Consider the following 101027-nt stretch of genomic DNA (forward strand, 5'->3'; position numbering starts at 1 on the left):
GAGAGCAACTACTCTGTGCCACACCCCAATCCATGAAGGAATCAAAAGAGGAGAGACAACACTTGAGGGGTGGGGAGAGCCAGGTGTAAGTTAAAGCAGAGAAGAAACTGAGAATACAGGTGGTTTTGCTGATGATGGACCACGAATTCCGCACATTATAACCCATTCAGTAGCTCCAGTCAGGCATCCAGCGAGTGTTCATGCTTGCCATGGCCTCTGTGTTAGGCCCTGAAATAGCGCGGGGAACACAGAGGCCTGCACGTTTGTGATCTAGTGAGGTGGTGGCAGGGGGTCTTAAACAAATAAACTAATACTTACATGCATAATTACAGATTTTAGTAAGTACTAGGAAGAAAAAAAGAACAGGCTGCTAGAAGAGAGACAAGCAAAGGACCTACTTTAAGAGCAGAACCCTGAAGATTGAGAAGGAGCTGGATAGGTAAAGAATGTTCCAGACAGACAGAACAGCAAATACAAAGCCCTTGAGGTAAGAAAAAGATAAGGGTTTGAGGGGCTGAAGGAAGGGCCAGTCTACCATGACTGAATAATACTATCTCTTCATACCATTTAGTCTAAGTCTCAGGGAGTTCCACGAAGAGGTGACAAATTGAGCAAAGACACAAAGGTAGGAAAAATGTATAAGGGGTGATGGTGACATGTTTGGGGAGCTAGCCAAGAGCTCTGTGCTCTTAGGAATAGCAAGTGGCAAGTAGTTGGATTTAAAACCCAGGCTGAAGATTTTTATTCTTTTTGAAACAAGAAAGGGCTGAACATTTTTAAGCCATGGAGGTGAATTTAGGAAGATGAATTTCAGGGAACAAGTGGGGTGACCTAGAAACAGGGATAACTGTTGGGACACTCTTGCGATAGCTCAAGCAAGAGAAAAGTAGGGCTTGTCGAATGGTGGTGGGACAGAGAAGGAATCGGTCCTTCCATAAATCCAACAAATGTAAAATCCTCCAAAAGGAAGAGCAAAGAATAGTTCTCTGGGGGTGGGGGGCATCTCTGGCAGGAAGGAAGCCTGAAACAGCGTCTGTGAGGTTTTCGAGTTTGCATCTCCTCTGAGGGTTCTTTGCCTTTGGGACCCCCCAGCCCTTCATCAAAACACAGCAACAAAGCCTCCCAGAATAGAACACTAGGCTCCTGGGATCCCAGGGAGGTGATGAGTCCAAAGGAGAGAGACTGGGAGGGTGTGGTGACAGTCACGGGGGCTAAGCATTCAAAGGAGGTTCTGGAGTATAGACACTGCTCCCTCACCTTGCAGCTACTCTCTCCCCCTCCCTGCTCTTCTCAGACCTTTAGAGGACATTATGCTGTGTTTTGTATATGTACCCATTCCCAGGGCATGGATCGGTAGGAATGGGTCAAAGAAAAGACGGTTGGAAGAAAGTTTCCTGAGGACAAATGGATAGGATTTGGAATCTAACCTGATTAGATCTTGAGGAAAGGAAAGAGAGAGAATAGAAAATAATTATGCGGGTGCTGGGTGGCTCAGTCATTTAAACATCTGCCCTCATCGGGCTCCCTGCTCAGTGGAGAGTCTGTTTCTCCCTCTGTCCCTCCCCCTGCTCAAGCTTGATTGCTCTCTCTCTCTCTGAAATAAATAAAATCTTAAGAAATAAATAAAAGAAGTAAAAGAAAATAATTATGAAGAAGCCTGGGTGTGGAATGGGGTGATTTAAGATCTTTTAGCTCCCTTTACACCCATCCTACCCACCCTAAGCAAACTTCTGATGCTAATTTTGTTTCCCAAGTTGACTTTTCTATAGGGACGCCATTATATTTCTTAGGGTGAATTAGTAAATTGGGCTCTTGTGACTTAATCACCGCCTAGGTGAAATGATAGAGTCAAGTTCTTGAACTTGCAAATCGGAAATTCTAGCCTAATCAGCAACTTTAATGATCCACAATATAGGTCTGTCCTCTGATCATTTTGTGTCTCACACAACAGTCACGAAAATAGACTGTTTCCATAGTCACAATGTGTGGGAGTCTACAATAAGGGAAGCTAAAGTTATTCTCCGAGACTGAACCTCATAGAAACAATAGTAATCATATTTATTGAGCACTTATTATGTGTCCAGACCTCTTCTGGTCACTTCAACGATCTCTCTTTTTCTTTTCTTTTCTTTTATTATCATCATTTAAGAGGTGGGGAGGGGCAGAGGGGGAGGAAGACTCTTCAGAAAGTTCCACACTGAGTTTGGAGCTCAACACAGGGTTCAATCTCACAACCCTGAGATCATGACCTGAGCCGAAATCAAGAGTCAGATGCTTAACCGACTGAGCCACCCAGGTGCCCCTAACGAAAGCTCTTTAGATGCATGCTAATATTATGTCCATCCTAAGATGAAGAACCTGAGGCTCAAAGAAATTAAATGATCTAAAGGCCCACAAATAGTACACAGTGGAACTGGGATTCAAACCCAGCAAACTTAACTCCAGAATCCTCTGCTTTTCATGTATTTTGAAAAGAATTTACCACAACCGTGGTAGATATCCACAATGTTTTTTGAATCTGAAAAGATGAATCTGCAAAATGAAACTACCCTAAATCATCACTTGTAAATGTATTACTGATGGTGTATTGAGGGATACCCAGCTTCATCAAGGAGAACTGGGGGTATCTGTAGAACTAGAATATGACTCAAAGTTGCAAATAAGTTAACTGTATTGTAACTTCTGGGGGAAAAAAAAAACAATATGAAACCCAGGGACATCCTTTATTCATGACACTTTTTTTTTAAGTAGGCTCCACACTCAATGTGGGGCTTGAACTCATGACCCTGAGATCAGGAGTCACATGCTTTACTGGCTGAGTTCAATGTTCAATGACCGATTTCTGCCCCTAGGACAGTACCTGAAACATAGCAGACTGGCTATGAATATTTGTTAAACAAATGAAGAATACCACTCAACACTGCCCTTCAGTCTTCATGCACGCATTAGTAAGTATTCTTTCCCATCTCGCTCTGAAACAGCTCTAACTCTGAAGTTTCTTCTCTCCTCCAACGTTCAACATTGCCTCTCCCCACCTCCTTAGTGTCAGCTCAGCACTTTATCTTGTACTTCGTGGAGGAAGAAGCCCTCAGGCAGCGACTCCAGAGTCTTCCACTGCCACATGGACACACCTCCCCACATCCATACCCATATTTGCCAGCGTCCCTCCTGTTAAAATTAAAGCATGTCTCCCATTTCTACCCTAGACCAAACCTTTCCCTGTATTCTGGATGCCATCTCCTCTTGCCTTCTCAGGGACTTTTCTCTTTTCCTCTTTTTTTTTTTTTTTTAAGATTTTTATTAGTTTATTTGAAAGAGAGAGAGAGCACGAGGTGGGGAGGGTCAGAGGGCAAGGGAGAAGCAGGCTCCCCGTTGAGCAGGGAGCCTGATGTGGGGCTCGATCCCAGGACTCTGGGATCCTGACCCAAGCCAAAGGCAGATACTTAACCAACTGAGCCACCCAGGTGCCCCTGTCCTCTTTTCAACATCACATTTTTTCCTGTTTTCTTGTATCATTTCCATATGCACACAACCATACTATTTTGAAGTAAGATAAGAATTTCCTTATCTTTAAGAATTCCTTCCAAAATCTCACATCCCCTTATAGCACAGCCCCATTTTTATGTTCTTTTTTCACAGAAAAAACTTCTCAAAAGTTTAAAATTCCTTTCCTCCCCATCCTACCCTTTTCACTTCCTTACCTCCAGTTAATTGTTCAACTGTCACGAATCAGGCTTCCTTCCAGAGGTGCACAGAAACTTCTCTAGTCAAGGCTATTAACAATACCTATGATGTCATATCAAATGGCCACTTTTCTGTCCTCATCTTACCCAAATTCTTGTTAGCAGTCTATACACCTGACTATTCTCTTCCTGCCACTTTCTTCCTTTGTCTTCAGGAATATTCCACCCTCTGGTTTGCCCTCCACCTCTTTGGTGGCTCCTTCTCAACATTTTTGCTAGCTAGATTCTACTCTTGTGTGTCAATGTTGGGATGATCCTGGACCCTCCTCCTTTTTTATGTTTGAGGTCACAAATTATGGGTTCATCATCCAAACCGAATGCATAGGTGGACATTATATGGCCTGCAGCTTTAAAAATGGGGAATTATGTTTAAAAACCTGGATTTCCAATTTCTCTGGGAGAATTCGGAGATCTAACAAAATGGGATCTACATTCTCCCATAGCAATAATTTGCTGGAGCTGAGTACCTGTGGCCTGGGTCATTTCTTAATCAGTTTATTATTTCAAATACCTGATATCCAGCCTGCTTCATTCACTGAGGTTATTTGCCAAAGGTGTATAAGAATATGAGTTTGTTGGGGGACACCTGGGTGGCCCAGTCGGTTAAGTGTCTGCCTTCGGCTCAGGTCATGGATCCTGGGCTCCTGAGATCGAGTCTTGCATCGGGCTCCTTGCTCAGCGGGGAGCCTGCAGCTCCCCTTGCTTGTGCTCTGTCTCTCTCTGACAAATAAATAAATAAAATCTTAAAAAAAAAAAAAGAATGAGTTTGTGACCCTTAATTCACACTTTCCCTAGGAGAGCTCCTCCAATTCCATTTAAACACTCAAACTTTTAAAGTTTCTTCTTTCATTTAACATACAGTTGCCCACAATATGCCAGGGCCTATTGTACCAGAGGCTCTAGGGTTACAGCATTGATAAAGTGAGTCACCCTACTTTCAAAGACCTTACCTTCTGTTATACGTCAGTTATATCTCAATTAGAAAAAACAAACAAACAAATTTACCTCCTGGCAAGGGGAGACACACAAAATAATGATAATGTAAAGCCAATTAATCTGAAAAAATTAAGGAAGAGAAAGGGATAGAGAAAGCTATTTCAGATAGGGTCATGAAGAAATGCCGCTCTGAGGTGACACTTGAACCTGAATAAAATGAGAAAAGGGAAAGTACACTAGAGAAAGGAATAAGTAGGTGCGAAAGTCATGGACCTGGTTTGTCTTGTTCAAGCATGCTAAGGCCATTGTGCCTGGAGCCACAATGGAGTGAATAAGAAGTGGTGGGGAAGTGAATTTGGAGAGGTAGCAGGGGCCAATAAGGTAGGACTTTGTGGGCTCTGGTAAGGATGATGGGAAGCCACTGGAGTATTTTGAGCACAAGGATGCAATCTGTATTATGTCTTAAAAGTATCAATGTGGCTATTGTTTGGAGAATTGACTGCAGAAGGACAAGAATAGAAGTAGCTAGTTCACCAGGAGGATTATCACCTATGTTTAGACGCCGGGGCGGGCGGCGGCGGGGGGAGCGGATACTAGTGAAGAGGTCCGTGGGGTAGAGCTGAAGAGGTAAGAATGGATTCGATTTGAGAATATATTTTCAGTCTAGGGCATGGATTAGATAAGGAGTGTGTGAGAGAGAATGGAGATGAGCATGACTCCAAAGTCTTGCGGCGCCTGGGTGGCTCAGTCATTAAGCGTCTGCCTTCGGCTCAGGTCATGATCCCAGGTCCTGGGATCGAGCCCCGCATCGGGCTCCCTGCTCCGCGGGAAGCCTGCCTCTCCCTCTCCCACTCCCCCTGCTTGTGTTCCCTCTCTCCCTGTCTCTCTCTCTCTGTCAAATAAATAAATAAGAAATCTTTGGGAAAAAAAAGTCTTTGGCTTAGGCAGCTGAATGAGTACACGGTCATTTACTGGGAAAGGCAAAGTTTGGGGCATGTTTTGTATGAGATGCTTGTTAGATATGTAGAGGAGACAGGAGGCAGAGTCTGGATGTCAAGGACAGTGGTAATAGTAGGTTCACTCTTATTATTTGTAAGGTCAGGAATAAGAGCACAGAAGGCCATCCATATGCCATATGTTTAGCTATTTGGAAGTTATAACTAGAGGCTCCTGGATGGCTCAGTCGGTTAAGTGTCTGCCTTTGGGTTCTGGGATCGAAGCCCCCATTGGGCTCTCTGTTCAGCAGGGAACCTGCTTTCCCTCTCCCTCTGTTGCTCCCCCTGCTTGTGTGCTCTTTTTCTCTCTCTCTCTGTCAAATAAATAAATAAATAAAATCTTAAATTTATATTTATAAACTGCCAAAAATTGTTTTTTGTGTTTTAAATGTTATTTTTGTCTTAAAATATTCAAATTACCCATTAAAATGCAAAATAAAATACAAAAATATCAGAATTTTAAAGATTTACTTATGTAAGTCATCTCTACACCCAGTGTGGGCTTGAAATCACAACCCTGAGATCAACAGTTGCATGCTCTACTAACTGAGCCAGCCAGGTGCCCCCCCCAAATATCAGAATTTCAAATAAAAATTATATAAACAATGCTGGAAATAGAAAGTTATCCTTTAAAAACCAAATTGCCTTATTAAATATTTTTTTACTTTATTTTTTGCCTTATTAAATATTTTTATACAAATAAAGTTACTCCCAATATATTCCCAACTCAGTGTTTATCTACTGACAATATAAAGAATCAGTCTCTCCACCTATGTTACAAGTTACATATGAATATAAAATTTAAGGGTCAAAAGAATTGTTTAGTATTGCAAAATTTTCTTCAGCCACTATGGAAAATTGTGCTAATTCATCAATTGTTTCTGAACCATGAATTTGAACATGAAAAGAAGCAATTTTAAAAAAGGAACATTCACTATTACTGAGAAATAATACTTGGTTATGCAAGAATATGTTGCATTTGTGCTCTAAGAGGAAGAGTATGACAAATTAATTTGTGTTTTCTCTTACCTAAGTACTTTTGCTGTTCAAATTCTCTTGGCACTGCAAAGCGGTACCTGTTTCTCTTAAGTGGTTCCACCCAAAACCGTAAAGGCATTAGGATGCAGTTGCCTTTCGGTTTTGTTTTGTTTTTTAAAGATTGTATTTATTGGGCAACCTTGTCGGGACCCCTTTCACTCTTGAGAGCTTTTTCTGTACCTTCACTTTAAATAAACTTCTCGCTTTACTCACAGACACACACACAAAAGATTGTATTTATTTATTTGAGAGAGAGAGAATGGGAGAGAGCACGAGCAGGAGAGAAGGGGCAGAGGGAGAGGGAGAAGCAGGGTCCTTGCTGAGCAGGAAACCCAACCCCAGGACGCCGGGATCATGACCCAAGCCGAAGGAAGACACTTAACCGACTGAGCCACCCAGGCACCCCTCAGTTTTTTTTGTGTGTGTGATAAAACATGCATAATGTAAAATTTACCAGTTAACCATTTTTTTTAAAGACTTATTTATTTATCTGGGGGGGGAGGGGCAGAGAGAGAGAGAAACCCAAGCAGACTCCGCGCTGAGCCCTGAGCCAGACACAGGGCTTGATCTCACAACCCTGAGATCAGGACTTGAGTGGAAACCAAGGGTCAGACACTTAACCAACTGCACCACCCAGGCACCCGCCATTTAACCATTTTTAAGTATATGGTTCGGTGGCATTAAGCATATTCACATTATTTTTTTTAAAGATTTTATTTATTTGACAGAGAGAGACACAGCGAGAGAGGGAACACAAGCTGGGGGAGTGGGAGAGGGAGAAGCAGGCTTCCCGCTGAGCAGGGAGCCCGATGCGGGGCTCAATCCCAGGACCCCGGGATCATGACCTGAGCCGAAGGCAGGCGCTTAATGACTGAGCCACCCAGGTGTCCCGCATATTCACATTATTGTGCAACCATCACCACCATCCATTTCCAGAACTTTTTTATCTTCCTAAATTGAAACTCAGTGCCTATTAAATACTAACTCCCTATTCTCCCTTCTCCCAGTCCCTTGCAACGACTGTTCTACTTCTTGTCTCTGTTTTTAAAATCTTAGGGTACCTCACATAGGTAGTATCACGTATTTGTCTCTGTGATTTACATATTTCACTTAGTATAATGTCCTTGAGGTTCATCTATTGTGTAGCATGTGTCAAAATTTCCTTCCTTTTCAAGACCAAGTAATATTCCATTGTATGTATACACCACATTTTGTTTATCCATTCATCTTGGGTTGAAGATGAATGCTTGGGTTGTTTCCACCTTTTGGTGATCATGAATAATGTTGTTGTGAACATGAGTATACAAATAACTGCTCAAGTCCTTGCTTTCAATTATTTTGGTGCCTTTCAGTTGAGGACATAGAGCAAAAGATATGGAAAAGATGTTCCTGAGCTTGAATAGTGGTAGTTACAAAAGCAAATATTTAGAGTTGTACTTTGTGGTGAGTGCTAGATCTTGAAAGACAGAGAAACCTGTATTCTTTAATATAGTTATAGAGCGTATGTGTGTGTGTATGTGTATGTGTACAGAGAGAGAGAGAGAGATTTTTGCCAGGGCATGGTGCCTTTGGATAATATTAATGGACATAAGTATGTAAATGGTATTAGAACTGGGTGAGTATAGCAATGAGTGTAGAAAGAAAGGTTAGGACACCTGGGTGGCTCAGTCAGGTAAGTGTCCAACTCTTGATTTCAGCTCGGGTCATGATCTCAGGGTCGTGGGATTGAGCCCCGTGTTGGGCTCTGTGCTCAGCATGGAGTCTGCTTGTCCCTCTCCCTCTGCTCCTCCCCACTGGCCACACTCTCTCTATCAAATAAATAAATAAAATCTTAAAAAAAAAAAGTTTGAAGGGCTGTGCTTGTGACATTTAGAAATTAGAAAGAGAAGGGAGAGCAAGAAAAGAAACCAGGAAGAAACACCAGGAGAATATGGAGACATGGAAGCCAAGTGAAATCCAATGTTGGGGAACGATCAAGAAGCCCAAACACTGCCAAGAGACTAGATAAAGGACTGATAATCTGCCATTTGATTCAACAAAAATGGAAATTACTGGTAACATTAAAAAAAGCAGTTTCAGGGGCACCTGGGTGGCTCAGTCGTTAAGCGTCCGCCTTCGGCTCAGGTCATGATCCCGGGGTCCTGGGATCGAGCCCCGCATCGGGCTCCCAGCTCAGCGGGAAGCCTGCTTCTCCCTCTCCCACTCCCCCTGCTTGTGTTCCCTCTCTCGCTGTCTCTCTCTGTCAAATAAATAAATAAAATCTTAAAAAAATATATCTTTAAAAAAAAAAAGCAGTTTCAGGGACGCCTGTGGCTCAGTCAGTTAAGTGTCTGCCTCTGGCTCAGGTCATGATCCCAGGGTCCTGGGATCGAGCCCTGCGTCAGGGTCCCTGCTCAGTGGGAAGCCTGCTTCTCCCTCTGCCTGCTGCTCCCCCCTGCTTGTGCGCTCTCTCTCTGACAAATAAATAAATAAGTAAATAAAATAAATCTTTAAAAAAATAAAATAAAAATTAAAAAAGCAGTTTCAGTTAGGAGTGGGGATGAAAGCCTGGCTGAAAAGTGTTCAAGAGAGAATGAGAAGAAAAGTACAAATGGAGGGTTTGGCCAGCTCTCTGTAGGAGTTTTTCTATAAAAGAGAGCAGAGAAATGGGACGGAAACTAGAGGAGGATGTGGTGGAGTCAAAGAAGGTTTGTGGTTTTCTCTGTTGTTGTTGTCTTAATAGCAGGAACATAACATGGCTCTGCATCTCCAGCCCTGCCCTCCCTGAAGTTCCAAAGACATATATCCAAGTACATCCATTTGGATGTCTTACAGGAAAATTAAAATTAACCTGTACCTATCCCAAGCAGAACTCTTGGTTCTCTCTCCCCTTTTCCCCAACCTGTTCTTTCTCTAATTCTTCATTTTTCTCGGTAAGCATCATTGCCAACCATTCAACCCCAAAGCCATGCGGCCATTTCAGATTCCTCTTTCCCTCACTCCTCATAACCAGTGCATTGTCTGTTGGTTCTGCTTCCAAAATGTTTCCTTAATCTGTTTACCTTCACAATTGGGACTGCTACAATAGCTTCATTCTTGCCTCCCACCACCTATTCTGCATATGGTGGCAGCAAGGGTATAAATCAGATGATATCATACAACCACTTAACACTTTCCAGTGGTTACCTGTCACACTTTATAAGATTTATTTATTTGAGAGAGAGAGTAAGAGAGAGCACGAGTGGGAGGGGGGACAGAAGGAGAGGAAATCTCCAGCAGACTCGCTGCTGAGTGCGGAGCCCGTTAACGACATGGGGGCTATATCTCACAACCCTGAGATCACAACCTGAACCAAAATCAAGAGTCAGATGCTTAACGGACTGATCCACCTAGGTGCCCCTACATGTCACACTTTAAATCCCCACTGCTTGCCTTGAGCTATAAAATCCTATATTATCTGGTCCTTTTCTCCTCACCACCTTCCCTGTCTCGAACCACACTACAGATACACTGACCTTCTCTCCACTCCACCAATCCTGCCTTTTTAAAAACCTAATTATTTATATTCTAAAGATACCAAAAAAGTACAGAGAATATTATAGAAAACCATGTGTCCACTACCTAGATCTAACACATTAATATTTAGTCACATTTGTCCATTAGAATATGTTGTTCTCTGAATCTCTATTACCTGGGAAAGTGTTCAGCACACAGTAGGTGCTAATCATCAATGTGGATGTATGCAGTTTCCTATGCTAATATCTGAAGCTTTCATTCATTCATTTACTGGCTGTATATTTCCATGTGTGAGTATACCATAATTTGTTTATCCATCTCTCTACTGTTGAACATTTAGGCTCTTTTTGATATTTTATCATTATAATAGTGTTGCAATGAACATCAGCAACATAGTGGTTAAAAGGTCAGATTCTGGGAGTGCCTGGATGGCTCAGTCAGTTAAGCGATGGACTCTTGATTTTGGCTCAGGTCATCATCTCATGGTTGTGTGATCAAGCTCATTGGGCTCCGTGCCAGAGAGATTCTCTCTCTCTCTCCTGCCCCTATCTAAAATAAAAAGAGGTTAAATTTTGGAGCAGACTACTTGGGATTGAATTCCGGGCACCATAACTTACTAGTTCTGTCACTTTGGTCATGTTACTTAAATTCTCTGTGACTGTTGCCTGAATTATAAAATGAAAGTAATGATAGTAACTTTTCATGGTATTGTTAGTAGGATTAAATGTGTTGAAATATGTAAGGAACCTTAAAAAGTGCCTGACATATTAAATCTCAGTGAATATCAATTCTTATTATTATCATTAGGAATTGCTGAGTCACAGGACATGTATCTTCAATTTTATTAAATATTACACATTCTTCTAAGTGATGTACCAGTAAGTGCCTCCACCAGCAATATATAAATTCCATATTCCTAAATCCTAAAACACGGTACTAATTTTAAAATTTCTGCCAATCTAATGGATATGAAATTATATCTATATATATTTTAAGTTTATTTAATCTCTACACCCAACATGGGGCTGAACTCACATCCCTGAGATCATCGCATGCTGTTCTGACTGAGCCAGCCAGGTGCCCCATATATTGTTTTTAATTTGTACTTTGATAATTACAGTGAAGTTAAACATCTTTTCATGGGTTTATTGGCCATTCATATACTTTTTTGGTGAACTAGTTCTGTATATCCTTTATTCACTTTTCTACTGGATTGTATGCTTTTTTTCCTTTTGATTTTGGGAAATTTTTTGGGTATTAATCTTTTGATGGTTTTGTTTATATGAATACCATCTAGTTTTTGGCTTTTGTGTTGCATCTTTTTAAACTTACGTTGTTACAGAATTAACAAATTTTAATGCAGTCAAATCTAACAATATTTTCCCACATGGTTTGTGCTTTTTGGATCCTATTTAAGAAATTCCTCCTTATTTTGATATCACACAGATATATTTCCTGAAAAATATTTCGAGGCCTTTAATCCATCTGGGATTTATTTTTGGATATGGTTTGAAGTAGAAATCTAATTTTATTTTTTTCCTATTGGAAAAAATTTTTTCAGCACCATTTCTTGAAGAGTTCATCCTTCCCCTACTGATTTGTAATGCCCACTGTTATAAACCACCTTCTCACGGAACCAGTCTTCATTTCAGCTTCATAACCTTTGCTTATGTTCCTTCTACTGGGGATGCTTTTCTCTCGTTCTTTAGATAGCAGCTCAAGTGTCATCCCTCTCATATCTAGGTTATGTCTACATGTATGTCAGGCCCGGTGACTCCGTGACTCCAAAGAGTCTGGAAAGGCTGAGACAGGTAGGAGTGAGGCCAGTTGCTTCCAAGCTGTTGCCAAGGCGGCTGTTAGGAAGGCCGCCTAGAGGAGGAGCACCCTGAGTCCCAGTGACGGAATCCGGTCGGCGCCCGCGTCGCCAAGGAGTGCGTCACCACGTGCGGTCGGCCGGGGGCGGGGCCAGGTCTGAATCACGTGGCTTGGTTGCCTACGCGCTGCTGGGCCGTGGGAAGATGGCGGACGGAAAGGGAGACGCCGCCGTCGCCGCCGGGGCCGGGGCTGAGGCTCCGGCGGGAACGGGAGCCGGAGACGGAACCGAGACTGAGTCCATGGCTCGGGGTCATCGCCCTACATCTCCGGCGCCGGGAGCCCCGGGACTGCGACCGTGTCTGTGGCAGCTGGAAACAGAGCTGAGGGAGCAGGAGGTGTCGGAGGTCTCATCTTTGAACTACTGCCGGAGCTTCTGCCAGGTGAGGGGCTGACTGGCTGGCTGAGGGCGGCGGGATGGGGAGGCCAGGGGAAGAGGCCCCCGGATCCGTTGCCGCAGCCGGGGCCGGACTGAAAGGCGCCACCTTCGTGTCTCGCCGCGCCCCCGGGCCGGGAAGGCCCAGCTTGGGAAGCTCGACCGCTGGCCCCCCTTCACCACTGCCCGACTTTGGCCACCGCCAGGGCGGGTTGCGCTGGGCCAGACTGAGAGCCCGGAGGGCGCCGGCGGCTCCCTGGAAGGGCCGTGCCCTGTCGCGGTTGCCTGTCCCCCTGCCGGGTGGTTGGAGCGCCATTGCCTCCTGAGAGATTGATTGCTCGTTCCTGCTGGGAGATCCTTTTTTGAGTGCATTTCTCCAAACTGGAAAACCTGGATTTTCCTGAATAATCCGGAGATATGTGTTGGGGCCAGAGACTTATCTTTGGAGTCAACGTCATGTGGGCCCCTAAAAGGTCTGACAGTTGGCTTTGAAAGGCGTCTAGGGCTTTCTCATTAGGGATTGTGGAGCCCATTGGTGGTGGTTGTTTTTTTTTTCCTTATTTTATTTTATATTTATTTATTTATTTATTTTTTCTTTGAGGCGGGTAAGGGGGAGATTGTTAAGCTGTTCTTTCGCCTCTTCTGTATTCCTTTGAGGATTGTGCTACCAGGAATGAGGCTATGGAGCCTTGTAGTGGTTATTACGGTCTTTGGGTAGAAGAGGATTGAGAAAGATGTGGAGTGTGGTCTCTTTTGGCAGTGGTATGACCATTTCTGTGCTGTAGTGGGTCCTAACCCGTGGTTACATATTTATTGGTATGTTTAGTTTGGTCTCCATGGCCACTTCGAGATTTTTCTCTATAAATTTAAAGATAATGCCATTATTACTTCTACTGTTTGTTCTACCAAGTTTCAGGGCAACCCTCTGCTCCTCACCTGGTGTATCTTAGAAAATGCAAAATAATAGTAGTATGTTGGTACTTGGACTCTTGATGAGTAGTTGAGTGTGCTAAATAAATTGCAGTGTTCCAAAGGTGTAATTTTAGGGGACAGTTTGCTCTGTTGGTCCAATGGAAAATAAAAAGTAGACTTGCTTGATTGCTTTTCTTCATCCACTCTGCTGAGCTAGAGTTATCTCACCTCTTCAAATGGAATTTTGTCCTTGCTAATACATTGTATCATTATAGTTTTTATGTATACACTCTGCAGCATTTCCCTGCACTAGGAAGTGTGGAGGTGTAATTGTTCTTTGCTTCTTCCCTAGTAATGAACCTTCCTACTTTACTACACACATTTATTCTACAAACTTTTACTGACTGCATTGGATGGTGTCAGGCACTTTACCAAGTGCTGAGGAAATGAGTAAGACAGCACTTACCCTGATGAGCTTACAGTTGGGAGGAGGTGATAGAAATAACAGTATTTCCAAAAAACAGTTTTGGTAATGATGGAAAAGGAGGTGTTGTAGAGACAGTTGAGAGGGGAAAGCCATCCTGGGACATCCTGATGGGAACGACAGTTAACTAGTAAAAATAAAAAGTTTAACTATGGGTTGTAGTTACAAACTTAGAAGTAACTGGGAGAGGCCACTTTAGATAGGGTGGTCCAGGGAGCCCCTATGTCTGAAAGGATAAAAATGAGTCATGGGAATGTTGGGGGAGGGGAGGAGAGCGGAGCATTTCAGCGCCAAAAGGTAGAGATGAGAAGGAAAGTTGAAGCTTTGGGAGAATGGGGAGCCAATTGGACAAGGAGGAGGAGTGAGGAGGAGGACAGGAGAAGAAATGTGGGTTTGGGGGAAGCCTTCTTAGCTTGTGTTGTTATCTTAGAAAGATAACAAGAATGGATGTAACTAGTCAAATTGAAGCTTGTCAGAGGATACCATATATATATATATTTTTGTTTGTTTATGCCTGGTGCTTTCAGCTTTCATCTCATTTTAACAATGTTTTAATATCTTGAGTCTTGGGGACACCTGGAAATGTAAGGGCACAGAAGAATTTAAGAAGGAAAGTACTTTTATAATTTTTTTCTATGAGTTTTCCTTTTGGCCTAAAATTTTTCCCAAAATATTTTTTTGGACTAATAAATGAAATAAGAAAGAAGTTCCTATGATGACGATATGTTATAATAGGAAGCACATTGGATTGAGAGCTAGTTGGGTCCTAATTGTGACTCTACCACTTACTAGCTAATAACCTTGGGCAAACCGTGCCTGTGGAATTTATTTTGTTTTCTGGCCTTTATCTCCTTATAATGCTTTATACAAACAGTAGAATAGAAAGTTTATATACAACTCTTCACAATATTTGTCACAATATTTTTGTCACTTTTTTTTTCAATAGCCCAGATAAAGTCAATTCAGGGTGTCCTTGTTCATAATTTTATGATGAAGGAGGAACAATATCACCATTCAAATTTGGTTGAATAGCTCGTGGTTTCACATTTGAAAGGCAGAATAAGATTTATTCATCCACTCACTGTGGTGTGCCTGACATCGCACTAAGTGCTAGCCATAGGAACATGCCCTCTAGGAGCACTTAATATGTAAAGATAGGTAGCTTGGCTTGTGCTCTCTGGGATACTTAACTACCACAAAAGTATTTTCATCAGGTATTTAGTTTTTTGGGGTTTTTAAAAGATTTTATTTATTTATTTATTTAAGAGAGAGAGCACAAGCAGGTGGCAGGGCAGAGGCAGAGGGAGAAACAGACTCCCCTCTGAGCAGGGAGCCGATTAGGGGCTTGATCCCCGAACCCTAGGATCATGACTTGAGCCAAAGGCAGATGCTTAACTAACTGAGCCACCCAGGTGCCCCATCAGGTATTTAGTTTAGAAGTGTTCCAGAGACTTAGATTGTACCAAGTAGATCCCTCCTGCAACAGGCTGGGACCATATTCTCTCTAGCTCTTGCAGTATGGCTCTATCTTTGGAATTGCACCAACTCAAGAAATAAACCAACATATGAAAGGATAGAGAGCTTGTCTCATTCTGGGCATGTTTTCAATTTTCAGAAGTTTGTGAAGATGATAAAAATGAAACTTCAGAAGTAATAGTTACTAAGAAAATGATACTTAGATGAACTTGTATTCAGTGAACATTTGTATTCAATGACAGTGGGATATGGCTTTTCCCTCCTTTCCCTTAATTCCTTTTCTGAAAACATTGTCTTCCAAATGGTGTGGATAAGATTAACTCCAGAAAACAAGTCTTTGTTTTGTTGAAAAATTGCTAATATCCTCTCAAGTTTCTGCTGTATTTTGGGCATCATGATTCCTAAAGTTTTACAACTGGTAGTTTCTTTGTAATACATATTTTGAAGGTTTTTTAAGTAACATTAACAAACTTGAAATTATTGGATGAATGATTATACTTTGAGAATACCAGACAAAGTAGTTTTATGAGTAAACCTTATTTATATGAAACAGTTCTAGGTTCTAGTCTAATAGTGACTTTATAGATTTTTAAATGTTAAAATAAGTAATTACAGCATATATTTAAGTTTCTCCTAGGTCAGTGACTGAGTACAAAGGGTCTAAGTCAGATAGGCATACTGGCTTCACCATTTAAGCTAGAGATGTGACCTTGGTATGTTCCTTTCTTTAACTCTTAGTTTTCTCATTGGCAAGTAGAATAATAATAGTACTTGTTATCCATGTAAATGTATTGTTGTATGGACTAAATAAGATAATCTGTAAAAAAAACAATGTTTCCGGAATTGTCGAGTTGCCCAGATTTCTTAACTTGAGAATAAAAAGTCTTCACCACTTTACCCCCAGTTTACTTATCAGCTCTTAACCAAGCCAGTCCCATCACCATAATCCTACTCTTATTTAGGGGTACTGTACTTGGGGTTCTTGGACCAAAATGTGATCTCAGTTACTCCTGTGATTAAAATTTTGCCTGTGAATTTCCAAGTGCATTATTTTGGGAAAGGTGATCTTAATTTTCATTTGATTCTTCAAGATCCAAGGCCTGTCTTAGGCTTTCAGTAAATATTTACCAACTGCTTGATCTCCAAAAGGATAGAATTGCTACTTTTACAAGATCTCAGGTCATTAAGCATTCTGTCTTTCCCTTTCACTGTGCTGTTCTGTCCTTTTCTCTCATTTTCTGTAGGGCAAATTTTCCTTGTTTAGGGCCCAGTGCAAATACTACCTCCCCTGTGAAGCTTTCTCTGATTTCACTAGATAAATTTCCTCTTAGATGTTTGTGTTCTTTTGACACTTTGTACATACCTATGCTTTTAACTCTTGCTTTTCTTGCTGTCACTGTCTTAGTTTAGGCTTCATAATGTCAGTGGAGCAATGTTTTCACTAATTCTCTTGCTTTCTGACTGGCTTCATCTACAGTCCATTTTGGTATTCTTTCTAAATTGTAAATATAGTCTCATTAGGCACTATATTCCCTAAAATTCTTAAATAGTTTCTTTTTAAAAAAATTTTTATTTATTTATTTGACAGAGAGAGACACAGCGAGAGAGGGAACACAAGCAGGGGGAGTGGGAGAGGGAGAAGTGGGCTCCCGTGGAGCAGGGAGCCCGATGCGGGGCTCAATCCTAGGACCCTGGGATCATGACCCGAGCCGAAGGCAGACGCTCAACGACTGAGCCACCGAGGTGCCCCTTAAATAGTTTCTTACTCCAAAGACGAGATAAAATTCTGACTTACTAGCCTAGCCTGGCAGACAAAGCCTTTTAGAATCTGGACACTGCCTCCCCCCTTTACCAGCTCCCAGCTCCCACCTTTCCAGCTTCTTTTTTTGGCAGGGCGGGGGTGGGGGGGAGTCTACCTTCACTACAGTATCCATCTCTCAGTTGGCCTAATTAACCTCAAGGTCCTCCCTTCCCCATCTGCCTATTTATCTTTTAAGAACAGGTTCAGATATTAAGTCTTTCAGAAGTGTTTTCTTTTTTTCAGCAGACAGAATGAGGTGATTCTTTCACTTAATGTACATCTTTTATGTAGGTGTGGTACCTGAACAGTTGTTTCTGTTTTTTGTCTGTTATTGACTAGTAAACCAACCTGAGCAGGGGTCTTCTTTAGTCTTTTTTGTATACTTGGTACCTAGCAATTAATACAGTGCCTGGCATAAAACTAATTTGTTGAATGAATTATATGTAGAACTTCATGATATACCCAAGAGGTGAGTACTTCAAAAAGAACACTTGATGTAAAATCTGGTATGTTAAAAAGCAACTTTATCATAAGAAATTACTGTAAAGGAACAGGAGAGGACACTTGGCTCATTTCTTGGAAACATAACTTGTCAACTTAGCCTACATTCATATAATAATGTACACATTTACATCGGCGGAACGAGGAATAATGTTGTTGGAGGGAGAAAATTGGAGGCATTATAGTATTGAGGAAGAGTTAGCAACCTAGTAAGATAACAGTTTGAAGATGTTGAGCTGGAGAGGAATCAGTCTTCCTAACTCCTTGAGATTGGTGGTCATGAAAACTCTTGAGCTCTTGCTCTTTATTTTAAAGGATTTTTAATACTTTACCTTTTCTTTTTGTGCTGCCTTCTCTTGGGACATGTCTAGAGACTAGATGACAGGTAGTTATAATGGCAGAAGCTAGCATTGCACTGCATTATGACCAAAATGTAATTATAAATGTGACTTGTGAAGCAGTGAGAACTTTGGATGTTGTCATGTACTTGGTACCACCTAGTCTCTTTTATAGTAGTGATTCCTGTGTCTACCTGTGGATCATGCTCTTCTGAACAATGTTAGTAAAAAGTCTAATACAAAGCACCGTTTATTTCAAGCCTGCAAAGGCATTGGTAAACTGAAGTGTGCTTTGTTTTCACTTAGTTCTAGACACCTGTCACCTCTCCCAGAGGCCTTCCTTGACTATCTTATCTTAACGCTTCCCCATCTTCCAACTCCTTAACACTGCTTTCTGTTTCTTTAAATCACCAGCTACTATCTGATGTCTATGACAAATATGTCTGTCTGTCTGTCTCTGCATCTGGAATGTAAGCATCATGAGGGTGTTGATTGTCTTGTTTACCCAGTGCCTAGAATTGTCCCTGACACTTACTGGGTATTCAATCAAGATTTGTTGATCTTTTTTTTTTTTTTAAAGATTTTGTTTATTTATTCGACAGAGAGAGACATAGCGAGAGAGGGAACACAAGCAGGGGGAGAGGGAGAGGGAGAAGCAGGCTTCCCCGCCGTGCAGGGAACCCGATGTGGGGCTCGATCTGGGATCACGACCCAAGCTGAAGGCAGACGTTTAACGACTGAGCCACGCAGACGCCCCAAGATTTGTTGATCTTTTATCTCCTCCCTTCCTTAAATCCCTGACTAGACTTCTTGAGAGTACCAAGTCTTACCTGTCTTTATTAAGAAATAGGGACATGTTTTGGTTAGCCAGTTTATGTTGCTTCCCAGTAGGGATCCGGTCTTATTCTTTGTTATCTTGATTACTAAAGAGTAGAAATTAGGGCGCCTGGGTGGCTCAGATGGTTAAGCGTCTGCCTTCGGCTCAGGTCATGATCCGGGGGTCCTGGGATCAAGTTCGAGTCCTGCGTCAGGCTCCCTGCTCAGCGGGGAACCTGCTTCTCCCTCTGCCTCTCTCTCTGTCTCTCATGAATAAGTAAATAAAATCTTTGAAAGAGTAGAAATTAATTTTATTTATGCTTTTTAAGAATTTCCCATGGTTGGGCGCCTGGGTGGCTCAGTTGGTTAAGCGACTGCCTTCGGCTCAGGTCATGATCCCGGAGTCCTGGGATCGAGTCCCACATCTGGCTCCCGGCTCAGCGGGGAGCCTACTTCTCCCTCTGACCCTATCCCCTCTCATGCTGTTTCTCTCTCTCAAATAAATAAATAAATAAAATCTTTAAAAAAAAAAAAAAAGAATTTCCCATGGTTATCTATATTCCACAAATATTTAAAGTAAAGCCCCCCCCCCTTTTTTTTTTAACAGGGTTTGCTTAGCCAGATTGAAACATTTATTTTGGATATGATTGACATCAAACTGGAAAACTTGTACATAGATAAGGGATTGGGCAAGATGGTATAAAAAGATCCCTCAAGCTCTCATTGCTCACTAAAGCCAGTTATAAGCCATTATGTGAAAAATTAGAGGGACTATTTATTTACTTATCAATCTTTTATGTGCCAAGCACTCAGGTAGATGGTGTTATTTTCTTTCTTTCTTTTTTTTTTTAAAGATTTTATTTATTTATTTGACAGAGTTAGAGCAGGAACACAAGCGGGGGAGTGGGAGAGGGAGAAGCAGGCCTCCTGCCGAGCAGGGAGCCTGATGCGGGGCTCGATCCCAGGACCCTGGGATCATGACCTGAGCCGAAGGCAGACGCTTAACGACTGAGCCACCCAGGCGCCCCTAGATGGTGTTATTTTCATTTTACAGATAGAAAACTGAGACTCAGGGAAATAAAGTAACTTTCCCAGGGTCACACAGTTAGTAAGCTGTGGCAGTCTTCAGACTCCTAAGTCCATGCTCTTTTTCCTATATCAGCATTTCCTAAACTGTGTTTTGTTCCATGAGTTCTGTGTATTAGTAAGTACTTCTTGAAGTAAGGATTGTATGTTCATGTAAGTTGGGATAAATGTTTTCTAATGTGTCATCTTATATATGTTAGGATGCACTGTGAGTCTCCTAGAGAGCATTAAGTGTTGTGCAGCACTTGCCAAACTTAACCGGTCCAGAACATTTAACATTTTGCCGTGTTCTAAACCTGGTATCACCCCCTATCATATGTTTTTCTTTCATTATAGCAAAGTAAATCACTGGGGAAGAGTGGATTGCTTTATGTCTGCATACCACTGAATTTTGATTCCCCAGTTTCAGCCTAAAACATGACTATGAGCTTTTTATGAAAAAATTTCCCTTCAAAGTTTTTGCAGGTTTTGAATTATACTTACTGTCCCATATGAAAAATATTTCCATGTATTGTAATTTTTTGGAAATTGAGATTGAATTCTATTTCAGACCTTTTTTTTTTTCTTAAAGATTTTATTTATTTATTTTGACAGAGAGAGAGAGAGAGACAGCAAGAGAGGAAACACAAGTGGGGGGGTGGGAAAGGGAGAAGCAGGCTTCCTGCAGAGCAGGGAGCCCGATGCGGGGCTCAATCCCAGGACCCTGGGATCATGACCTGAGCTGAAGGCAGACGCTTAATGACTGAGCCACCCAGGCGCCCCTATTTCAGACATATCTTGAGTTCAGGGTTATTCATTTAGTTTTACCTGTATTTCTGCAACATAGCTAGCTGGAGAACTACAAATGTGTTTGTCTATTTCTTCTCATTTTTGTGCTATGTTTGAATTCTTTAATATGTTTTTTTTAATGCCTTGCTTGTCCTTTTTGGGGGGGATCTATTAGGTTATTGTGCTGACATTTGATTGCATAGTATTTTTACTCCCAAGGAAATAGCCTAAGCGTGTAACATTAGCCAGCACAATAATGCTTTATTAATACGGACACACGTAGGAATTATTACGTGTATGATAGATATGATAGAATGAATGGCCTAGTTTTGAAATTGCATTTTTATGATATATGGTTGTATAAAATAGGCATATTTTTAATTGTGCTTTCATTTTCTTTAGTTTGCTTTTTTTTTTTTTTTAAAGATTTTATTTATTTATTTGAGACAGAGAGAATGAGATACAGAGAGCATGAGAGGGAGGAGGGTCAGAGGGAGAAGCAGACTCCCTGCCGAGCAGGGAGCCCGATGCGGGACTCGATCCAGGGACTCCAGGATCATGACCTGAGCCGAAGGCAGTCGCCCAACCAACTGAGCCACCCAGGCGCCCAGTCTTTAGTTTGCTTTTTAAATATGTATGCTTAAAATACATAAGGTATCTTAAAGTAATAAAACTCAATATGGGGGCCACTAGGTGGCTCAGTTGGTTAAGCATCTGCCTTCGGCTCAGGTCATGATCTCAAGGTCCTGGGATCAAGCCCTGCAGCAGGCTTCTCCCTCTCCCTCTGCTCCTCCCCCCCCATCCCCCACCCCTGCTCGTGCCTGCACACTCTCTCTCTTCCTCTCTCAAGTAAATAAATTCTAAAATCTTTTAAAAAGCCTAAATATTTACATTAAAAATTTTTTGTGATTCTTATATGTGCTCATTCTAAAAGCTTAAGACAGGATGTATAAATGAAGAAAGTGAAACCACTATGTAATCTCACTGGTGTTTCAGTCTGATTTTTGGAAAAATATGTATACAGTATGTGTGTATATATAAGTATTAAAATTAAAAAAATTTTGAGTATAGTTGACAGCATTACTTTAGTTTCAGGTGTACAAAATAGTGATTCAAATTCTCTATATGTTATGCTATGCTCACAAGTGTAGCTACCATCTGTCACCATACATGTTATTACAGTGTCATTGAGTATATTCCCTATGCTGTCTTTTATTCCCATGACTTATCCATTCTATAACCAAAAGCCTGTATCTCCCACTCCCCTTCACCCTTTATTTCCATTGTCCTACTTCCTCTTCCCTCTGGCAACCATCTGTTTGTTCTCTGTATTTATAGGTCTGATTCTCCTTTTTGTTTATTCATTTGTTTTTTAGAATCCACATGAGAGTGAAATCCTGTGTTATTTGTCTTTCTCAGTCTGCCCTATTTCACTTAATACCATACCCTCTAGATCCAACCATGTTGTCACAAATGGCAAGATCTTACCCTTTTTTATGGCTGTGTAATACTCCATTATATGTATGTATATGCATTTGTCTGTTGATGGACACTTAAGTTGTTTCCATATCTTGGTTATTGTAAATAATGCTGTAGTAAGCATAGGGGCGTATTTATCTTTTTGAGTTAGTGCTTTTGTTTTCCCTGGGAAAATACCCGGAAGTGGAATTATTGGGTCATACCTACTTCTATTTTTATTCCCCCCTATCCCATTTTTACTTTTTGAGGAGCTTCCATACTGTTTTCCATAGTGTGGAAAAAAATTTGCTATACCAGTTTACATTACCACATGTACAAGGGTTCCTTTTTCCCCCACATCCTAACCAGCACTTGTCATTTCTTGTCTTTTTGATTCTAGCCATTCTGATAGACGTAAGGTGGGTATCCTTGCGGCTTTGATTTGCATTTCCCTGATAATTAGAGCTGTTGAGCAATTTTTCGTGTGTCTGTTGACCATTTGTGTGTTTTCTTTGGAGAAATGTCTGTTTAGGTCCCCTACCCATTTTTTAATTGGATTATTTGCTTTTTTGGTGTTCCGTTGTATAAGTTCTTTTTTTTTTTTTTTTTTTTTAGATTTTATTTATTTGACAGACACAGCGAGAGAGGGAACACAAGCAGGGGGAGTGGGAGAGAGAGAAGCAGGCTTCCCGCTGAGCAGGGAGCCCGATGCGGGGCTCAATCCCAGGACCCTGGGATCATGACCTGAGCCGAAGGCAGACGCTTAACGACTGAGCCACCCAGGCGCCCCTAATAAGTTCTTTATATATTTGGGATATTAACCCCTTAGCGGATATATCATTTGCAAATATCTTGTCCATTCAGTAGGTTGTCTTTTTGTTTTGTTGATTGTTTCCTTTGTGGTGCAAAAGGATGTAGTCCCAGGAGTTGATTTTTGCTTTTGTTTCCCTTGCGTTAGAGATATATCTAGAAAAATGTTAGTAGGGCTGATGTTAGAGAAATTAATACCTGTATTCTTTTCTAGGTTTTTATTATTTCAGGCCTCACATTCATTCATTCATTTATTTATTTTTATTTTTATTTATTTTTTTATTTTTTTTAAAGATTTTATTTATTTATATGACAGAGAGAGACAGCGAGAACAGGAACACAAGCAGGGGGAGTGGGAGAGGGAGAAGCAGGCTTCCCGCGGAGCAGGGAGCCCGATGTGGGACTCGATCCCAGGACCCTGGGATCATGACCTGAGCCGAAGGCAGATGCTTAACGACTGAGCCACCCAGGCGCCCTCATTTATTTATTTTTAAAGATTTTATTTATTTATTTGACAGAGAGAGAGACAAGTGAGAGAGGGAACACAAGCAGGGGGAGCGGGAGAGGGAGAAGCAGGCCTCCCGCGGAGCAGGGAGCCCGATGTGGGGCTCGATCCCAGGACCCTGGGATCATGACCTGAGCCGAAGGCAGCCGCTTCACCAACTGAGCCACCCAGGCACCCCTCAGGCCTCACATTTAGGTCCATTTTGAGTTTATTTTTGTGTATGGTGTTAGAGAGTGGTCCATTTTCATTCTTTTACATGTAGCTGTCCAGTTTTCCCAGCACCATTTATTGAAGAGACTGTCTTTTCCCTATTGTATATTCTTGCCCCCATCATCATAGGTTAATTGACCACATAAGCGTGGCTTTATTTCTGGGCTCTTTTTTCTGTTCCGTTGATCTATATGCCTGTATTTGTGCCAGTATCATACTGTTTTGATTACTACAGCTTTGTAGTATATCTTGAAATCTGGAATTAATGCTATCTCCAGCTTTGTTTTTCTTTCTCAAGATTGCTTAAAGATTGGAATTTTTTTTTTTAAGATTTTATTTATTTATTTGAGAGAGAGAGAATGAGAGAGAGCAAGTACATGAGAGGGGGGAGGGTCAGAGGGAGAAGCAGACTCCCTGCCGAGCAGGGAGCCCGATGCGGGACTCGATCCCGGGACTCCAGGATCATGACCTGAGCCGAAGGCAGTCGCTTAACCAACTGAGCCACCCAGGCGCCCAAAGATTGGAATCTTTAATTGTCCAAGCAATTCATAAATACATTCTAATTGTTAAAAAAAAATTAGAACAATGTAAAAGAAGAGAGTAAAGGTTGAAAACTGTCACACCCTTATACTTCAGTACTATGTTTTTCTAGGTTAATAGTTTTCTTAGGTTAACAGTTTGGGAATGTATACTTACAGAATTTTTCTATATATGTACATATTTTTAGAAAAATAGTGTTGAGCTTGTATATTAACACAATATATTACAGACATCTTTCTTGTGGAATACACACATTTACTATTTTAGAAAAAACTGCATAGTGTTCCATTGAAAACTACCTTGATTTTAAATTCTGCAGGTAGCAAAGCCTTCAACACTTTTTTAAGAATAAAATTAATTATTTTTTTAAGATTTTTATTTATTTGAGAGACAAAACACAAGTGGGGGGAGGGGCAGAGGGAGAAGCAAGCACCCTGCTGAGCAGAGGGAGCCTGATGTGGGGGCTCAATCCCAGGACCCTGGGATCATGACCTGACCCAAAGGCAGCCGCTTAACTGACTGAGCCACCCAAGCACCCCCTTTAACACTCTTTTTTTTTTTTGACAGAGAGGGAGGGAACACAAGCAGGGGGAGTGGGAGAGGGAGAAGCAGGCTTCCCGCTGAGCAGAGAGCCCCATGTGTGGCTAGATCCTAGGACCCCGGGATCACGACCCCAGCCTAAGCCAGATGCTTAAGGACTGAGCCACCCAGGTGCCCCTCAACACTCTTTTAACTGAAAAAAAAAAAAAATCAAGTATAAAAGCATGCTCAAAATATATAATGTTACAGGAAGGCTTAAGGAAAAAAGTAAAAGCCCTCTTCTGCCCCCTCAGTCCTTCCAGTCATTCCCCAGAAGAGTTAAATCTCTTGTGTATTCTTAAAAACTCAAATCTGCAGTTTAGGTTTTAATTTAATATATTGAGAACAATTTTCTGCATCAACACATGTTGAGCATGTATCATAATTAAGCCATTGTGTTCTTTATTGTTATCATAAATAAGGTTGCATTGAACATCCTTAAACATTAAGCAGTGGTTATTAATACCTATAGCATAAAGTCTTGGAAATGAAATTATTGTATTAAAGAGAATATTTATTTTAAATTTTGCTGGATACTGGCCTACAAGAAGTTGCATATGTACTCCTATCAGTAGTGTTTGGGAGTCCCTGTTTGACTATATCCTTGCTAACTCTGGTGTTACTAAACTTTTTAATATTGGCCAGTCTGATAGTGGCAAATAATTGCTCTTATACCATTTTACTAATTTTCATTTTAACAGCATTTGCATGCTTTTTCACATGTATTAGATATTTGAATTTTTTTCCTTTTGAGGTTTGTCTTTACTTTTTTTTTTTACATACCTGTATTTTAAAATGTTACTAGTTGAAAGTCATTAAAATGTGATTGTCTAATCATTGAGTGTGATCATGTAATCTTAAGATTCCATGCTGCTTTGAGGTTCTCAAGACACATAGTTGCAGCCTAACCTGAAGCCATTGGAATATATGATACAAATTAGTGATTGATTGTTGCTGTGAGAAATGTCCGTGTACTCATTTCCAGCAAACATATATTGATGTTTTATATACCAGTGTTACTAGACTCTAGGAAGACTAAGTCATAGCTGAATAACTGGAAAGACCCTAATGCTTTCCATTAGCTAACTTTTTCTTGTATTGTTAATTTGATAAGTTTTCAAATAATGTGCCATTGAGTGGATGTATGACCTTGGGCCAAATCAGTTTGTTTTGGGGGCTTCAAATTGCTGCTTAAATGAGATAATCTCACTACATCAAAAACTAATGATGTATTGTATGGTGACTAACATAACATAATAAAATAAAATTTTAAAAAAAAGGAGAAAAGAAAAAAATGAGATAATCTTTAAGGTTTGATTCTCCTTCAAAATTATATAATTCTGTTGAAAAACATTTGCTAAGGACTGTTTTCTAAGTCGTCTCCAAACATTTGTTTATCCTTATTGAAATAAATAAATAATAAATGTTTTATTTATGCAGTACCTATGTTATAAGCAGTCACAGAAAAATATAAAAGTGATGAAATTTTTGGGGCGCTTGGGTGGCTCATTCGGTTAAGCGTGTGCCTTCGGCTCAGGTCATGATACCAGGGTCCTGGGACTGAGCCCTGCATCAGACTTCATGCTCAGCGGGGAGTCTGCTTCTCACTCAGCCCCTCACCCCTCTCCTGCTCTCTCTCAAATCTTTAAAAAAAAAAAAAAAGTGATGAAGTTTTTGAAAATCATTTAAAGTGTTAATACTATATTTCTGCCCCCAGTGGGTTATTACTTATCCCTCTAGTATATATGCCCACACAGTGGAAACCACTCTACTAATTTGAACTGAAGTTATTTGTTTACATTAGTTATGTTCATTATCCTTATTTGGCTTTTTCCTTCAGAGTGAAATCTTTATTTCAGTGTTTAAGGGACTTGCTAAATGAAAATATTAAATCTAGAACAAAATTATCCCATAAAGATCTAACAGTAAGTGTGGATACATCAGATTTGGTCAGTCTTATGTTTTATTGTCTTATGAAATGGATAGCATATTCAGTAGAAAGTAGATTTGAAGTTAGGCGATTTCACTCTAAATCCTCATTCTAGGGGCGTCTGGGTGGCTCAGTCCGTTGAGCGTCTGCCTTTGGCTCAGGTCATGATCCCAGCGTCCTGGGATTGAGCTCCCTCCTCTGCGGGGGGACCTGCTTCTCCCTCTCCCTCTGCCTGCTGCTCTCCCTGTTTGTGCTCTCTCTCTGTCAAATAAATAAATAAAATACTAAAAAAATAAATCCTCATTCTAACATTCTTGTGACCTTAAACATTGCCTTGGATCTTTTTCTTGTTATAAAATTTAGGGGTAATGGAAAGTTCCCCGATAGGTGGTTGTGAATATCAAGTGGGACAGTATAACACTACCGTTAGCATAGGTTTTGGTAGCAGATAGGTACCCAGTGTGTTAATTTCTTTATTTCCTTTCCATCCTGAATAATGGTTTTTTTTTTTTTAAGATTTTATTTATTTATTTGAGAGAGAGAGTGAGAAAGAGAGTGAGCACGAGAGGGGGGAGCGGGAGAGGGAGAAGCAGACTCCCTGCTGAGCAGGGAGCCCGATGCGGGACTCGATCCCGGGACTCCCGGAACATGACCCGAGCTGAAGGCAGTCGCCCAACCAACTGAGCCACCCAGGCGCCCATCCTGAATAATGTTTTAAAGAAGTATTTCATGGGGCGCCTGGGTGGCTCAGTTGGTTAAGTGACTGCCTTCAGCTCAGGTCATGATCGTGGAGTCCCGGGATCGAGTCCCGCACCTGGCTCCCTGCTCAGCAGGGAGTCTGCTTCTCCCTCTGACCCTCCTCCCTCTCCTGCTCTCTGTCTCTCATTCTCTCTCTCGCAAATAAATAAAATCTTTAAAAAAAAATTAAAAAAAAAATTTTCATGGAGGGCAGCTTTCCACCATTTTCCTGTTGATGTACAGCTCATTGAAAAAAAAAAGTTTCCTAGATGTTTATAGAGCATTTGCAGTATGGGTTTAGATTCAGAGAGCCTGTGATGAGCTTTGTAGACTAGAAGTGTAATTTACAGTAAATTTTTTTTTATGTTGAAACAATATGGATCCATATATAGTGGATATAATGAGTTTGACCTGTTGTAACTAACAGATCATTCTATATACAATTTTTTTGATTCATTTGATTATTGGTTTTAACTTGGTTTATTGTTTGGCATTTAAATGATGTATTTCATTTTATTGAAATCCCTACATATCAAAAGTGATTTGAATTTGTAACACATTGGGTTTGAGTCCCTGGGTAAAAGGTGGTCATGTTTTCATAATCATATGTTTGAGGGAAGAACTTTAGAAGTTACCTTGTTCACTCTCTTTGCAGCTTAAAACTTTTAAGGGGGAAAAGATGTAGGCTGAAGATCAAAATATAATATCAGTAAAATTCTGAACATTGACATATTTATTTACCACCAAACAAAATTCATGGCTAGTGCATCATTAATCTGATGTGAACACCCACCTACAAAATAGGATCTAACCATTTCCTTTTAAAAATTCCCAGAAGTGCAGTTTGGTCAACATTATGCTGCTCTCCTTTATAGGATTTGAATGAAGCAGTGAGAATCTGGAACCAAATAAGTTGAATTTGTTTTATTTATTTATTTATTTTTATTTATTTAGAACTTTTTAAAAAGATTTTATTTATTTGAGAGAGAGAGAATGCATAAACGGGGGGAGGGGCAGAGGGAGAAGGAGAAGCAGACTCCCTGCGGAGCAGGGAACCTGACATGGGGCTCAATCCCAGAATCCCAGGATCATGACCTGAGCTGAAGGCAGACACTTCACCTACACTGAGCCACTCAGGCACCCCCGAATTTTAGTATACAGTTGTATTTTACTCTCATCAAAGATACGTATCTGAAAAACTGTCTTAATCAAACTTCAAAAATAAGTTAGCAAATCCTTTAATAATAGTACAAAGCATCAAAAGCAAGTAATTACAGAATACCTGCTATATACTACTCAGTATGCTGGGTTCTGGTCTACAATGATGAAAAAACAGATGTGTGTGGTTCTTGCCTTCCTACTTTATTGTCTAGTGGAGAAGATAAACATTAAACAATTTTTATGTTATCTTTGCTTATTGATACAATAGAGCCGTAGTCAGTGTTTGATTATTTATCCACCTTCAAATTAGTTTGTCCTTAGGTAAGAGGAGCGTAAGTGAAACAATTCCATGCTTAATGATTGCGTAATAATTTTGAGATCTAACATAAATGGTTTTGAATAAACATTATTGTTCTTTTCCAATTGGTATAGATTATAAAGAAATGATTTTCCATGCCACTTTTCTATAGTCAGCTTCATTGGTCTTGGTTGCCAAACTAAAAAATTGGAAGCAAGTATACAGTTAAGAAGGGAAGCCTTACTAATTTAAGGGAGAGTAGGAATGCTAGAAATCTTTCATATTTTAGGTTTGGAAATGCCAAAAAATAAGTACCCTTTGAACGTTCCCAAACCATAAGACATTTGAGTCCAGGAGATTATTACAAAGAATTGGAAAGCTTTTGTTTATGTACCTAAGGCATTTGTACCACATTATTTATAGGGGTTATTTGGAGGTGGGGAATTGGGAGTGGAACTAGGTGGAATACAAGTGTGGTTTTTCACCTCTTTATTGCATACGAAATTTTAAAGTGGTAGGATTGCAGGTGGATTTTACTCTTTTGTTGTATTTCAGTATTTTTTCAAATAAAATTTAAACAGATGATAAGGTAGTGCTATATATATTAGTATGAAAGGATATCCAAGATATAAAGCAGTGATGTATAGAAAAAGTTTTGAAAGAATTACTAAAGTGTTATGTGTTGCATGAATTAGTGGGAGATTCACTTTGTTTCTTGTATTTTTTTTTTAAATTTTTTTTATTTTTTATTCGAGAGAGAGAGAGAGAATGAGAGACAGCATGAGAGGGAGGAGGGTCAGAGAGAGAAGCAGACTCCCTGCCGAGCAGGGAGCCCGATGCGGGACTCGATCCCGGGACTCCAGGATCATGACCTGAGCCGAAGGCAGTCGCTTAACCAACTGAGCCACCCAGGCGTCCTGTTTCTTGTATTTTTATATGGTTTGTACTTATCCTGTTACCCTTTTATTTTTATTTTATTTAAAAAAATATTTTATTTATTTTTTTAAAGATTTTATTTTATTTGAGAGAGAGAGAATGAGAGACAGAGAGCATGAGAGGGAGGAGGGTCAGAGGGAGAAGCAGACTCCCCGCTGAGCAGGGAGCCCGATGCGGGACTCGATCCCGGGACTCCAGGATCATGACCTGAGCCGAAGGCAGTCGCTTAACCAACTGAGCCACCCAGGCGCCCCAAAATATTTTATTTTTAAGTAATCTCTACACCCAGCATGGGGCTCAAACTTACAACCCCAAGATCAGGAGTTGTATTCTCAACTGATTGAGCCAGCCAGGTGCCCCACCTGTTAACCCTTTTAATTTTCTTTTTTTTTTTAATTAAAAAAAAATTTTTTTTTTAAAGATTTTATTTATTTATTTGAGGCAGAGAGAATGAGAGAGAGAGCGAGCACATGAGAGGGGGGAAGGTCAGAGGGAGAAGCGGGCTCCCTGCCGAGCAGGGAGCCCGATGCGGGACTTGATCCAGGGACTCCAGGATCATGACCTGAGCCGAAGGCAGTCGCTCAACCAACTGAGCCACCCAGGCGCCCTTAATTTTCATTTTATCAGCTGTTGTTTCAGTACTTGTCTTTGCTTCTCTCCCTCCTCTCTGTTTCCCTAGCCCTTGAGTCTTTTTCTCCTTTTACTCCTTTACTTTGAGTCTGAAGGAATACCCTTTGATAGCTTTCTGAGATCTCTCCTGTCTCTTGTTTGTGTTAGGCTTGGTGTAAGAATCTAGGGTGAAAACCAGTTTTGCTCAGAACTTTGAAGCATGTGTTAAAAGTCAAATACCTCCAACATACAAAGCAGTAGAGAGTGTATAAAATGAACATGACCTAAGAAATTAAATGATGAAGCTACCTATGTACCCTTTCACAGATTCTTTTATCTCCCACCACCACCCTGATTTTGGTATTTAATCATTCTCCTGCATCTCTTTACTTAGCATTTGTGCATTTTAATACAGTCTGTAGTATTTTATGTATTTTTCAGCTTTACTTAAATGCTGTACTATATGTATTCTTCAGAAGCTTTTTAAGTTCAGCATAATGGAAAAATAAATTCAACATAATGTTTCTAAGATTTATCTGTATTGGTATGTGTAGCTTTGGCACATTCGTTGTTCAGTGGCGTGTAGTGTCTTACTATGTAAATATATTATAATTCATTTGTCCATTCTTTTATTAATGGATTTAGAGGCATTTATTTACATTAACTGTTGAGGTGGACATCTTTCCAATATATCTTGATACATGGGTATAAAAATCTCTTCAGGGTATATGCTTAAAGTGGAGTTTCTGGGTTCATATATAGGCCTGCCTTCAACTGTAATAAATACTGCCAAGTTATTCTCCGAAGTATCTGTAGCAGTTTATGCCAGTTACCAGTGTATGAAAGTTAACATTGCCCCACATTCTTGCCAATACTCAGTGTAGTTAAATTTTAGCCATTCGCGTGGGTGGACTGCGGTATCTCATTGTGGTTTTAATTTTTTTTCCTGTTTACTTGTAAGGAGTTACCCGTTTAGTTATATTTATTGCTATTCATATTTCCTCTTCTGTGAATTGCTTTTGATTATTTTTTAGTTGGGTTATTTGCCATTGTATTTAAGATTTTATTTTTAAGTAATCTCCACACCCAACATGGGGCTTGAACTCAGAACACCAAGATCAAGATTTGCATGCTCTACTGACTGAGCCAACCAGGCGCCCCTTATTTGTCTTTTTCTTTACCTTTTTTTTTTTTAAGATTTTATTTATTTTTTTGTGAGAGAGAGAGCGCACACAAGTGCAGGGAGGGGGAGGGACAAGCAGAGCGCGGAGACCAATGTAGGGCTTAGTTTCACGACTCTGAGAATCATGACCTAAGCCGAAATCAAGAGTTGGCCACTTAACCACCTGAGCCACCGAGGCTCCCTGACTTTTTCTTTCTTTTTTTTTTTTTTACCCCAACTTCTTCTTTACAGTTTTTATGAAATTATGTATGTTAGACATAAATCTTTGGCTGGTCATATACCTTAGGGTTATCTTCTCTCCAGTTTATTGTTTCATTTTTTATATTTATGCACCGAAGTTTTCTATTTTTTGCAGTAAAAATTATAAATCTGACAGTTGAAAAATAAAATTTATTTAAATTCCTTTTATGATTTTGTGTACTTTTGGCCCATATGTCTTCATTTTATTTTTGGTGCACCTAGTTGGTTTAGTCAATTAAATGTCCCACTCTTGATCTCAGCTTAGGTCTTGATCTCGGGGTCGTGAGTTCAAGCCCCACATTGGGTGTGGATCTCTACGCTCAATGTGGGGCTCGAACTTACAACCCTGAGATCAAGAGTCACACATTCCACCGACTGAGCCAGCCAGGCGCCCTGTGGCCCTTATGTTTTTTAAAAACAGTGTTGTTCGGGGTACCTGGGTGGCTCAGCCATTAAGCGTCTGCCTTCGGCTCAGGTCATGATCCCAGGGTCCTGGGATCGAGCCCCACATTGGGCTCCCTGCTCAGCGGGAAGCCTGCTTCTCCCTTCCCCCCTCACCCTGCTTGTGTTCCCTCTCTCGCTGTCTCTCTGTGAAATAAATAAAATCTTTAAAAAAAACCAGCGTTGTTGAATTATAATTGACATACAATAAACTGCTCGTAGTTAAAATGTTCAATTTGATAAGCTTTGGCATATCCAAACACCCATGAAATCATCACCATAATCAAGATAATGAGTATATCCATCACCCCTAGAAGTTCCTTCTCACTCCATTGCATTTCCTCTTTCCCTACCATCTTGCCACCATCACTCAACTATTGATCTGCTTTCTGTCTCTATAGGTTAGATTGCATCTTTAAGAATTTTATATAAATAAAACTCTGCAGTGTCTTTGGTTTCTTTCACTTAGTATAATTATTTTGAAATTCAAGTTTATATTACTAGTTAATATGTTTTCTTGCTGGGTATTGTATGGTTCTGTCATGATTTGCTCATTCACCTGTTGATAGACATTTGGCTTATTTCTAGTTTTTGGCTATTACAAATAAAGTAGCTGTGAACATTTATGTATGAGTCTTTGTGTGGACAAATGCTTTCTCTTGGGTAAATACCTAGGTGGAATGGCTGGATCACATGACAGGTTTTTCAGAGTAGTTATATCATTTTACCTTCCCACCAACAATGTGTGAGAGTTCTAGTTTTCCACCTCCTGATCAACACTTGGTGTGGCCACTCTTTTTCATTTTAGCCATTCTAGAATTAGTGGTAGCTCTTTGTGGTTCTAATTTACATTTCCCTAATGACATTTTTATTTTATTTAAAGATTTATTTATTCTTTGAGAGAGCATGGGGCAGGGGCCGGGCAGAGAGAGAGGGAGATGCTTAACTAACCATCCAGGCCCTCTTTTTTTTTTTTTTTAAGATTTATTTATTTATTTTTGAGAGAGAGAGAGAGAGAGATAACCCATGCGTGGATGTGTGAGTGGGGAGAGGAGCAGAGCGAGAGGGAATGAGAGAGAGAGAATCTTCAGCAGACTCCCCATTGAGTGTGGAGCCTAACATGGCTTGATCTCGTGACCTTGAGATCATGACCTGAGCTGAAGTCAAAGAGTTGGATGCTTAACTGATTGGGCCACCCAGGTGCCCCACTAATGACTTACTATGTTGAGTACTTTTTCATGTGCTTATTTGCCATCCTTATATCTTTTTTGGTGACATATCTTTGCCCATTAAAAAAATGGATTGTTTGTTTTCTTATTGTTGAGGTTTGAGAGAGGTGTGTGTGGGGTCTGTTTCTGGACATAAACCCTTCATCAGATGTGTGTATGTGTTTGTTGGGTTTTTTTTTGTTTGTTTGTTTTAGATGGCAAAGAGTGGGCAGAATGGGGATGGTGATTTGTATCACTTCTAAGTTATATACATTCTGACTCTGGTTCACTTGGGACTTTGGAGGGAACACCCTTGGCCATGACACAGATTTCATTGTGGTGATGTGGCCAACAGGGAAAGCCTGAGGTGCTGTGTACCTGCTTATAGGGAGCAAATCACAAGGATAAACTGAGGTGGGTGTCACACATTTTGGACAGAAGTGTTGGTGAACTCATGTTAGATACTGTCAGGAACTACTAGGAAATACTGGGTAAGACAGGAAAGAAAAGTCCTACATAACTAGGTGGGCACACGAGCAGCCAAGCCATGGTTAATTTCTATTAAGTTGATCCCTTCTATAACACAGAGTTGATGGGTCAAGGGAAAAAATGGAATCGAATATATTCTTTGCAAAAATACTCTCCTAGGCTGTGGCTTTTCTTTTTATTCTCTTAACAGTATCTCTTGGAGAACACAAGTTCTTAATTTTGATGAAGTTCTGTCTATCAACTTTCTCTTTTATGAATTATGTTTTTCATGTTATATATAAGAAATCTGCCTTTCTCAAGACTACAAAGATTTTCTTCTGTTCTTTTCCAGAACTTTGTTTGAGGTTTTACATTTAGATCTATGATCCATTTGGAGCTAATTTTTGTGTATTGTATGAGGCGTGGATTGAAGTTTTTTGTGTTTTTAAAATGAATAGCTCAATGTTCCATATCTTTTGTTGAAAAGACTGCTCTCTCATTGAATTAAGAAATTGTCTTTGCACCTTGTTGAAAATCAATTAGCCATATGTATGTAGGTGTATTTCTGGATTCTCTTCTGTTCACTGATCTATTTGTCTACCCTGATGCCATTATCCTACTCTTGTGTTGCTTTTTTGAACAGAAAATATAACATGAAAGCAGTATTGCACATAGAGATAGGAAGTAGGATGGTGGTTGCCAGGGGACTGAAGGGAGGGAGTAATAGGGAGTTATTGTTTAATAGGTTCAGTTTCAGTTTTGCAAGGTGAAAAGAATTCTATGGATGGATGTTGGTAATGGTAGCACAACAACATAAATACACATCATGCCACAGAGCTGTACTTTTAAAAATGGTTAAGATGATAAATTTTGTTAGGTCTTTTTCTTTTTTTACTGTAATCTTTTATTAAAAGCTGTATTGTACAATGTCTGGGGCAAAATGAATACTCAGTTTCAGTTGACTGATTTTAAAGTAATCAAGACCCAGAGAGGTTAGCTGGCAAATGATGAGGGTAAGAGGTTTGAATGCACAGCCACAGGGCATATTATTTCACTATTTTACACAGCTACGTCTGAATTGTAATACTTTTCACCAGTGTGATAAAGCTTGGATTTTAAAATCTCCAAACTTAAAAAGTATTCTAGATCAATCCTTTTATTAATAATAATGCACTAAAGCAGAAATGGGGGATGTTTGAATTTATCCTCTCCTTCTCACCATCTTCCTGTTGCATGCTCACCCACTTATGTTTCTTGAAAGTGGCTAATCGAAAATCTCAAGACATAAAGTTGACTCTTTTTTGGGGTGCTTTTTAAATTGTAGTGAAGTGTGCATAATATAAAATTTACCATTTTAAGCATTTTTAAGTATACATTCACTGGTGTTAAGTATATTCCATTGATGTGACACCATCACCACCATTCATATCCAGAACATTTTCATCTTCCCAAACCAAAACTCTGAACCGTTAGACACTAATTCCCCATTCCTCCCTCTATCCAGCCTCTAACAACCATACTTCTTTCTGTCTCTAAGAATTTGACTGTGGTACTGCATATGAGTGGAAACAGACATTATTTGTCTCTTTGTGATTTGCTAATTTTACTTAGCATAATGTCTTCAAGATTCATCCATGTTGTAGCATGTGTCAAATTTCCTTTTTTTTTCTTTTTAAGATTTTATTTATTTATTTATTTATTTGTCAGAGAGAGAGAGAGAGAGCACAAGCAGGGGGAGTGGCAGGCAGAGCAGGCAGAGGGAGAAGCAGGCTCCCTGCTAGGCAAAGAGCCCAATGTGGGACTCGATCCCAGGACCCTGGGATCATGGCTTGAGCCCAAGGCAGACGCTTAAGCAACTGAGCCACGCAGGCATCCCTCAAATTTCCTTTTTTAAAGAAGATTTATCTTAGAGAGAGAGAGTGGGGGTAGGAACAGAAGCAGAGGGAGAGAGAAACTCAAGCAGATTCTGCCCTGAGTGCAGACAGAGCCCAACGCGGGGCTCAGTCTCACAACCCTGAGATCATAACCTGAGCCGAAACCAAGAGTCAGAAACTTAACCGACTGAGCCACCCAGGTGTCCCAAGTTTCCTTTCATTTTTAAGGCTGAATAATATTCCATTGTATGTTCATACTACGATTTGTTGATGGATTCTTGGGTTGCTTCCACCTTTTGGCTATTGTAAATAGTGCTGTGATGAACATGGGTATGAATACCTCATCACGTGCCTGCTTTTGATTGTTTTGGATATATATCCAAAAGTGGATACTGGATCATATGGTAGTTGTTTTAATTTTTGGAGGAACAACCATGACGTTTTCCACAGTGGCTGCACCATTTGACATTCCCACCAGCAACACACAGGCGTTCCACGTTCTCCATTTCCTTGCCAGTGCTTGTTATTTTCTGTTTTTGGTTTGTTTTGTTGTTTGATAATAGGCATCCTAATGGGTATGAAGTGGTTATCTCATTGTGATTTTGATTTGCATTTTTTTTTAAGATTTTATTTATTTATTCAGAGAGAGAGCACAAGTGTGGGGGAAGGACAGAGGGAGAGGGAGAAAGAGCATCTCAAGGAGACTCAGCACTGAGAGCATGGAGCTGATTCAGGGCTCGATCTCATGACCCTGAGATCATGACCTGAGCCAAAACCGAGAGTTGGGACGCTTAACCGACTGAGCTGCCCAGGTGTCCCTGATTTGCATTTCTTCTTCTAATTTGTTTTTAAAGATTTTAAAATTTATTTTAGCAAGAGAGAGTGTGAGTGAGCATGAGCAGGAGGAGGGGCAGGGGGAGAGAGAGAGAGACAATCTGAAGCAGACTGCCCTGTTGAGTGTGAAGCCCAATGCAGGGCTTGATCTCATGACCCATGAGATCATGACCTGAGCTGAAATCATGAGTCAGGCACTCAGCTGACTGAGCCACCCAGGTGTGCCACCCCCAATTTGCATTTCTTAATTAGTGATGTTAAACATGTTTTTATGTGCTTTTTGGCCATTTGTGTATCTTCTTTGGAGAAATGCCTATTCAAATCCTTTGCCCATTTTTAGTTGGGTTGTTTGATTTTTTATTGTTGAATTTTAAGGCTTCTTTATATATCTTGGATATCAATCCCTTAACAAATATATGACGTGCAAATATTTTCTCCTGTTCTTTGGATTGCCTTTTTAGCATGTTGATAGTGTCCTTTGGTGTATAAAAGTTTTAAATTTTGATATAATCCAATTTGTGTTTTACTTTTGTCACCCATGCTTTGATATCTTACTCAAGAAATCATTGTCAAGGGACGCCTGGGTGGCTCAGTCGGTTAAGCGTCTGCCTTCGGCTCAGGTCATGATCCCAGGGTCCTGGGATCGAGTCCCGCATCGGGCTCCCTGTTCCGCGGGGAGCCTGCTTCTCCCTCTGCCTCTGTCTCTCTCTGTGTCTCTCATGAATAAATAAATAAAATCTTTAAAAAAAAAAAAAAGAAATCATTGTCAAATCCAAGGTCATGAAGCTTTTCCCCTGTTTTCTTCTAAGAGTTTTTAGCTCTTACATCTGTATTGAGTTAATTTTTGTATATGGTCTAGGGTAAGAGTCTAATTAATTCTTTTGTATATGGGTACCTAGTTTTCTCAACACTGTTTATTGAGAAGACTGTCCTTTCTCTCATTGAGTGGTATTGACACCCTTGTGGAAACTCACCGTACATGTAAGGATTTATTTCTGGGCTCTCTGTTCCATTGGTCTGTATGTTTGTCTTCATGCCAGTATACACTGCTTTGATTAATGTGGCTTTGTAGTAAATTTTGAAATCAGGAAATGTGAGATCTATAACTTTGTTCTTCTTTTCAAGATTGTTTTGGCAATTCAGGGTTCCTTGAGATTCCATAACAATTTTGGGATAGATTTTTCTATTTCTGCAAAAAAAAAAAAGTGATTGAGATTTTGATAGGGATTGCATTGAATCTGTAGATTGCTTTGGGTAGTATTGGCATCTTAACAATAGTAAGTCTTCCAGTCTGTGAACATTTCCATGTCATGTCTTTCCATTTATTTGTGTCTTCTTTCATTTCTTCCAGCAGTTTTGTAGTTTTCAGTGTGCGAGTCTCTTTGGTTAAGTTTATTCCTAACTGTATTTTTGATGTTACTATAAATGGAATAGTACTTCCTTTTCAGATTATTCATTGTTAGTGTATAAAAATCAGCTGATTTTTGTGTGTTGATTTTGTATCCTGCAAGTTTGCTGAATTTGTTTATTCTCATTGTTTATTTTTAATGTGGAATCTTTATCATTTTCTGCATATACAATCATGTTATTTGCAAGCAGTGGTACTTCTACTTTCTCTCAAATTTGGGTGCCTTTTATTTCTTTTTCTTGCCTAATTGCTCTCACTAGGACTTCCAGTACTGCGTTGAATAGAAGTGATGAAAGTGGGCATTTTTTTTTTAAAGATTTTATTTATTTGTCAGAGAGAGAGCACAAGCAGGGGGAGCGGCAGGCAGAGGGAGAAGTAGGCTCCCCACTGAGCAAGGAGCCCAATGTGGGACTCAATCCCAGGACCCTGGGATCATGACCTGAGCTGAACGCAGATGCTTAACCGACTGAGCCATCCAGGCCATCCCTTTTTTCCCCGATCTTAAAGGAAAAGCTTTCAGTCTCACCATTGAGTAAAATGATAGCTGTGGTTTTCATCTAAGGATCTATATTATGTTGAGATAGTTTTCTTGTCTTCCTTGTTTGTTGACTGTTTTTTATCTTGAAAAGTTGTTGAATTTTTCAAATGTCCTTTCTGCATTAATTGAAGTGATCTTGTGTGGGTTTTTCCCTTTATTCTGTTAATGTAGTTTACATTGATTGATTTTCATGCACTGAACCATCCCTGCATTCTAGGAATAAATCCCACTTTGTCATGGTATCTAATCTATTTTAATATGCCATTGATATTCGTTTACTAGTATTTTGTTGATTTTTTTAAAATCAGTGCTTCTAAGGGATATTGCTGTGTAGTTTTCTTGTAGTCTTTTTCTGGCTTTGGTATCAGAATAATGCTGGCTTCATAGAATGAATTAGAGAGTGTTTCTTCCTCTTTGATTTTTTTTGGAAGATTAAAGTTAACTTTTGGAGCTGTCCTCATCCAAGCTCTCTTCCTTACTGTTATTGATAACTCAGATGAAGATACCTTATAGATGCTATGGTAATTTTTAAGATGATCTCATAAAAGAAATATATGAAAATTTTACTCAACTTCACCAGTAAGGATTGTAAGTTGAATAAACACAATAATTGTATTTCCCCTATCCAGTTGATGCTCAAAAAATTGTATTTAGATTGTAATATACAATAATTTTGACAGCTTCCAATCTGTCACTGTCTTAATACTAATAATAGGAATGTAAATTGGAACATTTTCTGGAGCAGAATTTGGCACTATGTGAAGCCTTAAAAATAATGCATCCTTTGACCCAGCAATTCCATTCATAGGATATTATTCTGAGAAAATTGTCATGGATACATGGAAGAAGTTAGAGCAGTGCTTTCAACATTATAATAATGCAAAGTTAAAACCATAATGTCCAGAAACAGAGAATTCGGTAATAAATTGTGGTGCACATACAAGGCTGTGCAGCTATAACATACTGAGGTTGGAGAAAATTTTGCAAAATAATGTGTAGTATAATTCCACTAAAATGCTTCTATTTAGGCATTATAAAAACCTCTCAAACTTAATATTATCTGTTAACAGTGGTCTATTACCTGGATGCTAGTATGGATTCTTGATATTTTTATTTCTACTTCTCCATCTCTCTATTTTTTAAGCAGTAAGTGATACTAGTTTTATGACAGAACAATAAAATTCTGTTAGAATTCAAAATGAAATGATATAAGAAAGTATAGTTAAATCTTATGGCAGAATCAGTATCTAAAAATAATCTTGGTAGGCTGAGATGATGGACTGAATCCAGTGAAATTTAATCAGGATGGATGAATTAGGTAAGTACGATAGAGTAATAAGTCATATTTCTGGGTTTAAAAAACCAACTATAACCAGTATGGAAAGTGTGAGGTGGGGCCCAATAGCAACATATGTGAAAGACTTAAAGGTTTTAGTTGACTTTAGCCACCTTCTGTGTGTGAGCAGCCAGCCATTTTCCTCCCCTTCTTTTTCATCTCACACCAGGCTTAGTCTCTTTATGGGAAACCTCTTTATGGGAAACCTCACTGAATGATGTTAAGTCTTGTCACCATTAGACCCCATTTGTTTTAGTCATTTCTGACTTTGTTCAACATTGCTATTTGGAGTCCTGTTCCTCTTACTTTTGCTTATTCAAACTTGACCCATATTTTAGAAACCGAACTTAGTCTTGCTGGAAGCCTGTTTGTCATGGTGTGGTCACATTTTACTCAAATATATTTAATTCTGGGACTTTTGATGTGTTGAGAAATTAAAATCAGTAAGGTTTCTCGCTTTATGTGCAAAATTTGAAAAATGCAAATCCTCTTCTATTATTAAAAGTGACATAATTTCCTTTTGCCATAGGACATGTAGCTTTAACGATAAATACCAGATACCTTTTTTCATTTCTTTGTGAACCACCAGCATGTGGGGTGTCAATCAGTACCATTGCCGCAAAACCTTCCCAGAAGCAGTCACTTTAATGATTCTGCTTGCTGTAAAATATTAAAGATAGTGCGAAGGGGAAAAAAGCAGAATTTAAAAGCACACTTAGGGCACCTGGGTGGCTCAGTTGGTTAAGCGACTGCCTTCGGCTCAGGTCATGATCCTGGAGTCCCGGGATCCGGTCCCGCATCGGGCTCCCTGCTCGGCAGGAAGTGTGCTTCTCCCTCTGACCCTCCCCCCTCTCATGTGCTCTCTCTCATTCTCTCTCTCTCTCTCTCAAATAAATAAGTAAATAAATAAATAAAAGCACACTTAAAATAGTTGTAGAATTGTACATTCTGAGAAGACCTGAAGCAAAGCAATGAAGTGTGGGCTCTGGAGCCAAATGACCCTGAATTCAAATTTAAATCCTGAATCCAGCACTGGATGACTGGGCAAATAACTTAATCTCTCTGTGTCTTTGTTTTTTCATTTAAAAAAAAAAAGATTTTAGGGGTGCCTGGGGTGGCTCAGTCGGTTAAACAGCTGCCTTCGGCTTAGCTCATGATCCCGGGGTCCTGGGATTGAGCCCCGCGTCGGGCTCCCTGCTCAGCGAGAGCCTACTTCTCCCTCTCCCTTTGCCTGCCGCTCTGTCTCTCTGTCAAATAAATAAAATCTTAAAAAAAAAAAAATTAAAAAGATTTTATTTTTAAGTCAATGTCTGCACCCAACGTGGAGCTTGAACTTAACAACCCTGAGATCAAGACTTGCATGCTCTACCAACTGAGCCAGCCAGGTGCCCCTTTGTTTCCTCATTTTTAAAATGGGCTGGTGATAAGTCACCTAGTTCACAGGGTTGTTGTAAATTGTGTTAGTAGCAAGTAAAGCTCCTAGGAGAATGCCTAGCTTATACCATGTGCTTAAAAATACTATGAGTATTCCATTGGGAATATTAGTCTTGAACCATTTGAGTTTTACTTATTATTATTATTTTTTAATGGCATTTTTAAAAAGATTTATTTATTTGAGAGAGAGCATGCACACACATGAGTGAGAGCAGAGGGAGGAGCAGAGGGAGAGGGAGAGAATCTGACTTCCTGCTGAGTGTGGAGCCCTACCCATAGCTCAATCCCAAGACCCTGAGATTACAACCTGAACTGAAATCAAGAGTTGGATACTTCGCTTAACTGACTGAGTCACTGAGGTGCCTCACCTTTTGAGTTTTAAATTGCGATACATCTCTACATAAAATATGACCATTCTATAAAATGCTCCCTCTTTGGGGCTCCTGGCTGATTCAGTTGGAAGAGCATGCAACTCTTGATCTTGGGGTCATGAGTTTGAGGAAGTTGGGTGTAGAGGTTACTTTAAATAAATAAACTTAAAAAAGAAATGCTCCCTCTTTGATAGTTTTAGAAAATAGGATGCCGCCAATCTCTTTGAATCCATGCAGTGAGGAGTATAGAAAGAATTCAGATGAGGGGAGGGGCGCCTGGGTGGCTCAGTTGGTTAAAGATTTGCCTTCGGCTCAAGTCATGATCCCAGAGTCCTGGGATGAGCCCTACACCAGGCTCCCTGCTCAGCAGGGAGTCTGCTTCACCCTCTCCCTCTGCTCCTCACCCACTTGTGCTCACTCTGTCTCTCAAATAAGTAAATAAAATCTCTTAGGAAAAAAAATTCGGATGAGGGGAGATTTTTTTTTTCCCTCCTAATCGTAAACCTAGTAATGTTCATTAAACTTCGGGAAGTTCAGAAAAATATAAAGACACAAAATTGATGCTACTACTATCCCAGTGCTAGCCATATTAGCATTTTAGTTGAGTTCCTTCTAGGTTTTTTCTTGTGCATTACTTTTTTTTTTAATGTACAAATATGTTCTGATTGTGACACATATACAGAGGGGCGCCTGGGTGGCTCAGTCGGTTGAGTGTCTGCCTTCGGCTTGGTCATGATCCTGGAGTCCTGGGACCGAGCCCCACAACCCTATGTTGGGCTCCCTGCTCAGCGGGGAGTCTGCTTCTCCCTCTCCCTCTGCTCCTCCCCTGCTGCTTGTGCTCTCTCGCTTGCTCACTCTCTCAAATAAATAAAATCTTGAAAAAAAAAAAAACCATATACAGAACTGGAGGGTATTTAGCCTAGAGAAGTAAACTATTGTATAAGTCAAGGTGAGTCCATAGTACTATGTTGGGGGCCTGGTCAGGGTTACTGGCTATAGAAATAAAGTATAGGGGCAGGAAAAAGGTATTTCTGAGGTTGAATCAACAAACTTTTGGGGCAGTGATGTCAAAGATACTTTTTTTTAGCTGTCGCTCATGAAAAAAGGCAGATAGAACATAGGAGGAAGAGCATATTTGCTGGGGAAGATGTTTGTTTTGTACATATTGAGTTTGAGAATTGAGGACATTCAGATGGAAATGTCTAATAGGCAGTTGAGGTATAACAAAGACTTGAGAGGTAATCTGCCTGGGATATGAATGAGAGCACCCCAGTAAAAATGTTTAAAATTAACAAAGATGGTATCTATAAAGATATAAATGTATTTGACCTTTCAGTATACCTTGCTCTAAAAGGGCAGGTACTCAGCATAGTATTGCTACATAGAAGGCCTTTGTGGAATAAATGAGTTAACTGAAAGAGAGGAGCCATTAATTTGGTCTTTGTAGAATCCTAATGAACTTGTGGGAGTCATATTTATTTTAATTTTTTTTTAAAGATTTTATTTATTTGACGGGGCACCTGGGTGGCTCAGTTGGTTAAGCATCTGCCTTCAGCTCAGGTCATGATCCTGGAGTCCCAGGATTGAGCCCCACATTGGGCTCCCAGCTCAGTGGGGAGCCTGCTTCTCCCTCTGACTCTCTCCCCTCTCATACTCTCTCTCTCAAATAAATAAATAAAGTCTTAAAAAAATAAAGATTTTGGGGCGCCTGGGTGGCTCAGTCGGTTAAGCGGCTGCCTTCAGCTTAGGTCATGATCCTGGGGTCCTGGGATTGAGCCCCACGTCCGGCTCCCTGCTCAGTGGGGAGCCTGCTTCTCCCTCTCCCTCTGCCTGCCACTCTGCCTACTTGTGCTCTCTATCTCTCTGTCAAATAAATAAATAAAATCTTTAAAAAAAAATTAAATAAAGATTTTATTTATTTGAGCGTACAGGAGCCAGGGGGGGAGGGGCAGAGGGAGAGGGAGAAGCAGACTCGCCGCTAACAGGGAGCCCGACATGGGGCTTGATCCTGGGACCCTGAGATCATGACCTGAGCCAAAGGCAGACACTTAACTGACTGAGCCACCCAGGCGCCCCAGAGTCCTATTTATTACTTATCTTTCCTTTCAGTTTTGTTGGTGTCTAAAATTTAAATTTCCTTTTTTTTTTAAGATTTTATTTATTTATTTGACAGAGAGAGACACAGTGAGAGAGGGAACACAAGCAGGGGGAGTGGGAGAGGGAGAAGCAGGCTTTCCACTGAGCAGGGAGCCTGATGCGGGGCTTGATCCCAGGACCCTGGGATGATGACCGGAGCCAAAGGCAGACGCTTAACGACTGAGCCACCCAGGCGCCCCTAAAATTTAAATTTCTAAAGATAAATGAGACCTCTGTTTTTCTTTACTGCTTCTGATGGAATGTTATTTGGATGTCTGTAATTCATTTAACTTAATCTTGAATTTTTTTAAAAAAGGTGATAGTGAGGAAGATTGTTCCAGTGATTCTTCACATGCTCAAAGTATGTCATAATGGATATGTTAAAGGGGACCTATTTATTTGGACTAACACATGAGGGTGAAAAGATTCAGGAATATAAGAATATATAAATCAGTATAGGGCAAGCTGTAAACATAAATACCCATGAGGTATTGAATCTTTGAAATTGTGTAACTTGAAGAAGTCTTAATGGAATGACTGTGTCAGAAGATCCCTAGGTTGGTGTCAGGAGCATTCTGAGTGGGAAGGTGGACTTGGCAAGACCCACCTCATCTGTATGCACTGTGCCCTTCTCTTTGTATACTTCAGGCAGCAGTTGGTTAATTTGCATGTATGGTTTCAACCGTCACACTGTATTGACTCATTCAGAAAGCTCCATGAGGATAGGCCCCCCCCCATGTCTTTTTCCCCAACACCTAGCATAGGTTAGAGTAGGCTCTCCGTAAATATTTGTCCAGTGAAGAAAATGGTGAATGGATCAGAAAACATTTAGTCAGACTTGAGAGAATATTCTGTGGTCGTGGAAGTGGGTGGAGAATTGTTAGGCCTGTAAAGATTGATAACACATAGTATCTGACCTCAGGGAGCATAAAATCTGGTATTGAGTATAAATTTGTCAAGTTCTCTGGTTTTAGATTAACCGGTGCAGACAATAAGTAATTCGCTGACCTGAAACAGACTTTGTTTCTAACAAAGATTTTAATAAATTTCTTGAGAGATTGTGTGAACTCTTATTTTTATGTAACAGATAAGCATATATTCTGTGTTCCTTCTCTGTACTCATTTAGCTGCAAAAAGGATTGTTATGGGGTGAGTTTTATGATCCTGTGTTATTAAGTTGTTTTTTTTTTTTAAAGATTTATTTATTTGAGAGAGCGACAATGAGAGAGAGAGAGAGAGAGAGTACATGACGGGGGGAGGGTTAGAGGGAGAAGCAGGCTCCTCGCTGAGCAGGGAGCCCGATGCGGGACTTGATCCAGGGACTCCAGGATCATGACCTGAGCTGAAGGCAGTCGCTTAACCAACTGAGCCACCCAGGCGCCCCTGTTACTAAGTTTTTTTATTAAAGTTTGGAATTTGATTAAATGACATAATGCTGTTCTGAAAATATAGAAGGAGCTCACATCTCTAAAGTGTGGTACGGCAGCAAGATACTTAATTGAATTGATATACTATCAATGGCTTGATCATTCAGATGTGCAAAGACCAGATAATCCAGTGTGTTAGCTAACAGTTTTTACTATATATGGTGTAATTGTTTATTATATATTTCCTTTAAGGTTCTTTTTTTTTTTTAAGTAATCAAGACTGTTCTTAATTGTCGGAACTGATATGGAGACTGTTAGTTTGGAAACGAAAGCTGCAGAAAATCCAGTGGAATCCTGCAGTGCTACCACAGCTATTTGTAGTGCTTCAGGCAGAAAAATTAAAGACAAGAAGTTAGGACTTTTTGAAGAAATTATTTTGGGGCAGGGGGTAATGAATTCAAGTCACATGTAATTCACTCAAGATAAAGATACCCTCTGAAAATAAGCCTTTCCTATAGAAGTAGCCCCAATCAAAGAGTTAGGACTAACCCAGTCAGAAAGTAGAGGAAAAAACTTGTATTCTGCCTATCCGTAATTCAAGTGGTAACCTAACTAGATATATCAACTGACCATAAGCAAAACCTAATCAGTTGTTAGGAGGAAGATATATATTAAGAGAGTACAACTCTGTGGAACCTAGAGAATCCCCAAACAAGAATTCAGTAGTGATTTTCTAGCATTGTCCAGAGAGAACATAAGCCAGCTTTCCACCATCATTTGAACAAATTCCTTGTGTTGGACAGATGTAGTTTATCAGGCTTGATTGTATTCCATTTTCCTTTGTTTTAGATTTCATACTACCAGGTACCGTCTTAGGTAACCACAGTATGGATAATGGGGTACTCTGTGTGGTAATATGACTATCCCTTATTATATACAAATTGGCATTTGGCCTACATGTTAATTTTTAAAAATAAACTTAGTTAAAAATACAAATATAACATCATTCTTTCATAAATTGGTTAGTGTAAATCAGGCCTAATCAGTTCTGTGTATGCAGGGAAAAATGGATTTTATGAAGTTATAGAGCTGAGGATCATACTCAGGAATAAGTCTCTTTTTGTAGAAGGTAGGGATCATAGTCTTATTCTTGGATACCCAGTGCTTGGCACATGGTTGGGGCTCAATTTAATGTATTAATGAAACTCATCATTACTGAATTTCAGAGATCGAAACTCCAGACCTCTATTGAGAACAGCTATAGACATTTTATGGCTTTACTCTTAGATTTATTCTCATGTCAAAAGAGCAGTTTTGGCTTTTCTTTAACTCAGCAGAATCAGTTCATTAAGTGATGAAAATAGAATCCTCTAAACAAATCAGAGCCTAAAAAGGCAAATAAAAGGTGTATGCATTTATTAGAAAAAGGGGAGGGACCATGTATTTGAGAACAAAGACAGTCTGTTTTATTGTTTTTATTGTTTAATTAATACTTTAATTTTATTTTTTTAGACCTTATTGCAATATGCAAGCAACAAGAATGCCTCAGAACATATGGTGTATCTTCTGGAGGTATATCGACTTGCCATCCAAAGCTTTGCCAGTGCACGCCCATATTTAACTACTGAATGTGAAGATGTCCTCTTAGTTCTTGGCAGATTAGTACTGTAAGTTTAAGTACTTAAGTCACTGTTAAAATTGAGTACTTTAGATTGTAATGTTTGCCTGACTTCTCTTTACTGTGACATCACATTATTCAGAACACCGAAAGTCATACCTTTGAATGAAATTTCCTTTGCTCTGAGTCTTCATACTCTGGTTCCCAGGAGATAAAGTATAAGTGAAGCTCCAGCCAAACATAATCAGCATAATCTTTAATTGCCTCCAGAGTCTCTTTTTACTCAGGCTTAGCATCCAAGAATGATACATTTTCTTTCTGTCCTTAGGTATAGATCAATATAAGTAACAGAGTATCTGGAAACTGTAGTGGTCTTTGAGGGGAAATAACTATGAAATTTTTCAGTTCAATTACATTATTTGAACTAAGAATAATTTTACTAGCAGAAAATATCAGGATATATATAAGATTACCACCCTGAGTCCATGATAATTTAGCTGCTGTTTTAATATTTGGCTGCCTAGTAGCAGATAAAATTACACCTTTAACCTAATTTTCATCTGCAAATTGAAAAGGTACAACAGCTATTCAGTTTTTAGATTGGTTTAGTTTACAGGTTGTTTGGAAGGATAACTTCTAATCTGTGAGAGGTAAAGAAATGGCCTTCCCAATCCTTCTTTTCCTCTGCAAGTGACAAGAACCTACGTAGATGACAGTTACATATATTTATCTCTTTATCAGCTGAATTGACAGTAGCATGAGCTCCTGTTTTTGTCTTCTGGAATCAGAACGGTTCTATTCAAGTACCCTCCTATACCCTAATAAACTAAACTGCTTGGAATATTTTTTCTAAAAGGAATATATTATTACCAAATGTTTTAAAGCCACAATGTAACTATAAAGCCTCCTGGTTTTTCTTTTTTTCTCTTTTTTAAAGTTGAAAAGCCAATATAACTATGTTGAAGAAAATTTTAAAGAGTAAGAAACAAATTTCAAATAGTCTAAACAAATGTAAAATGTATATTCAGTATCATTGTCATACTGTATTTGATTATGCTTATAACCACATTTATATCCTGACTTCATTATTTTACATTATAGGAGTTGTTTTGAATTACTGCTTTCAGTGTCTGAAAGTGAACTGCCATGTGAAGTCTGGGTACTCTTCCTTCAGTCTCTACAGGTGAGTTGATTTGGGCTGAAAAAAGATGACTGTTTAGGTATCCAAGACACCTAATTAATTTCTCCCAGCAAACTGAAATGGAAAATTTGGAAGAAAAACAAGTATATTGTATATTGATACTAAGTTCATGAAATTTTGAGAAAGAGGTCTTCCAAATGAAGGGGTATGTTAAAAATTGCTTTTGTCTTTCATTTGGTTTTGTTAGTCTTTATATAGCTTAGGAATCAACACAAGTTTTCATTACTCAGAAACAAAGTTGAAAAGCAAAAGCAGAGTTTTAGACAGAATAAAGCTATTAAAAATGTAAAATTGTATGTGGTTATAAGGTAGCAGTATTTGGATCATTCTAAGTACACTTATCTAGTAATTTCCCCCTAACACTTCAGGGATTGTGTCTAGCATTGTAAGTCTCTCAAACAGCCAAAATAGTCATCATAGATTCTATTCATGCATTTTACTTACAGAAGAGCTGCATTGGCTCTCATATTGGCTTGATTATCAGCTTTCTGAATAGGTGAGCACATTAGAAAGTTTATGGAGGATAGAGTAGGATAGGAGGAAAATACAACAGGAGGCAAATTTGCGTGTTACTGATAGAGACAGAAAAACTATTCTAAAAAATAGACACAATGGTAATAGCGGTCATTCATTATCACTGTGTACTAAATACTGCTCTACTGTTTTATGTGTTTTGTGTCTTGTAATTAAATTACAAACCTTATAATGTAGGGATCATTTGAATCTCCATTACAAACAGGGAGACAGGAGAGAGTGTTGATGAGCTTGCCCAGAGTTACACTCAGATTTATAGCCAGAGCTTGCTTTTTGCCAGCTGCTCCTCGAGGACACAGACTGTGTAGTAGTCTGGACCTGTGTCGTGTAGGCACAAGTAAGGATTTGAATATTAACAGACATACTTCATTATCTGGAAACTTCTTTCCTCTGGGATATATAACCCAAAATGAAATGATAATAATGTTAATCTTTTTCTTTTTGGGGAAAAGAGGATTGTTTCTGGTTGTGTCCTTGGCCTATTTTAAATTTTTTTTTTTTAATTCTGTTCATGAGAGTCAGAGAGAGAGGCAGAGGCAGAGGGAGAAGCAGGCTCCCTGCCTAGCAGGGAGCTCGATGGCGGGACTCGATCCCAGAACCCTGGGATCATGCATGCCCTGAGCCGAAGGCAGACACTCAACCATCTGAGCCACCCAGGCGCCCCGAGAAATTCCTTGGCCTATTTTAATCCCTGTGATGTGATCCTAATTCCTCACATATTCATAAAACTGCTAAAATCATCTTTCATACATAACACACTGATTTTGTCACACCATGTTTTGAGGCCTGCCAGTAGTTTTGTCCTGTCATACAACAGTCTAGAAGGGCAAATCTCATTATTCTTGTTTGGGTTGTTACTATTATTTATAATAGTATTATTTGCAGAGAGAATACTGTCATATTTCTTTATTATTTTCTTAAGATTGTATGCCTGCATAAAATATTTGCCTTTTCCCTCTACCTGTGTGTCTTTTCCTACTATTTATCATACAGGATGTATTTTTGAATATGTGTTCAATAAAATAAATGCAGTAGAGGTACAGATAAATGTAAGACATGGTCCCTGTTGAAATCTAAAAGGTTAAAACCCTGAGGTTTCGTTATTTTAGTGATAAATGGACAAGGCAGCAGATAGTTTTGAGGAAAGTTTTGGTAAGAGAATAGTTTTATCACAGCAGGCCACAGAGAGAACCCTCTCATTCACTGTTCTCAGCTTGTGTAACCCTTCCGGGTCTTTTACCTATGGATATGAAAATATACCCTGAAATGGATTTTCTAATAAACAGAAATGAGATCCTATTTTTGCAACTTTTTTAAACCTAATTTTATCACAGATGAATAAGTTTGTATGTATAGTTCTCCCTTATTTGGAATGCCTGTGCTTCTGTTAAGTGGTTGCACCATAAATTATTTTGCCAAATATTTGTTATTTATTGTAAATAGTGCTAAAGTGAACTTCTTGTGCTGGTATTTCTGTATCGTAGATTTCAAGATGTGGACTCGTATATTTTTTTACCTTAAAAAAAACAAATTTAAGTTTTGAAATGATTTTTAAAATTCTACCATATTTTTTTTTTTTTTTAAGATTTTATTTTTTAATTTATTTGAGAAAGGGAGAGTGAGAGGGAGAAGCAGACTCCCCGCTGAGCAGAAAGCCGGATGTGGGCCTCGATCCCAGGACTCTGGGATCATGACCTGAGCCAAAGGCAGACACTTAACCGACTGAGCCACGCAGGCACCCTCTACCATAGTTTTTAAAGACTTAAGTATTACCCTTTAAAAGTAACATTGCTATAATATATACCTGTTGGTAACAAAGGATTATACACATCATTCTTATGCAGAATATACTGTATTTTGAACAGATGAAAAATAGAAAGCTGCTTTTATTTTTAACCCAGACTGTGGTCTTTTATTTTAGTTTCTGTGTATCATGGTGGATAGTATTATTTTCTGCCAAAGTGTGATGACACAGGTCAAATATTACATATAAGGTAATCAGACACTGCAAATTCTGAAATTTTTACATGGAATCTTCATCTTCACTGTAGAATAAATGCCTGTCAGCCTAAGTTAAGGAGAAAGAAGCCTGAGGACAGTTCAAGCCCTTAAAGGAAAAATTGCAGCGTCGGTTAAATACTGCTGTTAGTAAACTGTTAATTGGAAATAGCACTTTCTGTGTCAATTCTCAATTTTAAACCCTTTCTCTGCAGAAGGTAACTCAGCACATTGGGAGTGCATGTGTTAAAAACCTATAATTTTGACATTAAAGTTAAGGGAAAAAATGAATTTTATTTCTTATATTTCATTTAAGTGACTATAAGATTATATTCTTAGGTCTGTGGACATCATTAACTTATATTTTCCAGAGAATATTGCTGTAAATGGGAGCTTATGTTTCTTGAGAATTTCAGCATTCTAAAATAAGAGAAAACACATTAAAATTTTAAAAGATGGGAACAACCAATAATCCTCACTAGTAATAGAGGACAGTGGAGACATATACTTAATCTTTTATGTCAAGTTAGATTTCTGACCCCTTTCTCCTGACCCTTTGTGTACATAAATATTTTAAAGAACAAACTATTGACAATTATATTTTATTTTCTGAGGACATAGAATGATAGCCAATAACTTAGACTTACCATGACATTTTATATAGAGCCACTTTTCATTTAAAAAGTCATTTGATAGAAGAATTTAAACAATGAAAAAATGTATCAATTGGCCTCATTAAGTAATATTTCTATTAGAAGGAATAGGTTGTCTTTGTGAGTACTGCAGAATCCTTTAAAAGAAAGCTGAACAGTGGCCTTAAAATAATTTAGTAATGTGAGGTTGTAAATTGAATTGTGGTGAAAATTTTACCTAAGGAGAATTTAAGAAAACATTTTAAAGGTGCCCTTTAATTTAGTGAAAACACCCTGATTTCATTTTTTAAAGAAAATAGTAATAGGGGCGCCTGGGTCGTTCAGTCGTTAAGCATCTGCCTTCAGCTTAGGTCATGATCCCAGCGTCCTGGGATTGAGCCCCGCATCGGGTTCCCTGCTCAGCGGGGAGCCTGCTTCTCCCTCTCCAGCTCCCCCTGCTTGTGTTCCCTCTCTGTCAAATAAATAGGTAAAATCTTAAAAGAAGAAAAAGAAAAGAAAATAGTAACAATTCACAAAGCTTTGAGGATAGGTTTTTTTTCTTGCTTATTTCTTTTTAGGAAATGCAAGATAATAGTTCCTTTTATAGATGTTCAGATACATCGAAAAGGCAAAACTCTTTTTTATGTTGCTTATTAGCCTGTTTTCTGGATGTGCTGTTTTTGTTTTAGGAGTCACATGATGCATTATTGGAATTTGGGAATAATAACCTACAAATATTGGTTCATGTTACCAAGGAAGGGGTGTGGAAAAACCCAGTTCTTCTTAAAATTCTGTCTCAACAGCCAGTAGAAACAGAAGAAGGTAAGCCTTAAAACTTTACTGACTATATTGAAGGAAGATTTAGATCCAAGAGAATTAGAATTCATTAATGGGTTAAAATTTTGTGAGTATCACCTGTGTATCTATACCCAGTCTGTTCTCCTTTGAATAGTAAAAACTAACCGTTAGCATTTAATGTTTTGCCTAAATATTCTTGCATTTTTTAGTGTTTTAAATATTCCTTGTACTTACTTTAAAATGTTGCATTGAGTAACAGTGTTCATATGAAGTTCCTGAGATACAAATGAATAATCTGTTTCTAGTCTTTGGTATATAGTAGAACTTTGCTCATATATTGTTCACTGGTTACTACAACTAAGACCATGAAAAAAATTACTTTTTTATTTTAAACGTATGAAATATTGGAATTTAGCATTTTGTAGAGAAATGCAAAGAATGAACATTTTTATTTGCAAAATTATTAAAGACCAGAAGATTTGTGGATTTGAACTGATATTTGCATTTTAGGCACACAAAATTATCTCATTTAATACCACCAATTGTGATTTCATTTGTTTTAAGTTAGTAGAAAATTAAAAGGATCATGTTCTGTTAAGTATGTTTCTGGAATAAAAATGAAGTTCAGAAGAGTTTTTATACTTTTGGCATGTCTTTAATTTAGGTCTTGAACAGACAATTTGAATATTGATGCCTTAAAATATCCCAGTTATCTTATTCATTCATCAAGTTTGACAACCTACTATATACATGCTATTTGGTTTTTCTGTATAGTGAGAAGATTGGCAGTAAGGGTACTTAAGAGTTTTCTCTTGGTTCCTTTTCTCTGCTAATTCTACTGCTTATTAGTCACACTGATGAGGGAAAAAAGAATAAGAGAAAGAGCTGTTAAATAGAAAAAGGTTGGTTTTACTGTTTTCTGTTGAGGTTCCCAGTAAATGTCATCCCTTTTCATACATAGACAGATGGAGGCTAAAATATCACTTTTCTTATTAATTTAAGTTGCTTAGAGGACAGAGCCAAATAGTTTCAGAAGAATCCCAGAATTAGGCAGATCCCAGTCCAGACGAGGCTTGACTAGGGCCGAGAAGAACGCTAACTCTCTTGCTCTCTATAGGCAAGCCTAAGCCCAAGAGGAAGAAGGGTGGAGTGGTGTTAAATGTCCCCACTTTATTTTCTCTTGATGTACTAATCAAATACAGCACCCCACCTCAGGAATTAACAGTACTTAATTTCTTTTCATATAGAAAAAAGTCAAGAAATGGGGAGAAGCACTGTTCTCCTAACGTCTCGTGGTATCATATCTATTCAATAAAAATTAAGTACCCACTATCTATAAGACTCTGAGTGGGTACAGAACACCTACATATCTAAGGAATTATTCTGTGAACTGCCATATAAGTGGCAGTTCATATAAGCCTATATAGTCTGCCTACTTTCTCAGTTGGTCCTTAACTTAATTTCAGGTCAGGAGATAAGGAAGATTCTTTTATGGCTCCACTGCCCTTGTAGCCCAGGTATTAACATATATTTGAAACTAGAAAGCAGTGACTATCATCTCATTGATTGTCCTCTGTTCAATGATGTACTAATCAGAAGCATCAAAGTACACATTTTTTTAGCCTCCAAGGAACTCAATAAATGCTTTTGTTTATTTTTTGGATAAAAAAAGATTTTTATTTTTCCTGGGGTGCCTGGGTGGCACAGTTGGTTAAACATCTGACTCTTGGTTTTGGCTCAGTGTGATCTCAGGGTGCTCGGATCGAGCCCTGCATTGGGCTTCATGCTCAGAGTGGAGTCTGCTTGAGATTCTCTCTCCTTCTCCCCCTGCTCCCCCTCCCCCACATTCTCTCTCTCTCCTTCCCTACCTCCCTCTCTGGAATAAATAAATAAATAAACAAAAGATTTTTATTTTTCCTGCTTTGAATTCTTGAATTTTGTGTCCTCCCCATCCCCTAAAAAACAGTTTATTACTGAAGTATGTAATAAGTACCAGTTGTTGGCACTTCTGCCTGGCATAGTCGGCAAGGAAATAATGGGTTCTTCCACCCAGATGTTAGCCCAGGTACTGAAGGCCTTTCCATCCCCAGCGGCCTATCACAGAAGGTGGGGATGGCAAGACCACGCCCAGCTAAGGCTGCACTGATGGTTCCCATCCTGAGCCCCAGGACTCACGAAACTGCCCCTCCTCGCAGTGGTGATGGCAACAGCCGCCTGGATCCAGGCAGCCCACAGACCAGGAGACCTCAGCCCACCATCAACAGTGGGGACCCCACCACCATAAGGGAGTCATTCCAACTCCAACTCAAAGGACACCCAGAGCTACCATCTGGTATCTGCTAGTTTTTCCAATTGACTTCTACCCTACCCAGCACCCTCTTTCCCTCTACTTTCCCATAACTTATGACATCAAAACAATGGCTTTTCCCCTTTTTCCTTGAGACTCAGAAGGGCCAAAGCTACAGTCTTTTGGTTTTTTTCCTCTGTCCCCTACTAAGGGTTGAAGGAAGGGTTCCGTCCTTGTTCAGAGTCACCAACTCCTTTCCCTAAATCAGGCTGACAAGGAACCAGCTCCTGTACCTCCTCCTGGTTGTTTTATTCCCACCCCAGTTTATTTTTTGTGTCCCTTCTACCCCCTACCTCTGAAGCCATTTTATGAATTGTCATGTGCCACTTGAGCCTCCAGTAAAAACAAAAATGGGCTTTCCTGTTAAAAAAGGAAAAAAAAAAGGCTGTTTTTAACGACCTTAAATGTTACCATTTTTTTACATGATGAAGTATCACAAGGTAAACTCTCATGATCTTTGCGATTTATTTTTAAATGGTTCAGGAAAAGAAAAGCTAAGTAAAGAAATAAAACAAAACAGTTCAATTGTTGAATATAGATGAAAGAAAGGATACATGATTAAAAATTATTTTGTAAGGGCGCCTGGGTGGCTCAGTCAGTTAAGCAGCTGTCTTCGGCTCAGGTCATGATCCCAGGGTCCTGGGATCCAGCCCCGCATCGGGCTCCCTGCTCAGTGGCGAGCCTGCTTCTCCCTCTCTCTCTGCCTGCCGCTCCCCTTGCTTGTGTTCCCTCTCTCTCTGTGTCTCTGTCAAATAAATAAATAAAATCTTCTAAAAAAAATTATTTTGTACTGGGGTGCCTGGGTGGCACAGTTGGTTGAGCATCCAACTCTTGGTTTTGACTCAGGTCATGATCTTGGGGTCCTGGGATTGAGCCCCGCACAGGGCTGTGTACTCAGCGGAGAGTCTGCTTGGGCTTCTCTCTCTCCCTCTCCCTCTGCCCCTCTCACTTGGACTCTCTTAAATAAATAAGTGAAAATTTAAAAAAAATTATTTTGTACTAAAATGACAAAAATACAGAAAGAATACAGCTGGGAATGAGACTTGTCATTGTACGCTTAATTTTCATTTTAAATATTGAAATGTATGGCTGGATTTCCTTTTTAAAAAACAAAGTTAAGGGGCGCCTGGGTGGCATAGTCAAGTTAAGTGTCTGACTCTTGGTTTTTCTTCAGGTTGTGATCCCAGGGTTGTGAGATGAGCCCCACATCGGGCTTCGTGCTCAGTGTAGAGTCTGCTTGAGATTTTCTCTCCCTCTTCCTCCGCCCCTTCCGCTTGTGCTGTTTCTTGCTCTCTAAAATAAATAAATGTTTAAAAATAAATAAATAAAAAAGTTAAGATGTATAACTTGAAATGAATTTTAAAATGCAAGATTAGGGATGCCTGGTGGCAGAGTTGGTTAAGTGACTGACTCTTGGTTTCAGCTCAGGTCGTGATCTCAGGGTCATGAGATCAAGCCCCGTGCTGGGCTCTGTGCTCAGTGTGGAGTCGCTTGAGACTCTCTCTTTCTCTGCCCCTCCCCCATCTGTACTCTCTTGCTGTCTCTGAAATAAATAATCTTAAAAAAAAATAAAATGTAACATTGGTTTGTGTGTTAAAAGTTGATACAGTGGTGTAATTGGTTGTAGTATATTGAGTAAAGTAGTTTTACCTCATAGAAATAATAGCTACAATTTAGAGTGTTTGTTATGTGGTAAGCACCATGTTAATGCTTTCCATATCTCATTTAGTCCATAAACCAGGTAAGATTATACATGCCCAAGGCCACATAGTTAAAATTGGAGGGCAGAATTTGAACCCAGGTGAGGAGATATTAAAAGTTTTTGATTGAAGAGTGATAACCACTCAGTTGCAAAATACATGGTTTTATTAAACTCCTTTAATAATGTAAGGCATCGTGCTTAGTGCTGTAGGGAATACAAAAGTTAACAAGACATAGTATTTGTTTACAGATTGCTGATGGTGTAGGAAGGGAGATGACAAACATAATAGCAGCTAGTATTGAGCATTTACCCTGTGCCTGGCCCTGTGTTAACTATCTGATCTGCATTACTGGTATTTAATTTATGATTGGTTCAGCTCTGTGAGGTAGCTATTACTAACTTTTTTACAGATGAAGAAACTTGAGGCTCAGAGAAGTCAGTTAATTTGTCCAAGGGTCTCACAGCTTAGTATGTGCCAGAGTCATGATTCAGCCTCACATTGGTGGTTCCAGAACCTGAGATCTTAACCTCTTTACACTGTAATCCTTTATTCCTGTATTTAAAGAGAAAAGTAAGTGTAGTGAAAGAAGTAAAATGCTGTGAAAATTTAGAAGAGGGTAGGATGTATAGATGACATGCCTGTATTCATGGTGGGATTTGTGAATATGCTTACAACCTGGTAGGACAAATAAACAGCAGAATCTGATGTTAGGCAGAATAGGATATTGGGGTGGCAGATGTGGCAGGCAGTATATGGAAGAATTAAATTGGAGAGTTTAAAAAAGAATTGCTAGGATACAATAAGGATATAATAATAATTGAAGGACAGAGTTGGTAAGGAAGGATAATGCCAAAATTTCATTTCTGTATGATTGAGAGAATACCATTACTGAAAATAGAAGGAATGAGGAGCTATTTGGGAGATATGATTATGAGTTCATTTTGTGGAATTTAGTGCTTGTGAGACCAAAATGGAAAAATCCAAGTGGAAGTGATCTGTTTTCCATCCATACTTTTTGATTGACTACATATTAGAGTATCTATGGAATTTAAAACCAACACACACACTCTCCCTCCCTTCTCCCTCTCCCCCTTCCTCTTCCTCCCTTCCTCCCTCTCCTTCTCTTCTTCCCTCTCTCCCTCCTCCCACCCCGGGACCAGGCTTTACCTGCTAAATCAGAGTTGGAGCTCTAAAATCTAGACCTTTTTGAAGTACCACAGGAAATGGGCACTTTCCACCTATATAGAATGAACTGTATGATATATTTTAGTGGGAAAATAAATAGGTCCTCTGTACTCAGAATATTTCTGGAATGATAAACAAGAAATTGGAAACAATTGTTTTTTGGGGAAGGAGACTAGAGTACTGGAGTTAGGGCAGAAAGGAGACAACTTTAACTTTACAGCATTTTTTGTGCTTTTTGAATTTTGTGTCATGTGCATATACGGTTATTACCTGTTTTTGTAAAGAATTTTAAAAACTATAAACAATAGCCAAACTATGGAAAGACCCCAGTTGTCCCCACCAGCTGATGAATGAATAAAGAAGATGTGGTGTATACACACACATCATGCGCGCACACGCGCGCGCACACTCACACACACAATGGAATATTACTCAGCCATCAAAAAGATTGAAATCTTGCTATTTGCAACAACGTGGATGGAGCTAGAGTGTATTATGCTAACCGAAATAAGTCAGAGAAAGACAAATACCATATGATGTGTGGAATTGAAGAAACAAAACATATGAATCTAGGGGAGGGGGGAAAAAGAGAGGGAAACAAACTATAAGAGACTTAATGATAACAAAATGAGGGTTGATGGAGGGATGTGGGTGGGGGTGGGCTAGATGGGTGATGGGTTTTATGGAGGGCATTTGTTGTGTTGGAACACTGGGTGTTGCATGTAATTGATGAACCACTGAGTTCTCCTGAAACCAATAATTGCACTGTATGTTAATTAGCTAGAATTTAAATGAAAATTTGAAAAAATAAAAAACTGTACAGTTTTGATGTAGTTAAGACTGGGCCAGTCGTTTATCCCTCTCCCTGCAGTGGTTTATCATTAATATTAATAATTTCTACTCCATAGATGGCCTGTAGACATAGTAGCATGGGCACCATCTGAGAGGCTTGTTAGAAAAGCAGAATCTCAGGTCCTATTCCAGACCTAGTGAATTAGAATCTGCATTTTAATAAGATACCCCTAGTTATTCAGGAGGCACTTTCAAGTTTGAGAAACACTATTTTAGATGAAACACCTAAACAGTTTGTTTGCTCATGACTTGTATTGACATACAATATTATCCATTCTTTAAATAATGGTATATAATGATGTCACATATTTTTGAGTATCTGCTGTTCATAAATTGAGGGATTGTCTGGAACACTGTAAAAGTCAGTGGTCAGATGCGTAATATTTAATACTGCTCAGAGCAGCGTTTTCCAAAGTGTGTACTGAACCAGGAACATATATTTTACATTGTACTAATAATATGTGTAAAAGGGTTCTCTGGTCAAATCAGTTTGGGAGACATTGGGTTAAATAAAAGTGAACAGTTTTCTTTATTGCAGGACTGTTCAGAGATTTGACCAAGGAATCCTTTTTTTTTTCTAGGACTATCTCTCAGGTCTTTTGGTCGGTGGAACACACTTTGAGAAATTCCTGGTTTAGAGGAAAGAACACCACTGGCTTTGGAATCCTTGGCAAGTTACCTAATTTCTCTGAATATTAATTTTCCTAACCTTAAAGTGGGGATAATAATACTTGCCTTGGTGGTGGTGTGAAGAATAAATGAAAGGTATATAGAAACATTCAGCCTAAAGCTTGGTACCTCCTAAAAGTGTTCAAGTGGTAGTTGTTAATATTACATAGGTTACTTCTTTTTCTTGCACTTATGCTTACAGTTCAATTCCATATTCCTTAATATCCTTATCAGAAAGTGAGGGAGGAGAAAGTCAAATAATTAATTTTGATAAAATGTTAGTAGTTTTATTAAGAGGTTTGGTGTTCAGAATAAAACTACTAAGTAATGTTTGAATCATTAGCAAATTTATTTTGCTCTCTGCTCCATTAGATGAGTATTGAGGTCAGAATAAACTTCCTAAGTATATCAACTGAATTTTTATTCAGTTGATACAACAAGCCAACAGCAAAAGATATCAAACTTTCATCTTAACCTTGATGTGTTATGAGGTATGTTATCAAACTTTTATTTTTCCTTTTTTCCAGTCAATAAATTGATTGCACAAGAAGGACCTTCCTTTCTGCAGATGCGAATAAAACATTTGTTGAAATCTAACTGCATCCCTCAGGCCACTGCTTTATCAAAACTGTGTGCAGAATCAAAAGAAATTTCAAATGTGTCATCTTTTCAGCAAGCCTATATCACATGCTTATGTTCCATTCTCCCTAATGAAGATGCAATTAAGGAGGTGAGTGAAGCAAATAACTGCTCTTGTCATTCACACTTATGAATTTAATAGATTTTGGTAAATGTTGCATGGCAGGATGAAAACCAAGACTTATTTTTTTTCCCCTGACTACTGAAAAGTGCCATTTTACTTGCATATAACTGTTCAACAGATTGAATATATAGTTGTCTTGTAGGTGGATTTGAAAAGTGGATAATTAAAGAATATGCAGATGGGTATTTATGTGTTTGGGCAATGGTTTGCTTTGAAATCTTCAAATGTGAAAGTTATTTTAATTGATTTCTCTGTGTTTGGGGAATGCCGAAATTATTAATACTGACATCAAGGGATAAACTAAACAGAATGGCGCTTAGCTTTAGTTTAAGTTACTTCATACATACAAGTGTAAGCAGAGAAGTGTAGGACTTTAGAACCCATGAATACATTTTGAACTATTAAGTGGACAAACTGGATACCATGGAAAATAATAAAGCAGTTGAGTCTTTTTTTTTATTCTTTTTTTTTTTTAAGATTTTTTATTTATTTATCTGAGAGAGAGAATGAGACAGAGAGAGCGAGAGAACACGAGAGAGGGGAGGGCCAGAGGGAGCAGCAGACCCCCTGCTGAGCAGGGAGCCCGATGCGGGACTCGATCCCGGAACTCCGGGATCATGACCTGAGCCGAAGGCAGTCGCTTAACCCACTGAGCCACCCAGGCGCCCAGCAGTTGAGTCTTTTTAAAAAACTATTTTATCGGGGCGCCTGGGTGGCTCAGTGGGTTAAGCGACTGCCTTCGGCTCAGGTCATGATCCTGGAGTTCCGGGATCGAGTCCCGCATCGGGCTCCCTGCTCAGCGGGGGGTCTGCTGCTCCCTCTGGCCCTCCCCTCTCTCATGTACTCTCTCTCATTCTCGCTCTCTCAAATAAATAAATAAATCTTAAAAAAAAAAAATTTTATTTAAAAAATAAAAATAAAAAACTATCAGTCAGATTACATTTTTTTAACCTGAATCATTTTCTTTTAAAAAGTGGAATTTGCTTTCTCTAATAGTTTTTGATAAATTATACAGAGAAAGATGAGGAATTCCTAGCTATATTCCATCATCTACCTATAATTCTCTTAGATCTGATAGATGGATTCTCACTTTACCTCTACACTGAACTTTTCTTATTAAAGGTAAGAATTCCAAGGGTCTGGTTTATGACATAAAGTAATTCTTAAACTTTAATGACAATTTCAACCTACAGTTTTATATATAATTTCCTGTTCCAAATGCAACTCTCTCTCTCTACCTCCCTCACTCCAGGACCAAAAATCTGTTAATCCTTTCACCTGTTCACTGTCCCTCATCCTTCTCATGTACTCATTTCCCTCCTTTCTCTCCTTTTCCATAGTCAGTCAAAATTATCACTCCCTCAGCTCCTCCACTGGTTTCTCCCTTAATTGTGCTTATTTGACTAACCAGCATCCTGATTATCACTAAATCTTTACCTCCTCTATATCTTCACCTGCACCAGTGGGGTCAGACTTGGGTGGAGAAAACCAGCCTACTGATTTTACTTGAAATCAGTCACACTAAATTTTTTTAGCCCATTCTCTTTCCACTTCATAGATTACTATTTCATACTTTGTTATTTTTCTTCAGACCTATATTGTAATGCCTTCTGCCCCATTGCACTTTCCATTGATGAACTTTCTCCCTATTTCTCTGAGGAAATTGAGGCATTTGGAAGAGAATTTCCAAAGCTGCTTCCATGACGTCTGTTCACCTACCTTTATCTATGCATGCATACCTTTGCTTCCATTACTAAAGATAACTCTATCTGTTCTCCTACCTAAGGCAATCCCCTTGACTTCAGTATCACATCCCATCTGCCCTCACCCCCTCAAGAATAATGCTACACTACTTTTCTCTACTGCATCATCAGTTACCCCTCTGCTATAACCATCCTGTCAGCATTTATGGTGTTCTTTCTTTCATCTTTAAAAAGGAAATCTTTAGATTCCACTTCCCCTTCCAGAGACCGCCCCATTTTTCTCCTGGCCTTTCAGCATAATTTCTTGATTGAATTGTGTGAATTTACTGTTCTGACGTTTTTCTCTTTGAACACAGTTTGTTTTATAAGATTTTATTTATTAGAGCTCCAGATGTGGGGGACAGAGGGAGAGAGAGAGAGGGAGAGAGAGAGAGAGAATCTTAAGCAGACTCTGTGCCAAGTGCAGAGCCTGACATGGGGGATCAAGCCCCATGACCCTGAGATCATGACCTGAGCCAAAATCAAGACTCGGATCTTAACTGACAGAGCCACCCAAGCACCCTTGAAGAAATTGTAATACGGCGTTCGCCCCTGCCAGTCCACCACATCACTAAATCTAATGATGATTTCTCAGTTTTCATCTTAGTCTGACTTGTTTGTCTTTTAAACTTTTAACAGTTTTCCCGCTTGGATTCTAGGATATAACTTACTCTCTTGGTTTTCTGTGCACTTGACTGGTCAGTCTTTCTCACTTCTACCTTGCTCTTCCTCCTCATCTCTCTGATGAGTAAAAGTTGCGGTACTCTAGGACTCTCCTTGTGCGTCCTCTGTTTTCTACCTATACATACTCCCTCGGTGATCTCTTTTAGACTCATGGCTTTAAATACCAACTATGGTCAGTATCTGAAATCTCCAGCCCAGCCCTCTCCTCTGAACTCCAGACTCATATCCAGCTGCCTAATCACTATCTCTACTGGCATGGCTAATAACATCTCCAGACTTCACATGTCCGTAATTAAGCTCCTGATCTTCCTGATATTAGGGCTTTGTTTTTATGGGCTTTCTTCTGAATGAAGTCTGTAGCCGTCCAGTCTCAGTGTTGGAAGTGGAGGTGGGCAGGTAGTGAGTAACTAGCTGCCATTTTTTTGAGTCCTTACTATATGTTAAGCACTATGCTAAATGCTTTATATAGATTGTCACATTCAGGGGCGCCTGGGTGGCTCAGTCATTAAGTGTCTGCCTTTGGCTCAGGTCATGATCCTGGGGTTCTGGGATCGAGCTCCACGGGAAGCCTGCTTCTCCCTCTCCCACTCCCCCTGCTTGTGTTCCTTCTCTCGCTGTGTCTTTCTCTCTGTCAAATAAATAAGTAAAATCTTAAAAAAAAAAAAAAAAAAGATTGTCACATTCAGTTCTCACAACTCAGAGGTAGCTCCATTTTATTGGTGAGGAAAGACGCTCAGATCAAGTAATAGGTTTGTGCTTACATGAAAGTGGTTATACTGAGATTCAAACCTGAGTTTGGTATACTATCACTAATATTATATTAAAGACACAGGATAATAAATATTATCCTAGGTGATACATACCTAAAGGTTTATATGCCAAATGGTATCTTAGGCATTGGGGAATCCACAAGCCTCTGAACTGGCCTACTTGTTTACACTCTTGCCCTCTACATTTTATTCTTCCCAAAAGTAATTAGAATAATCTCTTTAAAACTTAAGTGGGGCCATGTCACTCCCTTGATCAGAACCACTCAACAGCTTTCTGTCTTCTTCAGAATAAATCCAGAAGTCTTTATTGTGTGTGTCATGGTCTCTGGCTACTTCTATAAGTATCTCTGACAGTATCTTGTACAACTTAATGCTCACTGCTCTCTAGCCACCTTGTCTTTGCTGCTGTTTGAACAAACCAAGCATATTCCTGACTTAGAGCTTTGTAATTGCCATTTCCCCTGCCTGGAATGCCCTTCCACAAGATCATTTGGATGGCTTGTTCCCTTAACATCATTCACATTCCTCTTCAATATTGCCATATCAGGGAGACGTTCCTCACTGTCCCATCTAAAATAGTATCCTAGGGGCGCCTGGGTGGCTTAGTCATTAAGCGTCTGCCTTCAGCTCAGGTCATGATCCCCGGATCCTGGGATTGAGCCCCACATTGGGCTCCCTGCTCCGCGGGAAGCCTGCGTCTCCCTCTCCTGCTCCCACTCCCCCTGCTTGTGTTCCCTCCCTCGCTGTGTCTCTCTCTGTCAAATAAATAAATAAAATCTTAAAAAAAAAAATAGTATCCTATCCCCCTACTTCTCACTCTTTTTCTTCAAGTAATACTTGTTGTCATTATTATAAATATATACAGATACATCTAAAATGGCCCTTCATTCTCTGTTCCCTTACCTGCCTGTTTCTTCTTTATGTTTATATTACTACTACTGCTAGACATCATATTTGCTGCTGCTTTTCCTTCCACTAGATTGAAAACTGTAAGGATAGGGACATAGGTTTGTTCACTGCTGTATCCCTACACTCTAGAAGAATACTTAGCAGCGTAATAGGCATTCATGAGAGACTAACTATAAGCCTGTTTGCTAATTTATTTGTTTGCATTGTTGAGAAGGGTAAGGGGATAGGAGGCTGCTTACCTCTAATAACAGCTGCAATATTTTGTGTTTGGGAAACTTAATCATAATTAAGTTACAGTAATTGTTATATTCAACACCTGATATACACCAGAAGAATTCAGAAGAAGCAAAAAATACTAGACCATGGGTTGATTCCTTTTCATTCTATAACAGTAAGAACTTTTCCTTTAATGTCTCAGCCTTTGTTTATTTAAAACTTGTTTTATTTTGTTTGTAGCATTGTATGAGACATTGATAAAAACAGAAGAATATGTATTGCCTAGTTTGGTTGCCAGAAACAATTCTAGGAAGATAAATACTAAGCTGTATGCTATTGCCCCTAAATTCAGTAGAAGTGTAGAATCTTTGTGGACTGGCATATAAGGCTTTATAAAAATCGATCCTTTAGTTGGACCTTGAAATGATGGTAGGGTTTGGATGGGTAGAAAGAATGTTTTTGGGAGAACTGCCTGTGATAGTAAAGGCAGAGAAATGAACGTATAAATTACCAGGGGCCACTAGAGCACGCCTTGCCACGGCAGAGTACGGGTTGAGGTCTTAGGAGAAATAAGACCTCTTGGGTGGGGAGAAGGGGAAGTCCTTGGGGACTCTAGTGCATTAGAACTTAGGTTTGAGGGGCGCTTGGTGGCTCAGTCGGTTGAGCATCCAACTCTTGGTTTCAGCTCAGGTCATGATCTTGGTCATGGGATCAAGCCCCACATCAGGCTCTGTGCTCAGCATGGAGTCTGCTTGAGATTCTCTCTCCCTCCCTTCTACCCCTCCCCTCGCTTACGCGTGCTCTCTCTCTCTTAAATAAATAAATATTGGGGCGCTTGGGTGGCTGTCGGTTAAGTGTATGCCTTCCACTTAGGTCATGATCCTGGGGTCCTGGGATCGAGCCCAGCATCAGGCTCCCTGTTCAGTGGGTAGTCTGCTTCTCCCTCTCCTTCTACTCCTCCCCCCCGCCAGTGCTCTCTCTCTCAAAGTTTTAAAAATAGTAATAATAATAATTAAATATTTTTTTAAAAAGAAAGATTTGATGCAGTAGAAAGTAGGACGGTTTTGAAGGTAGGAAGTAAAATGACTGAAATAGTGTTTTCGAAAGCTTAGACAGAAAGAGGATGTATTAGGTTTAGAAGAGGTTGCATTTAGGGGCAGCTGGGTGGCTCAGTCGTTAAGCGTCTGCCTTCAGCTCAGGTCATGATCCCAGGGTCCTGGGATCGAGCCCCGCATTGGGCTTCCTGCTCTGCGGGAAGCCTGTTTCTCCCTCTCCCTCTCCCACTCCCCCTGCTTGTGATCCCTCTCTCGCTGTGTCTCTCTCTCTCAAATAAATAAAATCTTAAAAAAAAAAAAAGTTGCATTTAGCAAGAGGAGAAAGAACAGGACTTGCTGATAGGACAGAAATAAGAGGATAATGTGCAGAGACGCTGTTAAGGGCCTCATAAGGCCTGGGAGACCAGAAGAATGGTAGTGTTCTGCTAACCGACTAGAATGGCAGAGGTGTGGACAACAGGGAGGACTTGGGAGAATAATCGGCTTTGTTTTATTCATGACCTGTCCTGGTTTAATAACAAGACAACAAAACAGGATTTTTTTCCTGAAGTTACATAATTAATTCCTTTCAACAAATTTGTTGAGTTTGTAAGGAATGGAGTTAGAGGAAGTTTGATTTGATTCTGTACAACAGAGGTTGGCAAACTATGGCCTGTGGGCCAGATCCACCCAACTGCATGTTTTTGTAAATAAAGTTTTATTGGAACACAGTCATGCCCATTTGTTTATGGTTTTTGGCTGTTTTTACTCTACAGTGGCAGAGTTGAGTAGCTGTAACAGAAACTACCAGGCCCACGAAGCTGAAAATATTTTATATCTGATACTTTATAAAAAATGTTGGCTGGCCTCTACAAGAATCAGATTTTCCAGTGTATAGAAAAATTAAATATCATTTAGTGTAACCCTCTGTGTTTTACCAGTGATGAAACTGAGGCCAAGATGATAATGTTTCCAAGGCCCTACCTGCATTAAACTAGAGAGTTCAAACCCAGGTTGTAACACAGATCTCCTTGCTTCCTGGCAGTACAGTACAACTTATTTCCAGTTGGTAAACATGATGAGCCATGTTAAAATAGGAAACATCTTAGTGGTACATCATTCTGTTCAGATTTATACATTTATATACAGGTGTGATTTAAAACAGTTTTATAATGATTGGGATTAATTAGTTAAATATATCAATGTAAAAACATTTAGCACACATCATAAAATTATTTTAAAAGGAACACTGCTACCATCATAATTAGTCTCTTCTCCAGTGATGTTTTCTTTTGCAATTGACAACAGAATTAAAGAGAATTTTTAATATTTGCTTTGGAAAAGTACTAATGAATCACTAGATGTTCATTAATTGGAGTTTAAAATCAGCATATGTTCTAAGGTAACGAGTTCTATACACATTTGCCATCTACTTCAACTGAGTTCAGGAGAAGAGTCAAATTAACTTGAGCAACAGCTGGGAATAAAAGTACTTGTATGTTGGCTCCTGTGGGTATCACTATAATGGTGTGTGTAATAGGAAACCTCTGATGGGGAAGATTTAGCCAGACACATAACAATTAAGATTAATTGAGGGGATCAGCTTGAAAGCCAAAATTCAGAACCCTGAATTCAGAAGTCAATGGAATCCTCAAGTTCTAGTTTCATTTAGAGTTGAATGAGATGATATTGCTATTAATTTTACATATGAAAGGTTTTTATTTTATTTTTTTTAAAGATTTTATTTATTTATTTGACAGAGAGAGACACAGTGAGAGAGGGAACACAAGCAGGGGGAATGGGAGAGGGAGAAGCACGCTTCCCGCAGAGCAGGGAGCCCGAGGCAGGGCTCGATCCCAGGACCCTGGGATCATGACCTGAGCCGAAGGCAGACGCCCAACGACTGAGCCACCCAGGCGCCCCCATATGAAAGGTTTTTAATTAAAGTTACAGATTTGGCCATGGCCTAGTGTCCCACGTGGATATTTCCTATATTTTTTTCATTACTGAAAGAGGAAATCTTTGCAAAGATCAAGTTTTCCACGTATAATATAAGAATAATGATGTTTTAAACATGAAACACTTCTATTATTATGAAGAGCCAAGGAATTGGTCAGTAGAACTCTAGGCATAGTTAAGATAGGAGTCCATTTCAGTTTTAATCCCTGAATGAACTGTATCTTCAGTGTCTAATGTTAATAGACACAGCAGGAGAGGTTTGTTTCTTCTCTTGATGGGGAAATGAAAAGACAAACAGGACTTAATTTACTCACTAGTCTAACACTGTTGGGAATTGACACAGTCACTAGGTATAGATGATAAACAGAGCAAATATATTTAAACAGGACCCATTGAGAATTCAGTTTGGGAGTAGAAGAAAAAGTAAACAGGAGCATAGAAATTTGGGGTGTAGCTTAAATAAGAATCAAGATTAAGATGGATCCCGAGCAAGGAATAATAACAAAGTGTATAATTAAATTTAAAATTAAAATCTAAATAATTTTACTTTATTATATGGGAAATGAATGGTACATTCAAAAAATACATTAAAGGTAAAACGGCTATATGAAGAAATTGAGGATTTGCCTATTTAAATAATTTCTTTCCTAAGGCAGAGTTCTTTTAAATAGCTTCGAAGAGGTATCTTCCCAGGTGCCCCAGTTTTAAAACATTATGAGGAACAAATTATTTGCATTGTGCCTTAGAACTGATCAGGAAAATACTAGATTGAAAACTGCTAATCTAGAGAAAGATAAATGATAAACTATTTCAGTAATGGCACTGACCAGAATACTAGTTTACCTTGGTAGCCTAATCATGAAAATAAGTAGGCAGATATGCTGCCTCTGCTGACCTTCTCTTATGCCACTTGGCTACCTGTTGTACCATTGGTGTTTAATTGGCTGATTATTATGAAAATCTTCTAATTGTATCTGTACTTGTCCCCACAGTTCATTTCCTACAATATCCAAAGTTGTCTTTTTTCTTTTCTTTTTAAAATAAAAGTAGACAGGGCGCCTGGGTGGCTCAGTTGTTAAGCGTCTGCCTTCGGCTCAGGTCGTGATCCCAGGGTCTTCGGATCGAGCCCCGCATTGGGCTCCCTGCTCCGCAACAAGCTTGCTTCTCCCTCTCCCACTCCCCCTGCTTGTGTCCCCTCTCTCGCTGTGTCTCTCTCTGTCAAATAAATAAATAAAAAATCTTAAAAAAAATAAAAATAAAAAAATAAAAGTAGACATTGGGACACCTGGGTGGCACAGTTGGTTAAGCATCCAACTCTTGGTCTTGGCTTAGGTGGTGATCTCAGGGTTGTGAGATTGAGCCTTGTGACGGGCTCTGCCCTCAGCAGAGAGTCTGCTTAAGATTCTCTCTCCCTTTCTCCCCCACCCCCATGCTCTTGCATGCTCTCTCTCTTAAATAAATAAATCTTCAAAAAATAAATAAATAAAAGACACTTTGTTTTGAGATAATTTTAGATTCACATATTATTGTAAGAAATAGTGTAGACCTGCTTTCCAGGCATTTAACATATATTCATTGGAGGACTCTTGTTAGGCACTAGACACAATGATGAACAAGACAAAAAGGAGAAGAAAGGAGACAGTATTCACATACTGTGAGACTGAGAGGGAGAGGTCTGATGGGAAATTAAGAGATCCAAGTTATCAGCATTTGAAACCAGAGAGCAAATAAGATTAACTTTTCAGAACCCCAGAAATTAGCTAAAGGCTTACTACAGTCCATGGAGGTTTTATTCAAGGAGAACACATGAATCTCACTAAGAACAGTGAAGTTGGTGGCATTTTAACTTGCCCTACTTCTCATGTCCTCCCCAGTTTCACAGTAATCTTGAAAACAAACACCCTCGAAACTACAGTAGCTATGAAAACCAGCAGCCTAGCAGCCAGCTGAGGAAGCAGAATGGATTTTGGAACTCGGCAAAAGCTTATCCCCAGAGAATTGTCAGTATTTGATCTTTCTGGCATCTTTCTGAAAAGCTCCATTCTCAAGACTTGTCTTTATTTGGCTCACAGCTCACCATGCCAAAAGCTCTGTCTTCAGTGTATTTGCCAGAAACAGTCAGTGGTAATTGTTTAACATGACAATTTTCCTCAGACAATTGTCTGAGGAGGCGTTACCAGTCAGGCCAACAGGAGACTGGCCAAAAAGATTAAAAAGAAGAACCGGGATATGGGTTGTCCATAGGGGATTTTGAAAACGTCTGATACATTCCTAGAATTCTGTAAGGTAACATGCATGTACAGGGCTATGTGTCTGGTGAGGAATGGGCCAAGATGGTCCTAATCCCTCACCTCCTGTGTACCCTGAGGCTCTCTGCACAAGTAGGAAAAGAAAGGCAAGGCAGAATTTTAACCTGCCTACTGAAATATTGAAAGTATGCCCCAACACACAGAGCCACTTGGCAAAAGCAGGGACTTACTTATTCAGGTATTTAAGTAAATTTCTTGAATATGTTGAACATGTAGCCGCCCATTAAGCTAACCAAGCAGAGATTCGAGTGGCCACACATCTGACAAAGAATTCAGACTTTACAGAATTATTCTAAGAAAGTCATTAAACAAACAAATAGTAATAATCACAAGCCCTAAAGAGGTGGGGGAATCTGGTTTCCACAGTTGCCACAATATATTACTTAAAATATCCACTTACCGTGTAAAGAAACATGATAGTCCATACACAGGGGAAAAAACAGCCAGTAGAAACTTTTCCTAAGAACACCCAGATATTGGGGCGCCTGGGTGGCTCAGTCGTTAAGTGTCTGCCTTCGGCTCAGGTCATGATCCCAGGGTCCTGGGATCGAGCCCTGCATTGGGCTCTCTGCTTGGCGGGAAGCCTGCTTCTCCCTCTTCCATTCCCCCCTGCTTGTGTTCCCTCTCTCGCTGTCTCTCTCTCTCTCTGTCAAAATAAATAAATAAAATCTTTAAAAAAAAAAAAAAAAAAAGAACACCCAGATATTGGACTTACTTAGACAAAGAATTATAAATCAGCTATTACAGATATAGTCAATTCTTGTCATTTGTGGTAGTTACGTTCTGCAAATATACTGACTGCAAACACTGAATTACCAAATACCGAAACCATTGCTCCTAGGGGAAATATGTGGTTAGGTTCCTGCAAGGCTCTGGTCGTGACATTTTTGTCAACTGAAGAGTACATAATTTTGTTCTAGGTGTGCTTTTGTTAAAAGACACCTTATTTAATATATATTGTTGATTCATTAACATTGAACTCACAGGCAATAAATAGCATGGTAACTCAAGCCTGAATGAAGCTTATCTAACACATGCATTTTTTTCTGTGAGGCACATCAAAGCTTCTTGCACTTAGACAGCATTTCGCTACACTGGGGGGCTATTTTAAACAGCGAAATCACCAATGAAAAGCATAAAAATGCAAAAAAAAAAGCGCCACTAAATAGAACATGAAAAAGACACTTGTTAGAGTATGAGAACTGAAACTAGAAGGCATAATGTCACTTTGGCCTTACCTGGGAACGTGCACACCAGAGGACTCACATTTTTCACCACTCTGTGCATGCTCATGAATGACTCTGAAAGCATCATGAGTGGACTTTGGAAATCAAAAATACATTTTAGCAAGTAGTCAAATTTGTGATTACAGAATCTGTGAATAATGAAGATCAACTCTATATTCAGAGAACCAAAGGAACCAAGTGTAAAGAATGAAGGGAAAATATGAGAACAGTGTCTCAACAAGTATAGAATAGAGAAATAAATACAAATTACAAAAAGGAACCAAATAAAGGTCTAGAGTGGAAAAGTATAATAATTGAAATTATTTTGCTAGAGAGACTCAACATCAGATTTGAATTAGCAGAAAAAAGAATCCTCAAACTTTGAATGAAAGAGGTCAATTGAGATTATCCAATCTGAGGAACACCTGAGCCCCAAAATATATGTGTTGACAGAATTGAAGGGGGAAATAATAATTCAAATATAATATTGGGAGACTTCAATACCCCACTTTCAATAATGGATAAACCGCTAGACAACAAAGAAATGGAAGGGTTGAGCAACACTGTAAACCAACTAGACCTAGCAGACATCTATAGAATACCCAGCAGCAGCAGAATATACATTAGTCTCAAATGCACAGGGATCATTCTCCAGGAGAGACCACATTACTAGGCCACAAAAGAAACCTTGAAAATTTTAAAATTTGATTGAAATAATACAGAGTATGTTCTTCAGCCACAGTGGAATGAAATCAGAAATGAGTAACAGGAGGAAATTTGGGGAATTCACAAACATAAAAATTAAACAACATCTTCCCAAATAAGGATTGAATCAAAGGAAAAAAAACAAGAGAAATTAGAAAATATATTGAGATGAATGATGAAAGCACAACATACCCAGAATTTATGGGGTGCAGCTAAAGCAGTGCTTAGAGAGAAATTTATAGTTGTAAAATGTCAATCTTGAAAAAGAAGGTCTCAAGTCAAAAACCCTACCATCTACCTTAAAAACTAGAAAAGGAAAAGCAAAGTAAGCCCAAAGCAAACAGAAGGAAGGAGATAATAAAGATTAGCATGTAAGTAACTGAAATAGAGGCCATAAAATTAGTAGAGAAAAGTAGTAAAGTTGGTTCTATGTAAAGATCAATAAAATTGATAAACTTTTAGTTGGACTGAAAAGAGGAAAGAATACTCAAATTACTAAAATTAGAAATGAAAGAGGACATTACTACTGACCCTACAGGAATAAAAAAGATTATACAGGAATGCTATGAAGAATTAAATACCAAAAAATTAGATTTACTTAGATGAAATGGACAAATCCTTAGAATTTTTTTTTTAAAGATTTTATTTATTTGACAGAGAATACCCTGGACAAATCCTTAGAATTGATAGAAACTATTAAAATTGACTCACAAAGAAATAGGAAATCTGAATATACCTATAACTAGTAAAGAGATTGGTAATTTAAATTTCCCACAAAGAAAAACTCACATCCACATGGCTTCAGTAGTGAATTGTACAAAATATATATAGATCATAAAGTCTTGCAAATAATAGAAGAGAAAGGAATGTTTCCAACTCCTGCTGTGAAGCCGTCATTATCCTGATGACCAAAACCAAAGACATCACAAGAAAGAAAGCTACAGACCAAAATCCCTAAAGAATAGTGATGCAAAAATCCTCAACAAAAAACAGCAAGCCAGGGATGCCTGGGTGGCTCAGTTGGCTAAGCGTCTGCCTTGGCCTCAGGTCATGATCCCAGGGTCCTGGGATCGAACCCCATGTCAGGCTCCCTGCTCAATGGAGAATCTGCTTCACCCTCTCTCTCTGCCCCTCCCCCCTGCTCATGCGCTCTCTCTCTCTCACAAATAAATAAAATCTTAAAAACAAAACAGGGACGCCTGGGTGGCTCAGTCGGTTCAGCATCTGGCTTTGGCTCAGGTCATGATCCTGGGGTCCTGGGATTGAGTCCTGCTTTGGGCTCCTTGCTCAGTGGGGAGCCTGCTTCTCCCTCTGCCTACCGCTCCCCCTGCTTGTGCATGCTCTCTCTCTGATTCATAAGCAAAATAAAACAGCAAGCCAAATCCAGGAACTTATACTTTGATCAAGTGGAATTTATCACAGGAATGCAAAGTTGGTTTAAGTCAGTCAGTGTAATACACTACATTAATGGAATAAAGGACAAAAGCCACATGGTCATCGCAAGAGAGGCAGAAAAAGCATTTAACAAGGTCCTACACCTTTCATGTTAAAAACACTCAACAAATTAGGAATAGCAGGAAACTTCCTTAGCCTGATAAAGGGTAGCTATGAAAACCTGTGAGTAATGTATTTAAAATAAAAAATTCAGTGGTTTTCCCTTAAGATCAGGGACAAGAATGGGTGCTTTTGCCACTTTTATTCACTATTGTACTAGAAGTTTTAGCCAGGACAGTTAGGCAAGAAAAGGGGAGGTGGGCATCCAAATTGGAACTGTCTCTCTTTGCATGTATTATCTTGTATAAAAATAATCCTAGTAAGATCAGTATACAAAAATTGGACTTATAAAATGTTGACTGGACTTATAAAATGTTGAAAGAAAATGGGACAACATTCTGTGTTCATGGATCAAAAGACTTGATATTGTAAAGATGGAGGTACCCCACCTTCCTCTTTTGCAGAAATTGAGAGGCTGATCCTAAAATTCATGTGGAAATTCAAGGGACCCAGGATGGCCAAAACAATCTTGTAAAAGAACAAGTTGGAGAGGCATCTGGATGGCTCAGTCAGTTAAGCATCTTGATTTTGGCTCAGGTCATGATCTCAGGGTCTTGAGATGAGCCTGACATCAGGCTCCACTCTAGAGGCTGCTTAAGATTCTCTCCCTCTCTCCCTCTCCCCCCCTCCCCAACTCATGCCCCTTCTCTCTCTTAAACTCACATTTCACTAAAAAGTTAAGAGTAATAAAGTCTGTGGTACTGGCAAAAAATAGGCAGAAAGATCAATGAACTAGAATCTAGAAATAAGCCTTCACGCTTACGGACAAATGATTATTTATATGAATACCAAGACAATTCAGTGGGGGAAAGAATAATCTTTTCAATGAATGAGTCTTTGACAACTGGATATCCACTTGCAAAAGAATGAAGTTTGACTTTTAAAACCATATATAAGGTGTCTAGTACCATTGTAGGCACTGAAGATACACTGGTGAATAAAAACAAATTTTTGCCCTGACAGAACGTATATTCTACTAGGCAAGATAGTAAACAAAGACTTAATTATTTGATGCATGTGTCCTACTCGTCTTAATAGCTATAGAATGTAAACCACAGGAATATGAATCATATTTAAGACAAAAAAATCTTTCAGTACCTATGCAGGTATTTCCTTGATACTCATTGAAATTCTCAGAAGCTTGTCAGTGACCTCAATTTACAGTAACTGAAAAGTATTTTATGGCATAAATTTGGTTTTTAGTGTGTGGTCTTAAGGTATTTATTAGAAAAGGTTGGGGACCAGTAGTATAATCATACTTACTATTGAAGTGTTAAAAGTGTGTCATTTTAATTTACTGGATTTTTCTATTTTTTATTTTCCTGTTACTTTTGTTTCTTTATCATAACTCTTTTTCTTCTGTATTCAAGAAAATACGGGGTTTGGGGGAAAATACTGATACTCTTTTTAACTAAAAATGTTAACTGAATGCTTACTTGTCACATAAAGATTCTAAAGCAGGCACTAAGTGGGATAAAAGCATGAGATAAGATACAGTACCAGCTTTCAAAGGATTTAGAATCAGGGAGAGTAGGTAACAGATTGAAGGATTCAATTTCTTCATTTGTAAGAACAATCAGATTTTTTTCATTACTTAAACGAAAGTGAAAAAAGTCTAGAAGGATGCCCCTGTGTTAGTAGCCATCAATAAGTATGTGTGAGGCAAATGAGTTCTTGAATTGGAAGGTTGTACAAAACCCTACTATAAACTAGTCCTATTTTTTTTTTCTTTAAAGATTTTATTTATTGAGAGAGAGCACCTGCACTCGAGCAGGGGGGAGGGGCAAGAGGAGAGGGAGAAGCAGGCTCCCAGCTGAGCAGGGAGCCCCACATAGGGCTCGATCCCAGGACCCTGGGATCATGACCTGAGCCGAAGGCAGGCGCTTAATCAACTGAGCCACCCAGGCACCCGCAAAGGTAGTTTTAAAATACTCTGTACATCCCCATTGTAGCAGTTAACATACACTGTAATTCTCAGCAATTGCCTGCTTCCTCGTTTATTATCTGTGACTCAGCTGTGAGTTCCATGAAGGCAGAAATCAGGCTAGTTTGTATCCCCAGTACTTAGTAAATAGCACTGCTTTGAAAGACGTGTATATTTTAATTTTAACATGGCTGTTTTTTTCCTGTGGATTTTGTGCACAGAGGATTTTGGATATCATTTGGAAGACTATGGTCTTGTCTCCAAGGAATTCATAGTCTAGTTGGAGAGCTTAAGTTAAAAGCTCAAAACAGGAAAGTAATAAAAAGGCCGGTATGATGAGTCATTAGTTCTAAAGTTGACCCAAAATAGAATAAAAAATATCCCAATTAAAAATGTTGATAAGATGCTGTGAATTCACAGCAGGGCAAGAGATCTTGGACACTAGAGTAGTGTATAAGGAAAACTTCATGATGAAGAACGTTTCCACTGAATGTTGAAGGATGGGGAGGATCAGCTTGTGCGAGAGGAGGAGAGCTGTTTGTTTAGGCTTACTATATACTAACAGGTAGTGTTCATCCATAGAGTATTTGTAATAAATGGAAATAATAGAACTATATATGCCTTATAAACTACTAATCTGGGTTTTTCATATCATTATCTCCTCCCCCATTGTTTTAGGTTAGTGAATTTTGACTTGAAATCTGTATTTCTAGCTTCCTTCACTTTTGTCCTGTTTTTCTTAACACTTTGGTTCCAAGGTGAAAGCTCCTCTCTGAATTGTACCCCTTTAAAATGTAAGAGCTTCCCTGTGGGAATAAAATAACATGAGATTCATTTTTCATTTTGTTTACGCTTCTGATTATTAGCCACAGTTGACTGGAGATGAGAAATAGTTTCTTCTTAGGCTCATCTTTTACTTGTGAAGTAGAAATAATATTGCCTCCCTTGCCAATTTTACATATTTATCATGCTGATAAAATGAGATAATACAGTTATCTCATTCAAGTTATTTGAAAAGGATAAAAAATGTTCTAGAAATGCAAGTTGTATGTTCTTCCCATTCTGATTTATATGTCTGACTTAGAGAGTTTTTCATGCTATTTCTCAGTGTAGAGATGTGATATTGCTGTTAGATTGCAAAATCAAATTTTAGGATTCTTGGTTTTGGACAGGAGCTTGAACATGGCCTGGATGGTAGATGGCTGCTGTGGAACAGCTGTTGTTTTCTCTTGCTGTGGAATTCTCATTTTGGTCCCTCAGTCACTTCAATTTTAAACACCCTATCGTGGGCCTTTTGTCTCTGGATGACCCTTCTGATATATTTAGCTGTGAATGAGGTTGTGGTTGTTTAGGGCATCAGTAAAATTCCATCTTCATTAAGTATGATGAGGTCTTTTTTTTTTTCCCCTTACCTGAAAACTGAATTTAACTTTATGTTTTAGGCTTTAACAACTTAACTTTACGTCTCAGTACTCCGATACAAATTTGCATCAAGTGTGATCTTGCATCTGAGAGTGATCTTTTGAAATGCTTTCTAGTATTCTTAAGGTTGACTTTCTTTTTTTCTTTTTCTTATATGTTTCATGAAAACAGTTTTTAACAGCTCTTCTAACATGCTCCCTATTAGCCAATTCCTGTTAGAACATATTTTTTAAGACTTAGCTGTAACTGTAATAGGCACAGATATCACATTTTTTATTGATGTATAATTGACATATTAACATTGTATTATTTCATGCATACAGCATAATATCCAATATTTGTATATGTTGTGAAATGGTAACCAAAATAACTCTAGTTGATGTCTGTCACCATACGTAGTCACAAATTTTTTTTCTTGTGATGAGAACTTTTACGATCTATTCTCCTAACAACTTTCAGATATGCAATACAGTATTAACGATAGTCACCATACTGTACTAAAACATATTAAATTCTTATAATAACTCCATGAGGGAGGTCCTATTATTTCCTTTTTTTTTTTTTTAAGATTGTATTTATTTGAGAGAGAGAGACAGCGAGAGAGGGAACACAAGCAGGGTAGGAGTAGGAGAGGGAGAAGCAGGCTTCCCGCGGAGCAGGGAGCCCGATGGGGGACTCAATCCCAGGACCCTGGGACCATGACCTGAGCCGAAGGCAGACACTTAACGACTGAGCCAGCCAGGCATCCCTTGTTTCCATTTTCTAGATGAGGAAACTGATACATAGAATTAATAAGTTATGTGACTTATCCAGGGTCACACAGCTAGCAGCTATAGAGCTGAGAAGAGAATATACACAGTCTGGTTTTAGAATAATTGCTTTTAACCACTGTACTATACTGCTTACTGTGTCATTGCATTGTCTTTGAAAACATGAGAAAACACAGAATTGTATGAGGTTCACTTTGTAAACATGAACATTTTACCCTGATTAAAGTTGATTCATTTACTCCATTCATCAGCACCTACTTTTTCTTTTATGTGTTTCAGACACTATTAGGTGCTGAGTTTTGAGCAAGGTATACATAGCCCATGACCTCATTAATTTTACATTCTAGCAGAGAAGACAAATGCTAGTAAGTTCTTCATCTAATGATTGAATTGCAGTTGTGATAAATGTTACAAAAATGTGGGTTTGTCTTTTTTTTTTAATTGAAGTATAGTTGACTTTTGGAGTTGTTTTTTGTTTTTTTTAATTGATGAGAATAGAGTTTTTGATGGGGATTCTGACATGGTCTTAGAAGTGAGATGATTCTCTGAGAAAATGGCATTTGAGCTAAACTTTGAAAGAAGCCTTTCTTTGCCTACCTGAGGTAGTATGACTAAAGTTAGAGACTTAGAACCACCTATTGGAACTGCATAGCACTTTGGAAGAGATGAGCTAACTCTTACATACCTCATTTACCCTGATATATGCTTCATTTATCCTGAAATTTAACATTGTTTTGTACATTTGGTGTCTGGTATAATTAACATTTATAGTGCTGACACATAGACAAATGACAGAGAGATTATCCCTCATCTTCTTTATTAAGATAGGGAAGTGATAAAAAGAGTTGAGAAAGGGTCTTTAGAGGCCTTATTCTCCTGTTTTATTAGTATGTAAAAAGAGCCCCAGAAAACTCTGATTTGCCCAGAGGTGGTAAGATTTCTATATATAGCATAAATGAAAAAATGTATTTCTAAGTGTCTTAGTTGTTTGAAAATCCACTTATACCAAAGATTTTTTTTTTCCTTAACTGTATGAGAAAGCCTTTGAATTTAAAACAGTTTCTCAACCGGCCTCCTTTAGCCTTACTGGCAGTAAGGATAAGCCTTGTATTTTTCTATCTGTAACTAGAGTGACTTGAATAAAAGTGAAAGAGAAATAGGGGTGCCTGGCTGGCTTAGTTGTAGGAGTATGCAACTCTTGATCTTGGGATCGTGAGTTCAAGGCCCACATTAGGTACGGAGATTATTTAAAAATAAAATCTTAAAAAAAAATGATAGTACTTCAGGTGAAAATCATCTGAAGTTATTATGTATAATTTGACTTATTTATATGGTAGCAGTGTTCATGAATAATTCTTTTTTTTTTTAAGTAGGCTCCACACCCATTGTGGGGCTTGAAGTCACAGACCCGAGATCAAGAGTTGGTTGCTGTACCAACTGAGCCAGTCAGGCGCCCCATGAATAATTTTTTTTAACTGTACAAAAATGTTTTTATCTGCATTGGGACTACAGTGGAACTTCCTTATAGTGTCTACTGTGTTCTCTTTAATATTTTCTTATATGAAATATTCCAGAAGACTCAGCCATGAGTTAATAGAAGAAAATTATATCCCTCTAATTGCCTCATCAATTATCAAAGATAGAAAACATTAAAAGAAACTTCATATCTCGTAACAAAATTTACAGGAAAGTCACCATTTTCTTTTTGACTCCATCTTCTCATTTTTGATAGATTGCAAAGGTCGACTGCAAGGAAATACTAGACATCATATGTAATCTGGAATCCGAGGGTCAGGATAACACAGCATTTGTTCTTTGTACGACTTACCTTACCCAGCAGCTCCAAACTGCAAGTGTATATTGTTCTTGGTAAGTATATTTACTTTTCATTCTCTTTATTTGTTTAGCACAGAGTAGGGCATTTAGAGTTTATGTAAAACATTGGCTTGTTTCAAATTTAAAGCCTAACTGATGTGAATTAAATCTTGTTTAGAAGCTAAACCATTTAATTAAAAATATTATTGTTTTTTTCCAGAAGAGTCCAGAAATAAAGTGAAGGTAAAGTTTGAGCTCCTCTTGATCATTCTGTTAACTTTAAGGTACATTGTCTTTGAAGACAAAATTATGGCAACATGAAACAAATTGGTGTTAGGTCGTTTTCCTTTACACTTACAATATCTTCTGGTAGTCATTTTCCCCCTCTTATTTGGAAACCCACTAATTATGTAGGTTTCTAGGTCAACCTTGCACTAGAGAAGGAAATCAATTTGAATAGTAATCTCTTGCAATTTTGGTACTATATTAGCAGAATTGCACTATTTTAGTTTTAATTCAATTTATATCTTGTTTGCCTACAGAGTACTTAGTTGCTAAGAAGGAAACAGTGAGTGTAACCCACGGATCTTTCATTCTAACTGTATGGAATCTCTTTAGGCCAAAGGGACAGACTGGTACACAGGAAACCTCTAGAATGTAAGACTGTCGATAAGTATCATATTAGTAGTATGGATAATGCTATAGGATACTAGAGAAAGGTGCTCTGACTGTATGTTTAAGAAAGGTGTCAAGGAGGAGGTATTACCAGCTTAATTCAAAGAATGGGTTGTATTTGCATGATCTTGATGGGAGAAACCTTGAGCATTTTAGAACCTAAGGATGGCTTGAAGTTGAAAATGAGCATTTTGATTATAGGAAATCCCAGGAAACCCCTTGGTGTACTTTAACCTTCATTGATCTCCTTTTGGAGCATCTGTGTGTATTTGTACAATTTTATTATTATTAGCATTTTATGCTACTTTATTTCTTTTTATGTACTATTTTGCATAGAAATATTATTTGTGGGGGTGCCTGGGTGGCTCAGTCGTTGAGCATCTGCCTTCGGCTCAGGTCATGATCTCAGGATCTCTAGGATCGAGCCCCGCATCAGGCTCCCTGATCTGCAGGAGGCCTGCTTCTCCCTCTCCCACTCCCCCTGCTTGTGTTCCCTCTCTCACTGTGTCTCTCTCTTGTCAAATAAATAAATAAATAAAATCTTAAAAAAAAAAAAAAGAAATATTATTTGTGTACTGTAAATTATCCTACCCAATCCTCATAATTAGCATTGTGCAGATGAGGCAGTGGAGGACAGAGGAATCCGAGAAGTCTTGTGATTGCCCAGGATCTTAAGGCTGAAGTGATAGAGCTAAGGTTCACATCCAGGATTTTTGATTGCTAATCCAGTGCTTTTCTTCTCCTTTGGTTGTTTTCTTGGCACAGGGCCAGAATTCAGATTGTAGTCTTCTACCACTCAGTCTACAATGCCAGAGTTATATCTCCTATGAGAAAGGAGATAGTGGAATAGGGAGTTAAATATATTTTGTAATAATCAATGTGGGCATTTTGTCAAGATACTAAAAAAGAGGTGATACAAATAAAAAGAGTTAGGTAGCAGGAAGGGTTTTGATCATTAAATTAAGTAGAGGAGGTTTTTTTTTTTTCATACATTACAGATTAGAGATCTTAGCAAGTATACTCTTAATCCCTTTGATCTGTTTCACCCATTCCCCCACACACACACTTGCCCTCTGATAACCACCAGTTTGTCCTCTGTGTTTAAGAATGTTGTTTTATTTGCCTCTTTTTTTCCTCTGTTCATGTTTTGTTTCTTAAATTCCATCTATGAGTTTAGTCATGGTATTTGTCTTTTTCTGCCTGATTGATTTCACTTAACATTGTACTCTCTAGATCCATCAATGTTGTTAAAAATGGCAAAATCTCATTCTTTTTTATGGGATATGTATATATATTGTATGTATACACACTCACACACATATATATATCACATCTTTTTTATACATTCATCTGTTGATAGACACTTGAGCTGCCTCCATATCTTGGCTATGGTAAATAATGCTGTAATAAACATAGGGGTGCACATATCTTTTTGAATTAGTGTTTTTGTGTTTTTTTTGTAAATACCTAGGAGTGGAACTACTGGATCATATGGTAATTCTATTTTTAATTTTTTGAGGAACCTCCATACTGCTTTCCAGCCTACATTCCTACCAACAGAGCACAAAGTTTCCTTTTTCTCTACATCCTGGCCAATACTCGTTATTTCTTGTGTTTTTTATTTTGACCATTCTGACAGGTGTGAGGGTGATATCTCATTGTGGGGTTTTTTTGTTTGTTTGGTTTTATTTTTTATTTTTTAAAGAGAGAACTCTCAAGGAGGGGGGTGGGCAGAGGGAAGGGGAGAGAGAGAGAGAGAACCTTATGCAGGCTCCAGGCCCAGTGTGGTGTCCAATGCTGGGCTCCAGCTCATGACCCTAAGATCATGACCTGAGCCGAAAGTTGGACACTCAATTGACTGAGCCACCCAGGCGCCCCTCATTGTAGTTTTGATTTGCATTTCCCTGATGATTAGTGATGTTGAACATCTTTTCAGTGTGTCTGTTGGTCATCTATATGTCTTTGGAAAAGTGTATTTTTGTGTGCCCATTTTTTTTTTAAAGATTTTATTTATTTATGTGTCAGAGATAGAGAGCAAGAGAGCAAAAGCAGGGGGAGTGTCAGGCAGAGGGAGAAGCAGGCTCCCCACTGAGCAAGGAGCCCGATGCAGGACTCAATCCCAGCACTCTGAGATCATGAGCTGAGCTGAAGGCAGACACCTAACCAACTGAGCCACCCAGGCGTCCCCTCTGCTCATTTTTTAATTGGGTTATTTGTTTTTGTGTGTGTTCCGTTGTATAATTTCTTTAAATATCTTCTCCCATTCAGTAGCTTGTCTTTTCATTTTGTTGATGGTTTCCTTTACTGTGAAAGCTTTTTATTTTGGTATAGTCTTCAATAGTTTAATTTTGTTTTTGTTTCCCTTGCCATAAGAGACGTATCTAGAAAAATGTTTCTATGGCTGATATCAAAGAGATTACTGCCTGTGTTTCCTTCTAGGAATTTTATGGTTTCAGGTCTCACATTGAGGTCTTTAATCCATTTTGAGTTTATTTTTGTGTATGGTCTATAAGAAAGTGGTCCTGTTTCATTCTTTTGCATGTAGCTGTGTTGGTTTTCCCAACACCATTTGTTGAAGAGATTGTCTTTTTCCTAGTGTATATTCTTGCCTCCTTTGTTGTAGATTAATTGACCATAAAAGTGGGTTTATTTCTGTGTTCTTTATTCTGTTCCATTGAATAATGTCTTGGTTTTTGTGCCAATATCATACAGTTTTGATTACTATAGCTTTGTAGTATGATCTTGAAATCTGGGGTTGTGATACCTCCATGTTCCTCTTTTTCAAGACTGCTTTAGCTGTTTGGGGTCTTTTGTGGTTCCATGCAAATTTTGGGATTATTTGTTCTAGTTCTGTGAAAAATGCTATCAGTATTTTAATAGGGATTGCACTGAATGTGTAAATTGCTTTGGGTAGTGTGGACTTTTTATTTAACAGAGTGGGAGAGGGGTTGGGGAGGGGCAGAGGGAGAGGGGGAGAGAGAGAATCCCAAGCAGGCTCCATGCCTAGCACGGAACCCGACACAGGGCTCAATCTCAGAACCCTGAGATCGTAACCTGAGCTGAAATCAAGAGTCAGACGCTTAACTAACTGAGCCACCAAGGCGCCCCAGGTAGTGTGGACATTTTAACAGTAATTGGTTTTCCCAACTCAAAAGCATGGAATCTTTCCATTTGTTTGTTTCATCTTCAATTTCTTTCATCAGTGTTTTATAGTTTTTAGTACAGGTCTTTTACTTCCTTGGTTACGTTTATTCCTAGGTATTTTATTCTTTTTGGTGCAGCTGTTAAATGGGATTGTTTTCTTAATTTTTCTTTCCACTACTTTATTAATGTATAGAAATGCAGCAGATTTCTGTATATTAATTTTGTATCCTGCGACTTTACTCAATTTTTATCAGTTCTAATAGTTTTTTAGTGGAGTCTTCAGGGTTTTCTGTATATAGTGTCATGTCATTTGTAAATAGTAAAGTTTTACTTCTTCCTTACCAACTTAGATGCCTTTTATTTCCTTTTGTTGTCTGATTGCTGTGGCTAGAACTCCCAGTACTGTGTTGAATAAAAGTGGTGAGAATGGACATCCTTGATTTGTTCCTGATCTTAGAGGAAAAGCTCTGTTTTTCACCATCGAGTATGTTTGCTGTGGGTTTTTCATATATGGCCTTTATTATGTTGAGGTATGTTCCTGCTAAACCCACTTCATTGAGAGTGTTTATCATGAGTGGACATTGTACTTTATCACATGCTTTTTCTGCTTCTGTTGAGACAATTATATAGTTTTTATCCTTCCTCTTATTAATGAGACATATCATGTTGATTGATTTGTGAGTATTGAATCACCTTGCATCCTTGGAATAAATACCACTTGATCATGATGAGTAATTTTTTAAAATTTATTGTTAGATTTGGTTGCTAATATTTTGTTGAGGATATTTGCATCTGTGTTCATCAGAGATATCATCCGGTATTTTTCTTTTTGTGTAGGCTTTACCTGGTTTGGGTATTGGGGTAATGCTGGCCTGCCTCGTAGAATGGATTTGTAATCTTTCCATCCTCTTCTATTTTTAAGAATAGTTTGAGAAGAATAAGTATTAACTGTTCTTTAAATGTTTGGACATATGAAGCCATCTGGTGTTGGACTTTTGTTTCTTGAGAGTGTTTTGATTACCGATTCAGCTTCACTGCTAGTAGTTGATCTGTCCACATTCTCTGTCTCTTCCTGATTTGGTTTTAGAAGGTTATATGTTTCTAGGAATTTATCCATTTCTTCTAGGTTGTCAAATTTAATGGCATATAATTTTTCATAATATTCTTTTGTAATCCTTTGTATTTCTGTGGTGTCAGTTATTATTCCTCTTTCATTTCTGATTTATTTATTTGAGCCGCCCCCCTTTTTTTCTTTCAAATGAGTCTGGCTGAAGGTTTATCAATTTTGTTGATCTTTTTAAAGAACCAGCTCCCGGTTTCATTGATCTGTTCTATTTTCTTTAGTTTCTATTTCATTTATTTCTTCTCTAACCTTTTTATTTCCTTCCCTCTACTGGCTTTGGTCTCTGTTCTTTTTCTAGCTCCTTTAGGTGTAAGTTTAGGTTGTTTATTTGAGATTTTTCTTGATTACAAAGTAATTTTAAAACCATAGTCATACAGTTCTTTTAATATTCCTGATAGAGCTTCCCTTTTAGAGTGACCCTAACTTTTTTTTTCTTCCTTTCTTCACTCAGCCACATTAGCCCTTCCAAGAATGTTAGTGGCTCTAGGATTAATGCTGCTCCCCTGCAGCAGGAAGGGATTAACAGGGATTTCCCTCTTGGCCTCCTGAGGAGCTATAATGAGTAAAGAAAATATTAAGTCACTTCACACTTTGTTAAAACTAAGCTTCTTCCAAGCAATTCAAAGAGAATAGGATCTAAAGTTTTCAAATTTGGAAACTTTTTTTTTTTTTTTTTTACCCTTGTGTTGTTTTCATAGTTGTTTGTTTTGCTTTGGGATATTGGATATTGGAATTAGAAAAACTACAACGAAACAGTGAATTTTACTAAAGAAAATGAAACTCAGGAATTCTGTTCAGATAGGATAGATTCTTTTGTTGTGCTAGAAATGCTAGAAATTTCCTGTGTTGAAGATAGTGGGCTATATGGAATATTTGGAATCTGACAAAAGCAGTCACTTATTTTTTAAAAAATATACTAGGGGTGCCTGGGTGGCTCAGTTGTTAAGCATTTGCCTTCGGCTCAGGTCATGATCTCAGGGTCCTGGGATTGAGCCCCAAGTCGGGCTCCCTGCTTAGTGGGGAGTCTGCTTCTCCCTCTCCTTCCCCTGCTCATTCTCTCTCTCTCTCTCTCTCAAATAAATAAAATCTTAAAAAAAAGAGAGAGAGAAATTTTCTTCAGAGATATTTATAAGCCACAATAAAATATATTACTTTATATCAGTCACCATATTATTGATCTCAAAAGGTATATTGCTTAGCTTCTTCATTAACCCTGGCCCCAAATGAGTTTTGGCTCTCTGCAAAAATCAAAGATGTGCTGGAGGAATGAGTTTCCTATAGATGTCTGCAGTGGTAATATTAGAGTAACCACAAAAATTATAAAGATAACCATTTTTGAATGGGACAGTATACATATAGATGTGTAATTACTATTGCTACTTTTATTTTTTATTTTTATTTTATTTAAATTCAAGCTAGTTAACATATAGTATATTATTAGTTTCCGAAGTAGAATTTAGTGATTCATCAGTTGCATATAACACCCAGTGCTTACTTACATAAAGTGCCCTCCTTAATTACCCCAGCCCGCCCCCCCAGCAACCCTCAGTTTGTTCCCTATAGTTAAGAGTCTCTTATGGTTTGCCTCCCTGTTTTTATCTTATTTTATTTTTACTACTGCTACTTTTAAAATAAAGTTCATACAGGTGAACCTTAAACCTCTACAGAAAGCTTTCAGCAAGTTTGATAGGTTGATCTTTGCTTTCTTAGAACTTAGTTTAAATCTTGTATGTTGTACATTTGTGTTTTTCAGATATAATTTCATGCCTATTCTTTCCTAGCCTTGAGTCTAGACTTTGATATACCAGGGTCAACATGTATGTTGCCCTCAGTGCCTGTCAAAGACCACCATATATGTTTTATTTAACCCAATTTTGTTGGAAATAAAAAGTTAAAAAAAAAAAAATCATGAGAATCAACTACTGTATTTGCAGGAGCTGCCTTTAGGGATGGTCACTCCTTAATTCCACAGTTTTCTTTGCCTCATTCCCAAAGTGCCTAAGTTCTGGATATCAGTGTGACATATTAGCTGGACTCCACGGGCTTCCTGCTATGCCATAACACAGTGTAGTTTAAAGTTCTTGCTTGGTAGCTAGATCTCTACCAAAATGTGTTTCCCACTATTAATAGAACTAAATTTCCTTTCCAGTTTTTATGAATTTGTGTATAATTTGTTGACTTGAGGTAGGCAGGGGGCTAATTTGAGGCATTGGGTTAATAAATTATCTGAACATTGGAAGCATCCATACAGTGGAATCATTTTCAATATATATTCTTTAATGGCTATCCATTTTATTTTATTTTTTTTTATTTTTTAAAGATTTTATTTATTTATTTGACAGAGAGAGACACAGCGAGAGAGGGGACACAAGCAGAGGGAGTGGGAGAGGGAGAAGCAGGCTTCCTGCCGAGCAGGGAACCCGATGTGGGGCTCGATCCCAGGACCCTGGGATCATGACCCGAGCCGAAGGCAGACGCTTAACGACTGAGCCACCCAGGCGCCCCATGGCTATCCATTTTAAAAAATCGTATCATTGTAGTAACTGAAGAAGTGTTTGTCCTTCCTAGTGCTGCATGTATGATCCAGCAGGCTCTGAGTTACTATTTATTGGTGGTTTCAGTTTTCCAGTGTGCAGATGTGAATGGATGGCATCGTGGCATTTTCAAGAGTAATATACTGTTTGTTTTGGTTTCATTCAGGCAAGTTTATATGTTTGGGTAGGTAATAGCAGTTCTAAATTATTGAAGTGTAATTGTGTAAATAAGTATAAAAACAAAATACATGATAACAATGACCTTTTCTGGTCATGGGTATTTGGATTTAAGATAACTATAGCTTGAAATATTTAATTTGTAATAAATCAAGCCCTAGACATTCTGATTTGTTTATTTTTTTAATATTTATTTTTTTAAAAGATTTTATTTATTTATTTATTTGACAGAGAGAGAGAGAGAGACAGCGAGAGAGGGAACACAAGCAGGGGGAGAGGGAGAGGCAGGCTCCCCGCTGAGCAGGGAGCCCGATACGGGGCTCGATCCCAGGACCCTGGGACAATGACCTGAGCCGAAGGCAGATGCTTAACGACTGGACCACCCAGGCGCCCCTAAATATTTATTTTTTATTTAGAGACAGAGCGTGCGTGCACACAAGCGGGGGTGGGGTGGGGTGCAGAGGCAGAGGGAGAAGCAGGCCCCCTGCCAAGCAGGGACCCTGATGTGGGTTTTGTTTCCCAGCACCTTGAGATCATGACCTGAGCTGAAGGCAGACACTTGACCGACTGAGCCACTCTCAGGTTCCCCTGATTTATTTTTTTAATTTAATGGGTGCCTGAGTGGCTCAGTTGGCTAAGCAGCCAACTTGTGATTTCAGCTCACAAGTCATTTTCAGTCACGGGATCGAGCCCCATGGTGGGCTCCTCGCTCAACAGGGAGTCTGCTTGAGATTCTCTCCCTTCCTCTCCCTCTTTTTCTCACCCCTAAAACAAATAAATCTTAGGAAAAATTTTTTGAGGGGGACCTGGGTGGCTCAGTTGGTTAAGCATCTGCCTTCGGCTCAGGTCATGATCCCGGGGTCCTGGAATTGAGTCCTACATCAGGCTCTTTGCTCCGTGGGGAGCCTGCTGCTTCTTCTGCCTGCTCCCCCTGCTTGTGCTCGTGCTCTCTCTCTCTGACAAACAAACAAATAAATAAATAAAATCTTTAAAAAAAAGTTATTTGAGAGACTTTTAATTCTTAAACTCTACTTAATCACTTTATCAGATTTGCCTAACTTTAAACTTCTAGCCAATTGATGAATTTTAGATCGTAGATATTCCTTGTCCTTTTCTTTTCTCTTCATAATCAGGTTTTACTGGTTTGGTAATTTTGTTCTTTTCAAATAGGATAGATTTTATACACGTATTTTGATAGAACTCCTTTTTATCTCTGAGCATATATAATTCTCCACTTCCTTTGTTATTCTGAATTTTGCACTATTCTCAAAACTTTTTATTACTAAGGTACTTAACATCTAAAAGAAGCAATCTTGTGAGTTTAAAAATGAACAGTCATCCCAGTTACTTGCCTTGCCAGTAGCTCTTTTCAAAGCTGACCTGTCTCACTTTTTATTTTTCCTGGTTAGGAAAGCAACACTAGTCACCAAAGACAAATATTTAAAGTCATTTCCAGTTAATTTTATTTATTATAACTCAAATTTGCCATTACAAAATATTATAAGCTTTCATCATGTATCTTTTAAGGTGTTTATCCATTTCAATCTTTGAGGCAAGTTTTATATGTTTGTAAGAATTTCACAATATGAGAACCCCAGTTACCTCTTTAAAAGTATAATAAGTTCTGTTAAATATGTTTATTTTCTGTTATAAAAAGAAATATGTTCATTTGTTAAGCTTTGTATTTTTTTTTTTTTTTTTTTTAAAGATTTTATTTATTTATTTGAGACAGAGAGAATGAGATACAGAGAGCATGAAAGGGAGGAGGGTCAGAGGGAGAAGCAGACTCCCTGCCGAGCAGGGAGCCCGATGCGGGACTCGATCCCGGGACTCCAGGATCGTGACCTGAGCCGAAGGCAGTCGCTTAACCAACTGAGCCACCCAGGCGCCCCTGTTAAGCTTTGTATTTGTGCCCAGCTTCCTAGAATAGTCTTTTAACAGCAGTAAGACATTAGTGTTCTAGAACTGGCTTGTGAAAATAATACTTTTTTAATGAAAATTATTTAACAAATATTACAGTATATATTGGAGTGTACAGAAAAAAAGTCACTTTTTTTAAGTGCTAACATTCTCTCTTTAGTTTTACCAAGTAACTTACCTTGCATTCATATTTCACGTTCATATTACATTTTTATCCTAGGCATTTTTGAGTTTCTAGTGTTTTTCCTTAAGAGTTTTCTCTTAACCCATTCAATGCTTTTAATTAACTTAATCTTTCCAAGCTTTTCTTTGTTTCCATGATGAATATTTGTAGGATTCTTGTATTTTAGCCATTTCCAAGAGTGCCATTTTACTAATTGTATTAGTAAATATTTAAACATCCCCAAATACATGCCTAAGTAGCATCATGACATTTTAGAGCTGGAAAGGGGCAGGAGATTAGCGTGGAGAAGTATACTGTTAGGATATTTATTAGGTGTATATATTTTGTTAGCGGTGTAAGGATGTTTGATGATCCCTGCCCACTAGGATAAGGTTTTAATTCAGTCAATATAATTACCAGTGTAAGGGGTAAGACCTTTTGGAACACTACGGGATCTTAGTGTTTTAAAATGTCAACATAAAGGGGCGCCTGGGTGGCTCAGTTGGTTGAATGTCTGACTCTTGGTCTCAGCTCAGGTCTTGACCTCAGGATTGTAAGTTCAGGCCCCTCGTTGGGCTCCACGCCTAGCCTAACATGAAGCCCACTTAAAAAAGTCAACATAAAGGAAGTAGTCTTTGTTATTTTTACTTTTCCCCACCGCAAAGAAGAAAGAAGTGGTGGAATTATCAGGGAGAATTCTCAACAATTTTACCAGTTTGAGAGGACACAATAGGGAATATAGATAGCTTTTTTCCCCTAGTTTTTGCTTATTTTTACAAATAAACAAAAGACCAAAATGGAATGGGGAGGTGGACGCAAATACCAGTTGCTTTAAATGTTTTACCTTAATCTTTCTTTTTATAGGGAATTGACTCTCTTTTGGAGTAAACTGCAAAGAAGAATTGACCCTTCTTTAGACACTTTTTTGGAGCGCTGTCGTCAGTTTGGTGTCATAGCTAAAACACAGCAACATTTATTTTGCCTGATTAGAGTTATACAAACTGAAGTGAGTAATTTTGCTTTTTTATGATGATTGTCCTGAAACGAAGAAATGAGTGGGAAGATAACTTCTCAGGCAACTCCTCTTAGATGAGGGAAAATGAGAAATAATGGACTTTAATAAGATTATGGAATGGACATATCTAGCCGTTTCTGCAGATTGACCTGGAATCCACAGCTTTTCTTAATGGAAAATAATGATTTGAAGTGACAGACCATTAGAGGAAAGGAAGATTATGTTTTTGGGCTGTCACCTCAACTACTCTATATCTACTTTTACTAGAACGATTTTCTGTTTTTTATGCAGGCATGTTTGTTTACATGTTAACATAATTATTATAAATGAAGAAAATACATTTGTATTTTTTGTATTTTCCTTAAGAATGGAGTGATACATTTTCTAAGTTTTGAAATAATAGAACAGTTCCAGAATCAACTCTATACAAATAGTAAACTTCTGTGCAGAAATATTTATTTCTTAAAAAGAAATGAAGTGCCATGTATAAAGCCTTGTGTTTTGAGTTCAGCCCTATATATATATTAAGACCAGCCTAGAGATTCAGGATGAATCTTATACTGTGCTCTATTTTTATGTTGTTTTTAGTATCTGCTCATGACTGAGCTCTCAATATACCCATAGCTGTATTGGCTAATGGGTATGTTTTATGGGTTACTTCTTTGACAACATCCAAGGATTGTTTATACTGAAGTCAAGGCACAGTTGTATCGTTGATAAATCCAGTCTCCTTTAATGTTGTAAACGTCTGTAGCCTATATTTTATTTGAAGTTTGTTGGTTTGGACTTCTCCAGGGAAGACTGGAAAAGGTAAAATATTTTATTAAAAGTAAATTTGTGGTCAGATAAGTTAGGTGATAATTATTTCTAATCACTGTGAATGCAGTTGTATCTTCTATCACAGAAACAACATGTGCAAGTAATTATAGAACTTATTTAAAAAATTAGTTTTAGAACTGGCCTTTAAAAAGTTTTATAACCTTTAAGGAAAGTATTAGTTTTCTATTATTGCATAAGAAATTACCACAAACTTAGCACTTAAAACAACACCCAATTTGTTAGCTACAGTTTTGTAGGACACAGTGTAGCACAGCGTGGCAAGGTTTGCTGCTCAGAGTATCACAAAGGTGAAATCAAGGTGTTGGTCAGGTTGCGTTCTTATCTAGAAGCTTTGTGGAAAATCTGCTTCTAAGTTTATTCTTACTGCTGAAAGAATTCAGTTCCTTTTGATTGTAGGACCGAGGTCCTCATTTTCTTGCTGGCGGTCAGCCACATTCTGTTTTCAGTGGCTAAAAGCCTCCCTCATCCCATACCTGCATTTTTTTAAGCCAGCAGAGGTATAAGAAATTCTCCTAATTCGAATCTGGCTTCCAGACCTAGATTTAAAGAGCTTAAATGATTAGGTCAAGCCCACCTAGGTAATGCACCTATCTACATAATCATAGGAATGGGTACCGTATTTACAGGATCCACTTAAACTTGAGGAGAGGAGATCATACAAAGGTGAGGGTCACTTGGAGGTCATCTTAGAATTCTACTTACGATGAGAAACCACAGAAAATGGGAAAGCTACTAGAGAACTAGGGAAAATGGGTTTCTGACACAGACTAAGGAATTTGCTGTCCACTTGCATAACCAGAACCCATTTCTCTTTAAGCCTAGTCTAGGGTACTTCCACTATAATCATTCGTGATAACTAGCCTGAAGGGTAGAAAAGGTGTGGACTGGTAGGTGGAAGGGGAGTGAGTGTAGAATTCTTTACAAATTGAGAGACTCACCTCTAGGTTTTTAAGGAGAGATGATCTAACCTATTGCAATTAGGATCTAGTTCTGCAATGAATGGTAGATATCCCACAATAGTAGTGGTCTAAAGAAGATAGAAGTTTCTCCCCCTCTCATATAGGTAGATAAACCAGGCAGAGTGGCCAAAGTTGCTTTTAGTGGCTCCACATACCAGAAACCCAGGTTCCTTTTGTCTGTCTGCCATCAACACAAGTTTCCATCTCATATTCTAAGACCTAACTATTCCAGTCCTAGGTATCATGTCTCCATTCTAGATAGCAAGGTGGCAGGGGGCGAGGAGAGAGGGGCAAACTACACAAACCACACTATGATAAATCTTTTCTCACTCCCTCCAATACACACACACACCACCATATCTAGCTGCAGGGGAGATGAGATATATTCATTATTTCAGATTACTTTGTAACCAGATAGAAATCAGTCATTCTGTTTTTTTTTTTTTTTTTTTAAAGATTTTATTTATTTATTTGAGAGAGAGAGAGAGAGCACATGAGAGGGGGGAGGGTCAGAGGGAGAAGCAGGCTCCCTGCCGAGCAGGGAGCCCGATGCGGGACTCGATCCCGGGACTCCAGGATCATGACCTGAGCCGAAGGCAGTTGCTTAACCAACTGAGCCACCCAGGCGCCCTCAGTCATTCTGTTTTTGTAGTAAAAGAGGGGAGAGGATATTGGGAGACAACTAATAACCAGTGACATAGCCCTTGGGGTGGAACAGGTTAATGATGCTGAAAAGCTTATGTGGGGTTTAGGCCTCTTGCGGAAGGCAACAGTGAGTGTATAATGGAGAGGGCTTTATATAGTACCTCTTTATTTTCCGGGCTTCCATTTTCTATAAATAGCTTAAACCAGATCATCACATAAAGGTGCTTAGAGTAGGGGCACCTGGGTGGCTCAGTCGGTTGAGCATCCGACTCTTGATCTCAGCTCAGGTCTTAATCTCAGGGTCATGAGTTCAGGCCCCAAGTTGGGCTCCACGTTGGGCATGGAGCCTACTTTAAAAAAAAATCGGGTGCTTAGAGTTGTTAGACTTTAAAAATAGTATGACAGAATGGATGTAGATGAGGTTATATTTTGAAATGAAAGTAATAAGAAGGATCATCTTGAATCCAGTTTATTTGGCCATATGGCCCTTTTTGGTGGAACATATGGTGCTTACTGTTTGCAAAACAAGACTTTGTCTAGTTGAATTCCTTCTCTTTAGTAATGAAGAAGCTGAAAATTAGAGGTGTGTGACTTGTAAGGATCATAAAACTAGTTTGCAGCAGAGTCAGGACTAGACCGTGGGTCTTTTGACAAATTGCATAATATGATAGAAGATTATCATTTGTAAATCAGAGCACAGGGGACTTGAAGGGTCTAGTAAGTTTTAAAATAACTCGTAGGTTCTCAACAAATTATTATTAATTTGTTAAAACTCCTTTTTAGAAGACTGAGATAAACAGCAAAGAATGTCCATTCTTTCCTAAACAGCCAAATCTGGTTGAAATGGTAAAAATCTATGAAATCATTAAGCACTTTTCAAAAAACAGTCTAAAAACACTGTTAATACATTCTGAACAGGTATAACAAGAAGTTACTTGTTAAAACAGTGGTGAATAAATTAGAATTAGGTTATGGAATGTGGAGCTGAATTTTGAAGGCATTGATAGACATGACTAAATTGATTTTAAACCAGGTAGCTGAAAACAAGAGTGGTGTGGCATATTATATCCAGGGCACATAGGTTATAGCCATGTCAGATAACCTTTGGAATTCTTATAGGCCATAAAGTGGTTAAGAACTGAGGTTATGCACAAAGACTGCTTTAAGTTTAAATCCTTCTTTGCTCACTACCTGGTGACATTGGGCAATTAACGTGATGAGCCTTGGTTTCTTCATCTATAAAATGAGAATAATGTATAAAAAGAGTATTTGGAGTAGTGCCTAGAATGTAGTAAGGGTTTTGTAAATTGATGATAGTTGTTTCGTTGTGTTCCTAAAATTTGGAATGGTGCCCAACACAGAATAATTGCTTAACAAATTGATTACCGATTTGAACAGTCGAATTTATCCTGTTATTTTACATGGTATTCATCAGAATACTCAACAATATGCCAGCAATGTAGTAATCACTTTATATTATCTTCATTTTTATAATAATGTTAGGAGGGAAATCTAGTATTACCACTACTGTTATCATTTTATAGATGAGGCAGCAACAGCTTAGGAGTTAAGAACTTGTCACTGCAGTGAAGCTGGGGTTCAAAGGCCATCAAAGTCTGATTGAAAACTCTATGCTCTTGGGGCACCTGGCTGGCTCAGTTGGTAGAGCACGCATGTCTTGATCTCGGGGTTATGAATTTGAGCCCCACATTGGGCATAGAGATTACTTATTTGTTTGTTTGTTTGAGATTACTTTTTTAAAAAACTTTTATGCTCTTAAGTACTGTATTTTAAGCCACTCTGCCATATAATTCCACTTGTCTTTGCTCATAGTATTTTCACATTCCATTTCAGCCTCTCACATAAGTCATCTTGTATGCACTAGCATTTTATCACATATGACCAGATCTTTTTCCTGATTTTTGATTAGTTTCTGAGAACCTGTTGCTATAGAGAGATTTTAAAATTTCTCTTGTTTTCCCCATGGGAAGCTGAGATACAGTACACCTCTAGCTAATTAGTACTAAAGTACTAGTTCTTTTAGGAGAAAATGGGGAGGGGCCCTTGGGTGGCTCAGTCAGTTAAGCATTGGACTCTAGATTTCAGCTCAGGTTATGATCTCAGGGTTTGTGAGACCCAGCCCCACATTGGGCTTGATGCTGGGCGTGGAACCTGCTTAAGATTCTCTCTCTTCCTCTGCCCCTTCTCTCTCTCTAAAAAACGGCGGGGGAAGAAATGGGGAGAATCATTTATTTTAGCCTTGAGATTTTGAAAACACCCAGCTGTTCATGACACACGTGTTTCTTCAATTGAATTCAATCCTAGACTCACTTTTATACAGGTGTTCCCTCTTATACCCATTTACTTAAGCCCTGTCCTTCCTAACCAGCTTAAGACAGTTCTTTTTTGAATCCTTCAGTGACCTTATTTATCCTGAATTCCTTTGAATTCATGTACCTTTATTGTTTATACATTTGGCATATAAGCAAATTCCTTGAGGGTTAGAGATTGCTTTGTATGCAGTGCCTTATGAAGTTGGACATTCTGTAAATGTACATTGTTATTGTTCATGGTTGTAACATCTAATCCAGTCCTTTGCATGTTGAGACAAGAAGGATCTAAATGTAACTTGCAGGAAGAAAGATTAAAGATAATTTTAAAAACTCTAAACGTTTTGAGAAGTGTATGTCTTACCACTGAAAGTTATGTAATATTTCCATAATGAAAAAGAATAATAACCCCCCCCCTCCGTTTTTCTTATAGGCACAAGATGCTGGTCTTGGGGTGTCAATTTTACTATGTGTCAGAGCTCTTCAACTCAGATCAAGTGAGGATGAAGAAATGAAGGCATCAGTTTGTAAAACAATTGCTTGTCTTTTACCAGAAGATTTAGAAGTCAGACGAGCCTGTCAGCTTACAGAATTCTTAATTGAACCCAGTTTGGATGGATTTAATATGTTGGAAGAACTGTATTTGCAACCAGATCAAAAATTTGATGAAGAAAATGCACCAGTTCCAAATTCTCTCCGATGTGAGCTCTTACTAGCTTTAAAGGCCCACTGGCCTTTTGATCCTGAATTTTGGGACTGGAAAACTTTAAAACGACACTGCCACCAACTGCTAGGACAAGAAGCCTCTGATTCTGATGATGATCTAAGTGGCTATGAAATGTCTATTAATGACACAGATGTTTTAGAGTCATTTCTCAGTGACTATGAGGAAGGTAAAGAAGATAAACAATACAGAAGAAGAGATTTGACAGATCAGCATAAGGAGAAAAGAGACAAAAAACCCATTGGTTCTTCTGAACGATACCAGAGGTGGCTTCAGTATAAATTTTTCTGTTTGTTATGTAAGCGGGAATGTATAGAGGCCAGGATTCTTCATCATTCTAAGATGCATATGGAAGATGGAATTTATACCTGTCCGGTTTGTATTAAAAAATTCAAGAGAAAAGAAATATTTGTTCCTCATGTGATGGAACATGTTAAAATGCCACCAAGCAGAAGGGACCGCTCGAGAAAGAAATTACTGTTGAAAGGCTCTCAAAAGGGAATTTGTCCCAAGAGCCCCTCTGCAACCCTGGAGCAAAACCAGTCATTGGATGAACAAGCCAAAGGAGAGTCTCATGAATATGTCACATTCAGCAAATTAGAAGATTGCCACCTGCAAGACAGAGATTTGTACCCATGTCCTGGCACAGACTGTTCCCGTGTATTTAAGCAATTTAAATACTTAAGTGTGCATCTTAAAGCTGAACACCAAAATAATGATGAAAATGCCAAGCACTACTTGGATATGAAAAACAGAAGAGAGAAGTGTACTTATTGTCGACGACATTTCATGTCTGCTTTTCACCTGCGGGAGCATGAACAAGTGCACTGTGGTCCTCAACCTTATATGTGTGTATCTATAGATTGTTATGCAAGGTTTGGATCAGTGAATGAACTACTTAACCATAAGCAAAAACATGATGATCTGCGTTATAAATGTGAATTAAATGGCTGTAATATTGTTTTCAGTGACTTGGGACAGCTTTACCACCATGAAGCACAACACTTTAGGGATGCATCTTACACCTGCAACTTTGTTGGCTGTAAAAAGTTCTATTATTCCAAAATTGAATACCAGGATCACCTCTCAGTGCATAATGTTGAAAGTTCGAATGGAGATATGAAGAAATCGGTGAAACTTGAGGAGGCTGCACCAGGTGAAAAGCAAGATTGTATTGATCAGCCCCATCTACTTGACCAAACTGATAAATCACATTTACCTGAAGATCTTCTTTTCTGTGCAGGATCAGCTAGTTCTCAAATAGAAACTGCAGAAAATCTGAAAGAAAACAGTGACAGTAATTCTAGTGATCAGTTAAGTCATAGCTCTTCAGCTTCCATGAATGAAGAGTTAATTGATACACTGGATCACTCTGAAACCATGCAGGATATATTATTATCTCATGAGAAAGTCTTCGTGCCCTCCAGTTTAAAAGAAAAATGTTCCAATGTGGCAGTTTGTTTTGATGGGACTAAGTTTACCTGTGGTTTTGATGGCTGTGGTTCCACGTACAAAAATGCAAGAGGGATGCAAAAACATCTACGGAAGGTTCATCCATACCATTTCAAACCCAAAAAGATAAAGACAAAAGATCTCTTTCCCTGTTTGGGTAATGAACATAATCAAACAACTGAAAAGTTTGATGCAGAACCTAAACCCAGCTCAGATACAAACAGTGACTCTCCGGATGAAGGTCTAGATCACAATATTCATACTAAATGCAAACGAGAATATCAAGGTTATTCCTCAGAAGCTTCCATATGTGCTTCTAAAAGGCCATGTACAGAGGATACCATGTTGGAACTTTTGTTACGCTTGAAACATTTAAGCTTGAAAAACTCAATAACACACGGATCTTTCTCAGGGTCATTGCAGGGGTACCCATCCAGTGGTGCTAAGTCTCTTCATTCGGTTTCACCTACTATCTCAGACCTTAATTTTCAGAATCAAGATGAGAATATGCCAAGTCAGTACCTTGCACAGTTGGCAGCTAAGCCTTTTTTCTGTGAGCTTCAAGGATGCAAATATGAATTTGTGACCAGAGAGGCTTTGTTAATGCATTATCTTAAAAAACATAATTATTCAAAAGAAAAAGTCCTTCAGTTAACCATGTTTCAACATCGGTATTCCCCATTCCAGTGTCATATTTGCCAAAGGTCATTTACAAGAAAAACACACCTTAGGATTCATTATAAAAATAAACATCAAATTGGCAGTGACAGAGTAACTCACAAACTGTTAGATAATGAAAAATGTGATCATGAAGGCCCATGCTCAGTAGACAGATTGAAAGGTGATTGCTCTGCAGAACTTGGCGGTGATCCCAACAGTAACTCTGAGAAGCCACACTGTCACTCTAAAAAGGATGAATGCAGTTCAGAAACAGATTTGGAGTCATCTTGTGAAGAAACGGAAAGTAAAACCTCTGATATTTCATCACCAATAGGTAGCCATAGAGAAGAACGTGAAGGACGAGAGGGACGAGGTAGCAGGAGAACTGTTGCCAAAGGAAATCTCTGCTATATTTTGAATAAATATCACAAACCATTCCATTGTATCCATAAAACTTGTAACTCCTCATTCACCAATCTAAAAGGCTTAATTCGTCATTACAGAACTGTACATCAGTACAACAAAGAACAATTATGTTTAGAGAAAGACAAAGCAAGAACCAAAAGGGAACTTGTCAAATGTAAAAAGATATTTGCTTGCAAATATAAGGAATGTAACAAACGCTTCCTGTGTTCCAAAGCTCTTGCTAAGCACTGTAGTGACTCTCATAACCTAGACCATATTGAAGAGCCTAAAGTGCTTTCTGAAGCTGAATCTGCAGCAAGGTTTTCCTGTAACCAGCCTCAGTGCCCTGCTGTTTTTTATACATTCAGCAAGTTGAAGCACCACTTGATGGAACAGCATAATATTGAAGGAGAAATACATTCAGATTATGAAATTCATTGTGATCTTAATGGCTGTGGCCAGATTTTCACCCATCGGAGTAATTATTCTCAACATGTATATTACCGACATAAGGACTATTACGATGATCTGTTTAGAAGCCAAAAAGTGGCAAATGAAAGGCTACTAAGGAGTGAAAAGGTGTGTCCAACGGCACTCACTCAAGGGCATGAACATCAGACTACCAGGAGATCATTTAATGCTAAGGCTAAAAAATGTAGTTTAATCAAAGAAAAGAAGGCTCCAATTAGTTTTAAAACAAGAGCTGAAGCCCTTCATATGTGTGTGGAGCAGTCTGAGCACACACAGTACCCCTGCATGGTTCAAGGATGCTTATCTGTGGTGAAGTTGGAGAGCAGCATAGTGAGGCATTATAAACGCACCCATCAGATGAGTAGTGCCTATTTAGAGCAACAGATGGAAAATCTTGTCGTCTGTGTTAAGTACGGTACCAAAATTAAGGAGGAGCCCCCTTCTGAAGCAGAGCCTTGTATAAAGAAAGAAGAAAATAGCTGTGAATCAGAGCACACAAAGCACAGCCATTCCCCAGGGGACAGTAGCGTGACTGCCCAGAACACGGATTCCCTTCGTCCGGGGGAAAGGGAGGGAGGTCAGAAAGGATGTACAGAAAGCAAACCAGTGTTTGATGCAGATAATCTGCTCTACAGAGGAACTTTGAAATGTAATCATAGTTCAGAAACCACTTCTTTGGAACAATGTAATATAGTTCAGCCTCCTCCTTGTAAAATAGAAAATTCCATACCTAATCCTAGTGGGATTGAAAGTGGGACTTATTTCACAAGTTTCCAGCTGCCTTTACCAAGGATTAAGGACTCCGAAACTGGGCAGCAAAGTTCAGGGCAAGAAAACACTGTAAAAAATTCAACCCATGTCCCAAAAGAGAATTTTAGGAAGCATCCACAGCCCAGGTCATTTGACTTGAAGACTTATAAACCTATGGGATTTGAATCTTCATTTCTGAAATTTATTCAGGAAAGTGAAGAGAAAGAAGATGATTTTGATGATTGGGAGCCTTCGGAGCACTTAACATTAAGTAATTCTTCACAACCCAGTAATGACTTAACAGGGAGTGTTATGGCAAATAATATGGTGAATGACAATGACCCTGAAGTTGACATACCTCATTCTTCCAGTGACTCTGCAATTCATGAGAACCTGACTGCAATCCCACCTTTGATAGTAGCTGAGACAGCAACAGTTCCTTCCTTGGAAAACCTGAGGGTTGTATTGGACAAAGCATTAACAGACTGTGGAGAGCTTGCCTTAAAACAGCTTCATTATCTTCGGCCAGTGGTTGTCCTTGAAAGATCTAAGTTTTCCACACCAATTTTAGACTTGTTTCCAACAAAAAAGACAGATGAGCTTTGTGTAGGAAGTTCCTAAATAGCAATTTTGTTTTAGAAACAGACTGGCTCCAACACTGCAACATGGGGACAATTGCCAACTTGAACAAAGGCTGAGAACCAGCCACACCGTTGTTTAGGGTAGAATAGGCTGTGTATTTACATGAATGTATAATATCTATGTCAGCAGTATTGGCTGAGTCCATTAGCTCTCCAGTTGGTTTATTGATTGGGGTTTTTTTTGTTTGTTTGTTTATTAAAAAAATGGAACTGTACTCTTGTTTGGTGCTAATTAATACATCAAAATATATTGGGGCTTCCTTTTTCAAATTAAGTGTGCATGATTGTATATGGAACAAATACTAAGATCCCAGGGTGGGAGGGCTAGGGAAAGGGATATGGAGTTCTTACTTGACTTGAATGTGCACCTGAGGGTGCTTTGTGTAATATATTGTACACTACAGCATCTTATATTTTTTGAGTTGAGTTTCAATAAATTACAATTTTTCACCCATTTCTTGTTTACTCATAATGAGTTTTCATGCCATACGTAAACTGAAACTGCACTTGTATTTTCTGGAATGTGCACTTACATTTTGCCCCAGTAGTTTTTTGTTTCTTATTAACCAAACCATTTAGATGAAGCTTCTTTTTGAATGACTATTGTCTTAAAATTTTTGTGCAAAGAAAATTCTGAAATTGAGTAATTAGCTCTGAGAGTCAAGGTAGCTCCCAAAAGAGGATGTCCAGGATTTACCTGGGTAGAAAGAGAATACCAAGCAGGACATGAAGAGCATAGATGGATGCAGTCATGTTTCCAGAGAACTACAAATAATTTGGTAGGCTGCAATGAAAGGGGAGCACTGAGGTGGATGAGATTATTGTAGAGAGAGATGGGCAGGAGCCCAACCATGAATGCTAAGAAGTTTGGACTTGAGTCCACAGGCAGCTGAGAGCCTTTGAAGGATTTGAACAAAATAACATGATGTTAATTGTAATAATGTTAAATTAATAACAATTTGTAGATCACTTGAGTATGATTTGAGGAGCTGAGAATGGAAACAGATACTAAGACTGTTGAAGTACCTGAGGCAAATGTGATGAGATTTTATACTGATGGTTGCAGCACAAGGAAGAGGAGATGAAATTGAGAAATTTAAAGAGAAGGTTGTTGGGCTTTGGAGGGTGAAAAAAATATTTTGAGGAAAACTGGAAGATTCAGTAGTGATGCATCCAATTGGGGAGGGAATACGAAAGGAAGAAATGAATTTGGGGGAAGAGGATGGAAAGCCAAGATGAGCTTGGTCTTTGGATGTGTTGAGCCTCAGTGGACTGTGAGCCATGTATGTCTGATGACAAGGAAAGCAATGTGTTCTTACAAATACAGCAGCTTTATTCTCTGTTCCTTGTGAGGTTCTCAAGTCACTTTCATTAGCTAATAATGAAGTGATTCCGACACTCCTAACCTTCCTTTCTTAGGCCTATGGTTAGAATTTTAAGATCTTTTCTCTGACTCTTAAACCTTGTTTTTTTGGCTCTTAAGCAGTTTCATTCTGCCACCTCCTTACCGTAAGTCTAAAGCACACCCCTGCCCCATGCCCAAGTGGTTTCTTAGTTCAGATCCTAGTAGGTAACGGGGTTCTCAATCTGTTCAAAAAGTGGCAGAAACCGTGGACCATCCTAGAGGCTAAGGCTACTACTGACTCCTGAGGACCTTTAGCTAATTTCTGTGGGCTTCAGTTTCCTCACCTGTAAGTGAGGAGATAAGGGATATCCTCTTGAAAAATCACTTTCTATGATGTGAGTATGAGAAACATCTGGTGGCTTCATTCTTAAAATTCCTTATACTAGAGATTCTTAGCCCAGAACAA

At 38.8% G+C, this 101027-nt stretch overlaps 1 protein-coding gene across 1 annotated transcript; it reads left to right on the top strand.

Moving 5' to 3' along the window:
* The first annotated feature begins 12217 nt into the window (after positions 1 to 12217).
* On the top strand, positions 12218 to 99431 carry RLF (RLF zinc finger). The gene is made up of 8 exons (XM_021684231.1): positions 12218 to 12462; positions 46762 to 46916; positions 47969 to 48050; positions 51922 to 52054; positions 59314 to 59516; positions 78506 to 78642; positions 89189 to 89330; positions 94547 to 99431. Exons 1-8 carry the CDS (start codon positions 12226 to 12228, stop codon positions 99194 to 99196), a joined length of 5739 nt encoding a protein of 1912 aa, XP_021539906.1. The 5' UTR covers positions 12218 to 12225; the 3' UTR covers positions 99197 to 99431.
* Positions 99432 to 101027: the final 1596 nt, after the last annotated feature.

The sequence above is a fragment of the Neomonachus schauinslandi genome, chromosome 4, assembly GCF_002201575.2.
Source record: "Neomonachus schauinslandi chromosome 4, ASM220157v2, whole genome shotgun sequence".
Classification (NCBI taxonomy): Eukaryota; Metazoa; Chordata; class Mammalia; order Carnivora; family Phocidae; genus Neomonachus; species Neomonachus schauinslandi.

Bases quoted from the DNA above. Each gene is read 5' to 3' on its own strand.
- RLF (XM_021684231.1), top strand. From the start codon at position 12,226: ATGGCGGACGGAAAGGGAGACGCCGCCGTCGCCGCCGGGGCCGGGGCT. The intron at 48,051-51,921 runs GTGAGTTGATTT...TTTTTGTTTTAG, and splicing joins TCTTCCTTCAGTCTCTACAG to GAGTCACATGATGCATTATT. The intron at 78,643-89,188 runs GTAAGTATATTT...TTCTTTTTATAG, and splicing joins GCAAGTGTATATTGTTCTTG to GGAATTGACTCTCTTTTGGA.